Consider the following 144,179-nt stretch of genomic DNA (forward strand, 5'->3'; position numbering starts at 1 on the left):
GTTTGCATCTCTTCTGAGATTAGTTGTGAAACTGAGTCAAGCTGTGAAGCTGGAGCAAGCTGTGATGCTCGGTCATTGCTTACATGGTGGTGATTGTGGGATGTGGCTTCTAGGGCTTCCTAGCAGTGGCGGGATGGAAGTGTCAGCAGAGACTGTCCACTCCCACTCCAAGAAGACACCAGAGTTTCACAGCTAGAACTTTTTTTTCATGGTGACTTATTAAACATTTTTTTAAAAAAACCCAAAAACCAAAGGTGGAAGTCCTTTAGTCAGTACTTTTGGCAATTCACTAACTATGCGTGTGAAGTGCCTGTGGGTCTGGACATCTTGTAATGGTCAGATGTAGTTGAGCTCAGAGTGTCCTGGACCGGGAGTGTTGCCTGAAGTCTTATTATTCACTGTGTGCTCCTAGCATCCCATCATGGACAAGACCTCCGCAATTTGTTTGAAAGGCGTGAAGTTTAGCCTTGCCCCAGTCTTAGTCAAATTCTGCCTCCTTTTTCTTTCATTGATTCTGGTTCCTTGGAATGCAATTTTTGAGGTCAAAACCTCCTTATTAAAAACATTATTTAGGTGCTGGAGAGATAGCATAACAGATAAGATGCTTGCCGTGCATGTGGCAGACCTGAGTTTAATCCCCAGTATGCCTTATGGTTTCCTGAGCCCTGCCAAGAATGGTCCCTGAGTGCAGAGTCAGGAGTAAGCCCTGAGCACAGCTTGGGTGAGGCCCCAAAATAAAATTTTAAGAAATTAGTTTGATTTATTTAAAAAAATTTTTTTAGGGGCTAGAGCAACAGCACACCAGGTATGGCGTTTGCCTTGCATGCGGCTGACCCGGGTTCGATTCCCAGCATCCCATATGGTACCCCGAGCACCGCCAGGAGTAATTCCTGAATGCATGAGCCAGGAGTATCCACTGTGCATCACTGGGTGAGACCCAAAGAAGAAAAAAGAAATTTCTTTAGGTACTATCACGGTCACGGTCCTCCCGTTGTTCATCGATTTGTTTGAGCGGGCCCAGTAACGTCTCTATCATGAGACTTGTTGTTATTGTGTTTGGCATATTGAATACGTCACGGGTAGCTTGCCAGGCTCTGCCCTGCGGGCGAGATACTCTCGGTAGCTTGCAGGGCTCTCCGAGAGGGGCGGAGGAATCGAAATTGGATCAGCCATGTTGGCTGCTTATAAGGCAAACGCCCTACCGCTGTGCTATCGCTCCAGCCTTTTAGGTACTATATTTACAGTAATGTTTATAGTAGAGTTTCAGGTGTACAACGTTCCAATACTACACTCACCACCAGAGTACCCTCACCCCTCTATTGATGTCTAAAGGTTCTCTCCAAATCATCCCTATCCCATATTATTGGTAAACTCAGTTCTGCAGGTGATCCACAGGGTCTCATACCATGTTTATCTGTCATTCCCTTACTCTGTTCCATTATATTCCATGTCAGAGAGAGATCATTCTATATTTGTCCCTCTCCCTCTGACTTCACTCCACATGGCATCCTCTAAGTCCCATCCATGTGGTGGCATATTTTATGGCTTTTTCGTATAGCTGAGTAGTATTCCATTATAGATGTATGCCACAATTTCTTTATCCACTGATATTTTCTTGTTGATTGCTCACGAAGTCTATTGGGCCGTATTTTCTAAGTTATTTTCCTTGGTGCCTCTGTATCACTGTCATATATTATTGTCTTTCCTAAGCTTACTGATAAGATCAACAAAACAGTTTCTAACACCTGTGTCTTTCTGAAACCATAAAACATCGACTTTTCAGTTCTCTTGATTCGAGTCATGCTTCTTTGAGAACTGCCTGGAAATAGTCTAATACTATTGTGCATATTGTTCACCAGTGAGCAAGAAAATACAAGACTAAGTGAGTCCCAAGGGCAAGAAAAGGAATGTGCAGATTTCACCTAAAAATGTCTCAAAGAACATTAAGTTCAATAGGTCTAGAGAGATATTAGTGGGATACAAATAAAGCTTTTGGGGGGTACACAGCTCAACAACATTTTTCCTTTCCCAAAACTTTAATTAAAATGTCTATTGATTAGAAGCCACGACTTGGAAGGGTTTTATAGGTCTGATTAACCAAAGATCAGTGCCAAAGCCATTGAAATTCAAAGATGTAAGTCAGGAAGAAACTACTGGAGGAAAATACTAGCAGAATTTCTGTCTTCAGAAAAACATCAAGATGACAAAGGCTCAAAAATGAAATGTCAGTGATACACAGACAGTCCTCTGAGATGAAGGGATTGTACTCAGTTCTCTCCAAGTCTGCCAGTATTTAGATCACGATCACGATCACGACCATCCTGTTGTTCATTGATTGCCTCGAGCAGGCCCCAGTAACATCTCCTTCATCCTAGCCCTGAGATTTTTAAAAAGTGCCATATTAAAAGCTCTTCCAGGTTAGGAGAATGAGACCCATCATTGTTACTGGTATTTGGCATATTGGGTACACCACAGGGAGTTTGCCAGACTCTGCCTCTGCCGTGTGGACAGGTTACATTCGGTAGCCTGCCAGATTGTCCAAAGTAAGAACGAGATAATAAGTTGTCGCTTCCGGGAGCTGGGTTTTATAGTCTCTGGGTCTTGGCCGTTGATGGGATTACACGGTGCCAGGGGGCCAGTTGGTGGGTGTGACCCCTGCCTACTGGAATTTGGAGGATCTGGGTGGAGGATGCTCAGCCCCGATCCAAGCAGGCTTGGAGATCTCAGCCCCGGGACCCACATGCCTTTGTTCTTCTGCCGGTACCTTCATGCATGTGGAGAGTGGTCTCAGCATGGTGGTGGCTGGTTCTGGAGGTCTTCGGCTACCGGAGCCCTGGTCGGGGCGGGAACGGAAACTCAACCCGCTCTCCTGCAGAGACGCAGAGTCTCCTGCCCCCACGCCTGGCTGTCCTCACCAGGGGGCCTGGCGAGGACAGCCAGGCGTGGGGGCAGGAGACTCTGCGTCTCTGCAGGAGATCCAGTGGCAGTATTTAGATGACGACACTAAATGTAAGTATAGTTACATTTAGTGCCAGTGATGAAATCATCTATGTTACGCATTTTGTTAAGTCCCAGAGGGTACTTTGGATTTGCTCTTAATGAAGGCAAGCTGACCAAGGAGGTGTGTTTCCCGCGGCGACAATGGTCTCACAGCAATGAACCCAACCTTCAGCTGCTGCTATTGAGTTTGGCCAACACTCTGCTGAGCAAGATCAAGAATGACCAGCTTCTCTGCTGAGCTTCCAGTTCAGTGGGTCACAAACATGTTTCACATGTTTAACCGATCCCAAGTAAAGATACAGCAAGTGTGGGCCCAGATGGAGATAAGAAGGGAGAGTCTGATGTGTATTACTAACCATGACTTGACTTATGAAGTAAACATCATTCGGACATGGAAATGCAAAGCCACAGAGGCATTTTCGGAATTGCATGCCATTTTCTTTTTTTTTTTTCCTTTTTGGGTCACACCCAGTGATACTCAGGGGTGACTCCTGGCTCATGCACTCAAGAATTACTCCTGGTGGTGGTGGTTGGGCGACCAAATGGGATGCTGGGAATCAAACCCAGGTTGGCCGTGTGCAAGGCAAATGCCCTACCCGCTGTGCTATCGCTCCAGTCCCTGCATGACACTTTCAACTCATTCTACAAACACAATTTAGAAAAAGGGAATATAGAGACTGTGCTGTTATCGTTCTCCCCTGCTTTCTAAGTAAGTGCCATTGGCATTATATCATTTATTTCTGTGGTTTTAAAATCTATTTTTTAAATTGAGGAAGTGTTGGTTTTATAGCACTATTATTTTTGGAGTACGAGTTCAAGTTCACACCAACTGAAATGCATGTGGCCACACAGCGTACAGTTAAAACATGGGGTTTTAACCTTCGGCTATGACTTCAGTTTCCTATCAGAGACTGCACTGACAGATGTAAGGTTCATTCCACATAGGTGAAAATTCCCACCACGATGTGTTCCCAGGTGTGTGCTCTGGGTATTAGTCCCAAAGTGTACTGCTTTAGAAAAGAGAATTTCAGTTTTAGAAGTTTGGGAAATACGGCCTAGTAAGCTTTAGATATTTGTCATGCATCTATATGAGTGCATTAAAAATTCTGAAAATTTTTGTGGGGGCGGGCTTCAACTTTGTTTAACACAGTATTTCTCAAAATTATATAAAATCTTTGGGTCCAAAGAAAGCTGTGAAATTAAAATGTTGGAGTTTCTTGAGGAAATGCAGCTTATAGAGGGAAAATAAAAATGATAATCCTTGAGAAACTGTTCTGGGATTGTTAATGGAGCCACGTGAGCCCGGTAAGAAAAGTAGGGCAGTGAACTGAGGGAGAGCAGAGTGAGTGGGTAGGGCATTTGCCTTGCATGTGGCTTACCTGGGTTCCAACCCCAGCACCCCATATGGTCCCCCAGGCACAGCCACCAGTGATCTTTGAGGGCAGAGCCAGGAGTCAACCCTGAGCACAGCTGGGTATGGCCCCAAAACAAAAAAGCAAAAAGCCAAGCCAAGCCAGGCAAAGCTCCCTGCTCACTCACTACTTGAGCGACCCCAAACATTATCCTGCTCTAGTGAGTGCTCAGGGGAGAGAACGACCCCACTGCCCTAATTCCCCGCCTGCAGACCAGCTGTTTCACGCCGGTGGAACAAAGCCACTGTCTCTTAGATTTGCTGTTTTTCTTGCAGTTCTAAATGAAATGCTTTGACTAAGGGATACTTTGTACATCTGGTTCACCTTCCTTCCTTTCGTTTTTTTAATTGTTTTTCTTTTGGGGGCTATCCGTGGCCGGGTTCAGGCCATATGTGGTGCTGAGATCAAGTCGGTAGGCTGCTAGTGCCTTACCCCTGTACTATCTCTCCCGAGCATGTCTTTTCTTCTTCCTTCTCCAGTTCAGAACCTCAGACTTCTGAGGCATGCAATTTGATACTGAACCACACCCCCCATCCTCCTTTGACCTTCCCTTTTAAGCAACTTAACAATTGAGCCACATTATTCAAAATTGCATTAGGTCATACTATTGTTCTTGCCCTTAATAACCACTTCCTTCTCTGGTCCCCAAAAGGAAGTGGCTGGAACCAGAGTTAGGCTATTGGAAAAGTACCTAAAACGCACTTTGGCTGTTTGGTTTCTGACTGAGTCGAGTTATTTGGTGTTTGACTCAGGTTGTTTGAGTGGGCTGTTGGGCAGAAAAAGTTAAGGGCAAAGTTCACAGTAAAACAGTCTCTTGAATTTATCTGTAGAAGCGATTGCCTGGAACAGGAAGCAAGAAATTGAAGCACTGAGAATTACAAATGATTCTCTTATTTATAGTCCCAAATCCATCAATGGAGGGCCAGACAGGGTATTTGTTTTGAGATCTCTTGCAACCAAAAATGAGAATAAATATGTAGAGAGGAGGTGACTCAAGTCTCAATTTGTAGGTCAAGAGCAATGAATGATAATCATAAGAGGATAGTTTTGGATGACTTCCAAAAATGAGTCAGGACATTAGAGAGGTTTTTCAAAAACACACACATTCGAAGCGCTGAATGACTTTAGCAACCTGCAGAGAACTTTTCTCTGTTAACAGAATCTAAGACATTGGAATTTGATCAGGAAAACTGGACAATACTGGGAGGTCTGATACAGGTCTCTGTAAGAAATATTTTTCACTCTTTCTGTTTGTGTTTGTAAATACCTTTATAGAGCATATTCATGTTCAATAAATGGAATTGAAATTAACTAATTGAAATGAGTTATTCTGGGAGGAATGGGAATGTTTTTTTTTTAAACAGAAAACATCTTTTTCACTCGAGTTCCATTTACAGAAGCACACAATTCCTGGAAGTCCCCTGCCCTAGTACACAAACACATCATGAGACTGTCTCAGTGGTTTTTTACGATTGAACACATATCTAAAATGTTGGTGACATACTTCCCCTTAAGAGTTTATTTATAACAGTATCAGTGTGAACTGAAACCATGGTACCAGAGAAATCCAAGTGTGATAGAGATCAACTAACCCCGAGGCTTGTCATTTGGTACCTAACACAGCAACTGTAGTCTTCCATGTTCAGCAGGTCCTGTTCAGTCATAAGAACGAGGAAGGAAAAAGCCATGGATGTTTGCTGGAATTGCTGTGTGGTTTTGCACATTCTTCTCATTTCTGTGTGGGATTTCTCCAGGACTGGTTTCCTGGGGACCCCCACATTCCAAAGATGTGACACGGGGTTCATTGCCTTGACTTGGTTGTGCGATGGAACAGCATCCTGTCGGGTGGATTCTTGCCTTGATTATGACTGACTTAGGGAGGTTTTGGCCTCTAGCCACCGTGGACTAGAATCAGCAGGTTGGAAAATGAATGCTATTTACTGTTGAATATTAAACTTTTTTTTAGCAGTTTGCTGATTTTTAGTACCTGGAAATATGTTGTAGTAAATTTAACTTGTTTATATCATTGCTCCCAGGTGAAACGGGTTTTGTAACATGTAAAGTAGGTTTAGTGAGAACAGAGAGTAAGACTGGGTTCTGGTCCTTTGTCTATAAAAGGAGAAACAGATGGAATGACCTTATAGATCCTACCTAACACATACCCTCCATAACTCTCTCTCCTTGAGGTGGGCTAGTCATTCGGGTAGAGCTCCCTTGATAAGGTTGGCACATAAAGCAAGAAGAGATTAACAGACATAAGGTTCCTTAATGTCAGCAGGACGGTTCTGGATGTGCCTGACCCAATCAGAAGAGTCGTTACGGGGACTTGAATCCTACTCAAAAGAAAACATTTGAAATGGAAGTCAGTTGTGTAGTGAAGTGCCGATGTGGGTTGGGGGGTGGGGTGGAATAATGGCAAGCAGGGAAAGTAGGCAGGTAGCAAATACCTGAGAGTGGCTTCTAGGAGTTGAGCGTGGTTCCTGGCTAATAGCCAGTGAGAAGCCGAGGTCCTATGGCCACCAGAAGGAAAGGACTGCCATTCATCTGACAGCAGTTGGAAGCAGACCTTTGTCCAGCTGCCTCATCAGGGAGGATGCAGTTGGCTGACAGCTGAGATTCAGCCTTGGGAGAGCCTGAGCCCAAGAGCCAGCCATGGCTAATCCGAGATCAACTCTTGCAGACAGTAGATGCTGTCTGTGGTCCTTTGCTAATGTGGTGACAGAACACATCCATACTCCGATTTCATTCAACATCATTCGCTGATTTCAATCAACACACCATTCGCTGAGGTTTCTAGGTGGTGGCTGAGTAAGGTGCAGTAAGCTACTCCGAGAGCTGGTCTTCCACAGTGATACTAACCCATTCAGAAGGCTGGTGTTGCATACTGGAACCTCCAGGAAAGCACATGGACCCATCCAGTTCCACCCTTCCTCAGGTTCTCCTGTAGCTTAGAATACCAGGGAAGCTGCCTCTGAACTGAGGGTCTAGAGTGGCTACCACAACTCTTTTAAAAAAACTTTTATTAGTTAAACACCATGAGGTACAGTTGTAGACTTACAAATTTTTGTGCTTGGGTTTCAGTTATACAATGATTGATTACCCTTCCCGCCATCGGTGCCCATGCCCCACCTCCAATGTTCCCAGCATCCCACCCCTGTGGCTGGGCATTCCCTTTTGTTCTCTCTCTGCTTTTGGGTGCTGTGGTTTGCAAAAGAGGCATTGAGTGGCAATCATGTTCGGTCTAGAGTCTACTTTCAGCATGCATCTCTCATCCTGGGAGGATCCTCCCAACATCCTTTACTTGGTGCTCCCCCTGTCTGAGTTGCCTTCTCCCCCAGCATGTGCAGTTGGCCTCCAAGCCATGGAGTGAACCTCCTGGTACTTATCTCGGCTATTCTTGGGGCTACCACAACCTTTAACCTCTGCTTCTTAAATTTTAGATCACCGTTCATGCTGTTTGGTGACAGACATGCTCTTGGACCTGTCCATCCAACGTTTTCACCTGTTAACTCAGACATGGTCACAGATGCTTAGCAGTGGAAATGAGTTCAACCCTTAATTCTGAGACCACCTCACTCTGTGACCTCAGGAAAGCATGACATCTGGTCCATGAAACAAAATGTTGAAAATGGGAGCATAAATAATGGATAGTTTCATACCCCTTCAACTCACTCTCCGGAAAGAGATGAAAACATGCACATTATCTTACCCATGTGGGTCAGGGAGCTGTTGCTCTGTGTTTCTGCCAGAGAAATCGATCATTTCAGCTATTTTAAGAAGAAATTGAAACATGGCAGGGAACCATAAAGCCTGGTGGCACCATTCGTGGTTTAGGGCGAAGGAAAACTCTCTTTGGACATTCTAGGAAGGCAATTTTATTCAACTTGAGTTTAGAAGAAGAGTTAAGAAATGCAATATTTTTATAGGTAAAAGGTAAAAGGTAAAAGGGCTGCAGCGATAGCACAGCGGGTAGGGCGTCTGCCTTGCACGCAGCCAACATGGCCAACCCGAGTTCGATTCCTCTGCCCCTCTCGGAGAGCCCGGCAAGCTACCGAGAGTAGTCGATATGCCAGACACAGTAACAACAAAGTCTCCAATGGAGACGTTACTGGGCCCGCTCGAGCAAATCGACGATCAACGGGAGGGCCTTTTATTTTTATAGAATTCCTACAAATTGAAAGGGACACTTCTGAGGAAATGCTGCTAGATGGACTCCAGGTGAGCGAGCATCAGAAGATAGCTTGGAGGGAGAAGGGTGGGATGATGGGGCCAAACATCTGGCCAAGCCTCCTCAGACCAGAAGGTGGATCTTTTGCAGGATTCCAGGCAGCCAAACATCACTGGTCCGCCAGCTGTGACCTTCACCTTGGCTCCAGACTTGAGATGCCCGGGAGGGGAGAAAAGGGGGGTATGAAGGTGGGAAACATTTGGAGAACCAATGTTGGGCTCTGAATGAGGTGACGGGGGTTCAGAGAACTCTAGGGCTACCCGCAATGGAGAAAGTTCTTTCACTCGGACCAGTCCTGTGACAGTATGATGGAGCTTCACTTCCAGTCTGGAAGAGGTCACTGCACCTGCCCAAGTCATACAGGTGGCAAATGGCATTGTAGGACTTTGGACCCAGACAGGCAATCTCTTCAGAGCACTCATTTCTACCCAATACCATTGCTTCTGGGGGAACAAACAAGCTTTCTGTTGTGCTCTTGGGTCAGGGAGAGGAGCCAGGGGGTGGGGGGTCATGTTGTTCTGGCATCAGGGATGCTGGTGACCATGTAGGGAAACGAGAGCTGAAGGCTGCATAAAGGAAGTCATCCCTCCCCTCTCAGCTGCAGATTTCCCTATGGAGGCTCATTTCCTAGAAAACTGTCTTCAGCCCCGGTGCTTCCTGGGAGGTTCCCTCTGTCTGGCTGGCTCTGTTCTGAATTTCTCCAATGAGATTGTATCTCCACCTGTTTTGAGGTTCAGGAGCTTGGACCTGTCCTACCTGTTCTCTGAGGGAGTGGAGTGGCTAATCTGGGTGGCGTATGTTGTTCCTCATGACAGCGTCCCACCTGCGATAATCCCTAGGGACTCTTCTGACACCACCCTGGGGTTCTCTGCCACTTCTCCCTAAGCACACCCTAGTGCTCCGGTCCGAAGGGGGCCCAGGTGGGATTACTCTCAAGGCTGCAGGCACCCATGGGGGCTGCGGGAACATGGGAGTCTACGGGGTGGGTGTGAAGCAATCGCCTGAGGTATAATGGTCAGTCCAGGACAGGGAGAGCCGCCATACCTTGGCTTGGTTCACTGAACACAGCAGCTGCCTGGGAACCGGAGTCTTTATAAAAGTCTTTATGAAAATGCAAAACGGGGCCAAAATAAACACATAAAACATCCTTAACAAGCCAGACAGAGTTTGCACATGTACTTTTCCTTAAGATGCTTTATCAATTAGAGACCAGAGATTTTTCCTGATGATATTTATTTCATAAATGTAATTATTTTTCTAAAACATATTAAAATAGAAAACATGTTCTTTTGATCAGTTTATACAAAGAAAATACCAATATAGTAATAAAAATACTGAAAAAATAGGAAAAGCACCAGAACATTAGAGAAATTACACTGGCAACAATCCTAGGAATATATTTTTTCTTGCAATTGTACAATAAAGTGCTATTAAGTCCAGTCAAAATTAGTGGCAAGATATAAAACGTTTTTATGGTATTATGAACTTTGAGGCTGGGTTAACAGCAATTGGTAGTTTTTAGATTACTTGCAGATCAAGCTAATGACATTTCACGGATGTTTTTGTGAAAAGTTATTTTCATCCTTAGGTGAAAACAGCTCAATTCTTGTTGGTCCTTGGTAATTTGGTCATAAACAGGCAACTGATACGATTAAAAATAACTTAATTGTACAAATTGTGACAAAAATCAACTGATAAACGGAATCAGATCAAATTTAACGAAAAAGATCAGTCAAGAGAGATAACAAAAATTTAAATGCTTTTGATCTATAGTTCAGTTTCAGCAATTCTGATTAGTCACATATAATACACACAACACCAATGATAACATGACATTAGATTCATTTGAACAGACAGCGAGGAAGACTGGTGAGTTGCCGTATTTTTATATAAACCATTAAAAGGACACTGTTAGGACAGTACATTTCAGTATTGACTGTTGCCTTGTTTATTTGCCAAGGAACATGAAACACACAAAGACTTTGGGATTCGATGATACAAAAGCCAAGGATTTTAACATGTACTGGAAGCCCTGTGTGGTCACAGGGAGTCATTACGGATAGTACTTAGGGTGAACTCCAGTCCTTTTCCCGTCTGGAGTTGGCAAACTGAAACAGAAAAACCCAAAGGAAGACAAAGGATCAGAGCAGTGTCCTTTTAAGGTTTTCTTTCCGAGGTTAATTTCAGAGGGATGTGACTGTATCATTCATTTTGCATAATTCAATTTTGGAATTATCAGCCTCTCAAGATGAAAGCCACCCAAACTATACCTCAGAAGAAAAAAAAAATCTCCAAACATAGCTCAATCAAAACTCAGAATTTATTTCACAGCCAGACTATATATATTTTTTGTTCAAATCAGAGATTTACATGTGAACCAACATGGACTGAAACCAGTCATACTAATGAGAAAACACTGATTTCATGATTCTGTGTTCCTGCGGTGGAATTTGGGCAACATTTTCAGTGTGATTATGAAGGCTGAGTATCCAGCATGACAATTAGCCCTGGTCTGAAGGGTTTACAGTCCATCAGGAGTTCAATTTTTCTCTCTTTAATGGAGAACTGACACTTGAACCTCGACTCTCCCCCACTCCCCAGATAGATACGTCAGTCTTCTGTCAAGTGCCCTTCTTATGGGTGATTTTAACAAGGAACTGAAATGTAAACTGTATTGCAAGGCCTCTCAATAACTTTCCCAAACATTTTCTATGTCTTTTCATTCAGAAATCAAGCCAAAGGGGCGCTATCCAGCCAGGGAGCAACAAGGAGCTGTGGAAGAAGGGGAGACCCAACGTTTCCCTTCTGGTCATTATTAACAGTGAAATTCAAGGAAAGTCCAACCAGACTCTTGGCTTTCCAAGTTCTACCCAAGTGGGTGTTCATGAAACGTCTGAGATTAAAAGGCAGGCTATTGAAGAATACGGAATAAGAAACAAAGGCTGAAAGTGGTTTGGCATTGAATGGTTTTACATTCCCAAAGAATATTAAGTATCACCTGGAAATAATTTCCAAAATTACAAAGTCATGATTTACTTAAATTAGTCTATTCCCCGCCCCGCCCAATGTACATATTCTCTATTTACATAGTATAGTATAGAAAAGATACTAAGTTGGCTCCACTACAATAATTCTACCCAAAAAAAGCAGATTACATTTCTTGGCTGCAACAAAGCATGTTACTTATACTTTTTACCATTCGGCTAACGTATATACATTATAAAACGTAAGCTTTACGAACTACTCAAATCAAAAGGAAAAAATAAATTATATTTAAACAATTAATTCACATAACAAAAAATGCCTTACTAACTAGCCTCTGAAATAATCAGCTTCTTTAACATTTCCTTATTCTAGCAGTTCCTCGTCAGGACATGTCTCATTTTCGTTCTAAGTGGTTCTCACACTTCCTGGTAGAAGCACACATGCGCAGCATGGTTAGTAGCATGGTGAAGTTTTGGCTCTGTTACTCTTTCCAACTAATGAGCGAGGAGTCTTGTTTCTACGGAGCACCACCGTCTTTAACTGTGCGACAAATAGAAGAGAGAGATGACGAAAGCAAGGGAGAGCACTGTTACTGAGAGCAGCAGCTGCTGGAACCAGAGACAGCGCTGAACTTGGTCTTCAAGCTTCCTATTACTTTCTAGTATACGACTGAGCTAAAGAGGGAGAAAAGGATGAAAGATTCGAATCAATAAAATCGTAATTATTCAGGTGAGTCACATACAGAAATATCAGACACCCCTCAGACAGGAATATGAGGAATCCAAACATTTGGGAGATGGGGGTCCTTCTACTTTGCAATAATGGCAAGAGGAAATGCAAGGAGAAATTGGTGATCAGAATGTACTTGCTCTCTCTGACATTCAAAGGCACTTTGCTCAGAACATTAAATTCTTTGAACATCCCCCAAGCACCGTGTGCTTTTCTTTCTTGGTCCAGAGGAAAAATGAGGAACTCAGGCTTATCCCTGCTGAGTTGCCTTCCCTTCACAGATCTGTCATTTCTGTGTCAAAGGTTCTTCTTATGTCATAGAGATCTCGTGTCGATTAGCGTGAACAACTTTTAGTTAGGAAGGAGGAGCACTTACTTGTAGAGCTATGTCTTCACTGGTTTTATCGGACTGGCCAAAGGAGTGGTCCTTTAGTATCAGAGTGTTAGGCTTACTGCTCTCGATCACGTGGCATCTTAACCTGTGAAAACCCAAAGGAACCACATTGGGTTGGGGTGGGGGGGCCACTTAAAGTAAGCATTCCGGTCTTTTAAGCTATTTTCTTTGAGTGAAATTCAACTTCTTAACAGCTGGGTGTGCAAGAGGCCCTGGAACCCCTTCCAGTGATTCTTGGACAGAAAGGGCTGTTGGTCAAAGGTAAGAGCCTGAGTATGTGGAGCAACATGGACCCTGCAGTGTCAGGGATTACTCAGTCTACCCCAGGATCAAATTGGGGTTGGCTGCATGCAAGGCATGCACCTTGCCTTTCTGTCTCTGATTTCTTAAAAAATTTTACTGCAATGTTTTTGGTTTGGTTTGGGGGCCACCCCTAGTGGTGCTCTGGGCTTACTCCTGGCTGTGCCCAGGGAATCACTCCTGGCTCTGTGCTGAGATCACTTTTGTCAGGCTTGGGGGACCACATGGGGTACCAGGGATTGAAACTGGGTCGGCGGCCATGTGCAAGGCAAATGCCCTACCTGCTGTACTATTGCTCCAGCCCTTATTAAAGTAAAGTAAAGTAAAGGCCCTCCCGTTGATCATCGATTTGCTCGAGCGGGCCCAGTAACGTCTCCATTGGAGACTTTGTTGTTACTGTGTCTGGCATATCGAATACTCTCGGTAGCTTGCCGGGCTCTCCGAGAGGGGCGGAGGAATCGAACTCGGGTCGGCCATGTTGGCTGCGTGCAAGGCAGACGCCCTACCCGCTGTGCTATCGCTCCAGGCCTTATTGTATTTTTTTAATAGTAGTCAAATATTAAGATAAAAAAGTTAAACAGAACTATATGCAACAGGAGGTGAAAAGATTCCTCTCCCCATATATACCTGGCTACATCAAGCTTAGAGGGAAAGAGCTCAGAATGTACCAAGTAGATTATGCCTTCTTGATATAAGGATTATCTTGTATTTATCTATTGTGGGGTTTGGGGCTACACCTGGCAGTGCTTAGAGCTTATTCTTGTCTTTGTCCTCAGGGATTATTCCTGGTAGGGCTTGAAAAAGAATATTCAAAGACCTTGGCTGACTGCTTTTGTAAGGCTCTTAACGGCATACTGCACGGAACCCAAAGCTCCAGAGCAGAGAAGTCATTTTGTTTCGTTTTAGGTGGAAATCTTCCTGATATAAAGCAAATCGTTTTTTAAGGTGCAACACACAGTTCCCCAGATTAAGAAGACATAACTCACTTACTGGCTTCTCTCCTGAATCGTCTCTAGTTGGCCACTAATTTTTACTATAGCTAGGGTTGGGAAGAAGGCTCAAAGGGATGCATGCACTTTTTTTTTTGCTTTCTGGGTCTCACCTGGCGATGCACAGGGGTTGCTCCTGGTTCTGCACTCAGGAGTTACTCCTGGCGGTGCTCAGGGGACCATATGGGATGCTGGGAATTGAACCTGGGTCGGCCGTGTGCAAGGCAAACGCCCTACCCGCTGTGCTATCTCTCCAGCCCGTGCACGCTTTTTCTACGTGGAAGTTCTGGATTTAATTCCCTGCAGTGCACGTGATACTCCCCCAAACTCCCCCATAGGCTACACTGGGCGCAGAGGTAGTGTAGAAGTGAGGTGCATGTATATATTTAAACCCCTGTGAGCATGAGACGCACATTACCACAACCAAACTTTTAATATGGTCCTATTAAGGAGGCGGAGGAAGGGGGACCTAGGGACATGGGTGGAGGGAACCGGACACTGGTGGTGGGGTTGGTGTGGGAACATTGTATACCTGCAAACCTCTTCTGAGCAACTTTGTAAACCACGGTGCCTTAATAGAAAATTCTTAAAAACTATGTTGTTGCGTGAGCGATCACTCCCTCGGTCCTCAATCAGGGCAATACTGGGATTGACAGCAATTCCATCTTGAAAATCTTTACCAAACCAGAAACGGAGCTCAAGAATTAATTCAAAGTCCACCTAGATTTACCAACCCCAAGCCCCCCCCCCCACTTCATTTCAAAATCCTAAATGGTACTATAAAAGACCAGGACATTGAGAAAATAACTATCTAGTACTTAAGTATAAAAGATAATGCAGACAGTAATTACTAAAAGTCTCTGATAATGAGTAACTGTACCAACTACTCCTAGAAGAAAATCTGGATATATTCTTGAGTCTTTTAAATATAGATTTTCTCTTTTACTTTTTTGGCCACATCAGCTGTGTTTATTCCTGGCTCTGCGCTCAGGGGTCACTCTCCAGTCATTCTGTGCTCTGGGAACCATATGCAGTGCCAGGGAATGGACTATATTAGCTATTAGTCATGAGCACGGAATGTACCTATTTCCTGTACTATCTCTCCAGCTACAGAAACGTACATTTTCTTTTTATCTTTTCTTTTTTTTTGGGGGGGGGCACATCCGGTGGTGCTCAGGGTTAACTTGGCTCGGCACTGAAGGATCACCCTTGGCAAGGCTGGGGGGACCATGCAGGGTGTTGGGGATCAAACCTGGGCTGTATGCAAGGCTAGCACCCTCCCCCTGGTGTACTATCTCTCCAGCCTCTGAAACATAAATTTCTTGTCTTATTTTCTGTAGGTCCTGATATCCAGTTTTCTGAAATGCAAACTTTTGGGAAATGATGCTCATCAAGGAATTATTTGAAAATGAAGAAACAGAAATAAATATATTATTTAAAAATAAAAACTATGACCAGATGAGTAGGTAAACTTATTTCAATGGTCAGAAACACAATTTGTACGCAACTGTTCTTTTATTTTAGTGAGTTGTGATTAATATACCTAATTGACGGCTAACATTTAGAGATTTGAAGTCTCTGTTTATGTGTTTTTCCATCAATATATGTCACAGGCGTGGTATTTTTCCATTTAAAGATGGTACTGCTAAAAACTTCAAAAGCTCTACTTAATTGGCTCCAAGAAAAAGAAGTGCTTATCAAATTAAGTAGACCTAACCCTCTCAAAAAGACAGAAATGAAAAGAAAGAACAAAATCTGAGAAAATCCTTAGTAAATAAAAGCTTGGTTAAATGGTCGGATAAATTAAAATAGGCACGTCTTTAGGGCTGTCAGCATGAGAAATAATGCAGACATGCAACTTGTATCCTGGCTGAACTACTCAATAGCAAGTTATAAAATAAATTTTTGTTTTATCTGTCAGCAAGAAAAACAGCTTGGGCTGAGGGCTGAATTTTTTTGTCTGCTGGGACCAAGTGACTTGACAAAGGGAGATGCAAATCAAAAGAACAAAGAGATATCATCTCACACCACAGAAACTGGCACACATCAAAAAAGAACAAGAACAACCAGTGGTAACGCAGATGTGGGGAGAAAGGAACTTTCTTTCACTGTTGGTGGGAATGCCGACTGGTTCAGCCCTTTTGGAAAACAGTATGGACGATTCTCAAAAAATTGAAATTGAGCTCCTATTTGACCCAGCAATACCACTTCTGGGAATATATCCTGAGGGTGCAAAAAGCATAGTAAAAATGACATCTGCACCTGTATGTTCATTGCAGCATTGTTCACAATAGCCAGAATCTGGAAAAAACCTGAGTGCCTGAGAACAGATGACTGGTTAAAGAAACCTGGGTCCATCCACACAATGGAGTACTATGCAGCTGTTAGGGAAGATGAAGTCATGAAATTTTCTCATACGTGGATGATCATGGAGAGTATCATGCTAAGTAAAATGAGTGAGAAAGAGAGGGACAGACATGGAATGACTGCACTCATTTGTGGAATATAAAATGAATGTCGTCATAAGTCAATGATGGTTGGAGGGATTGCTCAGGATGGGAGATGTGTGCTGAAAGTAGATAAAGGACCAAACATGATGGCCTCTTAGTATCTGTATTGAAAACCATAATGCCCATAAGTAGAGAGAGAGAGAGTACAAGGGAAACTGTCTGCCATAGAAGCAGGGGTAGGGGTGGGATTGGGGGGCAGGGATACTGGGGACATTGGTGGTAGAAAATGTACACTGGTGGAGGGATGGGTGTTTGATCATTGTATGACTGAAACTCGAACATGAAAGCTTTTAAAGTGTAGCTCACGGTGATACAATAAAAAAAGTAAATGGGACAAGTTTTATGTGAATTTTTCAGTCGCCATGTTTTATGGTATGTCTATGTGAAAAACATTCCAACTCTCTGGTAACTTGAACCTTAAGTATTGCTAAGTTAAATGAAATTGAAACAGTATCTTCATCATTTTTAAATAGGTACTTCATCACTAAGCAGTTATCTACTATGTGGTTTCTTATTACAGAGGAATAAAGAATCTTGTTAGGAAACATCTCTTGGGCCAAACTGAAAAATTACAAGAAGAGGAAGCATCTACTTCTAGAAAGGGGCCAATTTATCAGCACATTTTATAATCTAAAGAATAGTGGTGTGGGTTATTCAAAGTCTACCTGAATACCCAATGATATTCATCAAAGACCTTCCGACTGCAAGATACTGTGACTCTGACAAATCTGGAAATTTGGGGCTGGCTGCCCTCACGCCAGGCTTAATGCTCAGCTTTGGTTCTTAACCTTAGCTTTCATTTCATTTGATAAAAACGCCTTACGCTACCCCCAATGTTTCATCCAGCTGCATCAGTACCTCTGAAGTCAGACACAACTCCGCAACTGGCATTTTCAGGAACAAGACTAGTTCCACGATAGATGAAACAACTTTACTAACTCTATTTCTGGCCTAGTGACGATTCTTAGGGAAGCGAAAGGGGTAGAACTGGAGGGGAATAGAATTTGCCACCCTTAGTTATGCTGTGGCAGAAAGACGATCGGGTTGCAAGACTATCTTTTTGTTTTGTTTTGGGGCCACACTGTTGTGGTTTTGGGGGAATCATGTGGTGCTGGAGACCAAAGTTTTACTGAGGATAGAACCAGGGTTGGCTGTGGGCAAAGGAAGTGCCTGAACCTCTGTTCTATCTCTCCAACCCCCTTAATTCTTTTTTTTTCCTTAAATTTTTATTAGTGAAACCCCATGAGGTACAGTTGTAGACTTACAAATTTTTGTGCTTGGGTTTCAGTTATACAATGATCGAATACCCATCCCTCCACCAGTGCCCATTCTCCACCACCACCAGTCCCAGTATCCCTCCCACCCCCCTTCCCCTCATCCCACTCTACCACTGTGGCAGGGCATTCCCTTTTGTTATCTCTCTCCTTTTGAGTGCTGTGGTTTGCAAAAGAGACATTGAGTGGCAATCATGTTCGGTCTAGAGTCTACTTTCAGCATGCATCTCCCATCCTGGGAGGATCCTCCCAACACCCTTTATTTGGTGCTCCCTCCTCTATCTGAGCTGCCTTTTCCCCTAGCGTGTGTAGCTGTCCTCAAAGCCATGGAGTAATCCTCCTGGTACTTATCTCGCCAGCCCCCTTAATTCTTAATTATAAATTATTCTCATCCCTGAGGGACCATTTCCTAAGAACTGCAAATTAACTTCCATCTTTTATACCAGTGTTTCCTTAAGTTTTCCACTATTTCCCAAGCCATGTCTTTGACAAAAGTCAAAGTGAATGAATAAAGCAGGCCCTCTCTTCTCACCTGAAATCTTATATCTGAATGCACCATCCTAAAAACCAATTCAAATCCATCCCCACCTCTTCCCCCTTGAGTTGTCCATGTGGGCACCTCAGATTGTGTATCTAGCAGCCTCCCCTTCTCAAAGGGTCCTTGCTGTAGTTTCAGAGGATGTTCCAATCCCACCCACTACAAACCACGAATCAAACCACCTTCCACCAGCAACGCACCCTTCCCTCCCTAGAAGACCTCAGGCCCTCCCAGTGAGCACTGCAGGAGTCTCACGCCCCGTCTCCTCTGCATCCTGCTCTCCAACACGGAGCTCCTTGCCCCGGAAGTGCTCTCTGTAAGGTCATCAGTGAGTTCTGTTGGAACTCGGGCCCATCCTGATTTGTGCCCTGATGAGTGAGTTTTTTGAGGCCGGGCCCAGCCCTTTTTCATCCCGCACTTGCTGCCTCTCACAGCCCTGGCCCCGAGGAGGCAGCTTGAGCCCTACCTAATGCGAGAGGGCCTGGCTGCTTACCGGTGGAGACCTCCCTGTTTTGCCATGGGGTCCTGCCCGCCTTGGGAGCCCTCGAGGAGAAAGCATACCTGTGCTCCATCACTTTGTTCCTTGGAACTTCTTTCCAGAAATTACTCAGTTCGGCTGTGCCTGTGCCACATGGCTGCTCCATTTCTGCGGCCATGATGAGGAAGCGGTCTTGGGCAGAGACTGTTAAACCTGGATTCCGAAAGCACAATTCACTGTGGGCCCCAGAGATAGCCCCAGATAGGGGTGTAGGAGCTGGCCCTGTTCAATGCCCCACATCACACAGTCTCCCGAGCACTGAATCAGGAGTGGCTCTCAGGCACTGCTGGGTGTGACCCACCCCGCACCCCAGAGGAACGCTTTTTTCCAAACATGCTTTTTTTTCCAAACGCATGTTTCTAAAGGTTTAGATACCTAGTTTGAGGCCGTCTGGAATATAACACCAAGGGGGGAAAGAATATGGAATTACCTTCAAACAGAAGAAACTTGGGGCCAAAGAGATCATATAGGGTACAGTAGGTTATATAGGCTGCGTTACACAGGGCTGACCTGGGCTTTATCCCTAGCATCCCTTAGAGTCTCCTGAGCCCACTAATGACCACTGCTGGGATGGCTCCCACACAAAATGAAATTGGAAAAAGGAGAAACTTCTCCAAAGCAGGGTTTTGCTTTCAGCTATCGCTGTGGTGCCAGGAATCAACCTCAGGGCATCTCCGGCTAAGCCAGACTTCCACACTGAGGACATTATTTTTGAAATTCAATTTCTTTTTTTTTCTTTTTGGGTCACACTCGGTGATGCACAGGGGTACTCCTGCCTCATGTACTCAGAAATTACTTGTGGAGGTGCTCGGGGGACCCTATGGGACTCTGGGACTAGAACCTGGGTCAGCCGTGTGCAAGGCAAACACCATACCCACTGTGCTATCGCTCCAGCCCCTTGAAATTCAATTTCAAGTGGCGTTAGTTTAAACAACTGTATTCCTTGAAAACGTTCTGACCGATTTTCCTGCTGCAAAGGCTTCACAGAAGCATCAGCCTGCCACTCCCACCCTCCATGGCGCCCGCCCGCCTGCAGGAGGTCACGCACCCCCGTGGGGAGACACCACGATGTCAACTGACGCTCCAGGGTCGCAGCTGCTGTTGCTGGGCTTGACTCGGTATTTTTCTGGTGCAGTGGTTCTCACCTGTTTATAAACACAGTGCTCATCTATTAGCCTTTCTGCTTGGGGGGAAACAGCCAAAAAAGAACTTCAAACAAACAGCCAGTTCATGACGTTTATAAGTCAAAGTGAAACCAAAACCAAGCAAGGGCTGGTATCGCAGTTAAGGCACTAGTCTTGGATATGGCAGACTGGTTACCTGTTACCCTCCACCTATTCCCGCAAAAACCCCCAGAAAACCACATTTGTGAATACAAAGAGAATGCATCCTTCCCATCGAGAAGAAACAGGCCTCTCTATTTAAAAGAATTTACGCTCTCAAATTAATCCATAAGGTAAAGGTAAAGGCCCTCCCGTTGATCGTCGATTTGCTCGAGCGGGCCCAGTAACGTCTCCATTGGAGACTTTGTTGTTACTGTGTCTGGCATATCGAATACTCTTGGTAGCTTGCCGGGCTCTCCGAGAGGGGCGGAGGAATTGAACTCGGGTCGGCCATGTTGGCCGCTTGTAAGGCGAACGCCCTACCCACTGTGCTATCTGGGTTAAATATTGCGTCCGCTAATTGCCTCCCTTTAACAGATGAAAATTGAATGCACACTAGAGTGCAAACTACATAATGTTCAGGAACAAAAAACAGTAGTTTAGTCAAAGGACATCCTAGTTAAATCTAAATTAGTTTATTTAAGGAAGCAGTAAGTAAAGTAAAGGCCCTCCCATTGATCATCGATTTGCTCGAGCGGGCCCAGTAACGTCTCCATTGGAGACTTTGTTGTTACTGTGCTTGGCATATCGAATACGTCACGGGGAGCTTGCCAGGCTCTGCCGTGCGGGCGAGATACTCTCGGTAGCTTGCCGGGCTCTCCGAGAGGGGCGGAGGAATCGAACTCGGGTCGGCCAGTAAAACCTGGTCTTCCTCCACTTAGCACTCAGGATCTGGCTGGTAACCAGTAGAAACTAGACTCTGAATATACCACACTTGGAAGAAAGTAGAGCTTCAATGAATTGTTACAGTTTTAGCTTTCACTGTGGTTGTGAATTAAATTATCCATTTAATGATGAGTGATTTTCTTTGGATTTTTAAATTACAATAAACATTAAATCGCTGGACTAACTTGCATATTTGCCTAGCACTATACATTAAAAACTGAGATATTCATCTGAGGGAAAATTTTACATAAGCTACATCCCCATGGTTAGAACTAGCAGGCAGTAAAACACATCTAAATACAATCACAAATAAAACCAAGTTCATAAAGGTTAGTCTTTGCTTTAAGTGACATGTTTAAAAATCACTTTCCATGTCATACCTCCATACATCTTCCAGATAGTTACCTTAAAAGCCACAATATTTTTAGTCACATTTGTCAATATTATTAAAGTTTTCTTCTCTCCAGAGCCTGCACTTCCAAAATACAATTCTTCCGCTGGGCTAAGTCATGACAAAGACATAAGTCATTTATATTATTCAAAACAAATGACAGTGTAATCATTTACAGAAAGAAAATTATCCGGCTAATACTCATGTTCATTTGTACAGAGATTTCATCAAAGAAGAAAAGATTATAAAACAACTACCTAATATATTTTGCCTCTTAATCCTATTGATCCAATGCCTGGTATATAAAAAGTCTACAAAAAGTATATAAAAAGGCTTCCCTCAAGATCAAAGCAAAATAGGAAGGAATAGACAATAAAAAGATTTTGGATTTGGTCTATTATTAGCACTATCTGTTTTTTCAGACCCTCGTCACTTTTATTGCAGTAATGTCTTCATGTGGCTAATTTATAAATAAATCTTCATCGCAGGCCAGTATGTATAGTAAAAGCCACGGTATGTACAAGGCTCAGGACTGTCTAACGTTGCAGGCACCTGCTGGGGGTCTTGGAAAGTGCGTCCATATAATGTTGCACTTCTAGAACTGCAAGGACATGCTAAGGGACCAAATATATTTAGACTTTACATCATACAGTTGTAGAGCCCGTGGGACTGGACATATCCGTACATTGTGATATACATGTTTTTATGTGTTGATATGACGATGCTTAAGAATTCCTTCTAAGATCTGCTTCTCTACGACATCCTTGCTAGTTATCTGGAATTCTGTTTTCCTGCATCCTCCACTTAAACTTATAGCATCATCTTAAGGTTCATCAGTTTAGCTCTTTGGAAGGTTCCACAGGTAACAAGTCAGAGAAAGACATACTGTAATTTCAACTTTCTCTAATGACAAGCAGATCAGGAGCAGATTTTCATATGCCAGCAGAGTGCAGTTTCCAAAGGAAGTTCATTGGAGGTGTATTTAAGTAACAATTTCTTACTATTTAAAGCCACTGACTAATTGGGAAGGAGAGAATTAAAGACAACAGTTGGGGTAGAAAGTGCAGAAAACCTTATCAAAGAGTGAGTGAGTCTCATATGTAAGAGTCACTATTACTCCTGGCTGCTGCAATGTCTGACTGGAAACACAGTGAAAAGCCTTGAGCTCAGTTTGGAGAGCTGAATCCCACAGCCAAACTGGATCGGGTGCTTTTATACAGCGAGAAGGTCAGGAACTTTCTTTTAGATAGAGGCAGAGTCTTCAAGTAGCCCTTGACTCGGAAGGTCCTCTTTTTTTAAAAAAAAAATATTTGTAATGCTTTTTGGGTCACACCCGGGAATGCACAGGGGTTACTCCTGGTTCCGCACTCTGGAATTAGTTCTGGTGGTGCTCAGGGGACCATGTGGGATGCTGGAAATAGAACCCGGGTTGGCTGCGTGCAAGGCAAACGCCCTACCCACTGTGCTATTGCTCCAGACTTGGAAGTTCCTCTTGAAATAGATGCGCTTGGTTATCAGAAAGGTGGGCCTACAGGAGGGACTTATTCAGCCAGATCCCACTTTCTCAGGAGGGTTCTTCCCAGCTTTGGAGAGGAGGGTCACTTAGCATGATTGCTGACTTCCTTCTCAGAAAGATCAGGTGGTTACAGAGCTCAGTAACCGGCACAGAAACCCTGTGAACCGCTGCAGAGACAGATGTTGGTTGGGCTGCGGAGCGTGAGAATCTGTTCTGGCTTTCCCTGGGGTGGAGACAGGGAGTGGCAGGGCCCAAAGTGCTGCCCCAGAGACTGCCCCGCCCCTGGCTTTCTTCAGCTTGACTTCACCCTTTATAAACCAGGAGTGATGGTTTTGACAGACCTCCAAGGGCAAAAACTGAAGAAGCAAGTTCTGCGCCAGTAGGGGGCCAAAATATATTTGCATATATTTATTATGTATGCACTATAGTTGCTTATATAAATATATATATACATATATAAATGTGGTAATAAGCAACAAAGAAAACTTAGAAGACAACAACCCTTTTCTCTCTCAGATTCAGTTTTTTAAAATGTGGCTGTATTGTTCAGAAAAGACAAATGGGACAAAATTACATAGAAAGGTTTCAATATATAGGATAAAATAATACTTTCGCTTGTCACCAAATAAAGCTGGTATGGAAACAGGATGAAAAGATTACCCAAAAGAAGCATCATTAGCAACAAAAAGATATTTACATAATGACAAAAACAATGCTGAAATTTTTTTTTGTCAAATAACCTAGAAACGAAAATAGAGATAGGCTAAAACTTGAGTTGAATAAAAACTTTTTTTCTTAACTCAGCTTTGGCTTCTGGAAGGTCAAATCGATAAATGCCATTTCTGGCATCCTCAATGTTTTTTGCAAGACTAATAATATCAGTAAAAAGAGAAATGGCATTCAGATTAACTGCTAATAATCAATATTCACTTTTATTGCCTAATGTAGGATAAGGGCCCTTTCAATAAAATTAGTGGGATGAACACCTTAAATGTTTACTATATCTGGAGACCAAGGTAAATCTTCACATAACCATTATGTTTGTATTTCCATTCTTTAAAAAACAGTACTATGTGTGGAGCAGAGGATAGGTAAGACAGAGAAGGGAACAGTATGACAATAACAGCTGGACATGATCATGGTAGACAAGAACTGAGTGCTGAAAGTAGGTAAAGAGACATGACAACCTTTCAGGCTATGTATTGCAGACCACAATGAGGAGATCAGAGAGGAGAGGAAGAGAGAGAGGAGAGGGAGGAGAAGAGAGAAGGGAGAGGAAAAGACAGAGAGAGGAGAGGAGAAGAGAAAGGGGAAAGGAGGAGAGAGAGAGGGGGGAGTGAAGAAGAGAGAGGGGAGAAGAAAAGAGAGAGGAGGAGAGAGAAAGAAAGAGAGAGAGAGAGGAGAGAGAGAGAGAGAGAGAGAGAGAGAGAGAGAGAGAGAGAGAAGAAAACTGCCTGCCATAGAGGCAGGGGGTTGGGGATAATGGGAGGAAACCTGGGGACACTGGTGGAGGGATGGGTATTTGAACACTGTGTAACTGAAGTCTAATCATGAACAGCTTTGTAAGGATCTATCTCAGTGATTCAATAAAGAAGTAAATAAATAAATAAATAAAAATAAAAAAACCAGTACAGAGGCCTGCTTGATTTTAAGTTCTTACAAGATGATTAAGTTATAAAAGCATAGCTAATAAAATCCTTGAGTGTTACCTGATGTGTAGTAAGGGCCCTTTAAACACACTCAGTGGTTTCTTGAAAGTTTTCGTTTTGGAATCAACTTTTTCGCTTTCTTCTTTAGTTATGTTGATCTGAAGACAACACATGAAGCAAAGAAATTTCGTTTCACAATGACAGATGAGCGAGTTATTTGGTAAAAAAGTAAACACGACATTGGGTTCAATGCAAATTGCACTCTGACAAATTTATTGTCTCAATTATATGCTTAATGAACTTTATCACGACCATTAACATAGTTGAGAGTCTTTTATAAATAGGTCACTGTAGAAAATACAAACTGCTCCTTTCCTAAGGAGTCTTTAAATGTGTTCTAAATTATATTTATCAAGCCACTGATGATTCACAGAATGATGACAATTAAGTGCTTATTTTATAAATGAGAGGGCTGGGATTTGGCAAGAGTGCCAAGAACCCCACTGGGAGTGGCCTGCCCCCTGTTCCCCAGCACCAGTTCTGTGGGTCCCCTAAAACAAAAAAAAAATAAGAGGAAGTACTTGAAAGTGAAGTTCAAATGAATTCGTTTTTATTCTGTATAAATAAAAAAGTATTTTAGGTAGAATGATCCCTTCCAGGTATTTCCTGCCACTTTTTATACGAGATAGAGAATCCGGTAAAACCATTCCCTCCATGTACTTCCTGCTGATTGTTCTACCAGGGATGGAATCAGTCTTCAACACTCTCGGGCACTAGCAGCCACCAAGTGCCACCTACCTCTTTCTTTACACAGAGGTGAGGAAGGACAGCAAGGGAAGTGAACCGCTCCCAATGGCTTAGCCAGGTAAGTGGGAGAACTGGGGGCTAAGCCACGTGATTTGGCTTAGTTTCATTTTACTGTTAACATTACCTTTTTGGTAGCTGATGCTGGTTCTTCATTAGAAACTGTTTCCAAGGTTTCTTTACTATCACTCTCGGTGTCTTCTTTACTTGAGCCTTCATCCTCGCTGGCGATTGGCCCATTTTCACACAGGGGGGTCTGAAAGTCGTCATCTACTAGGGGAGGGTAGCTGTATTTAAAAGGGTCCTACGAGAAAGGAATGTTGGAGCAGCCTATTAAAGAGGTGAGAGAGGAATCATCCCCTTACTAAAGTTAACACATATTCCACCGGCCGAGAGATCAGACTCGATTATATTGTAACACGTCAAACAAAAGGAGCATTTTCAAGTGGGAAGGGCAATAAGTGGTATGGGGACACAGGCTAGCCTTTGGGAGAAATGCTAATTGAATCTTTAAGCTAACTCTTTTTTCAATTTTTTTTTGTTTTTTGGGTCATACCCAGCAATGCACAGGGGTTACTCCTGCCTCATGCACTCAGGAATTCCTCCTGGCAGTGCTTGGGGGACCATATGGGATGATGGGATTCGAACCTGGGTCGGCCATGTGCAAGGCAAACACCCTACCCACTGTGCTATTGCTCCAGCTCCTATAAGTTCACTCTTAATACTAAAAAGAATTCCAAGAAGATAAAAGCTTTCAATATACATGTGTAGATAACTATGATTGTATTGAGGGGAGCATCCCTGGTGATGCCTGGGGGTCCATGTAGTTCGAGTGATCACACATGAGTCACCTGCCTGCAAAGCACGTGCTCCAGTTCTTCGAGTGAGCAACCTGGTTCCTGTACCTACGCATGTTTAAAGCCACATAAATATAATAACGCTATATAAAGTGATTTAAAAAACACTGGTGTAACTCAGCAAATCAAATACCAACAAACTAAATACTTTACCAACTGAAAAATATTAAAAACGAAAGGCCTGGGAGATGGCACCAGGTGATAAGCACATGTTCTGCATGTAGGAACTCTGGGTTTGAGCCTCTGGTTCAATCCCTGGCAATGGTCCCACGTGGCCGTTGGAGCACTGCTAAGTTTGACTCAAAAAACAAAACTAGAAAGGAGAAAATTGTATATATATTTTAAAAAGACCACAACTGATGGGGTATGGTGCTGCCAGCAGGTCAATGTGAACCTGTGAGATGAGCGCATCAGCAGCCTGATGGTGCCTTCATACTTCTAGACACTCCAAAATTGCTGCTATGCCTCTGGCCAGACCCCAACAACTTGGGGCCAAGTTTACTAAGAAAGTAAGTGGCCAAAAGTTAGGTATGTGGGAGACACACCCACAAACCACCTCTGGCTCAGCTATATAATTGGAGGCAAGATCTCTCTGGTTCCTAATCAAACTGCTTAACGGCCATGATCCCAGAGACTCAGAAACAAATCTGAACCCAGCAGCTTTTGGCAGAAATGCACCTGGTCCTCACAGTAGGTTACTGGTGCCGGGCCACCCCAGGGGGGAAAGGGTGCTGTCCCTCCGCCTGCTCCCTCTTGGCGGCTTGGTGGTTGCCATCCTCCAGAGGCCATTGGACAGTCAGGTTTGGGCCCGCAGTGACAAGACATGCAGGGCCTCGCGGGATGGGGGTGGAGCCGGCCCTTTCCTCCCTGCCTCAACAAGACCCCAAATCGCCACCCATGAACGGCCTCTGGCTCCTGATCAAGCTGCTTAATGGCCATGATCCCAGAGACTCAGGAACAAATCTCAGAACCCAGCAGGTTTTGGCAGAAATCCCTCCAGATTCAATTGTTAAAATTTCGGAATTCCAAAATCGTCTGGCCACTACTGCGGCCATGTGACATCATATGTTATTCATAATCAGCAATAGAAAACAAATTGTCTATCGTTGCCTTTTTTTTTTGGCAGAACTGAGTATTGGGGTAAAATCCCAAATAATAATGGTGGGTCTGGAGTCGAAACATTGAATGTAATCAAAGTAGAGAGAGTAATGTGGAAGTCATCTGCCCCACAGGTAGGGGGAGGGTGTGGGATTGGGGTATACTAGGGTTTTTGGTGGTGGAGAATGGGAACTGGTGAAGGTGCGGGTGTTTCATTGTATGACCAAGACTTAAACCCGAAAGCTTTGTAACTGCTCTCATGGTGATTCAATAAATAAAATTATAAAAGGGGAAAAAAAGTAAGATGTAGTTCATGCCCAATTCAATTATCTTAATCAATGGCTGAATAACTAGCAATACTCCTACATTCTAAAAAAAAACTGAGAAAATATGTACCACACATGTCAGAAATAGAAAAAACCTTTTGTTAACAAAAATGACCCTTAACCAATGGAGGTCAGGGGCACTTCGGGGTGCCAATACTGGCCCAAATATCCGCATACAAAGTTTGACTTCACTAAATCTTAAGGACAGTCACCCCTTGCAACTACAGGGGATCGATTCAGGACTCTTTTCACTTGTGGGTTCTGAGCTACAAATATTCTTGGTTGGCTGAGCCCATGATTATGAAATCTGCAGATACAGAAGACTGCTTGTTGAAAAAAATCTATATATGTGACTTGCACAGTTCTTACTCAGGCGGCTAGTAGTAACTCTACAGACAAACCACCCAAAGTCATAACCAACAGAACCAGGATAAAAGGAATGATGAGTTTGTAGTAAAATCAAAGCTTGTCTTTTAAATTATTTTTAAAACCCCCACAATATCACTTACAAGAAATGTAAATGATTTTATTTCTAAAAGCTCATCTGTACAAACCACCATATGGGTGTACCAAGAGTTACTTACAGTGATAGTCATTTTGGCAACATTAGTAATGGCAAAAGATTAGAAAACAACTGATGGCCGTTGAAATGGAATTCATTAAATACACTGATATATCCTCAAAGTGAAATCTTCTGCCACAGTTAAAAGCAATAAGGTGCTTGAGAGATAGTATAGGGGATAGGGTGTTTGCCTTGGATGAGGTTGGCATGGATTTAATCCCTAGCACTATCCATGGTTTCCTGAGCACCACCAGAAATGATCCCTGAGCACAGGTCAGCAGTAAGACATGAACATCACTAGATGTGGCCCCAAAACCCAAACCAAAAATCAGAATGGAAAGACAGCACAAAGCGTAGGGGTGCATGCTTTACACCCAGTAGGCCTGGTTCGATTCCTGGCACCACAGGGTTCCCTGAGCACAGAGCCTGGAGTGTGTGACCCCCAAATAAACAAACAAAATTCAGACTTCTATATTCAAAATAGTGCACCCTGAAATCAAATATGACCAGGACACAACAAAACAATATATGGGGTTCACTGGCTATTCGTGAACAAAAGAATGGTTAGGAAATCTCTGGGAGGAGGAAGAGCAGTGGCTGCCTGTAGGAAGCGGCAGTGGGGGCGGGGTCTCACTGTGCTGCTAAACTTTGCTCATGCTTCATTTCCTAACAGAGGCCACTTCCGGCAGTCCTGGAAGGCCATGTATGCTGAGGATCAAACTCAGTGCCTTAAACCACATCGTCTAGGCTCTTTAAAAAAATTGTGGGGGTATCCATACCCCGCAAGCTAAAAAGCTCCTGGACTCACCTTCTCTTCAGACACAACAAATCAGCAATTCTGTGGATCAAGCCCTTTTCAGGGAGTGGACAGGAGAATCATCAGAAAGGGGGCCCAAGACCTGGTACCAAGGTTAAGCCTAGCAGGAGGTTGCAAAAGTGACCGCTAGGCCCTGATCACGGCAGGGCATGGAGCCCAAACAAAAACAACAAAGAAAGCATCTGTAGGGAAGAAAAGGTTGAAGAGCATCTTGCCACACCCAGGCAGAGTCCCCCTCTCTAGGGACTGAGGGGCTGCCTTGGCCCCATCCCCTTGGTGGGATAGTGCACAGGACTCAATTCTAAGGAAATATGGACAGACCCCTGGGCAGGATTTACAGGAGATGAGGAAGGAGTGACAGGTCTGCCCCCGGAACAGGACACTGCAGAGAGAGGAGCAGGGCCCTATTCCTCTGTGATTCATGCCCTGCTTGGGGCTCGGGGAAAACTGCATCTGGTCTGAGTTCCCTCTGAGGATTGTACGGGGAGTGCTGGTCCACAGCATCCCCGGAACACCCCTCCCTCCCGCATCTAAAGATGCTCCACTATTCCAGTCCGGGCCTGCAGGCCTAGCCCACAGCCTCCCACAGCCTCCAGGAGGAAGCTGTGGGCTCAGCCCCAGTCTGAAAAGGCCAAGGGAACACCTCCTTCTGCAGAAGCTAAGCCCCAGAGCTGACAAGTACATGCAGAGCCTTTCAGCAGTCCCTGGGGAGGCTGGTGCCCAAGGCACCCTGCAGCCACCTCCAAGGTTCCCGCAGCTCTAGAGGCTGACTTCCCTGGCAGCCACATGGTACTGAGGAGTCAGCCTCCATAGCAGCAGAGAGCCCAGCACGGGGGCCAACAAGTCAATACACCAGGAATGGGAAAGAGAGAGGTTTCACAGGACCCCTGGGAGTAGAGTGCCAAGACAAAACGAGGGCACAGAGGTATAAAGCCCAAATGACAGAAGGAGACAAAGTCCTAGGGGAAGTTCCTAATCCAAACAGAGACAATCACCAGTGTGCGTGGATGAGCTGAAAAACAAAGGCCAACTTTCTGCTCTGTACAGGAAGCCATCCAAGAAAGAGTCAGAGCAAAACACTCATGACTGAAAAACAATCCTAGAAGCAAATGGGTACAGGTCAGTAAAAACAGACTTTGGTTCAAAAAAGTAAGAAGAAATATGGATGGATGGATGTTATATGAAAAATGAGGAGTCAATTCATCAAGAAGACAGAACAGTCACTACTGCATATTTACCAAACAGAGTAGTGTTGAAACATATAATTATTAACAGAACTAGAGCCACTGATAATGCCGATATAATAGCAGGGTGTTGAACATTCCATTCAGATCAGGGGAATGTCGGCCAGACAGAAAACTGACAAGGAAACAATAAGCAGATGGACTGAGCAGACATATATAGAATGCATATGTGTTCGCATCACACATTTATGATTCACTTCTAGACAATAGAATACTATACACAAGAGGAAGACAGCCTCTCACAGATTCATTTGAAATGCTAAGTTCTGAAGACAAGAGGATTTGCAAGATCACCTCTTGCTTCGGAAAGATGGGGAGGAAAGAATACATACATTTGCTTATATTTATCACGCATGCACTAAAGTTGCTTCTATAGACAATATATATTCTGGAAATTACTCTAAAGAAGGGAACTTGAGAGAGGAACCAAATGTTTGGGAGAGCAGCAGAGAGACTCTTTGCCAAAGATGCGTTTCTGAATATTGGACACTTTTTCCATTTAGAAACATGCAGATGTATAATCAATTCCAAACTGAGATGTTTAAAACTGAAACAAAATCTGTCAGTAGCATTGCGTGCTGTGTTAGAGTATCTGTGGTCCTTCTTTGTTTGCTAGGACACTGGTTTCCCTTTTCCCTTGAACAAAGAATTCAGCCCTGTTAAGGCCTGACTTTGGAAAGCTCTTCCCGGCAATCGACTTACAGTTCCGCCCATGTGTGGGGGCAGGTACTCAACGCTCACGTAGTCCTGAACTTCGTTTTTACCCGTAAACTTCAATAAACTCACAGCCTCAGGACCCAGCCAGGATTTCACAATTTTGAAAGCAGCTGAAGGGGAGAAAAAAAAAGTCACTTCATTATATTCTTTTCATTCATCCTTCTGCTCAATTTTCCTACATGTGCCCTAATCCAAGTGCCCTAAAAAGAATTTTGTCTATACCTGTGTTTCTCTAAGGCTGCATACTTAGTATGCCACGGTTCCGGTGGACAGTTAGATTGTGAATGCTCTTGATGGGTTACGATTGTTTCAAGAAGATGGAGGAAGAGCCAATTACCCCGATGCTCATCAATAAACGACAGCATCAGGGGTTTGGCCTCTGCCCAAATCCTTCAAGGATCCCACAGCTAAGATTTCCAGAAAATGAATCAAACAGCATTGTGATTTCAGAGAACCATGATATCATAGTGGGGAAAGAGTCATTGCTTACGCTTCTGATACAGCCCTGATCTGAAATACCTCAGACGGGAAGTAGTTCTCCCTTCTCTTGGGGATATGAGCAGGACCCAAATTTTTGTTCTAATGCTAACTTCTTCCTCCAAGCTCTGTAGCTTATGTAACTGCAGAGGAACTTTTAGGAGCTGCCAGAGGAAACTGTCTTCAAAGACACGGTACAATAATTTTCATCTCGTTCTGTCAGTGTTTCTTATTTTTGCTTATTTTCTAAACCTTGGTTCCATCCTGACAGTTTAAGCCCCTTCAAAGGACATTAAGAGAGGAATACTGTATTGCATTATATTTGTAAAAATGTCATTGGGAAAAAAATCTGGGGATAAAATAGCATGATAAGCATTAAATAGTTCAGAAAATTGCCTTTTAACTTTAGCTAATCATGTTTCATTTTTTTTACATGACACTTAACTTGTCATTTATTTCAATTAAAGTCTGCAAATCGACATGTTTGAAGCTATGCTACTGGAATAAACTAAAGTGTATAATTACATTTCTTAAGTTTTGAGATATGACTTGATTTATAAAATTCACCCTTTTAAAGTACATACTTCAAAGGTTTTTAGTATATCTGCAGAGTTGTACAACCTTTACTGGTATCTAATTGTAGGCAATTTTTATTACACCAAAAAAGAAACCGTCACCCACTGGAAATCTCTACTATTTTCGCCAGCTTTCATTTCCTGGCAATCACCCATCAATTTTCCATCTTGATGGGTGAGCCAGTTTTGGTTGGACATTTCATAAGTGGCGTAATGAAATATGTAGTTTTTCTAACATGGTTCATTTGGTGAGTTTTCAAGGTTCCTGAAAGACACAGCAAGTATGTATTCAATTCTTTTTTTTTGAGGGGCCCACAACTGGTGGTGCACAGGGGAACATATACGGTGCCATGGATGGAACCTGGGTTGGCCACATGCAAGGTAAGCACCTATTCCTTATATTCTATCTCTCCAATCCTCAATTCTTTGATTATGGCTGAAAAATATTTCATTTTCTTACTCTACAGTGAAAGGCAAACGCCCTACTGCTGTGCTCTGACGTATTCAATATGCCAAACACAGTAACAACAAGTCTCAAAATGGAGACGTTACTGGACCCGCTTGAGCAAATCGATGAATAACGGGAGGACAGTGACAGTGACAGTGACTCTACAGCATTTGTTTATCCATCTGTTTACTGATGATCATTCTGGTTGCTACTACTTTTTACTTTTATGAATAAAGCTGCATCTGTGTGTGTGTGTGTGTGTGTTTATACTTTCCCTATACCCATACCACAGTATCCTACACTTACACTTAAAGTTCTAGGGTGAGTTTTAAAATGAGGAAGTGCAAGTCTTCCAATTTTGTTCTTTCCCAAGTTTACTTTTTACTATTCTGTCTTGATTTGCCGTGTATATTACGCCACCTGCAAACACAGTTCTTATTCCTTCTCGTCCTGCTTAAGATACCTGTTTTCTTTTGCTTCCTTAAGTGTTTTGATAATACAGATAACGATGCCATCTAAAATCTTAGGGCAAAAGCATTTAGTCCTTCATTACTAGGTAAGCATGGTATTTATTAGCAGTGGTTTTCATAGGTGCAGGATTTACATGCATGCCCTTTATCAGGAGGAAGAAGAGAACTTCTGGCAAGATGTAACCTTGCTCTAAGAAATGTCTGCACTTTGCTTTGATTCCTGGGAAGTAATCTTCAAGCCTGATGGAGGTATCTTCATCGCCTGGAGGAACTGGATCACACAGAAACACCAGGATTTCCGGTGAGGCTTTGGGTCACACACAGCACCACTAACCCTCTGGAAAGGCTGGAGGCAGGAGATTTGCCACGTGGGCAATCCTTCACTCTTGCACAATGGGGGCTTATATAACCCCTTGCCACTGAAGCTTCTGTGCGTGTCACTAGAGGGAATATTCCACACCTACTGCCACATATCTAGCCACGGGCTAGAACTATGCTCTATTGGGTGTGCTGACATGGATTTTGCCCTAGGTTTTCTTTCTCTCAGCTCAGTGAATCCGAATCCTTTCCTGTAATAAGCTATAACCATGAATATGACAGCTCCCACTCAGTAGAGAGGAACTGTAGGGAGTTTTTGAACCCCCAAACTTGCAGCTGGTCTAAGAAATGAGGGTATTTCTAGGCAAATTACCTTGGTCCCTCCAGTTGTGTAGTTGTTCCAACTCTCTGCACTTTATTAATAGATAAACTATTAATAAGTGCTTTCATTGTGAGACGAGTAATCGATTTTGTCAGGTGTTTTTTCTGTGTTTGTTGAGATGGCCCCGTTTATTTTTTTCTTCAGTTGATTAATATACTGGATAGCCCTGAATCTCTTATACTGAGAATCTTTGCATTCTTCGCATTCTTCTAAATTCCACGTGGCCCAAGTTTATCATCCTTTTTCTACGTTGCTAGCTAGCACTTTTCTAAATAATTTGGTGGCGCATCTGCATTTGTCAGGGGTACTGCTGTTTCAATTTCCTTTCCTGGCATCCTGGCATCCTGGCATTAGGGAGAGACTTGCCTCATGAGCTAGCAAAGGTTTGTTTTGTTTGTGTGGCGGGGAACCCCAGGAGTACCATCACCTGGGGAAGTGAGGCGGAGGGAACTATGAGCTCCTGGGGATTAAACTGGGATTGGCTGCCTGCAAGGTGCACACCCTGGGCCCTGGGTGATACTTTTCAGGGTCGGTGCTGATGCATTCTATGTTTTGTAGAAATTATGAGTGAAGCCCTTTGGCTCTAGACTTTATGAGAAGTTTTTAGATTATTATTCCAAGGGGTTTGTTACATACACTCAGCTTCCTCTAGAATATTTCAGCAGTTTGTGTCTTTCAAGGAATATGTCTATTTTAAGCTGGTTATCTATCACCTGGCATCATTTGTTCATAGTATTCCCTTATAAACCTTTTTTATGTCTTTGGAGCAATTTCAGTTACAGTTGTAACGAATGTCCCCTTCTTTGATTCTTGGTATTAGTACATCTTTCCCTTTTTTGGCTAGTTTGGGGCTACACCTAGCAACAATACTCCCGCCTCTGCACTCAGGGATCACTCCTGTCAGGGCTTGGAGGACCACATGGGGTGCTGGAGATGGAAACTGACTCACCTCAACTACTGAACTATCTTTCCAGTTCTAAGTCTTTTATTGTATTTTTTTTTCTTGATTAGTGTTGGCTGAAGTTTAGTCCATTGTGCTGAACTTTCCAAAGAATGAAACTTTGATTACATGGGGTTTTTCTGCTCTTTTCTATGTATATCATCTGAATTTGGCCAATACAGAAATGTACAGTCTGAACACAAAATAAAGTTTATAATCTCATTAAAGTTAGTCAAGAATACTTTTCAATTCTTTAGACAAAGTCTTTTTTTCCCTAAAACATCATGACTGTCATAAGGATTATGTGACTTGAGATTTGGGGTACATTTCAGATTCTAACTTCTTTTTTCAACACCTAAAGCCCAGAGAAAGCCGAGCCAAAGGCTGCATTTTGTGACATTGCTCATCTGCGGGTGACAAGTTGAGGTTTCTGGCTCTAGCTTTTTCTGAATAATTAAACATCTTGAAGCCCTTTTTAGAGAAGACTAATGGGGTTCTCAGAGTCTGCGGGCAGAATGTTAGCCTGGTTACGCTTCCTAGCTCGCCTCCAAGAGTGCATGCCAATCACAGTAGAATCATTCAAAACACAACAACACATAGGAACATGGCTACATCGAGGAAGTTAAGAAAGAAAACACGTTTTTTAAATGAAAATATCAGTAGTTACTTACCATTCATTATCCAAGGCATATCATAGATCACTATTTTTGCTGAAAGATGAAAAAGATTCATTGAAAGAGATTTAGTACCATGATCGCACTCTCACTTGTATCTGGCCTAGAAATAAAACTGGGGATCTAAAGGTAACTAGCGACCACACTGGTTGGCTGAGCTTTAATTAATTCTGAAGAGTGAGTGGTGCTAGAACAAAATGAACTCCTTCAAAACAGTGAGGAGTCGACCCAGGAGGGCTGCTTGTGGGAAATGAATAATGTACAATCACCATCTTTTGGCAAACAGCCTATTCTTTGCTTTTTTCTAACATTCCTAGCCCCAATCCACTATTTTGTTCATTTATGCCTTCTGTTGTTTTCAGAAAGGAACAAAATGAAACAGCTAAGTAGGTGAGTGAAGGTGAGTGAGGCCTTTGAATTTGACGTGTCATGTTACTCAATTCCAATGAACTTTAAAACGATTTCCACATCATTTATGTTCTCACTTATAATTTTCTAGAGAGTATACTGTTAAGCCACTCACAGTTGGTCCCCCACTTTTAATAAATCATTACGTTTTAAAGCAACATTATTTTCACTTTTCCTAATATTATGAACTCCAGGAAGCCAATACTTCTAAAGCATACAGAAGTATTATTTGCACACTGAGATGAAGTTATTAAACAGCCCCATTAACAATTGTGAGACAGAACAAAAAACCACAAAGGGGATGCTTTATCCAATTCATTCTTCATTGCAAATGAATCAAAAAAAGTAATTTCATTCTTCTCTGAGCAGAGAACTCATAAAATGATTGTACTAGTGAAAGACATGTAATGTGTAGAAACAAGGGAACTGCAAAGAGAAACCCTGATTTCCTCTCAGTCTTCAACTGGGATATGCCTAAAATGATGTGAATTCAAGATTTTAAGATGTAATAGTTATAGTTCACGATAGACTTTGAAGCATCATCAACCTATGGTTTCATATAATTTAGTATCTATGAAACATCAGCACTGTAGCACTGTCCTCCCATTGGGCATCAATTTGCTCGAGTGGGCACCAGTAACCTCTCCATTGTGAGACTTGTTGTTACTATTTTTTTTTTGGTATATCGAATACGTCACAGGGAGCTTCCCAGGCTCTGCCGTGCGGGTGGGATACTCTTGGTAGCTTGCCGGGCTCTCCAAGAGGGACAGAGGAATCGAACCTGGGTCGGCCATGTGCAAGGCAAACATCCTACCCGCTGTGATATCGCTCCAGCCATATGTGTAAATATGCTTCCTCTATTTGATTGAAATGAGGTGCTCAAATTCATCTATACATAGTCCTTTGACTTTATTTTAAAAACCCTGTTATCCATGATTTATTATTAATGGACTGATCAAAAGAATATTAAATGTATTTTGTCAGGTAATAATGATGCCGCTAAGTGTTTTTTTTAAACACACTCCTTTGGCTATTTCAACAGACAAGTAGCTATCTTTCAAACAAGTGGCTATGTACTTTAATTTTGCACCTAGGAAAAACCAGCCAGTAAAATGGAACAGTAATACCCTCCTGTCTGCTAACTGGCACTGCAGAGCAAGTCTTGAATTAGGATACCTGCAAGATACAGGAAGCGCTCACTAAGAGCATCAGATCTTATGGGTTTCCAAAAATCGGACAGTTTTTACCTAAAAGCATTCATGAATACTCCCTGAAGACATCGCAAGAGCATAGGGCTGGGCGTGGCACCAACTCTGAACATTTATCAGACTTTTTGCCTGTTTCTCACTAATATTTGTATGAATGTGTGAGACAGGCCAAAGAGCTGTTGTTTAGGGCGTAACTTTACTGCCACTATGTCCATTAGTTCCTAAAGCCTGTAACTGTAGTATTTGCCAGGCCTATGCTCAGCAGACATGTGAATTTCCCTTTTTTTGGATGCCTCTACTGTCTCCCTTCTGTTTTTTCAATGTTGTAATCAACTGGGGTTGGATGTATTCGGACTGTTCATGTGGGTTGGCATCTGGATTTCCCAAGGAAGAAACTAGCAGATAGGTCCAATGAACAAAAAATACCGAGTTAAGATTTAGATGCTCGTCACTCATGTCATTAATGGAAGAATCAATAACAATTAAAAACAAACTCACTCCAAATGCCAGATTAAAATGTAGTAACTTTAGTCAAGTATGTTATTAATGAAAATTTGTTTAGATAGCAGCATTGCTTAGCACAGAGTGTATTACTTACCAATATGACTTAACTATTCTTATCAGGAGTTGAGATAATGTTCTGTAAAATACATTTCTCCATCGACAGATTAGAAAAACGGGAAAATATTGGAAGTAAATACCTATGTAAGTGTGTTATAAGCTGTTTGAACTCTTAAAAATATGAGACAATGATTATTCATGAAGAACTTTCTCATATAGCTAGTAAAAAATGCACTTAAACTTCTGTGAACACATTTAAACTCTTCATCAGAAAATAATGTTTTAGGTATGAAAGTCTAAACTAATATTAAGCCCAATAATTCTCATGCATTATCTACAACTTTGTTAGTATATTTTTATAAAAGGAGTAAGTTACTTACAGACATATTTAGGGTAGTATACCTTAAAGCAGTTAATGATGAAACGTACAAAGTCCATATCCTAAAAAAAAATTACACATTTCAATCTTGAAGACTGTCTACATTCACAAATTTTAAATTGCACATTGTAAAGTAGACGGATTATAAAATACAAATGAGACAAACTGCCTGCCTTCACTTCTAGCTTCTTTCCTCTTACCTAAGGATCTAAAATTATATTTTTTTGTTCACATTCAAGTGTTGCTCATTGACTGCAGTTTCTGGGAATCTTTATAAATAGAGCTGTCTTGGCTGGTTCTACTGCAATGAACACAGTCATAAAATGAGATGAAATTAGGTTATTAGGGTTACTATCCACATGGATCATTTCACTCCAAGTTATTTCATGGCTATCGGCTGATTTGCTAATCCTGATGAACCATCCTTTTATAAAGACCATGGGATGAAAGAGATAACCAGACAAACTTAAGGTATTAATGAATTAATAGGTTTTCTTAGAGGAGTCTATAAAAATCATTCCTAGCGATTGAGTTACAACATTTCTGTTTAACTATAGTAAACAGAAAGTATCCTTAACTATATAGGGTCTTTATTATGGGATAAAATCTAGTGTATAATAAGTAAAGTAAAAGTAAAGGCCCTCCCGTTGATCATCGATTTGCTCGAGTGGGCCCAGTAACGTCTCCATTGGAGACTTTGTTGTTACTGTGTCTGGCATATCGAATACTCTCGGTAGCTTGCCAGACTTTCCAAGAGGGGTGGAGGAATCGAACTTGGGTCAGCCATGTTGGCTGCGTGCAAGGCAAACGCCCTACCCGCTGTGCTATAGTACCAACCATTAGTAAGTAAGAGTAAGTAAAGGCCCTCCCGTTGATCGTCGATTTACTCGAGCGGGCCCAGTAACGTCTCCATTGGAGACTTTGTTGTTACTGTGTCTGGCATATCGAATACTCTCGGTAGCTTGCCGGGCTCTCCGAGAGGGGCGGAGGAATCGAACTCGGGTCGGCCATGTTGGCTGCGTGCAAGGCAAATGCCCTATATCTAATCATTGTATCCACTGTGAAGAAGGTTTAATCATTTGTAGTTAAGAGTCAAAGAATCAAAGAATATATCTCAAAAGAACTATATAAAAGTAATTAGATAATCTCAGCAGGTTCGTCTTAAAATTTTTCATCTGATATTCTTGTTTCCATCTCTTAATTGAACTATACTTGCTTGTAAAATCTCAAGCTACTGCTTGTTCTAGTGCACTTAATAAGATGGCACTGATGCACAAACATTTGTGGTTATTATACTACATTCTATAAGGATGTTTTCAAGGATATTATTTTTTTTTTACCACAACCGGTGATGCTAGGAGTTACTCCTGGCTCTGCACTCAGGAATCACTCCTGGTGGGGCACGGGAGACCATATGGAATACCAGGAATCAATCCTGAGTTGGCCACATTCAAGGCACATGCCCTACCCACTCACTATACTATCTCTCTGGCCCCATCAATGATATTAATAAAATGCCCTCCCTTTGAAGACCCATGAAAGACTTCTTGCCCCCACTAATTCAAGCATCTGGAATGGACACGGAATAGAGACACTTTCTCTAAGATACAGGTTTTTAAAGTCTGGCTACTGAATTATTTAAATTTTTTCTGGCTTTTTGGGTCACCTGGGGCAATGCACAGTGGTTACTCCTGGCTCTGCACTCAGGAATTACTCCTGGCGGTACTCAGGAGACCCTATAGGATGCTGGGAATAGAACTTGGGTCGGCTGCATGCAAGGTAAACGCCCTACACACTGTACTATCACTCCAGCCCCTCAATTTTAATTTTTTTTCTAAATAATTTTAAACCCTTCATTTCTCTTTTGTTGTTGGTGTTTGGGCCATGCCCAGTAGTGCTCAGGTCTGACTCCTGGCTCTGTACTCAGGGGCTACTCCTGGCCGGGTTCGGGGGACCATAATCATTTTCAGGGATTAAACTGCCATTTGCTGTGAGTACCTTAACCCCTGTATTATCTCTCTGGCCCCATGAACCGTTCATTTCTTTCAGGAGTGCTGCTAAAACCAAGAGCCAAAGCAGAGGCCCATCTGACAAATAATTTTTTAAAGGCGCCTCACAATTCTCTTCATCTTTATAAGCTGACTTAAATCCTTTGTGAGTCACGAGAGTCTCAAATATAAAAATAACAAGACGGATATTTCAACCATCAATAATGATTTAAATACTTAGTAATGCAAGTATAAGCCTTACCTATAAAGATAATAAACACACAGTAGCTTTAAAAAAGACAGCTTAAGTCAAATGGGAAACACAAAATATTAGTATTTCTCTTCATGATTTGGAGTTAATTACGAAACTACCACAGGTAACAATAATACCAAGTTTTTTTTTTTTTAAACTCTAGACAATATGCCTTAGTTTGGAGTATAAAATGATTTAGTCTATAATAAAACTCAGTTGTAACGGAAGTTACGTTGAAAAAAATTCAAGGCAATGGACATGTGAAATACAAACAGAAGGATAGAGAGATAGTACAGTGCTTGTCTTGCACCAACCCACATTCACCCTCCAGCGCCACATACAGTCCCCCAAGTCCCACCAGGAGTGACCCTCGAGCGCAGAGCTAGGAATAAGCACTTGGCATAGACGGGTGTGGGCCCCAAACCAAAAAACAAATAGCAGCAGACAGATACACAGAATGATAAAAATATCTGTAGTTCTCTCGCCCTACACAACTCAAGCTAACCACTCTGACTAATTGTTCAGTCTAATGTATAAGGCATTCCTTTCTGATGGGCTACATATCACAATGATATCATTTTTCAGCCTTCTCCATTTAAAATTTTTTTTCCCGCTGGTTCGGGGGGGGGGGGGGTGCACACCTGGTGGCAGTGCTCAGGGCTTACTCCTGGCTCAATGCTCAGGGACCTCTCTTGGCAGTGCTTGAGAACCAGATGGGGTGCGAGTGAACGAACCCAGGTTGGCTGTGTGCAGGGCAGGTGCCCTACTTGCTAGACTATCTCTTCAGTACCAGAAAAGGTATTTTCTATTAATACTCTTAATTTTCTAAATATCTTTTTCCATAGCTACACGGAATCCCTCACATTAAATATGCCAACATTTCCCATCTTGCTATGGGAACATTGGTGGCTCCCTTGGAATTTGTCATACTTTTCAATAACGCTCTGAAAACACATTGGGGTGAGCAAACCTTTTTCCATACTCGTGAAATAGGATACATTTCCAGGAGTACATTCCCAGGCAGAGAGTATGATCATGAATACCTTTATGCCTTTTAATATATTTTGTCCCATGAATTTTCAGAAAGGTTTCAATGCTACAGAGAGAGCCAAGTGCTCTGATAAATATGTCAATGGACCCGGGCACCACTGTTGTTCTTGCTGCCACTAGGCTGTTGACAAGCGCCCACATGAAAGACTGTGACGCGTCATTTCTTTCTCGAGCTTGGCCTGAAGAAAAAGAGTTTCCCAAGCTAACCACACCTAGCAAATAAAACCAAACCCAAACAAGCAAACAGTAAAAACCCCAATTTAAAAAAGCACAAGATGCCTGTGTGCAAGCGTCAGGTGGACACCTAGCATGGGGAGCCGGCTGTACTCACACTGCATTGCTCTGGGCTAGGCCCATGATGGGCCACTACAGACCAATGTTACTCAGTGTCCTGCCGGTGTCCTGCTGGCCTCGATGGCCTAACTCTACATCTTGTGTACCAGACAAGGAACATTGCTATAGGAAATTCAGTTTCCCTGCCAAAGACTGAAGCAAACTGAACACTTTGCAAATGCTATCCTAGGTCTGCCTTCGTTCACAGTGCAGGGAAAAACAGAAGGAACTCCCGTGGCCGCTGGCTGGGTCACAGTGTGGGGTCAGACAGGAAGCACAGAGGACATGGAGGTCGAGACGATAGAGGGAATGGAAAGTGCTTACTATGCTATTGATTCCCGTTTCTGACAGGTCAAACATAACTGTCAAAGGTTTCCCATTTTCTCTTCTGGAATAACGCTCCAACCAGAAAGCTATGAGCTTCTTTTTGTCCGATATGGTCTTATGGTCTTTGATGTGATACTTCACCCTGATCCAGACTTGAAGCAGAACAAAAAGATAGAAGAGATTAAAAATGAGAAAAAGGATTATGTCATCATTACAGATATAGAGAAGTAAAAAAAATCATTTCATTCCTTGACACCTTTAATTATAATACAACATGTTTTCTCAGATTAAAAATATCTCTTGGCTGAAAAGATAGTACAGGGGTTTAGGCAGTTAATCCCTTAGTGTTTTGTATATATAAGCAACCAGCACCATACAGGGTCCCCCAGCATTGTCAGGAAGAACCTCTGGGTACAGAGCCTGGACTGAGCCCTGAGTGCTGCCGGGTGTGGCCCCCAAACAAATAAAATCTCTCTTCCTTAAGTAAGCAGTAGTACATACTTGGGAACCTTCAACCGAACCTCTCATTAGTAAGTAAGGCGGAGAGGGGGGCAGGGTTACAGGTGAACAAACAGCATTTGGCAATGACCTAAAAGCATTCTTTGTGGTGCCGGAGAGAAGAGAAAGCCATTGTTCCCATGCAGTGCTGGGAAAATACCCCATCCAGAGGAGCAGCACAGACAGGCACGGTGCGGGCCAAGTGCATGCTGTGACTGTGGGTGGAGCGACGGGGCAGCTCAGCCAAAATGACATGAGTGAGAAGAGACGCTGTGGAGATGCGGGTTGGCGGATGAGCTCGGAGGGAAAAGCTGGTGCATCGCCTTTCCCGTGTCACATGGTTTGGTTTGATTTGGTTTGGGGCTTGTGAGGCCAGAGTGCAGAGGTTGAAGCCAGTGACCCTGAGCACGCCTGGCCCAGCTCCCTCCCCCGTGAGGACCCCCAGACTGGAGCCCCTCTCAGGACATTCCCCTCTGCAATTGCCTGCATCCCGACTTGGGCTGTGTCATTTTTTTCTTTTACTTTGTGGGGTTCTCCCTTCTCTCTTATAGTTCCTAAATAAAAGTATTTAAAAAAATAGCATGAAGTCTCTGGGGCAGCTGCGAGAGCACTGGCTGGAATAGCAGAGAAGAGCTTAAGGAGGTTGTGACGACAACTGAGCAGGAAAAAGGTTTGAGCCAATGAAGATGGAATGGGTGACACAGGCATGTTAGAAGCAATTGCTAGGGCCGGGTTGGGGCTGGGGGCATCTGGGTGCCCAGCTGTGTAACATGAAGGCGGCTGGGCCTCAACCACATGGTGCCCATCAGCAGGGAGGGAGGTATGTATAGTATGTGATCGTGATCTGGGCATGCAGTGGGGTCACTGTTTTAGGGGAGTTAGTGGTATCTGCGACCACCCAAAGGAGACTGTGTCAGCTGAGAAGTGAAAGAGGTCCACAAAGGAATAAAGCCTGGGAAGCACGTTTCAAGGAGTGAGGAAAAGAAAGATAAGAAATGCAGGAGGGAAAATCTGGTAAGACCCCAAGTGTCTACAGACAGATGAGTAGATAAAGAAACTATGGTACGTGTACGCAAAGGAATACTACTCAGCTGTAAGAAAAGATGATGTCATACAATTGGCTGCTTATGTGGATGGATCTGGGAGGTTTCGTGCTGAGTGAAGTTAGTCACAGAGAGGGACAGACACAGAATGATCTCTGTCTAGTATAAAAAAAAAACCTAGTAGAGGAATAACAAACACAGACAACAGTCAGGGAAGAGTGTGAATGGAGTACTGAAAGGAGGTAGAAGGTGCCTGCCACAGGCGTGGGCAGGGGCGGGAGGGTAACTGGGGACACTGATGGAGGGAAGTGGACGGTGGTGAAGGGGTTGTGTTAGAACACTGCACTTCTAAAACTCAGTGATGAAGGACTTTGGAACTCTGATTCAATGAAATTAATTTTGAAAGCAAAGCAAAGCAAAGCAAAGCAAAGCAAGCAAAGCAGGCAGAAGAGGAGGAGGCTGTGTGGAGAACATGGGCTGGAGGCCACGCAGGAGGCTGCTATCCGCAGGACTCTGCCACACCAGGCTATTCCCAGCCTGGAGACAAAACCCAGCTGGAGTGGAGGCCAGAGGAAGAAGAGTGAAGTGCTGGACACAGCGATGACTGTCATAGCTCCACTTGCTATCATGGGGGTGTAGGAAAAGCCAAGGGCAGAAGATGGGGAGACCAAATAAAAATCTATTGAGCAGCCTTGTGCGACAGAAGGGTTTTCCACAGAAATCCTGTGTAGAATTTTTATTTTTTTCTTTACTTTTGGGGTCATACCCGGCAATGCACAGAGGTTACTCCTGTCTCTGCACTCAGGAATTACTCCTGGTGGTGCTCAGGGGACCATATGGGATGCTGGGAATTGAGCCGGGTCAGCCGCATGCAAGGCAAACGCCCTCCCCGCTGTGCTATCGCTCCACCCCAATCCTGGGTAGAATTTTAACATTACAGTCAAATGAGAAAATAATGACTGAATGACACTGCTCTGTTTGATTGCTACCACAAAGATCTCAAAAAGCCAATGGATATGTTACACAGACTTACACAACTTGTTGCCTTCTTTGTCGTAACCATGGAGATAAATACCACCAATTTCCAATAACCATCTAGGAATGGAAGATTCATTCAAATCTGAAACAGTGATAAACTCTGATGAGTTAATTTTCCATAGCAGACTAAAGAAAAAGGTAAAGATTAAAGCTATATAGTCGGTCTGATATGCAAGCATGTAGAGGCCCTCCCGTTGATCATCGATTTGCTCGAGCGGGCCCAGTAACGTCTCCATTGGAGACTTTGTTGTTACTGTGTCTGGCATATCGAATACTCTCGGTAGCTTGCCGGGCTCTCCGAGAGGGGCGGAGGAATTGAACTCGGGTCGGCCATGTTGGCTGCGTGCAAGGCAGACGCCCTACCCGCTGTGCTATCGATCTGAAAGAAAGTGCTTATTCAAACATCTAGAAAGAACCTCTGTAGCACTGTAGCACTGTCTTCCCACTGTTCATCGATCTGCTCGAGCGGGCACCAGTAACATCTCCATTGTGAGACTTGTTACTGTTTTTGGCATATCAAATACGCCACAGGGAGCTTGTCAGGCTCTGCCATGCAGGCGGGATACTCTCGGTAGCTTGCCGGGCTCTCTGAGAGGGACGGAGGAATCAAACCCGGGTCAGCCGCGTGCAAAGCAAATGCCCGACCCACTGTGCTATCGCTCCAGCCAGAATGAACCTCTAGCAATCAAAATGGTGCTTAACACTACAAAATAAAATAGATGAGAGAAATGAAAAAAAAAAAGGCATTTCCCTTGACAACTGCCATTTATTGCTATGGCCCCAGTTCCATGTTCCGTCTGTGTTTTACATACTGACTTATAAACAAATATTGCCATTATAGAACAGCTTCAAGAGAATAAGCCAGCAAAAATATCCACATTGCAGCTACATAGTTAACAACAACCCCCTCCCTCCCTACTGTGGTGTTTCTACTAAAATAACATTTTTCTACGGTTTGACATCCAATTGAATTGGATGCATTATATAATCCTAGTTGCAGTGGAAAATATTTCAAAAGTGCTAGATGCTTTTATAGGAGATATAAACAAATAGGCCTCTATGAGGCCATGAACCGAGGCAGGAAATAGCCAGGCCTGTTTTACTTAAGCCCCCTCTGACTTTTAAGCCTTTCTGTTTGAAGGGGCAAGTTTTCACTTAGAAGTGGGTTTTTAGGGGCTGGAGCGATAGCACAGCGGGTAGGGCATTTGCCTTGCACGCGGCTGACCCGGGTTCCATTCCCAGCATCCCATAGGGTCTCTTGAGCACCGCCAGGAGTTAACTCCTGAGTGCATAAGCCAGGAGTGACCCCTGTGCATCGCCAGTGTGTGACCCAAGAAGCCAAAAAATAAAGTACATTTTTAGAAGCGAGAGGAACCACTGGGGGCACTTTTCTCGGGGTGGGGGTGGGGGGAGGCTCCATTCATTTAGCAGTTCGTTTTGGGAAGCCTTCCAAAGCGGTGCTCAGTATGCCTGGGAACCACCCCACACCCAGTGATTATCGGTCAAACCACACTGGCAGGTCAGTGCAAGGGCCCGGGGCTGGGATGCTGTTGAGGCCCTGGGGTGCTGTTGAGGCCCGGCAGTTCCAGGGATTACCCCCACCATCCCAGCAGGGTTTGGGGACCTCTTGGGTCACACCTGGTACTGCTCAGGCAACCACGTGGCGCTCTAGAGCGAACCAGGGTCAGCCACACACAAGGCAAGCACCTTACCCCCTATACTATCTCTCTAGCCCCTCACACTGTATGTCTATATGGATCACCTATCAGGGAAACGCAGCCAAGGAGAAAACCAGGCAGACACACTCCGCGTGTCTCCAGCCGAGCAGTGCACACGCTGCCTCGCTGTTAACTGGGCACTGATGAGACTGCAGGGAGTGACGGATTGCATCGTGAGCCCTGGGAGTGTCACTGAATATGGAGGTTAAGCCTCACTCCCTAAGTGCTATTGGGTCTCTAAATGTGGGTGTTTATGATGCTTGCTAAGACCGTTTGCAAAGACATTCTTCGAGCAATATGGAACGGGAGCACTTAGCGGGAGTGTCAGGTGCGCGAGGGAACACCTTACCGTGAACAGACATTTCTTTCCTCCACTGAAAACTTTCATCAATCATCTTCAGGGTTTCATCCACCACATTATGTCGCCAGGATAAATAACTTTCAACCCAGTGATCATCCTGTTGAAGCCTTTCGATATCACGGGAGTCATATTTCTCTGGCTTATCTAGAGGAAAGCAGGGATAAATATCCAACTCAGATAAATTCTGCAGTGAATAAGAATGAAAAACACGAATGCCACAGGAGACAAAGGGATGTGAAGACAGACACAGAGCTATGCAGGGTTCAGATGAAAGAGCAGTTTCAGTAAGTGCAGAATTCCTAAGCAGGAGACAAATGAGGTTACTTGAAAGGTGGCAGCTTGACTAGGATTTTCAAAGACCACAAGAAAATATCTGACCTGACCCTAAAACTACCAACCAACATAGGGAAGATGGATGATGCCATGTGAACTTAAAATCATTACCCTGGCTACTGTAACTGGTTTGTATAAAGAACTTCCTTCTCTAAGTTGTACCTAAAAGACACATCGGGGGTGGGGGAGGGCCACTTCACAGAAATGAACCAGGGACCAGGGAGACAGCTCAATCTTCGAGCAATATGGAACGGGAGCACTTAGCGGGAGTATCAGGGAGACAGCTCAAGGGGTGGAGGACGCTGGCCCGACCTGGTTATCCCACGGGGCTGAGCATTGCTGGAAGTGATCCTGGGGCCCCATGCCTCGTCGTGGAAGCCCCTCTAAAACAGAACTAAGTCCAAAAGGGGAAACAGGCCATGTGTGCAGCGCTGCCAGACCCGGAGAATCTACCACGTGACTGGAATAACTGTCTCGAGTCACTTTTGCTGAGTCCCTATGCCATGCTCTCACCAAGGTTTCTCCTTCCACACTGCTCCCGCTGTAACTCAGTTGCTGATCTCGCTCCTTGTCTCCAAACATCCTCCTCCACCCACATTCAATTTCCCTGCTGCCCAGAAGGGACTCCTTCTCTCTGGTGAGCAGCAATAGACCTCAGCCTGCCTGCCTTCCTCCTTTCCTTCCCTCCCTCCCACTCTCTCTTCCTGTGCTCGGGGATCTTTTTTTTCTTTTTAAATGAAGTGTTACTGAATCACCATGAGATGCAGTTACAAAGTTGCATGATTGTGGTTCAGTCACACAATGCTCAAGCACTCATCCCTCCACCCACCAGTGCACATTTCCCACCACCATTGTTCCCAGTGTCCCACCAGCCACCCCCACCCCAGCCCACCCCACCCCACTCCCTGCCTCGGTGGCAGGTACAATCCTTCTTACTCTCTCTAATTTTGGGCTTTATGATTTGCAATACAGATACTAAAGAGGTCATCATGTTTGGTCCTTGGTCTACTTTCAGCACACTCCCATCCTGGGCGATCCCTCCAATCATCAGTTACTTAGTGGTTCCTTCTCCGTCCCAACTACCTTTTTCCCCAGCTCGTGGCGCCAGCTTCCAAACCATGGTGTGATCCTCCTGGCCCAGGGATCATTTTTGATGGAGCTCAGGAACCATGGGGATCAAACCCAGTTCAGTCACCCCAAGTGCCCTGGAACTAGGCCTTTTCTTCTTCTTTTTTCTTTTTTTTTTAATTTTTAATTTTTACATGAATCACCGTGAGGTATAGTAGTAGACTTACAAAATTTTGTGCTTGCATTTAAGTCATAAAATGATCGAGTGTCCATCCCTCCACCAGGGCCCATTCTCCACCACCAATGATCCCAGTATCCCTCCCACCCCCCATTATCCTCAACCCACCCCACCTCTGTGGCAGGGCATTCCCTTTCTCTTTCCTTCCCTCCCTCCCTCCCACTTGCTCTTTCTGTGCTTGGGGATCTTTTTTTTCTTTTTAAAAGAAGTTTTACTGAATCACCTTGAGATGCAGTTACTAAGTTGCATGATTGCATGCTCTCTTTCTCATTTTGGATGTTGTGGTTTAGGCCTTTCCTTCTTAAGGTGCTTTGCCCTTTCCTGGACAATCAGTTGTTGGCTTGCATGGACAACTTCCCAAACTGACACCATAACAGGCCATGTCTACTCATGAAAGGAATACCCCAGAATAGAGCAGTGCCATTGACAAGGCTTTCAGGAAAATGTTTGCTGCTGGTGTGTAGTTCTCCTCTTTTCTTATTTTCTTGATTAATTGTATCTCCCTAGGAATGCAAACAAAATAGCTTCAGAAGAGCCTTTATATCATCACGTCCATTAAAAAAAATTTTTTTTGTATCTGGTAAGTTGTCAGGTTTTATAGACTCTCTATCCTCTCCATTTTCTCTGCCTTATTTCAGACCATCAGAGATAATAGCTGAAAGGGCAGGGAAATAAAAAGTGTATTCAGAAAATTATCTTCATCAAGTCTCAATTTCCTTCGCTTTAAGCTGCTTTAAATACTCCCAGGATTGGGTGAGGAGCACACATAAAAAGTACTTATGAAAATACCTAGGAGTTCTGAGACTCTAAAATGTAAGATCAGGCCATAAATCAGGCACTGACAGAAAGCTCCTGGAGAGGTGGCTTCCAGTACTTGGGCTCCATTATAGGATGTGTGGCACGTATCGATTTGCCTTTGAGCCAGGCCCAGGGTCCATAGGTGTCACTCCCAGCCATGCTGCAGGACCAGATCTGGGCCTCTGGGGTGTAAAGCCCTAGTAGCCTTTAGAGCCATTTCCCCCAGCCCTGGGACACCTGAGTATTGGTATCCAGAGCGCGAGTACTCTGTAAGTTCAAAAAGAGTTGGAGATACAAAGAGTTTCCATCATTTAACAGCCTGAGGGTCCCTGGATCTGGACAATATGGCTTTTGTACAAAAGTCATTTAGTAATATCAACAGGGTGCGTGTGGTGCCCAAGCAAATGTGTGGCCTGCTGCATATGGTCCCCTGCTGAGCTGTGGACTTTCATATTAACTCCTGTGTTCTCTCTCTCTCGTTTTTTTTTTTTTTTTGCTTTTTGGGTCACACCCGGCAATGCTCAGGGGTTATTCCTGGCTCTGCACTCAGGAGTTATTCCTGGTGGTGCTCAGGGGAACATATGGGATGCTGGGAATCGAACCCAGGTCTGCCGTCTGCAAGGCAAACGCCCTATCCACTGTACCATCTCTCCAACCCCACTCCTGTGCTTTCTTGAGCACATACTTACCTTACCTCTCTCCCGACCTCCCTGTATTTTCCAATAAAACCTGTTTTTCCTTCAAAGATACATAACAATCGGGGCCAGAAAGATAGTACAGTGGATAACGCACTTGCCTTGCACATGGCTGACCCAGGATCAATCCCCGACACCACATATGCTCCCTCAATCCCTGCCAAGAGTGATCCCTGAGCACAGAGTCAGGAATAAGACCTGAGCACTGTCAGCTATAGCAAGACATACCAATATACAATATTTCCAAAAAAGATATTCTTTATGGAAACCATCTGTAATCAAAACGACCATTACCTATTAACACGAAAGGCCCCTGAATAAAGTTGCATCATCCGCCCAGAAATTGGTTTCCTCTGGGGCCTATCCTGTAATAACTAATTTTACACATTGCCTTTTGAAGTAATGGTTCACTTAAACATTTCCACACGTTAAAACCACAGTTTACAAGCAGCAGGGATATGGAAAGAATTTTTCAGCTCATATCATGGATGGAATGACTATTTTTGTGAAAGTGAAAGCAACAAATTTAGACACTGATTATTCAAAATGGTACAACACAGCTGCATCACAGATAGAAATTGTATTGCTTCTTTGTTACAGTTATTGGTCCTCTCATCTATTTTCAGGCAAAGTACAGGCCAATGTTGGGGTGGGAGAGTCAATACATATTTTAAATTTCATGGTGAAAAAGTGTCCTTGAGTGTGTCTACCCACTGTGGACAGTACACGCAAAGTGGCCACTGCTAGGCCTGACCAAAATGGCATTTCCCTAGAAATTGCAGTCTGATTTCACTCATTTTCAAGAAAATTTTGGCCAAATACCATGTGGGAATAACCTGTTTCTCAGATGCTCTTTTTTTTCTTTTCTTTTTTTGGGTCATACCTGGCAATGGGGCTGGAACTATAGCACAGCAGGTAGGGCATTTGCCTTGCACGCGGCTGACCTGGGTTCGATTCTTGTGTCCCTCTCGGAGAGCCCGGCAAGCTACCAAGAGTATCCCGCCCGCAAGGCAAAGCCTGACAAGCTACCCGTGAGGTATTAGATATGCCAAAAATAGTAACAACAAGTCTCACAATGGAGACATTACTGGTGCCTGCTCGAGCAAATTGATGAACAACGGGAGGACAGTGCTACAATGCTACCTGGTGATGCTCGGGGGGACCCTATGGGATGAGGGGATTAAATACAAATCGGCTGCATGCAAGGCAAATACACTACCCACTGTACTAGCGCTCCAGCCCTCAGCTGCTCTTTTCACTCAGAAAAGGGGTCTATGAAAAATGTTACTGAGATAGAACTCAGATATCCTTAGTCACATGTACTTCTGGAGTTTGTCACATAGTACACTAAAAGACTGTGTTCTCGGGTAGGAGAATAAACTGGACGGCTTTGTGAGGAACTTCCCAAGTTAAAAATGGCCTTTAGAAAAAAGAGTGCGCTGACAATTTGGATTACAATGGCCACTAGCCTTTAATTTCGTGGCAGAACTGGCTGTTTTGCCCTTTTTGTGTGTGAGTGTGTGTGTTTGTGAGTGTGTGTGCGTATGATATTGGTGTAACTATCAACACAGTCGGGGGAAAAGGCAAAAGTATTATGAAAATAGTTTGACCTCACAGATTTCTGAAATGTTCTGGGTATCCCCAGGAGTTTCCCAGACTTAAATCTCAGATCCACTTACCTGAGTACACTAGCCACAATGAGGAAACAACACTGCTGGCATTAGCATTTTCACTCTCATTGCCGGGATTCCCATTAGGGCTACCATAAACCGGCCAGTGCCCGTGACTTAGGAGCACCGAGCCTGGGGCTGGAGCAATAGTACAGTGGGAAGGGTGCACTTGCCTTGCCCGCCAACTCAGGGCCATGCCCTGGCATTCCATATGGTCCCCAAGCACTGCCAGGAATGATCCCTGAGCACAGAGTCAGGAGTAAGCCTGGGCACCACTGGGAGTGGCCGCAACACCCAAAACCAACACGGAACAAAACAGAAACGTAAAGCCAACTGTTATCCAAGAGCTTTCAGTAAGCTCATGTATCTTTGGGATAAGAAATTGTCGTTTGTATTAAAAAACGTCTGGGTTGGAGCTATAGCACAGAGGGGAGGGCGTTTGCCTTGCACACAGCTAACCTGGCCAACCCAGGTTCGATTCCTCCACCCCTCTAGGAGAGCCCCGGCAAGCTACCAAGAGTATCTCGCTTGCACGGCAATGCCTGGCAAGCTCCCCGTGACGTATTCGATATGCCAAACACAGTAACAAGTGTCACAATGGAGACGTTACTGGGCCTGCTTGAGCAAATCGATGAACAACGGGAGGACAGTGACAGTGATTAAAACTGTTAATCACTATGAATAGAACATGTGAATAGACATTCCACATCGAATGTCTGGCGTCAGTCATTTATCCCTATATAGTAAAGGCCCTCCCGTTGATCATCGATTTGCTCGAGCGGGCCCAGTAACGTCTCCATTGGAGACTTTTGTTGTTACTGTGTTTGGCATTTGCTCAAGCGGGCCCAGTAACGTCTCCATTGGAGACTTTGTTGTTACTGTGTCTGGCATATCGAATACGTCATGGGGAGCTTGCCAGGCTCTGCCGTGCGGGCGAGATACTCTCGGTAGCTTGCCGGGCTCTCCGAGAGGGGCGGAGGAATCGAACTCGGGTCGGCCATGTTGGCTGCGTGCAAGGCAAACGCCCTACCGCTGTGCTATCACTCCAGCCCTATATAGACAGAAGTAAAAGCAGAGAAAAAGAGGGAAAGACAAGAAATTAAAACAGGTGCGGGGGAAGACAGAGGGAGGAATAGAAAGAGCATCTTCTGAAGAGGAAACAGGTAGGAGAGAAGAGGAGGAGCAGAAGAGAGCAGAGAACAAGAAGGAGAGGGGTGAAGAGGCGGAGAGGGAAAGGAATGCAGAGACTCACAAAACTGAGCAGTCCAGGTGAGGCAAGGCCGCAGGTAACAGCGACTCTGCTTCCGACAACACAAACTGCATTTGTGCTTTGATCAGCAGCTCCCAGACAACGGGGAGTTTTCCGAAAAGACAAGGTGCCACGGGAACCAAATAGAGAGAAATAATCAAAAGCTTTTATCTTAAGACCTCCAAGCTTGAGTGCGTGTCCCTTGAGCCATCTGCAGTGGTACCCATCTCAAAAGCGATTAAAGCACAGACATGATGAGAAGGTGGCATATGTACATCTCTGGGTGATACATACACGTTCATACTTGGTCTTTAGTACTTTCATCTGGCTGAAGACCACTGAAAATTTCATCACAAAGTAACATTATTCTCCAGGGATGGATTTGAGGCTTCATCCCTGTATTCCTTTGAAATTGCTCCAACTATAATTTGACCCCTGCTTTGCTAGGAGACCTGGTTAATGAATTATCAGCACACCCATGTTTTTCGTACTATTCACTTCTTAAAAATTTTGCTTTGACATGCTGAAAGAAGACTATAGACCAAACAGGATCGTCACCCATTGCCTCTTTTGCAAACCACAACACACAATAAAAGAGAGAGAACAAAAGGGAATGCCCTGCCATAGAGGCAGGGTGGGATGGGGGGGTGGGGGGTGGGAGGGATATTGGGATCCGTGATGGTGGGAAATGGGCACTGGTGGAGGGATGGGTATTTGATCATTGTATAATTGAAACCCAAGCACAAAAATTTGTAAGTCTACAACTGTACCTCATGGTGTCTCACTAATAAAAAAAAAATTGCATTGAAGGGTGCTGGAGCGATAGCACAGCGGGTAGGGCGTTTGCCTTGCACTCAGTTGACCAGGTTCAATACCTAGCATCCCATATGGTCCCCTGAGCACCGCCAGGAGTGATTCCTGAGTGCAGAGCCAGGAATAACCCCCGAGCATCGTCAGGTGTGACCCAAAAAGCAAAACTAAATAAAAAATAAAAAAATAAGCTAAATAAAAAAATTTTGCTTTGTAAAGCTGTCTCATATTTAGCCAATGCATCAGCAAATAAGTTCTATGTTTATATTATTACTAAGAGCTAAAGTGATAACAGCAATGATTCACCTCTTGTTGAAATAACGTCTCCCTTGATTAACTGTATTAACTTTAATGAATACATGTTTGCATTTGGTTAAGTACAGAATAAGGAAATTAAACAAATATGGCTACTTGAAGAGGGAAGAGGGAAGAGGAAAAGAAAGCGAGGAGGCCCAAGATCAGCAGGCACTACTCCCTGTTCACCCTTTCATGTACTTTTGATCATTGAACCGCACCGATTCAAACATTTCCCTGGGAAGCATTTTGAGGAAGTGGCAAATTCCTCGTTGCATTTTCTGATTACAAATTATCTTTGTATTCCCAGGACTAACAAAACTGCACAAGCCATTCTGAGTCCAGGTCTATCTTTGAAGTGGGGAGAACAAGGCAGAAATCTGCAACCACCAATTTTTTTTCTTTTTTGGGTCACACCCAGCGATATACAGGGGTTAACTCATGGCTCTGCACTCAGGAATTACTCCTGGCGGTGCTGGGGGACCATATGGGATGCTGGGAATCGAACCCTGGTCAGCCGTGTGCAAAGCAAACATTCTACCCGCTGTGCTATTGCTCCAGCCCTTTTGGGTAACTTCTTTAACCCTGTAAGTCTTTCTAACTAATTGGGATAAAACTGGTAACTGTATTCTCCTGTGATTTTTTTTTTAAAAATCTACGAACTCTACAACTGCATCTGCTTTTTATTCCTAGTGCTATGTCTTTGCTTTCTCCCTTTCTTAATCATCCTAAACTCGTAATCCTTTCAAAAAACACATTCAAATATGTATAATATCTAGAATCTTCTCCCCGCCATGACCCAAATAATCTGCTCTTGTCTGATTTCCTCTCTTCTACTTCCTACTTACTCGTGTTTCTTCTGCAGCTGCTTGAGGAGAATCCTTCGCTGATTTTTATTTGGCACTTGAATTCTGATGGGTACATATAAAACTATAGGTATTTTTGTATTTGATCTTTAAATATTCTTTATGATTTCCATTTGGTAACATCTATCACTCGTGGGAAGAATTACAGAATGCCAGAAGAATTACACACAAGGCTGGGAAGTTATTAACTTGTGGGTTATTTAGAGGTATGTCATTTTAGTGTCCTAACATTTGATTTGTTTATAAGTACCTGTTTAGTGTCACTTCTAATATAGCTGCTTAATGGTGTGAGAACATGGTCTGTGTGAGCTACCTGCTTTGGAATTGCAGAGATTTCCTTTATGACTAATACGTGGTGAATGTTTGCAAAAGCTCCAAGAGAACACAGATACATACAAAAGTGTACTCTCTCTGTGGGGCAGGAAGGATCTATACACACGTATATTAGATACGTAGTACATGTATTAAATACAGTATTAATACTGTGTGTTACATTAATAGTAATAGTAGTTAAAAATGAAATTTAAAATAATTTAATTAAATTAATATTAAATACAGTATTAATACTGTGCATTAAATACACAGTATGTGTATTTCTAGTCTCCTTTTCCCTAGTAGGGTTAAAATCCCAAACTTCAAGGGTTCTTTGCTTCGTTGCTCGTGTATGTCTGCAAGCATTGAAATCATTCAACAAGCCTGGTTTTCGTTCCTTCTTCTTTATTAAGGCATAGTTGAGTTTCAGTCATACAGTGTGCCAGCATCAATTACTCTACCAGTATCAACCTCCAGCAGTGTCCCCCAGGTTTCTCCCTCCACCAATCTGCCTCCTAGACACACAAATTTTAACATTTGGTTGCTGTAGTTTGGATCTCCTGTTGTCAGTGTTGTTGACTTTGTGGTCTGGATACAGAGCTATATCCCTCCTCTACAAACCAATGGACCCCAGGTCCTTGCCTCCTGCCACTTCTTTTAAAAAATTTTTTATTAGTGAAACACCATTAGTTACAGTTGTAGACTTACAAATTTTTGTGCTTGGGTTTCAGTTATACAATGATCGGGTACCCATCCCTCCACCAGTGCCCATTCTCCACTACCACTGATGCCAGTATCCCTCACGCTTCTTAATACTCCCGATGGATTTCTTTGTTTTCTGTATTTTACAGCTATGCAGTTACCTGATGTTGTTACACCTATCCAGGGTCCTTTTTATCACTAGCAGTATCCCTTTTTATATGTATGAAAGTTTTTCCAACCTAAGTAATATTTTGTCTAATGGAAAGTACGGCCAGCACATAACTGTGATTGCTTTTCTTTCATACATCTTTTTTATTTCTACATTCATTTATTTTAAGTCAGTCTCTTATAGGCCACCTGCAATTAAGATTTTAATACCTATTATGATAAGTCTGTGGTAACTACTGATCAAACTAGGACGATTTCTACATTATTACTCTAATTTCCTAGTTACTAGATGTTTTTCACTTCATTTCCTGCTTTCTTTTGGAAAGGTATTTTCTTCATTCCTCTTTTCACAGGTTTGAATATAAACATAGCGGGTAGGGCGTTCGCCTTACAAGCGGCCAACATGGCCGACCCGAGTTCAATTCCTCCACCCCTCTCGGAGAGCCCGGCAAGCTACCGAGAGTATTCGATATGCCAGACACAGTAACAACAAAGTCTCCAATGGAGACGTTACTGGGCCCGCTCGAGCAAATCGATGATCAACGGGAGGGCCTTTACCTTTACCTTTACCTTTACTTCTGTCTGAATGGTTGGCTTTCTTCTAAATACTCATAGCTAACTGACACTTAATATCTCTAATCTCCTTCTGGACAATACAAGTTCTTAAATTTTATCTCCATTCTCCTATTATTATTATTATTATTATTGATATATTTTGTTGGTTTGGGGGCCACACCCAGTGGTGCTCAGGGCTTACTCCTGGTTCTGTGCTCAAGGATCACTTCTGCTTGGGTTTGGAGGATCTTAGGTGGTGCTGGGACTCAAACCTGGGTTGGCTGCATGCCCTACCCACCATACGATCACTTCAGGCTCTGATCTAGACTTGTTTTCACAATCAACTGAGAAGTCTTTTTTTACACTGTTACCCATTTCTTTTCCTTGGTTAATGTATGCCTATTTCCATCTGGGTTCACTTTACTTGTTAGTGAAAAAACATAGTAGTTCTTAAAATGATCAGCATTGGACAATTTTTGAAGCCAAAAAGGTAATTTTTATTTCTTTTTGCCCAGGACCAAACCCTGGGCCTCGTATGTGTACGGATCCTCTAAGATACATCCTTTACCCCAAGCTATACTTTTACTTTTGAATATTTTAAGTGGGCAGCTATTTTTTTGGCTTTCATGTAACAGTTTGTTCAATTTTCCTGGCATTAATTACCAATGGTAAGAAATAAATTAGCAGTCTAGTTTTTTGTAGATTGTCATTTTTCTCTGATTCTTAGATTTGTCTTTATTCTTGGTTTTTTAGATTGACTGATGTGCTGAGGAACTGTGTTTTCTTTACGAGGCATACATCTTCTGCTTATTTATGCTGATAAATAATTTAATTTTTGGCCACACCCAGTGGTGCTCAGGGCTTACTCCTGGCTCTGTGCTCAGGGATTACTTCTGTAATTGTAACTTTACATAGAGATTTGAGGGGTGAATTTCTGCTGAGATAGAAACTTGGTAGACCTGCTATTTTTCCCAGTTTTCAGGCTCCGCAGTGACTTTCATTAGTGCTGGCAAACGCCTTTCACCATCTCTTGAAGCTGTGATGCTTCTCAGGGACCATATGGGATGTTGAGGATCAAACCCGGGTTGGCCACATGCAAAGCAAATGTCCTACCCACTGTACTATCACTCCGACCCCATAATGTTTTTTATAAAGTCCTTGAAAACTGTCAACTTTATTTCTTACAGTAGTATTGTCTCCATAATCTTTTTCCTCCTGGAAGTCCAAGTATAGGCTTCTCTCATCTCTCTTGTTTTGTCTTGCATATTTTTCTGTTTTTCTCCTCCTAATGATGTAGTAATCTAGTAAGCTTAAAAATTGTCTGATTCTCCTCTAATCAATAGCGACTCTCTAGTAGTATAAACACACACAAAAAAACACTGTCCTCCTGTTGTTCATCGATTTGCTCGAGCGGGCCCAGTAATGTCTCCATTTTGAGACTTGTTGTTACTGTGTTTGGCATATTGAATATGTAACGGGTAGCTTGCCAGGCTTTGCCGTGCGGGCGAGATACTCTCGGTAGCTTGCAGGGCTAGTAGTATTATGAAGGGGAAAAAAGCTTTTTTAAACCACAATCCAACTGGCAAATCTTAAAGTAACTGCTATTAAAAAGGTCTACATATATGTGCCAAATCGCTACAGTCCACACAAAGTCAGCTAAAAATGTATTTCTAATTGAAGCAAATTATAGAAAACATTTTTTGTCCTTCAATTTCTTGCAAAATAGCTCCAGGAGAAAAACAGAAAATTTCTCTGAATGCTACTTCATCTCCCAGAGAGGCCCACAAAGCAAACATCTTGTTAGGGATTACATTTTCAGTACTGAAAAAGTCATTTCTGCCCTCTTCTCTGAAGAGGGCACTGATTTGGTAACCAGACCACCCTGCTCATGCCATGGGTTTTCAAATGACAATGACAAAACAAAGTGACATCCTAGATATGACAGCATCCAAGGAAAAGACCCTTTGAAGGTGCACGGCTCACTAAACATTCCGGATGGGTGAGTATGAAGACGAGGCATCACGGCTTCAAGAGATGGTGAAAGGCGTTTGCCAGCACTAATGAAAGTCACGGCTGGGCCTGAAGACTGGGAAAAATAGCAGGTCCACCAAGTTTCTATCTCAGCAGAAATTTGCCCCTCAAATCTCCATGTAAAGTCACAATTTTATAGACACACTAGCAGAGGCTTGCTATTTTTTTAGATTTAATATATGCCATGCAATAAAAGTGCCTACTGATAAAGATATTTTCCTGCTACTCTGACTATGACAACTTTATAAGACAGACACTGAGAACATTACTGATGAAGTGGAATTTAAGAAAATGCAGTGTTCATGCTTGCTTGCCTGTTTTATCTCTTAAAGGCGTCCTCTCTTGGGAATAAGTACATAACTCACTCATTATGAAGACTTAATACGTGATCACAGTCACCCACCATATGCCATTCCAGAGGGTCCCAAACTTAGCTGGCTTACTGTTCTCTTTTCAGGGAAATAATTTTTAAAAGTTCATTTAGCTCCCCACTAGAAATTTACCTTCTCTCTGCAAACGAATAACCCCCACCTAACCCCACCACCAAGTTGCAACTGATGCTACACCCTCACCCCCAAGTCCCTTCAATGGGGCAATATTACTCACTCTGAAAAACACTGTGTTAGTCCAAAGAATTAGAGACTGCAGGTGGCAAGGTGAAGAATGAGTGAGGGGATCCTGTGGGTGGCCCACAATTTACAGTTTCTGAGATCAATACTGAGGGAGAAAAGTCAAAGGCATCTTCTCTAAACCAGCAGCAATCATTTACAAAAGAAATTCAGATGAAATGTCATTTAAACAACAAAAGTAAAGCCTGTTCAAATACTGAACAAAAGTGAACTGACCTTTACAGGGACAATTATAATTCCTCCAATATGAAAGACTACAGAAGACAGAAATACCAGGTTCCTGAATAGGAAATCTCAACCATAATGTCATTTGCCCAAACTGAACTGATTGAACACAACTCCGCTCAAAACCACCACCACCAACAACAAAGAACGCTTTTTGAAAATTCTGGCATAAACATGAAAAGCTACAATTTATGTGGAGGTCAAAGGCCAAGAGTCTAATAAAAGTGATTTTAAAATAAGTGGAAACCAAATGGCCTAGGGGCTAAGCACATGCCTTGAATGTGGCCGACCTGGGTTCAATCCTGGCACCACACTGTCCCGGGTATTGCTGGGTGCAGTTCTGAAGGCCTGGGAGCACTGGTGTCCTGAGAACCGTTGAGACTAAAGAGCTGGCAGCCCTACCCTATTCAGAGCACTGCTGGTGAGACCCTAGGAAAAACCAAAACCAAAACCAGAAAGAAGAAATACTCATTCCTGCTGACAGACAATGCAAACCAACACTACAATGCAATAACCCAATATTCTCAGCTGATGGGTAAAAAAAAAAAAAACACAAAAATGAATGATACCAAAATGCAAGGTGCAGTGAAACAAGGTCACTTAAATACTGCTGCTGGAAAAAAAAGGGCAAACCTGATGGGAGCAGCTGAACACTGGTTCAGGCAAGCACAACCACCGCCATGTCTTCTGGGCTGAGTATAGACCAGAAACACAGCTCCCAAAACTTTTGGTCTCAGGACCCCTTTTATAACTGAGGACCCCGAAACACTTTTTTGTCTGTTAAAGTTCCATGTATCAGAAGTAACTATATTAGGTAGTGAAATTGGTGAGACAAGTCTTGTAAAACCTAGAAACAACCTTCTATCCATCAACTTCTTTATTCATTTCACGGAGCTCTAGAAAATGTAGCTCTATGTAGATCTAGAAAAAAAATCAAATCCAGATATACATTTATAGATACAGGCATATTTGAAAGAGCAGTGGGTGACACAATCAAGTGATGGAAAAGACACGGAGCTTTCACTGAAAGCTTACGAAGCAGTTAAACTCAGTAACGTGCTGGTGTGGAATGCAACAGACACAGTGAAAGGCATCAAGAGGAGCAGCGCCAAATGCAAGACAAGCAGCTGCCCGCTGAGTACCAGGAGGGGCTGCAGAGCAAATTGTTTTTGCCCGACATGAGTATTTTATTGATGCTTAGTGCACGGTCTACATCAATATGCTTTCAAATTTGGGCGGGGGAGTGAGAGAAATACAATTAAAAACCCAGGAAACCAAAACCACCGGTAGGACAAAAGCAAGCCACTGGAAAAGAGAAAATAACTAGACTCTGTAGCAATGGGAGAAACCACCAAGGAATGGCAAGTTTAAATACAACTTTGTGAAGGAAGAAAGGAATGGCAACATATACAAGAAGAGCTCAAGCAATAACAAAAACCCTGCTGATGAAGTAACTGTTGTGACATGTGAGTGCAAACAGGTGGACGCTCACTATCACTAGTATTCAAATGCACGCGGAACAAGAGCCGTCAGTTCAGAAATGATGACACTGAAAGTGGGTAAGGGCGTGGTGAAACTTAGGCTCCTAAGTGCTGGTGGGAAGAAAGGCTGGTGGCAAGGAATCTGGAAGCCATTCTTTTTTCAATTTTTATTAGTGAAACTGTGTCTGGCATATCGAATACTCTCAGTAGCTTGCCGGGCTCTCCGAGAGGGGCGGAGGAATCGAACTCGGGTCGGCCATGCTGGCTGCGTGCAAGGCAGACGCCCTACCCGCTGTGCCATGAGGTAGTGTTGTAGACTTACAGATTTTTGTGCTTGGGTTTCAGTTCTACAATGATCGAGTACCCATCCCTCCACCAGTGCCCATTTCCCACCACCACGGATCCCAGTATCCCTCCCACCCGCCATCCCCCCCATCCCACCCTGCCTCTGTGGCAGGGCATTCCCTTTTGTTCTCTCTCTGCTTTGGGGTGCTGTGGTTTGCAAAAGAGGCATTAGGCAAAGTTCAGCGCATGTGTAAGTGTCTTAAAAGTCATCCACATACTTGGCTGCAGAGAATGCTTTGTATGTGAGAACGCTTAGGCGTGCTGCAAGGGATCTTTAGCAATGCCAAGCAGGAACGACACCAAGCACCAGACACCCTCACCTATGGCCTATAAACAAACACAGTACCCGCGGAGCGATAGCACAGCAGGTAGGGCGTTCGCCTTACAAGCGGCCAACATGGCCGACCCGAGTTCGATTCCTCCGCCCCTCTTGGAGAGCCCGGCAAGCTACCGAGAGTATTGAATATGCCAGACACAGTAACAACAAAGTCTCCAATGGAGACGTTACTGGGCCCGCTCGAGCAAATCGATGATCAACGGGAGGGCCTTTACTTTACTTTACTATTTTTCTTTTTGGGTCACAATGCTCACAGGTTATTCCTGCCTCTTCACTCAGGAATTACTCCTGGTGGTGCTTGGGGGACCATATGGGATGCTGGGGATTGAATACAGGTCAGCCGCACGCCCTACCCACTGTACCCCAGCCCAATATTCGCACTCTTGTTTTTTTTTTTTCTGTTTTTGGTATTGGGCTCTACCCAGCAGTGCTCAGGGCTTAGTTCCTCGCTCTGCGCTCAAGAATCAGTCCTGATGGGCTTTGGGGGACCATCTGGGGTGCCAGGGATCAAATCTGGGTCAGCCACGTGCAAGGCAAATGTCCCACCTGCGGTCCTATTCCTCTGGCCCCAAATACTTGCACTTTTACAGACCAATACTTCTAAGATGATTCTTAATAATCTGAACCACTTTACCCAACAGTTGTATTAATAAAAAGGTAGAAATGACCTCAATGTTGAAAATAGGAGATGGAAGATACAAGATAAGAACATTTCTCTTTCACTGAACCGAGTATTAAGTAGAATGCAAAATCTGGCTTACTGCGTAAGTCCTGGAGGAAAGCTTACAATAAAAAAATGAACGGGACACGGAATGCTACGTGGAATTTTTTTTAAACAATGCGTTTACATGCATAGAAAAGAGACCGGCGGAAATTCATCCACTGTTCACAGAGATAGTGAGCTTTATGGGGGGATTCTTTGGACTTTTATAGGATCCAAGTTCACGTATTTGTGAAGTCAGAAAATAATCCTAAAATAATGAATCCCAGAAACCTCTCAATAATAGTTCTCCCAACTCACTCCGATGTAAACACACAGTCTGGCATCCAAAGCCAGCTCCCCGACGTTCTCAGCCAAATCCTGGCCCTTGAAGGTTCTCAGCAAAGTGGACTCCTTATGGCTTCCTGCGCGGGCCTCCACCCATCCTCTATCATTCACTATCATGCCTCGTTTGAGCATCTTAAAAGAGCTGAGGAGAAAATACCTTTCCTATGACATCTTGGTCTATCTTCCTGTGAACCCAGTCACCCCAACCAATTGAGAATTTCTTTCTTTAACTCCTTACAGAAATGAATTTTCGCATTCTTATTGCTCTTGATACAATTTGCATGGTTAGTTCTTTTTTTTTTTTTACAAATGCCTCTCCAGATTCTAGTGGTTCCGGAAGAGGCTCTGACCTTCTTTGGTGCTTTTCCTAATATTGACACGCTGCTTCCCGGCATGAAGCACATAAGCAATTGAGGAACGGAAAACGTTATTGTTGCGGATTCGTCTCTAACTTTGGCCACGGGGGAAGGGAGAACAGAAAATCTTTCTCTTAATGACTTAGCATGGATTTTTCTTCTAAAAAAAGTGAGGAAATAAAAAAACTAGAAGCAATGCATGAGATCACTGTGGACTTACAGTTTACTCCTTATACTACTTAAAAATCTATGCATAGGGCCAGAGAGATAGTACAGCACATAGGGTGTTTGCCTTGCACTTGCCTGACCTGGGTTCGATCCCCAGACCCCATATGGTCCCCTGAGCCTGCCAGGAGTGATGGATTCCTGAGCACAGAGCCAGGAGAAACCCTCAGGCATTGCCAGTTATGCACAAAAACAAACCAAAAAATTGTTTTAATCTATCCATAATGGGTAAGTTAATTTCCGTGGAGGCAGTGCTTTGAAGTTCCAAGGTCCTTCCTCCAGAAGAGTTTCTGGAGAAGCCAGTGCTTCAAGTAAGGGACACAGGGAACAACTGCTTACGGCTGCCTAACATCTCTTCTGCAACAGAACATCATAAATGACACAGAAAGGGAGAAAGAGAAGGAAGAGGAGGGCTGAAGCACCCGCCGTTACTGATAAACAGCAAACCCAAGAGGCACAACACAAGACTTTACATCACTGTGTAACCCAGAGACTGCCAATCAAAACCGGGCAAAAGAGAAGCACTTTGCCCAAGAAGACATGCAGATGGCACAGAGACGCAAATACGATCAATATCACTTAGGACAGGGAGATGCAAATCAAAGCCCCGATGAGCTACCACCTCACACCTGCGAGAATGGCTGCTGTCTGTCAGACTGAAAACAAATGTTGGCAAGGTTGTGGAAAGAAGGGAACTTTGGTACACCGATGGTAGGCATGCAAATGAATGCATCCGCTGTGCAAAATGATATGAAGATTCCATAAAGGATGGAAAATGGATACGCCAAAAAGACAGCAGAGGGGGTAAGGTGTTTGCCTGATGCACGGTGAACCCCAGTTCTATCCCCTAGCATAGTACATGGTTACATCACTGCTGGGTGTGTCCCCCACACCAAAACCAAACAAACAAAAACCAAACAAACTTAAAAATGGGGATACCTCCAGAAGTCATGCCCACAACCCGCCCCCCAGCGCCATCTTTACAGCACACAGCCACAGAGAAGAAAGGCTGTGGGGGGCCCTCCACAGCTACCGAGACTGCTCTGGGTCCCGAAGAGAGCCAAGATCACCGGGAAGTCCCAGATGGAGTAGGTGCCGCATCTCGCCTCCTCCAGAGGGAATCCCGGTGACCATGAGCCTCTACAAGCATAGCTCGCTTATGCAGGAACCAGGACTCTTACTCCTAACCGCGCGGCCACTTATGCAGCCATGCAACATCTTCTTAATATAAAGTGGTCAATGGAAAGTAAATTCTCCAATGTTTCTCCCTGAAAATCAGGCTTAACTCTTTTACAAACCACAACACTGAATAGGAAAGAGAGAACAAAAGGGAATGCCCTGCCACAGAGGCAGGGTGGGATGGGGATGGAATGGGGGGTGGGAGGGTTACTGGGATCCGTGGTGATGGGAAATGGTTACTGGTGGAGGGATGGGTATTCAAAATAAATATATAAATTTAATAAAAAAATAATTTAAAAAAATGGGGATACCCTGGGACTGGAGCGATATCACAGTAGGTAGGGCATATGCCCTATATGTGGCAGACCCGGGTTTGAGTCCCAGAATCCCATATGGTCCCCTGAGCTCCGCCAGAAGTAATTCCTGAGTGCAGAGTCATGAGTAACCCCTGTGCATCGCTGGGTGTGACCCAGAAAGCAAAAAAGAAAATTGGGGATACCCTGATCCAGCAATACCCCTCTGAGGCATTAATCCCAAAGCTATGGAAACAGTAACTTAAAGGACAGTTACACCCTTATATTCAGAGTAGCATTAGTCACAATAGCAAAGACAAGGAACCAACCAAAATACCCAACAATGGATGGCTGGATAAAGAAACGGTGATCTGTACATTCCATAGATTGTATACCCTGCCATGTTAAAAGATGAATTGGTCCATTTGATGGAATGTGGAAGGATGTTGAGATGGTGATGCGGAGTGAAATCAGTCTGTAAGTGAAGGACAATTGCTGGGAAGGTTTCTACCATGTAGAATATACATCACAAAAGCAAATAAATCAGCAAACCGCAGAACACAACCCCTAGGCTCTGAAAACTTTGGGGGCTCCCAGACTGCAAAGGGAGTGATGGGAGAATGAGCCAAAGTGTTCTTTCTCATGTTGGGAGGGCACTGGAAATGGAGGGGTTGAGGGTAGTGAGTTCTAGACACACATAGGTGCCCCGGGAATCTCAAAGAATTGTTAAAACAATGATAGATCAATAAGTAAAATAGAAAAAATATCCTCACCACTTTCCTCTTCTACCTTTATCTGATGCTAGATTTCAGAAAACACATTTAAAAAAATAGGGGCCACGTCTGGCAGTGCTGGGGGCGGGGATCAGGGAGCAGCAGGGTCAGAAAAGCCACAGGAGGCCAAGCCACTCAGGGGAATGCACGCAGGGCCTCGCCCACGCAAGGCATGTACTTTAGCCACCGTGCAGGCCCCAACAAATACGACTGCAAGAAGAAAAAGGTTTGCAAGGTTTCTCTCCGCCTCGCCCATGAAGGCCTGGGATTAACCAGTTGGGACTGTCATGCTATGACCCAGCCGGCATGGTGGGATGGGGGGGATGGGGGGTGGGAGGGATACTGGGATCCGTGGTGGTGGGAAATGGGCACTGGTGGAGGGATGGGTATTTGATCATTGTATAATTGAAACCCAAGCACAAAAATTTGTAAGTCTACAACTGTACCTCATGATGTCTCACTAATAAAAAAAATTTTTAAAAATGCTTTTTTAAAAAGAAAAAAAAATGGGGAAGCAGTGGTGAATGAGCAGTTCATTAAAAAAAATAAGTCACATGAAGGAGATCAGTAAGCACTATCAAAGACACAATCTAGGCAAGAGGGGGAACCAATTTTGAGAGGCAGCAAAGGTCTCTCTGAGACACTGAAACCAAGATGGTGAAGAAGGCCCTTGTTGTGCATACTTCCCGGGGAAGGGCAGTGAAGAAGTGGAAAGACTCTGCCTGTCTGAAGAGTGTGGAAAAGGCAGCGTGCTTACTTATGGCTTTCGAGCTGTGGGGCACTTTGAGGCTGTGATGCCAACTTTGTGATTTTTGTGGATCAGGGAGTTAGAAGGTTTCTAAGTATTCCTTAAAAAGCCTTTCTGGGCCTGTAGCAATAGTAGAGCAGAGAAGGCGTTTGCCTTGCATGTGGCCAACATAGGTTGGATCACCCATATCCCATAGGGTCCCCTGAGCACCACCAGGAGTGATTCCTGAGTGCAGAGACAGGAGGAACCCCTGAGAAACACAGGGTGTGACCTCAAAAAGGAAATAATAATAATAATAATTAATAAATAACACCTTCTGGTTTGGTTACATATATGTGTGTATACTTGATCACTGTGTATTAAGTTGCTTCTGGCCATGGGTGGTAGGAAGATCTGTGTAGAGCCAGGAGAGTAACAGAGGCCTCGCACTACGGACTATTGTAAAGAACTAGGGTTTTCATTCTAAGTGCTGTGAGAAGGTACGGAAGCATTTCAGGCTGGGCAGTGACACAATCTAATTTGATAAGATAATCTGATAAGATAGCATTGCCAAAAGATTCTAATTGTGAAATTCAGAACACCTGAGCACCAGCTCGCAATGATTCCAAGCAAATCACTGACTCTTTCCAAACCAATGTCTCTCAATGTTTTTCCAGCCATGGCTCCTTGCTGATCTTATTTCCTTCCTGTGGCACCCCAACCTATCAGTTGTCCCCCAAATCTCATGCCTTGCACAATCTTCCCCCTCCTCCCAGTTTACAAAGATTTTCATCTGTGCTCCCCTTGGCATATCCTGGAAGCTCACAGGAGAGCCATATGGTGGCTGGTTGGGAAACTACTCTAGAATTTACGTTCTTTTACTATTATTTAATCACCGTGAAATACAGTTACAAAGCTTTCATGATTGTGTTTTAGCCATACAATGATTGAACACCCATCTCTCCATCAGGGTGCATTTTCCACCACTAATGTCTCCAGTGTTCCTCCCGCCACCCCCACCTCTTCCCACCCCCTGCCTCTGTGGCAGACAATTTTCTTCTTTCTCTCTACTTTGGGGCCTTATGGTTTGCAATACAGATACCGAGAGGTCATCATGTTGGGTCCTTTAGAATTTACTTTCTTCATTTTCAGAGGCAGAGGGCTGGACCAAGAAGATCCTTAATATCTTAGTTAGGACATTTCTAATTACTGGAACTGTGTATAAAGTGACATTCATTAAATTATTTGCTTTGATTTTATGTGCTTGAAAATATAAAAAACAAATCGTCCCAAGACAATACTTTTGAAGGGCTGTGTTTTTCTGTGTGTTTTGGTTTGGGGCCACACATGGCTTGGAACTCAAGAATCACTCCTGGCAGGCTCAGGGTGCGAGGGATCTAATCTGGGCCAGATGCCTACAAGTCAAGTGCCTTACCTGCTATATTACCTCTCTAACCTCCCAAAATACAACCGTTTTTTAAAGAGAGAGAAAAAAAGTTGTTACCTAGCGCTAAATTTCTACAAGGACATTCTGCTTCCTACCCTGAGCAAAAGTAAGTTACTGGGTCAAGTTCTGCATTATTTAAAACATTACAAATCATATAGCTATGTGTTACATTTCTAGAGAAAGTAACTTCGAGGGAGATACTTTTGCTGGAACCAGCTGGAATTAGAAACAAGATCTCTGCTAAAAGTCAATCAAGTTCATTGCAAGACTACAACCCAATTATGAACAGCTTTGTAATGATCTATTTCACGAATATCCAATTAAAAAAGTTTTTAAATGTGGAGTTTATGCCCAGTTCAATCAGCTTAACCAATGGCTGAATAAACAGCACTACTCCTACATTTAAAACATAGTCAATCAAGTGCTTTTGCAACTCTTTGTTACAAAGTTTGGGAAGTGAAGGAAACACACAGAGGGGGATAAAAAGATTTACTGATCAGGTTATTTGAAACAGACTTCCTTACTGGTCATCAACTGACATATAATCTACAGCAGTCTAAAATTGCAGACAACCTCTGCTTAGCCCTTAAGAGAGGAAGTTTCATTTCATTTACAAAAACAAAATTAAAGCAAAATACTCAGTGAGAGTTACTAGATATTAACACAATCCTAGGCAGCTTGATATAGACTGCTTCATTTAGTGCTCAGAACCTAACATTCATGTTTCACAGCTAGGTAACAGGGGCTCAGGAAAGAAAGAGCAAACTAATTAAGAACAGGGCCAGCATTAGAGTAGTTGTTGCATTATTTATAAAAATCATCCTGCATATTTTGAATAATTACATACAGGGATGGAATCATCATTTAAACACCAGAAAAGTCAACTATCGGTGCTATTGGAACCAAGAAGGCTTGAGCAAATCAATTCTGGATTCAACAGCTACTTTGCCAGGTAGTTTGGGATGAAGGGTAAGAAGTTGTTTCAGAATGGGAGGGCCAGCTCTGAGGGTAGCATGCTGAGCTGTGCCAAGTGGAATAAGGCAAAACATGCAAAGAATTTAGATCCCCCTGTAAGCCACTTTAACAGTATTATAGCAGATTCCAGGTTCATTTTCTCAACGATTTTGGTGAAAGGTCAGCAGAGGAAGATGGACTGGAGAGATGTCAACCTGTGCAAGGGGCCTAACAAGGACTCTACAAGTGCCATAAAACCATCATCCTGTATGTAACTCAGAATTCCAACTTAAGTTAACCCTCTAAAGGGAGAAAGGAATTGCACACCGCACAATTGCAGAGGTGGGTGCGGAGAGAAAACCTTGGAAAGGTGCAGGGCATTATCGCTGAAAGGGTCGAAATGACCCCCAATGCCTCCCGCAAACACTCCAGCAAAGTTGTGGCCGCCCACGGCACCCCTAGCCCAACACCGAGAATGTCAGCACCCACCTGCCACAAACTCAGCTTCGAACCTCTGCCGGGTCTCAGAAATAAGTTTGGCTTTATTCTGGGCGTTATTCTGGAAGAGAGACAGAAACGTATCCTTAAGCACAAGCATCCCGCAGCCCACCCGGCCGCCCCGCACAGGACGCGAGCCCCCCGGGCGGCAGAGTCGTGGGCAGGTGAGGGCAGCAGTGTGATCAGCTGCTCACCTCGGCCATGGTCACAGACGTGGATGTGATTGTAGTTACCGCGGCCACTTCCCTGGCTGCCTCCGGAATCTCACATCACCGCTCGGGCCCGCCAGGAGGAAAAGAGGGAAGGGCGGGAGGGGGAGGTGGTCGCGTGACACCGGAAGGCGTGAGGAAGCGTCGCCCCCTCGCCCAATCGGAGGCAACGGCGGTGCCTCGGAGGCGGGAGCAGAACCTCCTCCAGGCTTTCTATTGGATCCTGCTCAGGGCCCCGCCCCGCGACGTCCGGCACTGCGGGCCCGCCCCCTCCAGCTGCCGGCTTGCAGGCCGGTACCCGGCCCAGCCGCCTATCAGCTTTCACAACCTTGTCGAGGCTCCGCCTTAGCCGCAGCCGCCCCGGGGCCCCGCCTCCCTTTGGGCTCCGCCTCCTGCGAGCTCCGGACTCGCTCGGCTCCCAGGATCCCGCGCGCCGGCGGGAGGTTTGGAGCCGTGGGAAGCGGCCGCCGCGTGGGGCGCCGGGAACTGGGGCGGCTCGGAGAGGTAGGGCCGGCGGGGAGCGAGCGGCCGGGCCGGGTTGGCGACTCTGGCCGCCCTGCTGCCTGGGAGCGGGAAGGAAGGAAGGAAGCCGGTGGGCCATGACCCTCTTGGGTCATTAGTCCCCAGGGAACCTTCATTAGCCCGAAAGCGGCTTGACAGCTGGAGTCTTTGCAGCCGTCGAAGTAACTGCATAAAGTTGGTGAAGTGGAAGATGAGAAGCATCTTAGTGTGACTGATGATGATTCATTCTGGGGGAGCGCGGGGTCGGGGAGTTTACTCTTCCCGGAAACATCTAGGGATGTTTGGGGGTGACACACGTGGGACTGAGGGGGGAGGGCGCTCCTGTCCCGCAATGGGGCGGGGCCAAGGCAGCCACTGAACTTCCCGCAGTGCTCTGGATGGGCCCGTTCGCACAGCTGATGAGTGCTGGGGATGGGGCGCAGACCTTGACCGGAGATGGTTTCGCCCGTTTCACGGTGAGAACTGCAAACCCCAAAGATGTTGGAAGAGCAAACTGTTTCCCGCCGTGCCTGGTTATTGACCCTTCTGTAGCGTTGTTTTCAAATTTATGGTTAGGGGCCAGAGCGATCTCACAGAGGGTAGGGCGTTTGCTTGGCACGCAGCCGACCCAGGTTCAATTCCCAGCATCCCATATGGTCCCCCGGGCACCGCCAGGAGTAATTCCTGAGTGCATGAGCCAGGAGTAACCGCTGGGTATCGCCGGGTGTGAAAAAAGCAAAGAAACCCAAAACAACATTTATGGTTACTTTGGGGGAGGGGGTCCCCACAAGTGCCCAGGAAGCCCAGCGCCCCATACAGAGATCCAGTGCAAGGTTTTTATGATGTAATGCTGCAGGCGACGCAGAGCCTGGGGGTTGCCAGGGAGTAGAACCAGAGTCAGCCCCACACTAGGCCTGTGCCTTGGCTGTCAGTCCAACCCTTGAGTACAGAAGTTGTAAAAGAGCCATTAACGCCTTGTTTAAGAATTATTTGCAGAGATCCATAAAGTAACCTTTCAGATACACTTTCCTGCATTTAAGACTATCTCGCATGGTCAGCAGTCATTCTGAATTTGGCTTGGGTCTTTACAGCTTTGCTTGCCTGAGTTTGAATCCGGCTTCTGTCACTTCCTCTGTAAGTCTTTAAAAGACCCTCCTGTGCTTGCTTCCAGATACTGTGTCCCCAGGTACTGTGAAATATAATTCTCTCATCTCCTGCCTCACTCCACTTGCACTGTCATTAGCTTCTTTATAATTCAGAACTTGAGTGCTGTGATTCTGTTTTGAAGTCTTTCAGAGGTTTTCCTTAGAGAAAATTAGAAGTATGACATAAACATAGAAAACCTCTTGGGGGGGGGGGTCACACGTGGCATGATCAGGGCCTACTCCTGGCTCTGTGTTCAGGGATCACTCACGGTGGTGCTTGGTGTGGGTGGGGTGGGTACCCAGGATCAAAACCCATCCGCCCTGTGCTGCAAGCGCCCTCCCACCTCTGCTATCTCTCTGGTCGCTTAGATGCATTTTTTTAAATATTTATTAGTGAAACACCATGAGGTACTGTTGTAGACTTACAAATTTTTGTGCTTGGGTTTCAGTTATACAATGATCGAGTACCCATCCCTCCACCAGTGCAGGAGGTTTACTCCATGGCTTGGAGGCCAGCCGCACACTCTAGGGGTAAAGGCAGCTCAGATAGAGAAGGGAGCACCAAATAAAGGGTGTTGGGAAGATACACCCAGGATGGAAGATGCATGCTGAAAGTAAACTATAGACCGAACATGATTGCCACTCAAGGCCTTTTCTGTAAACAACAGCTCCCAAAAGGATAGATGCAAATTTTTAGTTGAATTTCTTGATGTGCCTTTTCCTTAATGATACTTTCCCTTGGTCACAATTCGTAGTTTCATTTTTAGGTTTCATTTGCAGATCATATACTGTTCTTGGGGCTGGAGCAATAGCACAGTGGGTAGGGTGTTTGCCTTGCATGGGGCTGACCTGGATTTGATTCCCAGCATCCCATATGGTCCTCCAAGCTCCACCAGGATTAATTTCTGAGTGCATGAGCCAGGAGTAACCCCTGTGCAATGCCGGGTAGGACCCAAAAAGCAAAAAATATGTATATATGGTGTTCTTTTCAGATCTTCCTGAATCAGACCAATAGTTTAAAGAGTTCTAAAGTTTATAATGCCGAAATGAATTGATTAGCATTTGAAAGGAACACTTGATTTGGTTGGAGGAGAATAGAGTGGGTAAGGATATAATTTATGATCAACCTACCCTATTACATTAGCATGTTATTGTTTTTCTTGTATATGCAAACATCTGTTTTTATTTTATGTGTAAAATTCATAGTGTCAACTTTGGTTTTTTTCCTTTTTTTAAATTTTATTATTTTTTTAAATTTTTATTAGTGAGACACCATGAGGTACAGTTGTAGACTTAAAATTTTTGTGCTTGGGTTTCGATTATACAATGATCAAATACCCATCCCTCCACCAGTGCCCATTTCCCACCACCACGGATCTTGGTATCCCTCCCACCCCCGATCCCACCCTGCCTCTGTGGCAGGGCATTCACTTATGTTCTCTCTCTCCTTTTGGGTGTTGTGGTTTGCAAAAGAGGCATTGAGTGGCAATCATGTTTGGTCTAGAGTCTACTTTCAGCATACCTCTCCCATCCTGGGAGGATCCTCCCAACACCCTTTATTTGGTGCTCCCTTCGCTATCTGAGCTGCCTTTTCCCCTAGTGTGTGTGGCTGGCTTCCAAGCCATGGAGTAAACCTTCTGCTACTTATCTGGCTATTCTTGGGTGTTAGTCGCCTATTTTGTTACTTTATGTTCCCCAGATGAATGCAGTCTTTCTATGTCTATCCCTCTCTTTCTGACTCATTTCGCTTAACATGATACTTTCCATGTAGTACCACTTGTATGTAAATTTCATGACTTCATCTTTTCTAACAGCTACATAGTACTCCTTTGTGTAGATGTACCAAAGTTTCTTTAACCAGTCATCTGTTCTCGGGCACTCAGGTTTTTTTTTCCAGATTCTGCCTATTGTAAACAGTGCTGCAATGAACAAACAAGTGCAGATGTCACTTCGACTATACTTTTTTGCCTCTCTGGGATATATTCCCAGGAGTGATATTGCTGGGTCAAATGGGTACTTGGTTTTTTAAAAAGTAAAGCAAACATTTATTTGAAAAGTTAGAAGAGGCAAGTAAAGGAAGCTAGCACTCAGCAGGGATAAATAACATCTGAAGATGAGGGAAAAAAAGACACGTCTGCAGGGGTGAGGAGTGGGGTTCCAAATAGGGAACACCCTATAGGATCAACATTGCTGTATGGTAGTATAGAAAAGAGAAATCTCGAATTAAATAATCTACTTCCCTTTCCTCCCCATCCCCCACCCCAACTGAAACAGGAGGTAAAACTGAAATGATTTTCTTCTGTAACCACTATTGTAATTTAGTACAAAAGTCAAATGACTGATAGATTAAAATGTTGACCTAATAATGATTATTGGATCAATTATTTGATTAATCAGGGCTTATTTGTATTACATTTAGAACCTCTAAATTGAACTTTAGTTTGATTTCTTTCCTAATATATAGTCCTTTCTTTAAAAAATATCAGAAGGGCCAGAGAGAGAAAAAAAAGATAAGGCAGTTGCCTTGTATGTGGCTGACTCATACACTAGCACTGCATATGGTCCTCGAAGCAGAGAGCCGAGAATAACAGCATAACCCCTGAGCACTGCAGGAGTGGCCCAAAACCAAAAAGAAAGCAAAGAAGGAAGAAAATTACCACTTATTCCAGAGGCTTTAAGGTTTGTTCTATAAACATACGCTAAAAACTTTCAAAGCACATGATAGCATCTGCATAAAATAAGGCAGATAGATACTGACAGGCAAATTTACTAAACCTTGAAATTATATAAAGTTTGGGGAGCTAGTTTCTTTATAAATTAATATGTTAACACCTATTGATGTTAACATATTATCGCTACAAAGATGCTCTGTTTAAAATAAGATGTTAGGGGTCTGGAGCAATAGCACAGCGGGTAGGGCATTTGCCTTGCAGGCGGCCAACCCGGGTTTGATTCCCAGCATCCCATATGATCCCCCAAGCATCGCCAGGAGTAATTCCTGAGTGCGGAGCCAGGAGTATCCCCTGAGCATTGCTAGGTGTGACCCAAAAAAGCCAAAAAAAAAGATGAATATATGCATTGAAAAATGTGTATTTTTGCAATAGTATTTAAAATTTCTAAATGATCTTTCACACAGCAGTTGCTTATGTTTTTAACATGTCTGTGGAAAATTTGAGATGAGGTAACTATTCATACATTTGTTATAATAGAACCAGTGTGTTTCTTTTAAAGCAAAAGATGGTTTCACACATCAAAGCCACACCTTTGATTTACCTGTCTGCTTTACTGATACTCTGAAGCTTCCCTGTGCTACCTGTTGCCCCAGATCTTTGCATTCATTGCCTAACAACACACCTGTAAACCAGAGATTTCTGCTAGTCCAGTTCCTTAAGGTAATAGATTTGATGAAATTCTAAGGAATGGTATCAATTGAATTTCAAGAACAAATTCCATAGTGGAATGTACTGATCCCTTGCTGGATAAGGATTGACTCTTTTTTTTTTTTTGCTTTTTTTGGTCACACCCGGTGATGCACAGGGGTTACTCCTGGCTCTGCACTCAGGAATCACTCCTGGCAGTGCTAGGGGGACCATATGCGATGCTGGAAATCGAACCTGGGTAAGCCGTGTGCACGACAAAAGCCCTCCCAGCTGTACTACTGCTCCAGCCCCAGGACTGACCCTTAAACTGACGAGCTTAAGGCACCAAACACATTATCCCACAGTTTCTGAGTATCTGGAACTAAGTTCTTGCTCAGGATCTTTCAAGGACTTGACTGGAGTTGAAGGACCTGAGCCCGAGATGACGCCCTTACATGTGTTTTGAGTCCTTTAGGTAGCATCCTTGGTTCTTTTTTCTACTTTACTGATTCTCACAGGTTGCCTTTTAACCAGTGCTCCCAGCCACGGGGTGGACAGAAAGCTGAGGACAGCAGGGTGGGTTCAAGTGCAGACTCCAAGCTGGGCATGGCTCAGTAGGAGAGCAGATTCTGACATTTAGGAGACCCCGGATTCCATCTCTGGCACAAATAAAAAGAGGGAAGGGAGACTTTTGTCTGTTTGGGGGCCAGTCTCAGTGATGACTCCCTTTTAGAGGAGGAGGGTTGCTCCCAGTCGTGCTTGGGGGAGTCATGTGATGCTGGAGATTAGTCCTAGGGTTTCCACATGCGAAGCATGCACACTTGCCCTTTGAGACATCGCCCCAGCCTTGGTGCTCTTAATGGATTATATTTGGTATCCTTTGTGATGTGGTCATTTGCACTCTTTGAAAACTATCTTTCCAATAATTCTTTTTATTTTATTGATATATTGGTTTACATATTGTAGAATTCGGGGGTGAACTTCATACCACTCTCTGTGGTTCATTCTTGCAGACTCACCACCAAAATTCCAGTGCCATCCCACCACCAACAAAACCCCATCATCTTCCTTCCCTTTTCCTCTGCTGACCATTTTCGTTTTCAGAATCCAAGAGTTACTTTTCTGCTAATGCATTTGCTTTGGTTATAGGCCACAAATGGGTGAAATGCATAGTTGACACCTGTTGATGGTTATTTAACTGAAGCACGGGTATGCTTTTCAGCTCTCCCAACTTGACATTCTTTTCTCTTTTCAGCTTTTGGTTTAAAAGCATCCTGTGAAATCTCTTCACATTCAAAAGTCAGACTAACATCAGAACTTGGTATTGAGGAAAGACTAGCAAATGAACAATGACATCAAACAAAGAATGGCTTTTGTGTCATAATGGGGACGTCCTTGGTTTTCGATTGTCTAAAGGACATTTTGCAGATAAAGGACCTGCAGAACCACCCATGTTACATGCTAGAAGAATGGAATTTGATAGAGAAAAAGGAACATTTGTTCAGAAGTCCACTGGATTCTTTCGAATACAGGAAGGAAAGTGTCCTTTAAAAATCATGTCTTGCAACTGTGTGTCAGATTGCAGAACTGGAATTAAACTCCCATGTGTTATGATACAAGGCACTAAACAGTGTAATGTTTTCACATACTTTCTACTAATTTTTCATAGTACCAGTCAATTTGAAAAACGGTTGCATTTAAGACTCAACTACCAGTTACATGAATTCAGAGTTCTTAATGGCCCTGTGCTTTTATGGAAACATGTCAAAACTTTCTACTGGCTTTCTTCTAAAACTGACGAAGCTGTTGCTGTGCCCATCAAGCTTTCAAGTATTGACTGGGCAGGGGAGATTCAAAATCTGGGTATGACTTTATTAGGAATAAAGGAATATTCCTCTCGGGATGAAGTATTTGCCAAAACGACTTCAGAATTAGATTTTGCAATTCAGAATACCAAATTTTGCCTCTTTTCTCTCGAAAGCCAGGAGAAGTTAAGCGAATCATACATTATCCCTGCTGGTTATACCAGCTCAATAACCTCTGTGCATGTCTGTTCAACTGAGTTTGTCAACAACCAGTTAAGATTGTCTCTGATCGTCCTTACGAGAAAGAATCAACTGATTTCATTCCAAAACGGAGCTCCTCAAGGTGTTTGCCAGCTTCCGTTTGAAGAACCTTGTGCGGTTCAACTTATGGATGGAGGAGAAGACCTCCTTTACCTGGTATCCTTTAAGTCTAATAAAGCATGTGCTGTTTGGAATAAAAACTTTCAGGTATGGTACTTATTGTTATAATCATTCCATTGATTTAGATCTATTAAGTGTCACTCCGTAGAATTCATCCCATAGTATTGTTATCTAAATGCACTTTTATTCTTATTTATTGTTTGTGGGGGTACCCCTGGCTCTGCACTCAGAGATAAGAACTGGTAGTGCTTAGGAGATCATATGTGGTAGTGGGGATCGAACTCGGATTCTGCGTGCAAGGCATCAACCTTGGTACTGTCCAGGCCTCAGTCTACACTTGTTTTTATGGACAAGAAACTAAGATGTTTTGTGCCTTGACTTTTTGGGTCATAAAATCTTTGAGTTGTTTGGAAGTATGTAAATATATAACTGAATGGTATGTATTTGTTATGGAATATGTCTATTTCTGATTTTCATTGAGCTCTATTTGACATTTCACTTGTGTAATTAGTGGATATTTTTTCAAATGTCGCAGAATGATCAGTCCAATAAATCCAGGTAACATTTATTATCATCGTTAATTGGGATCAAACCCAGTCCTCTGCAGGTGCTTTTGGGCTACCTCTAAAACCCACAATTTTTTCTTGGCTTTTGGACTACCTCGCAATGCTCAGGGTTTCCTTCTAGCTCTGCACTCAGGGATCACTCCTTGCAGTGCCCAGGGGACCAAATGGGATCCTTGGTATCAAACCTGGGTCACTTATCTACAAGACAAGTGCCTTACCTCCCACCCTGTCTTTTCAGCCCAACCACAATATTGTGAGAACTTCTTAAATATCTAACTCTCTTAGCAACAATTTCTAATTGGTACGAATGTGTTAATAATTAGCTATGTCTTTGCAATTAGAATGATTGTTATGATTTGACTTGATTTCACAAGGCTTTCTTTAAAAAAACCCACATATTAGTTGTTCACATCTTTAAAAGTTGGTGATTTGTTGAAACCTAAAATGAAATTTAGAGAATTTGCTTAAAATATGTTGCATATGTATATAATTGTTCCTTTATAGAAAAATAGTTGCTGTTGCTCAGAGAATTTGATGATGTCATATTTTGGAATTCTGAGTTGTCCATTGAGTAATTTTATCTACATATTTTATCTACATATGATTTTGTCTTTTAGCATAAGGTTTGGAAGTTGCTTTAAAATACTGGTGCTGAGCATTCGTTAACAGGTGAAAAGCACAGAAAATGAATAGGAAATTGAGGAGTATAATTGGTTGTCTTCACTGATACTTCTCTGACTGATTTTTTTGGTGGCATTGCATCCTTACAGCTTAATATCATCACCTGGTTTAGTCATGTTATCTGAAGTGTTTATGATGTCTCTTACATGTGGATTTTTAAGTATATTTAACTTTTTCCGTTCTTGTACTGCTTGGGTAAAGAAAGCAGGCGCTGTCTTGTTTTCTGTGTGTTCCAGCCGTTTAATTTGAAATTCCATGAAAATTTTCGTCACCATATTGTCAACTTCATGTAGTGCATACCGATTTGGGGAAATGTGTTGGAAAGCCCAAGAGGCATTTTTTTTATGCCAGTCATGATAATCTTGTATGTGTATTTGTCAGGTTGAAATTGCATTTTATCGGGTTTCATCTTATGAATTACCTTTATGTTTACAAGGATTATGTAACCATATTCAACATCTGTTAATACATAGATGACTAAAATTATCAAAAGGAAAAGAATTAGAAAGAAAGGCTTATTTTCAAAGCAGTCCTTTCAAAGTACACTGTACTTTTATTTGAAGCTTATAGGGAATGTATATTTTCTGTCTCTTTATACTCTCAAAAAATGGGGGGAGGGGACAACTAGACCAGCTTACAAACCCTACTTGGGTAAGGGCAATGGAAAGGATTCATTGAGCATGGGTTTGAGTCCCAGCTGAGCCGCTTACTAGTGTTGCTGTAAGGAATATACTACATTTCTGGGAACTCTCTGGCCATTGTGATGTAATTGGGGCCATCCTGCTTCTGAGAGGAAAGATGATAAGCAGGTGACATTATAAAGTGTGTATGAGGCTGGTCCAGAGCAGAAGCTCAGTGAGTAGGAGCCATTGGATGAGGCCAGGGCCAGTGATGTCATCAGTAGTTTACACCTGCTCAAGCACCTTTCCTCAACTGGGATAAGGAAAAGCATCCCCCACTGGCTGGCCTCTGCTTGGTTTCCTCTGCCACCAGTACCTCCCAGAGCGGGAAACTGGACAGTCTCCACAAGGAGCAGGCCTGTAGCAGTTGGTTTATCTGCCTTCTATAACTTTCTCTGTAATGGACCATCTTTTCTTCCCAGAAGTTAGCTAAGTCCCTTAACGTGCCTTATCAGGGATTCTGCACTAAGCTCTTCGCAAGTGCCTTGTATTGAAAGCCTGGCCTTAACACTCTGGTGTCTACAAATAAGTTTTCTCATAGCCACCTGGCTGCCCGGAATTTCACAGCTCTAGCCTCTGTGTTGGTGTTGCATTTGCACTCACCTTGCCAAAAATTGAGACGCAGCTCAACAGCAGAGCACTTGCCTTGCCTGTGTGAGGCTCTGGGTTCAATCCCTGGAACTACCCAAAACAAAAGTTAGGTGTAGTAAAATATTTGACTGCTTTTAAAATCAGCATAAAGGCTAAGGATGTACAAGTAAAGGAACCAGGCAGATAACTGTTTCTGGAAGCTTGGATTTTGAACAGTAATGCTCATTTGAACAATTGCATTTGCACTTGAATAGTTACACTCAGATTAGCAGTGAGGAAAAATTTTAAGACAAATTAAATACATCATTTTTTTTCTTTTTGGGTCACACCTGGTGACGCACAGGGGTTACTCCTGGCTCTGCACTCAGGAATCACCCCTGGCAGTGCTCAGGGGACCATATGGGATGCTGGGAATCGAACCTGGGTTGGCCGTGTGCAAGGCAAACACCCTACACGCTGTGCTATTGCTCCAGCCCCCATCATTTTTTATAATGCAGTGAAACATGTTTAACTGAGAACACATTTTTGTCACACTAACAAAATGCATACTGAAGTATAAGAATATGAATATGTTTTGCCCCCAAAATGGAGGAAACCATGGAGCAGGCTTCCTGTAGGTTGGCTGTGGGTCCTTCCATACTTTGGGGAAGGCCTGGCATGAAACCCAGGGCTTCATACATGGCAAATACATCCTCTACCAGTGAGCCGCACCTCCAGCTATCCGTTCAATTTTTTTTACTACCTCATTCCATAGAGAATTAGGCAGCTCACGAGAAAGTAAGGAAGGAAAATCAGGATTGGTGAGTTCTCAGCTCAGCCCTTCATAAATGCACCAGATATAGGGTGGAAACTCACATTTAGAGAAACACAGGAGTTTTTCTCTTTGCTTTTCTCTCTCCAGTCTTTGCCAGTTTTATTGAGATATCATTGGCATATGGCACTGTATAAGTTTGAAGTGAACAGCAGCATGATGTGAATTATTATTGTGAAATGATTATCCCAAGAAGTTAGCCCATAGCATCTCATAGACAAAAAAAAGGAAGCAGAGTTCTTTTCCTAATGGTGAGCTCGGATTCTCGATTTATAGGATTAATTCTCTGCCAATTTTTGAATGTATCAAAGAGCAGTGAATTCATGCTCATGTACGTTCCATTCCCAGTTCTTATTTGTCTTCTAACCAGAAGCTTGTATTTTAAAACTCCTTTCCTTTAGTCCCTTCCACCTCAGGCAAGCACAAATCTGAAACCTCTTTTTTTTTTCTTCCAGTTAAGTTCTAGGTTTTCTCTTGTGAGTGAAAATTGACTCTGCGAGTTTTGGCTATCAGTGTGATAGGCGTTTCAAAATGAGACCATTGTCTCATATTTGAAAAAGGATGGTGCTGTGTGGTAGACAGAAATGAATGGGCCAGAGAAATCACGCTGACGCCACGGCACTCACCTTGTATGCTGCCAATTCTGGTTCAGTTCCTCACGCCACATATGGTCCTGTGATCATTGCCAGGAGTAAGCCCTGAGTGCAGTAGGCACTAGCCCAGAAACAAAAAAATAACAACAACAAAAACCCCTCTGTATTCTGGAAGTGTGTGATTTAATCCAATAATCATTAGTCAAATGTGTTTGTTCCACATTTGAATTATACGTAGGGAGAATTCGAATATTCTATAAATTTCAAATGCATAGCAGATTTCAGAGACTGTGACAAATGAAACTAAAATGGATTATTAATCCTTTCTATGGGTTGTATTGAATTGTAATGATAGCATTTTCTTAATTAAAGAAGTGTGATTTACAAAGTTATTGATAGTTGACTTTTAGGCATATAATATTTAAACTGAGATTTTAGCAGCCTCTCCTTACTCAAATCTTAGGGCTGGGGCTAATGGAGACGTTACTGGAGCCCACTTGAGTAAATTGATGAACAAGGGGACGACAGTGATACAGTGAATATTTAAACACCAATCCCACCCAGTGTCAGCTTCTCACCTCCAGTGTTCCCACATTCCCTACCCACCTGTACCCCCACCCTGTCTCCGCCTTTCACCTTGACAGGCAAATCACAGTGTTTCCATGGCTGCAGCTTAAATCTCATGTTTTCAGTGTTGCTGAGTCTGTGTGTTGTATAGGTGGCTGTACCATTCACCCATATCACTGGGATAACTGAAGCCCTCATACCTGTTCGCCCATTACTTCCTGTTTCCTTCTTCCCCTCTTGATTTCTTTCCGTCTCTGTCCTCCCTAAATACTGGGGTCAAGAGTGATCTGGGCATCCCCCTTTTTCTACAGTACATTTCGTCATCCAGTATTCTGTGTTCCACAGATAAGGGCGATCCCCCTGTGTTTGTCTTTCTTCTTCTGGCTGGCTTCACTCAACACAGTATCTTCCAGTTCCACCCACATCGCGGCAAGTTGCATGATGAAATGATAGCATTTTAGAGATGGTAAATTTTATATTGTGTCTGATCACTGGTATTTAACATGTAAGATGCAGTCGGATGCAGTTTCACCTCTCTCTCTTCACTGATGCTAGAGATTTCTCATATTGGATACTGGAAAAATTCACATTATACAAGCGCCTCGCCTTTGTGGCTCACCTATAAGTCTTTCAGACAGTACGGTTCTAGAACTCTAGACTGCAAATGTGTGTAGCCCTGCACGAGCGCACAGCTCCCTGGTGTTTGCATGAGGAGCACATTCTTACTACTGATGTCTCTTCACACAGTTCATTATTCTTCGTGGTCCTCCCGGCAGTGTGGTGGGAACAGAGGCAGAACAAATTAGCTTCTACACCATGCGAGGGGGCGATCACTCCTTTGGAAATTAGCTTTATAGGCGGGAGGCTGATGTTTTAAGAAATGCAAGCCACCCTCCTGTATCATTTAAAGAAGTGTGTTCCAAAGTGGTGATATCACCACTGGTGAGGGTACAGGTGGGGGCAGTAATAGCCTCGGAGGGCACTTTTTCTTTGTTCACATAAAGAGATAGATTTCCAAGGGAGTGCTGAATCTCTCTCTCCATCTCCCTCTCCCTCTCCCCCGCCACCAATCAGTTTGTCACCTCTGTTTTAGGTGATGTGTCTGTGTGCCAGGAATTCCAAGTGGGCATTTGACCTTTTCTGCCAGAGGGAAAAATATCCAATTCCCAGGGTGTTAGTTTCCTAGGGGACCAATCTTAAGGTTTGGAGCTTTATGAGGTTTTAAGTCATTATTTTCTAATTTAAGTTGAGGGTCTCACATTCTAGAATAAACTAATCAAAATGTTCCATTAGCCTGAGACGGTTCTTATGACCTCGTAAGTCATGCCTTCGAGTTATATAATGCAATGGAATTAATTCCTTGTATAATTGGTCTGATCACAGATTCATACCTCTAAGACTTAGGAGAGTGGCAATCATTCTGAAATTCATCGTATTAGAGAGTCCTCACTAGACTTACTCATGAGACATGTAAGAATCTCCAAAGTGTTTAGTCATGAAAAGTGTTTGAATTAATAAATTATAATCGTCTTTAATATAGAAATCATTCATGCGACATTCCCTGGATATTGATAACTTAGTAAATCTAACTACCTTTCTGTTTATAAAGTACTTGTGGCTCTATTTTAATACTACCGTTTGAATGCTATTTAGTACTGAGCAATATTATTTTAATAGTATTTAGTTCTATTTAATATTATCTTTTTTTTTTTTTTTTGCTTTTTGGGTCACACCCGACGATGCTCAGGGGTTACTCCTGGCTCATGCACTCAGGAATTACTCCTGACGGTGCTCAGGGGACCATATGGGATGCTGGGAATTGAACCTGGGTCGGCCATGTTGGCTGCATGCAAGGCAAACGCCCTACCCGCTGTGCTATCACTCCAGCCCCTTAATATTATCTTAAAACTGCTTTTCTTTAGGTTGCTGCTCAGTGGGAAAATGTGGACTCTGTACTAATCGATGACTTCATTGGAACTGGATCTGAACAAGTGCTACTGCTTTTTACAGACTCTTGGAGTTCAGATTGCTTGAGTTCATTTAAAATAACAAATTTTGGTGACATAAACTATCCCGTAAGTTCTATTCACTTTTTATACATTAAGAGCCTCTTAAAAGTGTAAATGCTTCGTAGATTTTCACCCATCACTGACATTGTTGTAGTTTCATACTTGGAGTAAATGTTACTGTCACTGTCACTGTCCTCCCATTGTTCATCGATTTGCTCGAGCGGGCACCAGTGACATCTCACAACAAATTGTGAGACTTGTTGTTACTGTGTTTGGCATATCGAATATGTCACGGGGAGCTTGCCAGGCTTTGCTGTGTGGGCGAGATACTCTCAGTAGCTTGCCGGGCTCTCCGAGAGGGGCGGAAGAATCAAACTTACCAACTTTAAAATGCAAAGGTTGAATCTTTTAAAATAATACACATTGAGTCAATTTTCAGCAAGTTCAACATATTTGTCTTTGGCTTTTGCTTTGGGGCTACACCTGTCGCTGCTCGGGGACTACTCCTTTGACAGTGCTCAGTGGACCCTGTGTGGTGCTGGGGATATAAGAGAGACTGGCCGCATGCAAGGGAAGTGTCTTCACCCTGTGCTATCCTTCTGGCCCCCCCAAAATGTGCTTTGGATATAAATTGGGAATATAGTATAATTTGTAGTTATTTAAATGACAGTCATACTGTAAATTAACTCTATTAATGCTTCTAAAAATCATATTTTAGGGGATAGAGAGAGAATACAGTGTTTAAGATGCTTTCCTCTATATAGTGAAACCTGCTTTAATTCCTTGCACCACATGGACCCCTGAGTATTTCCGGGAGTGATCCCTGAACATAGAGTCAAGAGTAAGCCTTGAATGAACACAGACCAGGTGTGGCCCCCCAAATTAAAAAAGAAACACGACCCCAAAACACAAAAGGATATAATTTTATACTAGTAGTATACAGTATAGTATTCTCCAACCCCCCCAATAACTGATGCTTTACTTTGAGATAGGAGAGAAAACCTGCACATAAATGTGAGGTAGATGGTAATAATGGTGAAAAGAGTTCATTTATTTCCAATTACAAGGAGATAGCGGGAAAGCATGTATTTCTCTTGCAGTATGTAGCTTTGAAATTACCCTTTGACTAGTTAAATTTGATTTATATTTTGTGAATCATGAATTTTTACATGTAGTCATAATTTCAATTTTAGTCTGTCTTTTTTTAATTAGATTAAACCTGTGGAATGCAGTGAAGAGGATTTAGTGGATGACAAAGAAAAGAATCGTTGCTTGGTGATTCCGCCTCTGAAGAGAAGAGTGGAAGTTAGTGTTTATGTCTCCTTCTTGTGCGATTTTTCATGACGAGATTCTAAATGAAGGCAAGGATGTTGAAAGACAGGGCCTTACAGAATAAGCAGCAGAGTGGTTGAGGGGGATGGTATTTCAGGGGATCTATACATTAGTACCTCTGCAAGAACAATTATGACATGACTCAGAAATCTGTCATCTAATAGAGCTCAATGCATATTTGTCATTGTTTCTTTCTGGGCCACATCCAGTGGTGTACAGGGTTTACTCCTGGCCCTGCACTCAGAGATCACTCCTAGCTGTGCTCAGGGGACCACACAGGATGCCAGGGATCAAACCCGGGTTGGCCGGATGCGAGGCAAATGCCTACCTGCTCTACTGTGGCTAGATGTTGCTAGACAACGCTAGATGCTTTGCCATCAAAAGTTGTGGTGAGGGCTGGAGCGATAGTACAGCAGGTAGGGTGTTTGCCTTGCACGCAGCCGACCCAGGTTCGATTCCCAGCATCCCATATGGTCCCCTAAGCACCGCCAGGAGCCATTCCTGAGTGCATGAGCCAGGAGTAACCTCTGTACATCGCCGGGTGTGATCCAAAAAGCAAAAAAAAAAAAGTTATGGTGAGAAGCTACTAGAGGTATCTGTAAATTTAACGTGCTTCCTCAGATAAAAATGTAGGGAGCTCTCTTTTCTTTTTGCAGGGGGGATCCCCCAAACAGTTCCTGCTTGGCCCCTGTGTTCCCTGTGATTACCTGGGCTGTCCCATAGTGCCTGGGACCTGCGGGGCTGCCCCCAGCCATGTTCAGGAGGACATATGGTGGCACGATTGAAGTGGGTCAGGCCCTCCCTCGTGATGCGTGGCCCTCCCCACTCTGTACTGTCTCCTGGCCCCAAGGACTCACTTTTGAAAACACATTCTGACCTCTAGGGTCAGCATACCACAGGATGTCTCTTTTTAGTTCTTTTGGTCGGTTTGTTTTGGGGGGCTATACCCCGTAGTACGTGGAGGCTACGCCTCGCTTGGTACTCAGGGGTTACTAACTGTGCTTGCAGACCATGTGAAGCTGGGGATTCCACAAGCCCCACCCCCCCGCATTTGAAGTGTGTTTTCTGTCTCCCTGTCCCTGCAGTAGCCCTCACAGGAGTAGGAAGATTGTTGTGGTTGTGATGTCACTGCCTGCAAACCCGGTTGCATCACCCCCTCTTTAATCACACCCATGGGGACGAAGTATCAAGTGTCCTTCCCACTAGAGGTGTCAATTTCCTTCTGGTATCATTTGCCTTTTTCACTCTACCCTTGGCAGAGGGACAAAGCCACGCGGGTTCCGGGGCCGAGACCTCCAAGCCTACTCAGATTGGGGCCGAGCATCCTACACCCAGATCCTCCAAATTCCAGTAGGCGGGGGTCACACCCACCAACTGGCCCCCTGGCGCCGTGAAATCCCATCAATGGCCAAGACCCAGAGACTATAAAAACCAGCTCCCGGAAGAGAACAGTGCAGTCTCCTGCCCCCGCGCCTGGCTGTCCTCGCCGGGACCCCTTGGAAGGGAGCGGGTTGAGCTTTCCTCCCCACCCTGACCAGGGCTCCGGCAGCTGAAGACATCTTATTATGACATCTTATTATCTCATTCCTACTTTGGACAAACTGGCAGGCTATCGAATGTAGCCTGCCCACACAGCAGAGTCTGGCAAACTCCCCGTGGCGTACCCAATATGCCAAATACCAGTAACAATGATGGGTCTCATTCTCCTAAAGAGCCTTGAATATAATCGCAGGGCTTGGATGAAAGAGACGTTACTGGGGCCTGCTCGAGGCAATCGACGAATACAGGATGATTTGTGATTTTGTGACTCTACCCCTGGATAACTTTATCTCTAAAGGGCAAGACAGCAAATATTTTCCCTTTTCAAACCCTTCAAAACTATACTGCAGAGGCTGGAGCAATAGCACAGCAGTTAGGGTGTTTGCCTTGCATGTGGCCAACCCGGGTTCGACTCCCAGCATCCCATATGGTCCCCCGAGCACCGCCAGGAGTAATTCCTGAGTGCAGAGCCAGGAGTAACCCCTGTGCATCACCGGGCATGACCCAAAAAGGAAAACAAAAAAAAACTGCATTGCAGCTTTTAAAAATAGTGAATTTACTAAATGCCTATTGAACATCTATTAAGTATTGACGTGACTAATAGATTAAAACTTGATAGTGGGCATAAAATCATAAGAGAAAGCTTTTTCATTCTTATGACATTTAGAACTTTGATGCTCTGAACCATGTAAGAGAAATCATGGGAAAAAAACAATTATGCCATGTGACAAAGGATTAATTTCTATAGTACTAAACTGCATTTTTGTTGGCTGGAGGGATAGTACAGTGGGTAGGGCATTGCCTGGCACATGGCTAACCCGGCTTCCATTCCTGTCACCATTTATGTCCCCAGAGTCCTCTAGGAGTGATCCCTGAGTTCAGAACCAGGAGTAAGCCCTGAGCACCACCAGGTGTGGGCCGAAACCGAACAACAGCAACAGTAGCAACCAAAACTTCCCTGCATTTTGACATAGTATTAATGAAAATGTAAAGTAACCCAACCTTCTCAGAGGGAAACTTTTATACTTGTTAAAATTTGAATTGCAATCTTTTTATTTGCACAGTTCCACTGCTAGAAATCTGTTCTAAGGATTTACTTGTACATGTAACAGGCAAACGTGACTTTACTGTTTATATCACTGTCACTGTCATCCTGTTGTTCATCAATTTGCTCGAGTGGGCCCAGCAATGTCTCCATTGTGACACTTGTTATACAGTGTTTGGCATATTGAATATTACATATTATATCACTGGTAGCTTGCCATGCTTTGCCGTGCAGGCAAGATACTCTCGGTAGCTTGCCGGGGTCTCCGAGAGGGGTGGAGGAATCGAACCTGGGTCTGCCAGGTCCTCAACCACAGAAAAAATGAACAGATTTATAAATTATGCCCACGTGATTTTAATTAATGAAAGCATGACTATAAGAAATTACACTTCTGCAATATGTTGTCTAATTTATTTGTACAAATTCCTGATAAGAAGAGCTTAAGGGCCTGAGATATAGTCCAGTAGGCATGGTGCTTACCTTGCATGTGGTCAACCTGGGTTTGATCCCTGCATTCCTTATTGTCCCCGAACCCCCACCAGGAGCGATCCCTAAGCATAGAGCCAGGAGTAAGCTCTGAGCACAGCCAGGTGTGACCACCAAACTTTTGAAAAGGGGAATTGCCTAAAATGATTGTTGGAACATTTTTCAAATCTTAAAAGTTTCAAAAGTCTGGGGCTGGAGCAATAGCACAGCGGGTAGGGTGTTTGCCTTGCACACAGCCAACCCAAGTTCGATTCCCAGCATCCCATATGGTCCCCCCGAGCACCGCCAGGAGTGGTTCCTGAGTGTATGAACTAGGAATAACTCCTGTGCATTGCTGGATGTGACCCAAAAATCCAAAAAAAAAAGCTTCAAGAAGTCTGGTATTAAGAACAAATGAGGAAGGAGAAGGATAGACCTAGAAAAACTGTACTCATTTATATTATATAAAATAACATAGTATGAGACTAACACCCAAGGACAGGAGAAACAAGGGCCAGGAGGATTGGTCCACAGTTGGAAGCCTGCCTAAGTGCTGGGGGATAGGGCAGTTGGGATAGAGAAAGGACCACTCTGACAATGATGGTTAGAATGGATCTCACTGAGAGGGAAGTGTGTGCTGAGAGTGGGTAAAGGACCAAACATGATCGCCTCTCAGTATCTGTATTTCAGACCATAATGCCCAAAGTGGAGCGAGTAAGAAGAAAAGTGCCTACCATAGAGGCAGGAGGTGGGGGTGAGGGTGGCAGGAAGTTGGTATTGGGAAATGGACACTGGTGGAGGGATGGGTTATAGAACACTGTATGACTGAAACCTGGTCATGAAAGCTTTGTCACTGCATCTCACGGTGATTTAACAACAAAAAAAAAATTTTAAAAAAGAAAAACTGATCAAGCAGCATCCAAAAATTGGAGTCCAGAGAGAAAAGGACAGAAGCCGGGTGCAGCCTTCCCCTCAGAGCATGTGTATTTTTTACCTCAAGCAGCCCTGTCCAGCCAGAAACAAATTTTTCTCCTGAGCTACAAATTCATCTTTGGCCTCTTCAAAATCTTCTCAGTAAGTGGGGTCAGCGAGATTGTCCAACCCCTGGCACCACATATAATAATCCCCGACCCCTCTTCGGAGTGCTCCCTGAGTGGAGTGCTAGGAGGAAACCACGAATAACAGTGGGGACAGCTCAACCCTTCCCCCTCACTCAAACAGAGGGAGTAAGTGTAGACTCCCACGGCTTTGCACCCGAGCAAGCACGTGGAGCAGCGGAAAGATAAGTGACTCCCAGAGCTGGCTTTAGAATCCTTTCATTGCTCCCCTGCACATACATCCTTTCTGTCCCCAGCCCGGGGAAGTGGGGAGAACAGGAGCTGGAGCATGTGCGCATGCGCAGGGCTGCAGGCCCGCCAGCAAGGCAACGGAAACGTGAGTCTGGTAGGCATCCTAGCCACGAAAGATGCCAGCTACAACTACTCGCTTCTCTAAAATGTCTTGCGGGACTGGAGCAATAGCACAGCGGGTAGGGCGTTTGCCTTGCATGCGGTCGACCCGGGTTCGATTCCCAGCATCTCATATTGGTCTCCCGAGCACCGCCAGGAGTGATTCCTGAGTGCAAAGCCAGGAGTAATCCCTGAGCATCGTGGGGTGTGACCCAAAAAGCAAAAATTAAATTAAATTAAATTAAACGGCTTGCACACAGAACGCTTAGCCAGAAGCCTAAGGCACACGTCGAAAAGCATTCTCAGTCGTTTATGTACAACGGTGGTGAGTTTGGGAGGCAGACAAGGCAGTCTCCTTGAGGGGCAGGCAAGTGGAGCCTGACTCTACTATTACTCTGCACACCCCTGCTGAGTAATAGTAACAAGCTCCTCTACAGGTCGGATTGAGTTTGCAAGAGAAAGAATGAGAACTTCTCTGCGGTATGCACCTGTTTTGGTTTTGTTTGCAGGAAGAAGAGAGAAAACACATACACTGAAAAATTCTGGAAAATGAAACACATGGGATTGAGGGTCAAGGAAGGGAAGGGAAGAAGCACCCTTTGGGACATTGTTTTTGAGAAACACCCTGCAGTGCTTAGGGTGCTTAGGGTTAATTCTGCCTCCCCGCTCAGGGATTACTTCTGGTTGGCCTCTGAGTCCATAGGGGATGCCAGGAATCTAATCCAGGGCGGGCAAGGCAAGTGTCCTACCTGCTATACTATCCCTCTGGCCTGGAAGAAATCCTTTCATATGCTTATTTGGGGGGTGGGGGTTTCATAATAAAATTGCTCGGTATAGAATATTTAAGTGGCCTACTGATTCATACTTTAGACTTGGCACTTGGGCACTTGCGGGGGGCAAAGGCTATACAGGAGTCCCCTGGACGAAAGAAGGGACAGAAATTATTCCTTTTCACTCTCCCCTCATATTCCATTTACCGTCTCTCTAATGCTCAGCACGCTCCTGTTTAGTTTCTCACCCTGATGGATACATCCCAAAGCTTCAGTGGCTCCTTTGCCAAAGGGGTACTGGAGGAAATGATGTGGCGCCCACAGAACTAGGTCAACAGATGAAGGTTCAAAATATTGCCTAGACACTTTACATGCGTTATGCAATGAGGGAATCTATAATTCATCTCCACTCCCCAAGTTGTATTCATTGATAAAAGCAAAAGATGTTGCCTGCCTTCAAATGGAATCTAAAAGAAAGAAATCCAAAACTCGGCTGCATTTTCTTTCATAATCGCGAGAAATCATGTTATATTAAAAGCTGTATTAATATTAAACAGTCTCCGATATCCATCTGAAATGAAATAGCTTCAGTTCAATGATGCAACTCGTTAAACTTTCAGTAGCAAATATATTTCATAAATGTTTCATCCTTAGTACTGAAATCTGTTTATCTGGCATAATAAAAGAAACAGATCGCTCCCTATCCAAGTAAGAGCGGACCCCCCCCACCACGCCCACCTTGTTTTGTTGTTCTGTAAGGAATTAACTCTGACGCTGAGTTTATTGGCACAGAAGAAACGAAAGACAGTTTGCAGCCTGTCATGTGTTTTCTTTAATTTTTTTCTATAATAGATTGTATGAATGAGGCTTTCAAAGCGCATCAAAGTATAAGTGACCATTTCTTGTCATGGTTGCCTTTGCTTTTGTGGATGCTCTGTTTTTGAAGCAGAAATTACTTCACCCACCAGAAAATCAGTTTTGTGTTGGCAAGCGTTGATTTGTATTCATATTCATCGGACTTTTCATATTCATATTGATTACTTAATTCAGTGGTGAAACAGATGCTAATGCCTTGCCATTTGCTCAATTTGAAACTTAAATTCTATTGCAGTTATTTGCTGTGCCATTTTCCTGTGGAAGAAATAAATTTGCATATTTTGAGAACTAGAGACTTAAAATTGATCAGTAAAACAGTTTGCTTTAAGATAGATTCTCTGCTTTTCTGTAGGAAAATAAATTAATAAGCAACGTGGGAGAGAGTATTTCCTGAATTAGTGGCATGGCAAATTTCATCTTCAATGATCTTTCTTTAAATTTTACAGATTGGTTTGACTTATATTCAGGACTGGAAACAGCATCTCTTGTTGAAGGAGAAATTTATTTCAAAATATTGCGAAACTTTCATAAACATCATTCAAGGCAAAGATGATTGTACTTCAAGTACAGAGGAGGTAAAATTAACCCCGCAACTTTTAGAAATTGAAAATCTACAAGCTATTGAAGCGTTATTTAAATCGGAATACTGAAATACACGGTAAAATGCTGTTCAATAGATCAGGAAGAAAAGTGGCAGGGAGAATAACAATGGGCTTTTAAGACATTGAAAATATTTAATTAAGGAGCCAATATTTTGCCAATTTGTCAGTTACTCTTATTCATAAGATATTAAAATCTCGGTTATTAAGGACCTTGGGCAATGAATTCTTTTGTTTAAAAAGATTTAAACTATTGAACTTTCATTTGCATAGTTGAATAGAAATTCTTAGTGCACTATATATTTCTGTCTCCTTAAACAAAATACTAAGCATTATTTGATCTCATGTTGATGATGGCCTAATTTTACCGCTGTAATAATTGTACGTTTAGTCCATAATATAGAAAGTTAGCAAAAACTGCTGTGACTTCATAAAAAATAGTACTTATGCCTGTTAGTTTCCATGCATAGAAAGACACGGCAAGGCAAAATAATAGATAAAGCTGGACATGGAGAAACCTAGTTGCCTTTTAATTCCTCAAATCCCTTTAGTGCAGAGCTTAGATTTACTTGCCTTGACCTTGATTCTGGTAATGGTCTGTGCTTTGCTTTTGTGTTTCTGTCTCTTTGTTTGGTTTGGGAGCTTCACTCTCCAGACTTATTCCTGCCTCTGCACTCAGGCATCACTGCTGGTGGGTCTCAGGGTGTCCGGGATGGAACCGAGATCAGCTGCATGCAAGGCTAATTCCCTGCTCCTTGTACTATCTTTCTGCCCCTCCCCCTGTGTTTCCATCTTTACAAGATGAGGATTTGGGTCCCCACTCGATCTCTGTTAATATTAGAAACTTAACAGACGCACATCATGTGCTGTTTCTGCATCACTGTTCAAATTGGGGGCGGGAGGGTGGGGGGAATTTCTGAAGACTCTGTTTAAAATCGTGTTTCCCTTCACTTCTTTGCCTCAACAATTTTGCCAGAAAGGGGGAAGAAATCTTTAGAAATTAATGCATCGAAGCAACTGTGTGCCAGGCCCAATTTTGAGCCCTGTCTGGGATTCTTCTGTCTGAATTTTTCAGGGATTCAGAAGCTTACCGCATAGGGGGCATGGGGACACCAGGACAGTGGTGGAGGAAGCAGACACTCTGGTGGAGGATGAGGTGCTAGAATGTTCTGTGGAGAAAACGGGACCACTAGCAGTTTTATAAGCCACACACATAAAAATTAAAAAAATAAAACCAACCCTGGCAGACGGTCAAGATTATGCAGATTTTGGATAAATAGCCCACCTCCTTTCTCATGGCCCTGCCCAGGAGCATCTGGTACCTAGTGACATGTTTTGTCTCCTGTCAAATAACTGCACTGCACTGTCCTCCCATTGTTCATCGATTTGCTTGAGCAGGCACCAGTAACATCTCCATTGTGAGGCTTGTTATTACTGTTTTTGGCATATCGAATACGTCATGGGGAGCTCGCCAGGCTCTGCCATGCGGGTAGGATACTCTCAGTAGCTTGCCAGCCTCTCCAAGAGGGATGGAGGAATCGAACCCAGGTTGGCTACATGCAAGGTGAATGCCCTACCCACTGTGCTGTTGCTCCAGCCCATCAAATAACTATACAGATCTTTTCTTGGTAGCTGCCACCTACAAGGATGGTAGAGCCCCTGGGCTCTGGAAGCTGACTGCCTTGCACCTGTGTGACCTTGGGCAAAATCTTCACCCTCCCTGTGCTTAGCTTTCCTGAGCTGGAGATGGTCGCTAATCATTCACTGGTGCCTCTTGACATTTAACTGAACATCTCCCCTGGCCTGCCCCACCTTCGTACCCTGGTCTTTATGTCTCATTCTGTGGCTCCCTCCCCAGTTATGTGATTTTCTCACCTGTGTCCCCGGGGAACACCACGGGGACCCCAGAGGGGACCATCCGAGCCTCAGTAGAGAAGTGCTGCTGTAAACCAAGAGTACGAGGGTTATTATGAAGGTCAAACAAATGGATGCATGAATGGGACTGAGAATAAGTGTTGCCGGCCCAGGGGAAACATCCAGTAAGGTTGTATATTATTATCATTCACCTCTGACTACTATTTCTGTGATTATAAATCCATACTTGCATAATAATGAGTGAGGATGTGCTGGACTTCAAGAATAAAACCTTAGCAGAAAAAAAATCCTCCACCCAAAGATAATCTAGATAATTCATACAAAAGTTTATTGCTGCGGGCTTAGTACAAATCATGGATAAAATAAAGATTGATTCTCAGCACACCTGAGACACGTATTTTCAAAGTATTTGTTAAACTGGACTCCAGGATTCTGCCCCTCGTGTCTCTGTGCTGGACACACCATCTTGATCCTAATCGTCCGTGCTGCTTTGGAGTAAGCAGTCAGTTAGATATTTTTTGTGCATTTTCTTTTAGCAAATTAGATGCAGTGTATAAAAGATGCATTTTAGAATACAGTTTAAAATGTTATGCCGTAAAGTCTAGCCCCAAATTGATTCACATTATATATAATCTCTGATTTACATTATATATATTCTCAGCTTTGCTGCATGTGATATATTTTGGTAATCTGTTATTTAAACGTGTTTTTCTATGAGGAATGCCTTGTTACTCTGTGTGGTGAAGAAGAAACTTCTGTCTGTGCCTTTGACGAAAAATTGCCAGCAGGCAATTTTCAACTTTCAGAGGCGATAGTAGAGAAGATATGGTATCGAGTTATAGATGATAGCTTGGTTGTTGGAGTGAAAACCACATCTTCACTGCTGTAAGTAAATACTAACCGAATATCTCGTTGCTCAGAATTGTGCCATCCAACACAAGTCGGAGGCAATTTTAAATATTCTAATTGCCATTTTCTATAAAGAAAAATAGGAGAAATTAATGTTATTTTTATGTCCAAGACATTATTGAGGGATAGGCAATATTCTCTCTGAAAAAGCAGAATTAATTTCAAGTCATGGAATGAATAGAAAATCCAGTTTTTACTTAGAGTAAAATATAATGTTTCATAGAATTAGAAATTGCATTTTTTTGAAATAAGTCATAAAAATAATTTTCTCTTTGTTTTACCTAGATACTATTCTACCTCCGCTGCTACCAGTTTTTATCTTCTTATTTTTCTTCAAAACTAGACTATTATTTTATTGGTCAAGTTTTATTGAAGCAGAAAATAGTCACTTTGGTAGCCCCAGTCAATTTTTAAAAATGCATATTTTTGTTTTGCTCAAATAAAGTCTGTAAGAAGGGAGGTAAAACTTTGATTTGGTCTAATAATAGATTTTTTTCTATTTAAAATTTTTCACTGTATCACTGTATCACTGTCATTCTGTTGTTTGTCGATTTACTCGAGCGGGAGCCAGTAACGTCTCTGTTCCTCCCAGCCCGTTAGCAGCCTCTTCTTACTCGTCTTTTCCCAACGATTGGAGGCTCTTTCAGGGTCAGTGGAATGAGACCTGTTGTCGTTACTGTATTTGGCATATCAAATACGCCATGGGGAGCTTGCCAGGCTCTTCCCATGCAGGCAGGATACTCTCGGTAGCTTGCCAGGCTCTCCGAGAGGCATATATTTATATATTTCTCTCTATGATTTGTTGCCTACTATCTGAACCCCATGAGGTATGGTGAAGTAATTCTGGAAAATGGGTAGAAAGTGTCTTATAATGAAGCGGCCATGCGGTCTGGAAAGCGGCCTGGAGTGTGGTGGTGGTTGGGTAGTGGAGGTTGGCTGCTGGGGCTGGGTCCTTTGGGGTGGGGAGGGTGACCTCCCCACAGCCTGATGCGGAATCTGGTGGCATGGAAAATTAGTAATGGAACCATGCCATTATATTAATAATGCTATTACTAATATAAACTCTTAAAACTAGGTAAGTTTTTCCTTGTTTAAAAAGACATGGTGGGAGGGCTGGAGCGATAACACAGCGGGTAGGGCGTTTGCCTTGCACGTGGCTGACCCGGGTTCGATTCCCAGCATCCCATATGGTCCTCCGAGCACTGCCAGGAGTAATTCATGAGTGCATGAGCTAGGAGGAACCCCTGTGCATGGCTGGGTGGGACCCACAAAGAAAAAAAGAAAAAGTAGTAGGACTGGTTGAAAGGACCAGAGCTCTTTGCATGACTTATCAGATCCCTGACTACAAGTCACAGCACTGATGGTCTGCTGGAGTCCACAAGGAGCACTCCTCTGAGCACTGAGCTGGGAGTACTTCCCAAGTACTGCTGGATATTGACCCCAAAACCAACGATGGAGAGATAAGATAGCAGGTTGGGTGCTTGCCTTTCACACAGCCAACCGGGGTTCAATCTCTGGCTCCCCATGTGCTTCCCCGAGATTTCCTGAGCACTACCAGGTGTGGGCCAATACCTCAGAGAAAGGGTAGAAACCCTAACTCAAACATAAAATCTGGGGTCAGGAGATAGATCAATGGGCTAGGTACATGCCTTGCATGTAGGAGACCCTGGTTTTGTCCCTGTACCACCTGTCCCAAGCATGCTGAGGTTTTTGGCCTGGACACCAAAACCTATATACATAAAACCCAGCCAATATTTTCCATTTCTTCCTCTCTAAAAGATCGGCTTTCCTAAAGACTAACATATTTGCCATTATGTCGCTTTCCTAGTTCAAGAGAAATGGTATTAATGGGATTTTTTAAAAAATATGTTCAATGTTGATGCTTAATTTTTAATTACTTTGATGCTTGATTTGCTGTTGTTTATATGTCATTTAATCATCTGTTTTATGGTCTTTCTCAGGAGTGACCTTGCTCGTGCCTGGAATGCACCTGCTAGCCACCTCCTTAGTCTATTTTGATTTTAAAGACTAACCTGAATGTTGGGGGGTTTTTACAGGTCTGAAAATCATGTGACTTTATCACTGTTAATGGCTCCAAGCGATTGCTCCAACCTTCAGCCCATTACGTGTCAGAACAAGGTGATCCAGCTGCGGAGATGCTCTTTGCCGGCTCCCGTCTGTATGCCGTATGCCACAGGGTCCGGGACAAAGAGGATCAAGTTGGCTGGTGCTGAGGCAGGCGATGGCGTCCTCCACAGCCAGCCCTCCGGGACAGAGCACACCTGCATGGTCACTGCTGTGACATCTCTCCCACCACTTTTAAGATTCGGGAACTTCTGTTGCCTCGTTCTGCTCCAGTGTAGCAGAGACAGAGAACATGGGCCGCATTCTGAAGAGGCTTCCCTTCAGTGCGGCAGGATATCTGTAAGGCTAGAAGAGCTTTCAAGCGGGAAATCCCTAGTGACGTTTCCAAAGACAGAAACTTTAGGTAAGTTTTGTTGGGGACTTTTTACTCAACGTGGAACATGGCTAGGGGAATGAGAAGGTAATGCACCTTTAATTGGGCTGGGCTTTTTATGATTTCCCTATTCTGAATGCTGCAGGCTTTGAATTTAAATAAAAAGGGGAAGATGTGGAGCATGGCAACAGGCACCAGAGCAGATAGATCTGTCCCTGTATAGCAGATAAGGCCTGTCCCTAGAGAGTGACCCATTAGGGAGTGTCTGGGAGCTTTTTACAAGCACCTGGTGTCCAGCCTTGAGTCTCATCCAACCCCCAAGAATTGTCACCTAACTGCAGCATCTAGCCCTAAAAGGTATTGGGTCGGGCCAAAGCAGAGTTGGAAAGGTGATAGGTCAGTGATGCCAAGCTTTGTGTGATTGGACCGTCCTCTTAAGCTGAGACCCCCGATGTATTTGGCAATAAAGTGAGCTGTGTCCCGGAGTGGTTTCTCCACGCACCAGTCATCGTTTGCCCCAGGTCTGCCCGGACAACGTGTCTGGGTACATTGGGGAAAAACTTCCCCAACTACTCATACGCCTATTTTAGCCATAACGTTCTAAGAACTTCAATAGTGGGTCAAGTTCAACAACAGAGTGGGTGACTTGGTTCTCTTGCAGAACATGTGGAAGATCTCTTTGCACTTCTTGCGGCCTTTCACAAAAATTGCTTCCAAATCACATCGCCTACCTATGCGCTGACTTCAATGACGCCCTGGCTTTCGGAACACATGCAATGTGAAGTGTTCACAGAATTTCCCGAAATTTGGTTTTGCAAAAGGCCAGGAGGTTTCTATGGGACACTCTTCAAATGGAAACAAACAACACCGTTTGAAGGGATTTTATTAGTCTACTACAGGTAATGCACATCAAGTTAGAATTGGTCCAGAGAATTCCATGTGTATATGTGTGGTGTACAAGTGGTCGAATTGCAATCCTCATAGTGGAGTTCAGTGCCATCATGGGACATATTCTGGTCACCGCCTGGTATACTACAGATGGACAGATGGCTTCATCTGGAAACTAAAGATCTGTTTTAATTTTTAACTGCTTTTGGCTTTTTATGGCTTGAGCAGGGCCAGATAAATACTTGAAGATTTCCTCTTGGGGCCAGAGAGATAATTGCAGCAAGTAGAGCACTTGCCTTGCATGCAGCTGACCTAAGTTTGATCCCCGGAACAATTATGATCCCCTAAACCTGCCAGGAGTGTTCCTTGAGTGCAGAGCCAGGAGTAAGCCTTGAGCAGTGTTTACTCCTCTTATCTCTTCCTCACAACAAGTCTAAAAATATAGTATTGATCTTGTTCTACAGAAATTCAGCAAACAGCCTGGTTAATACTGCAGTGCTGGGGATCAAATCCAGATCTCAAGGCATGTACTTTATCATGGAGCCACATCCATGGCATCCTGCGTAGTTAATATTAAGTAATATCGTAGAGGATGTGTGTCTCCAACTGCTATAGTCTGAATTTCATCAGTGGTAAGACACATGCAATGTTAGTTCTGCTTATTATAGAATGTTTTAATAAACAATAATTGATGACTGCAGTATCCTGTGTATCTGTATCACCACTTAGCACTATCCTAATTTTTATAATACTGTATTTGGTGTTTTGTCCTAGGAATCAAACCGTTTTGTTCCAGTGCCTTCATGAGCTCACCACAGCTCTCCCTGTAAATGGTTTCATCAAAAATCTAAAATCAGAACGAGAGGATCTCCTAATTGGTGAATTGGCACGCAGTCTGGAGAAGGAGCTTGTTACCCTGAGTACTCTTTCCTCTCCCATAGCTGAAAACATAAATGAAAACGCCTGGGTGCCCAGTGACAAAGCAAGTGAAGGAACAAGTAGTGACAGTACATCAGTGTTATCAAAGGAAGACATCCATCTGATTAGAAAAGAACTTGAGAGAAAAAAGCAGCAAACCATGGCAATGGGTGAAAAAGTGAGTGGTGCCCTCTACAGAGAAAAGACTTTGAAATTAACTGAGATCCAGCTAAACTCAGACCTTATTGTGCAGAAACTGAGCGATTTATAGTTAGAATCGCAGTTAATCTGATTATCTCTAAAATTTGGTTTTTCCTTGTTTGATGTTTGGTTTCATCTGTTTTCATTTTATATCCTGTTGCCTACTTTATAAAAGTAAAGATGGAGACAATGATCCACAAAATAACGTTCCTAGACCGGTGGTTCCATGGGGCTGGGCAGGGGTAGAGGTGTCATTTTGACACCCTGAGATATTCGGCATGTCTGAAGACATTCCTTTTTAGTTCTCAGAATAAGCAGAAGTTGGGAAAGGGAGGTTGGGGGCTAAATGGATCTAGTTGGAGACATGGACTACTGCTTAACATCCCTGTGTTCTGAACAGCCCCCCAAATATGCAGCGATCAGTTCCAAAGGTCAGTTAGGCTGACTTTAGAGTTGTCACCAAGTGAAGATGGAAGTGATGTGACAGTAGTTTAGTCAAAGGCTAAGAATGAAAAATCTAAGAGGGCTGGAGTGATAGCACAGTGGGTAGGGCATCTGCCTTGCATGCGGCTGACCCGGGTTTGATTCCCAGCATCCCATATGGTCCCCTGAGCACCGCCAGGAGAGATTCCTGAGTGCATGAGCCAGGAGTAATACCTGTGCAATGCTGGGTGTGACCCAAAAAGCAAAAAAAAAAGAAGAAGAAACAAAAAACATAAGAGAAGCCAGAGAGATAGCACAGTGGGAGGGTGTTTGCCTTGCACATGGCCAACCCGAGTTTGATCCCTCCACCCTATATGGTCTGCCAGCCCACCAGGAGTGATACCTGAGTGCAGAGCCAGGAGTAAGCCCTGAGCTTCACAGTGACCCCAAATCAAAACAAAACAAAAAATTGAACAGTGCTTTTCTTGTATCCTTCTTAGTAAAAAACCAAGTATGTAAAAATCAGCTTCCAACAGCTAAATTAAACAAAGGTTGTCAAGCTTCAGAGGTTTATGTAAACATGAAGCTCCTGGGAAATTTAAGCGCTGAATGTTTGGGTGAGACCTTGAAAGTGAAAGTGTTTGAAAAGCTTGTTTCATTAAACGTTAGTTGAAAGTTTCTCAGAAATTGTGGATATCTATAGGAACGTGCAAATTTCAGGGCATTTCTCTGAAAAGCATCTCTTTCAAAAGTCTCAGCATACCTTTCAGGCCATTGTTCAGGAAAAAACAAAACAAAACAAGTAAAAAGCCATTGAAATTCCATAAGGCAAAACTAAAATGCAAAATTCTAGCTAAAGTAGCATAAAGAACCCAGTGCTCTACAGGGACTGAGTAGTATGAAAACACGTGAATATTCGCGTCAGGTCATCAGTGAATTTTTGGGTGGGCGGAGTCTTCTGAGTGGTACTCAGGAAGGGGGTGACACGACCCCACTGGCAATTCTCTGCCAACCAGAGGAGTGTTTCAATGCCTGGGCCGGAGGAAGACATGCTGCTCCAGTCCTGAAGCACAAGAAATTATCTGGGTCACTGTAGCGATGTTTGGGTACCTGGTGGTGCTGAGAATTGAACCAGGGACAGCCACATGCAAGGCAGGTGCCTTCAAAGCCCTGCTCTATCTTTCCTACTACTTTAGAAGTGATTTTTTTAAAGGGGTTCAGTGAGAACATTTCCAGAGTGGAATAAAATCTCAGCCTACTGTCTCAGAAGAATAAGATTTCTGGGGTAATAAGAGAATGGGGAAGGAAGAAGAAACAGAAGAAAGGATAAGGTCCAAAAGGAAATTTTCTGATTCTTTTTGCTCTGACATCTTTAAGTGAGATGGAAGCTTCCATCTCTGCTGCCAGAGTAAGGATGATGATCTGTTATAGAAAGTGGCATTTCATGCTTGCTGCTATGAAGTGCTAATCCCAGCCCCCAGCTGCCTTCTGTGTCCTTGGAGCTAACGATCTGGTATTGCAAATGGATTATAGAAAATGTAGGTTATTATTTTCTTGGCTCATCTTTTATGATTATTCATATAATACGCCTCCTTTTTTTTAAGGAATTCCTTGCAAATTGAGATAAAACTCTGTAACTCTATTTTAATAAAATGTCAATCGAAAATATTTCAGACTTTCTGGAAAGCAAACAATTTCTGGATTAACTGGAGTCTGGAAGCACTGTAGATCTATGTACTAGCTGTTGAAGCTGCCCGTGACATGCTTTGAAAGAAAACCATGTATATATAATAATAGGAGCTTCTAAGTATAAATGGAACATTATTGAAATAGTTTGAGAATGTTAGGATAATAAAAATAGCATCCTGAGGGCCAGAGTGAAAGTGTGATGGGTAGGGCACCTGCCTTACACATGACTGGCTCAGATTCAATTCCCAACACCCCATATGGTCCCCCGAGCCCTGCCCCGAGTGATCCCTGAGCACAGAACCAGTAGTAATCGCTGATCACCAACAGGGTGGCCCAAGAACTACAAAATAAATAAATAAAAGACATGCTTCTGTTTTTATAAAAGCAAGTCAGGGTAGGGAGCAATAGTATAACAGATCAGGTGCTTGCCTTGTATACAACTAGCCCAGCTCTGATCCCTGGTACCTCATAGCACACCAGGAGTGATCTCTGGTACCTCAAGTCCACCAGGAGTGATGCCTGAAGTGCAGAGCCAGAGTCAGTCCTGAACACCAAAGAGTGTGATCCCAAAACAACAAAAACGAAAGAGCAATTCAGGTGTATTCATCTATGGTGACAACTAATCTCTTTCCAGGTCCAGTCTTTTTTGAGGGGTTGAGTCGAGCATACCTCCATGTGTTTGGGGGTTACTCCTGGTGGTACTGGGCAGTATGTGGTACCTGGGGATCTGGTTGCAAAGTCTTTGCCCCACTTTGTAGAATGCCCTCTCCATCTCTCGCAATCTATTCTTTCCAGCTGCTGCAAACCGGAAAGTGCGAGTTTTAAGACACGCTGTTCTCACCCCTCTCTCATGAGTCAGTTCCCTGCCTGCCTCTGTTAGCATATTTCTCTTGTCACCGCCCTTGTCATAAATATGGGGCTCTGGGAAACCATGATCCCCACCATATCCACCCTGTTAAGTGAAAATGAGTTTCACTGGGGGCCAGACCCCTTAACTAAGGACAGTGCATAGTGCCACTTTGGCGAGGTGATCAGGTTTAAAACAGGAAAACGGGCTGGAGCGATAGCACAGCAGGTAGAGCGTTTGCCTTGCATGTGGATGACCCGGGTTCGATTCCCAGCATCCCATATGGTTCCCTGAGCACCGCCAGGAGTAATTCCTGAGTGCAAGAGCCAGGAGTAACCCCTGTGCATCACTGGGTATGTCCCAAAAAGCAAATAAAATAAAACAGGAAAACATATTTCTTGGCTCTCAGCTCTGAAACGCATACATGCACAACTACACATTCATATCCATTTCCACACATATTCATTCATAAGGTTTAATTCTTTCCAGCAACCTATGGAGTATAATTATTATTGCTGTCCCCAATGTGAACAAAAGCATTAAACCAAATTAAAGGGATCCATGAAAACAGCTGTTTTCAACATCAGCAGGCCCTTTAAGAATCTAAAATCCAGTGAGTTTTTGTTATCCTTATGTCATAATCTTTCTTCTTTGGAATTGACAAGTCACTTTTCCCCTACCCTCAGAAAGGCAAAGATCTAATTAACTTACTTTCTCCCTGCCCTCCCCAATAAAAGCAGAGGTTTTCATTTTTCTAGGCTGGGAACCCCTGTAAAACTTTGTTTTCATTACGCCTAAGATCTGGACAGTAACCACAAGATGAGAGCCAACCTTTTTCTTCCTTGTACTCAAAATTTTGAAAGCATTTCCTTCCCTTCAAATCAGACCTTTCTTGGCTAAACCCTTGAGTGTTTTATTGCTAAAGATTGGCTAGCACAACGGAAACAGACTGATCCGGAAACTGTGTTCTCGTGGAAGGCTTTAGGGCTTTGTTCTGTGGGCCCTTTCCACAGATGCGCCCTGTCCTATAACTCCTTCTGCCTGGATCATCTTCACAGCGCTAATGGTCTGGCCACTTGGGAGGACCTCTTGGACCGAGAAGAGTTGACTTTTGGGTGAGGATCAGACTCTTCCTCCCCATCCTGCTGAAAGGAGGGACCCTAAATCTTAAGTGTGGGACTTAACAGCCAGTCACAAATTCCAAGACCTTAGAATGAAGGTAAAACTGCCCTGCCAAAGTGTTCTGAGTCGCCACTGACACAGACGTCAACCCCAGCCTCCCCTGGGACCACCTGTTCCTTCGGAGTCAGACTCCCTAGTAATAGACATCAAGGTGTCAACGCCACTGCTGACTGCTCCAAATGGGACAGATCAAGATTCGCTGTTGGACCCGTAGCATCCCGGCGCAGAAAGGAATGTTTTCCTTGCAGAAGCCCCAGTCCCGAAATGCACCTTCCCTTTCTGGGTAATACTTACTAGGCTGTTGCCCTTTTAGTTTCCAATTCAAATTAGTTCATACTAGAGATTGACTTTTTCATAAAAAATATTTTTGTTGTTTGTTTGGAGGCTACACCTGGTGGTGCTCAGGGCTTACTCCTGGCTCTTTGCTTAGGGATCACTCCTAGTGGGCTTGGGGACCATATGGGATACCGGGGAAAAAAGCATGCAGGGCAAGTGCCCTGCCCTCTGTATTATTACTCCAACCCTAACTCTTTCATATATTTTATTCTTTATCTGCTTTTCTCTGTTCCTTAGCTTCCCTCTTGCATTACACCAGGTCACTTGTTTACTTATGGGTTAAAGGTAAATACCAGATTATTTCATTTAATGGTTTTCAGCTGCTTGTTCACGTGTGCGGAAAGGTTGAAAACTGCTGATTTAACCTACTTCTCCATATTTTCTGCTTCAGAATGCAAAATTAGTAGGACCGTACCTAACATGTTTCTGAGCTATCAGAAAAATTCAGTCATTCAGTTCCCTTTGCCCCTGACAACTGTTCTCATCTTCTCCCTTGTATCCTCTTTAGCAGGAAGAGGGTGAAGTCTAGCAGCGTTGATGACTCTTGGAGTTTGGGTCAGGAAAGAGGGATTCATAATAAAGGGCCTGTTTTGAAAACAATAGTATTGTACATCACAAGCAGTGCACAGCATTTTGAATTCAGGGCTTGCTGCCTTGCCAAAGGTAGCAAACACACGTGAGAACATGAGCAATTTGCTTTTTTTAAATTTTTCTTCATGAGACACCATGAGGGCTGGAGCAATAGCACAGCGGGTAGGGCGTCTGCCTTGCACGCAGCCAACATGGCCGACCCGAGTTCAATTCCTCTGCCCCTCTCGGAGAGCCCAGCAAGCTACCGAGAGTATTCGATATGCCAGACACAGTAACAACAAAGTCTCCAATGGAGACGTTACTGGGCCCGCTCGAGCAAATCGATGATCAACGGGAGGGCCTTTACTTTACTTTACATGAGGTACAGTTGTAGACTTACAAATTTTTGTGCTTGGGTTTCAATTATACAATGATCAAATACCCAGCCCTCCACCAGTGCCCATTTCCCACCACCACGGATCCCAGTATCCCTCCCACCCCCCATCCCTCCCATCCCACCCTGCCTCTGTGGCAGGGCATTCCCATTTGTTCTCTCTCTCCTCCTTTAATGCGTGCTAGGGAACAAGTGATAATCCCATTCAGTTTCATTCAAACTTCATAGAAAAATGACATGGGGAGGAATTTCTTGTGTAGGTTTTGTAAGCCTGCCGAGATGTTTTAAGATTTAGGATAACTAAGTAATTTGGTTGTGTCAAGCACAATAATAAAATAGTCTTACAAGTGATCCAGAAGGGACATGAATATGTGCTAAGATTTGAAAGATTCTGATAAATGTAATAAAAGGCTGGGGGCAGGCGCAGGGGATAGTTTCTGCAGAGAGCCAGTAGCAGATATGTTCTTGATAGCCTGTAAAGTCTTCAGAGAAATGAGCTTGCAGTACTTATTTGAGGGCTAAGAAGAGGAAACAGCTTGATGTTTCAGGAACTCTGAAACCTCTGGGAGGTGGAGCAGTTAACCAGGAACTATTAAGGGGGGAAGAAAAGAATTATACACAGGATCCCAGGAAAATAAGTGAAGAAAATTGTAGCTCATACTTGGCATACCGGCCTTTTATGATGTGACACGCTGAGAATTATCGATAGTTAATTCTTATTGATAATAGGGCCCCAAGCATTGATGCAAATGCTTAGTCTGTGTGATCCTCACAACCCTATACCCGTTCCCACAAGAACTTCGGCCTTCAATCAGATGTAATAATTTACATTTGATTTTAAGTTCGTTAAATTTTAAAAGATCAGTTTGTTAGTTACGCTAGCCACATTTTATTTATTTTTTTTATTAGTGAAACACCATGAGGTACAGTTGTAGACTTACAAATTTCTGTGCTTCGGTTTCAGTTATACAGTGATCCAGTACCCATCCCTCCGCCAGTGCCCATTCTCCATCATTTACATTTTTTTTTAAATTTTTGTTAGTGAAACACCATGAGGTACAGTTGTAGATTTACAAATTTTTGTGCTTGGGTTTCAATTGTACAATGATCAAACACCCATCCTGCCACCGGTGCCCATTTTTCACATTTTAAATGCTCAAGAGTTAGGGGAGAAAATGCAGGGCGCTTGCTTTGCATGTGACCATCCCTGGTTTGCCCCCCGGCATCACATGTGGCCCCCTGAGCATCCCCAGTGTTTGAAGGGAGTTTTATGAAACATAGATGATCACCACTCAGAGAGGCTGAATTGGGAGTAAGTCTGTTACAGAAGCCAGAATCCCAAAAGAACTCTCTGTCCAAATGCCAGTCAGGGAGGAGTTTATAGAAGCAAAGATCTCATCCTAGTCAGACTGTGGGTACAGTGGGTAAAGGGGTTACAAGAGCTATGATCAGCAAAGCAAGTTACAGAAGCAAAATAAGCTACTTAATGGTTAAGCTGGTTTACAAGAAAAATACTACTTTGTGATTATGGGGACAGTCACGCTTACCAGGAAGGAGTGATTCTAGGAGCTGAGCAGTTTGTTTATAGGTATAAATGGATTATACTGACCCTTGGAACAAAGGAGAGAAGTTCCCTTCCTGCTGACAGGCTAGGAGAGCAATAAAGATGGAGTCCCTTATGTCAGGAGCCCTTAGCTCACCTGGAGTAATCCCTGAGCACAGAGCCAGGAGTCAGTCATGAGTACTGCCAGTTGTGGGCCCCAAACAAAACAATCAAAAATGCTCGAGTCAAAGGTAGCTAGTATTTGCTTTCAACTTTTTCTTTGCATGGCATGGCGTGGGGGAGGGGCAAGGTTTGGTCCCATTGGCTGCAATGATCTCTGAACTATCTCTCCAGCCCTATGTATCTAGAGTTTGCATGGGCTGACCGTTTAGTCAAGTGGGGTATGTTTCAGCATTATAGAGCATTCTCTAGGACTATCCTGCTCTGAGATATGTATTTTTTTCTTTTTGGGTCACATCCAGCAATGCACAGGGGTTACTCCTGGTTCTGCATTCAGGAAATACTCCTGATGATGCTCAGGGGACCATACGGGATGCTGGGAATCAAACCCGTGTGCAAGGCAAATCCATTGTGCTATCACTCCAGCCCCGAGATATGTATTATTAACTGTTTCTTATTGTTAGATCAAGAACCCGAGGTCCCACATAGTTTACCCCATGACATTATGTAATCAGGAACAGAGCCAGGATGTACATCCAGTCTAACTCCATAGCTTTTGTTCTTTTCCCACAATGCTTTTCAACTTACAGAGTCAGTTGATAAGAAAACTGGGGGGGGGGGGGAGGACAGTCTGTTGGTAAGAAAAAAATAGAAACTCTGCCATGTCTTGTGACAATTTGATATTAATAAAATGCTCTTGTAAACAAGCAGGATTATGGAAATGTTCTATTCAATGAAAGGATAAGTCTGTTCATAAAATTCCAATCTGGAGGTGGGTCAAGTGGTCTTAAATACCATAAGAGGCAAGTTCTGACACGTGATTGATGCCTCTCGTTTTAACTTCCCTGTTCCTGAATCTAAGCACATGAGTGTCTTCCTTGTTAGAATCATCCCTTTCCAGAATTGTTGCGTTTCCCAAGGCTCTTTTGTATTTGGGATTTGTTTCATGGAAATGTTCGTTCTTTAAGTAACCCTTCTCTCTGAGTAGCTTCTCTCGGAAATTTCTCTAGGAGGTCTTGAGATTTTCTGAAGTGTTTGGCATTGGCTGGAAATCACTATGGTAGAGCTTAGAATTCCAGGAAAAGATGTAAACTATGTGGCAAGGATTTTATCTTTATTTCACAGAAGTCCTGTAGCATGTGGAAAAGAAAAAAAACTGGAATTGTATTTTCTTTTTTCACCTTTTTGTGTACTGCACCCCTGAGTGATGTGCATATAGAAAGCAGTGCATCCCCGGAATATTTTGATGTATGCAGTGGAAGGGGACATAGAGATCATTCATTCAGTCATGTGTTTATTGATATTTTATTTCATAAGTTATTCTGTCAAGCAGTGTAAGTACCTTCCAGAGATAGGAAGATGAATATGACTCTTCTTGACTTTCACAAAATGTACTGTCTTAATGGGAAGGAAAAGTGACACAAACTCAAATGTTTCACTGAGATAATTCGTGAAAGAATTTCTGAGATTCCACGAGAATATTCTTACAGGGCATAGTGCCAGTAGGATGCCATCTGAGAGCAAGAGTTCTTAATTTGGGGTAAAAGATTCTTGGGGGATCTGATAAAAAAAAAAACTATGGCTCTTGTATTATATAATGGAAATCGCCAAGTGATTCAGTGTGAGTTCACAAAATAAAATGTGGGGGCTGCTGCTGTGACATGTGTGCATTCGGTGGCCCAGAGCCGCCTCCCCACCTCCCCAGACCTCCCCAACAGAAAGACAGAGAGGTAGAGAGATGGGGGACCACAGCCTGATGGTGAAATGGTCCGTTTAATGCAGAGCTGCTAGCATACTGATAGAACATCTGACTGAGGAGGCTTGAGGTAAGGACTTAGGTGTGATACATCATTTACATAGATATAAGTAATCAAAACTGACTTGGAGAACTGAGACAATGAGAGATGAAATACAAAGGAAAGGTTAAAGATAAACTTGAATTAAATTAGGGATGCTAGCAAGAGCACGGTAAGCTTCTCTGGGAGGAGGAAAAAGGGCAATTCACTGATGAAGCCTAAAACACTTAGGGTTGATATCCAACAATTCATGGATCATTTCCTAGACCTGTTGCTGCCCCATGAAGAAAGGCCGAGGGATGGGGGCTGGAGCAATAGCACAGCAGGTAGGGCGTTTGCCTTGCACGCGGCCGACCCGGGTTCGATTCCCAGCATCCCATATGGTCCCCCGAGCCCTGTCAGGAGTGATTCCTGAGTGCAGAGGCAGAAGTAACCCCTGTGCATCACTGGGTGTGACCCATTAAAAAAAATTTTAAAAAAGAAAGGCCCAGGGAGACTAACACACAAATAAGTTTAAACCAGAGCACATGAGGCAATTTTTTAAGTCTAAAATATTTATTTGTTTTTAATTTTATACTGATTTAGATTCTGTGGTTTACAATATTATTAATAGTGGTTTCTCATACACATAATTTCAACTCCACACCTATCACCAGTGTACCCCAAGGACCCAACACCCTTCTTTCTCACCCCCCTGCCAGCCCACTGACTCAAGTTATATGGATCAATTGATCCAGTTCTTTTCCACATTGTAAAAGAAGTCAAACTACCACAATTTACTCTCTCCTCTCCCCATTTTGATTGGTTATTTTCTTGTTGTTTTCTCTCATTATTGCTTTCGGCCCTTTATTGCTACTTTGCTGTGTATCTTTAAGTGCCAAATACAACAGAGTTCGTCTGTATCTCTCCCTTTCCTTCTGGCTGACTTCACTTGACATGACATCTTCCAGTTCCATCCATGTTGCTGCAAATTGCATGTTTTATTCTTTCTCAAAGCTGCATAGTATTCCATTGTGTATATATACCACAACTTCTTGATCTATTCATCTGTTGTTGGGCATTTGGATTGTTTCTATGTCATGGCAGTTGGGGGCCTAAAATACATCATGTGATTTTGAGATATTTGACTGAAAAACAGGTTTATTAAATTAGTGAGTCCATAAAATAATTATAGTAACACTTCTAAGAAATAAAATTATAAAGGGTTAGTAGCAACCCTTTTCAAATAAAATCATGTGAGTTCAAGAAAATACTTTAAAGTTGTTTTTTAGTCACCAGGGTTTACAGTATTGTTAATTTTGGAGCTTTATGGTACAATGTTCCAACCTCACACCCTCTACCAGACTGTCCACTTTCCTCCACCATTGTCTAAGAGTCTTCTCTTAATATGCTCCCCCACCTCCCTGCCATAGTAAAGTCAATCTGTAGACCACTGTATAGATTCTGTTGCTTTGACTCATTTATTATCCCTTGACTGTGGTGCTTTATATTCCACATATGAAAGAGATCATTCTACGTCTCTCTTTCTCCTGCCTGTGCTCAGCATAATAACCTGTGGTTCCAGCCATATCCTGGCCCCATTTTAGCCATTTTTAATTGTATAGTCTTACAGAGTTATGTTTATTTATATTGTGCAATAGAGCTCTATAATATTTTCATTTTGCAACAGTGAAACTATAAGCCCAGTAAATATTATTACTTTCTCCACCTGAACTCTGTTATTTCTGTTTGTGTTTTTTTTTCTCTCTAGCGCTTCCCCAGTGGTTCTGGGAGTCACCAGGGCTACACCCAAAACTTCTTGAGAGGCCCCATGTTGCCAGGGATGGAGTTTGGTGTGCTCTGCATGCTTTGCGCTGCTTCAGCCCTCTGAATCATTTCCATGGTGCCACCCCGAACTTTGTTCTATTCTAATAGTTCAACCTATGACACCTGAGAATTTCCTAAGTATTTTCTCATCCTAATACTCATCCCCGGGGACTGATCCATTCATCTTATTTTATTCTATTTTATTTTTTAAATCTTTTTTAGAATTTATTTATTCATTTATTTATTTTTTCTTTTTGGGTCACACCCGGCAATGCACAGAGGTTACTCCTAGAGGTGCTCAGGGGACCATATGGGCTGCTGGGAATCAAACCCAGGTTGGCTGCGTGCAAGGCAAACACCCTTCCCGCTGTGCTATTGCTCCAGCCCTGATCCATTCATTGTATATTCTCGTGGGCCTTGGCAGCAGTGTAAATCACCAGACAATCCTCACATAGACCCAGGGTTTAGTCCCGTCACTGTCCAAAAAATACCAGACCAGTTTGATCCTTTTAGGAGGCTTCATACATTTTTTCTGTCAGTGGCATCTTTCTCTTGACAATCTACTATGCTACTGATGCTCAAACTTGAACATACATACAAATCACCTTGGATCTTATTCAACTCTATCTCAGGTGTCACCTGAGACTGAATGTGACACTGATGCTGATGGTTCATTTAACATACTCAGAGAGACAAGGTGATAAGCAATGTGATGGCATTGTCAAAATCAAGGCTTTTATGCTGTGGAAAATTCAAGTTTTCAATCTTGTTCCCAGTAGTCCTCACAGTCTGATATGTTTTCTTAGTAGATAAAGAGAAGCCATACCCCGGCATTGTCCTTCTGTGATAGAATCTGCACAAAAGCATTGCCCTTCATCAGCTATGTTGGAGACCTCTGGCTGTGAAAGGAAAACCAAGGGCTACATAACATCAAATTTCTTTGATTTTTTAAAAATTTAGATTAGCTTCCATGCCTTCTGCTCATAATCAGAGTTAACGCTCAAAAGTTAGTGGAAAGATGGTGATTTTCTAATGTCCTGTATCTGTAGGATAACACTGTTTTGTCTTTCCTGCACAGCCTCCGGTAGTTCAGGTTTATTGGGTTGCTCCCATCACAGTGCTCCCATTCCTCTGTGTTTATTTGTAACGTCTTTCTTTGTGCTCTGTTGACTTGTAAATATTTTTTTTCTTTTCTCCCTAAGTCCTTTGCATAGTTTATTCAGAGCAATGTCCTTTTTGTATGGACACAATAAAACAGTGTATGCTATGCTTTTGTAATGTGACTCAGTGATATTTCCCTACTGGGCATCTGTTCTCTCACCTAAGCCTCAGCTGCCTTTACTTCCTAGCACCCCCAAAAGCAGGGTCCCCACAAGGGCCTGGATGGAACCAGGGCAAGTGGTAAACTCTGTGCTACCCTGGCATCGAGATGGACCTGGCCAAAGTGCCATAATGCTTAGCTTTTATGTTAAGAGCTTGGTCATGGACAAATGCTGTCGTGATCCAAAAAGTAGTAACTAGATTAGGACTCTGCTAGGGTTAGGAATGATTAATCTGGCCTGAGTGCTATAGTCTGAATCTGTGGCAAGATGTTCCCAGGAGAGCTGCCCTACAAGCCTCCATGTTATCTCTTACTGTGTCCATACAAAAATAACTAGTATTGAGATGTTGATAGTTATGGGACTGAGGAAAGGAGAAAAACACCTTAGGAGGTATTTTGCCCTTGGGCAGTCAGGAAGGGCTTTGGAATACCTTTTAGGTGGTGTTCCCTTTAAACTTGGTGGGCCCTCAGGAAGGGCTTTCTTACATTGATTTGGCTACCTGACTGGGTGCAGTGTCAGCCCAGAGTGCTGGGGAGTTGGAGAGGCAAGAGAGCTGGAGAGAGGAGAGAGAGCTGAGCAGCAAGATGGACCATGGAGAGGCTAGCAAGGGGGACAGAGGGAGAAGAATGTAGAAGAAGAATACAGGAGCAGGCACGTGGAGAGAGAGAGAGAGCCCAGGCTGAGAGATAGAGCGCCAAGAGATGAGCGGGAGAGACAGGAGGAGACAGGAATGAGGAGCAGTGGAGACTAGAATGGGAGGCTCAGAGAGACTGGGGGAGGCGTATGAAGAGAATGGAATAAATGGCATCTGATCAATCAAACGGCTTGGCCCTCGTTTCATCCACCATCCACCCTATGGCCTGGGCTGCCCTGGCAGAGGGAGCAGCCCGGGCCCACCCAGAACCTGGGCGGCCAGGGGAAGAACCGTTGGGGCTCCCCCTGGCCACCCTCAGAGTTTTTTTTACACGTATCTACTGGTGTTTTTTTTTTTTAAAAAAAGAACACCCAACTGAAAACATATACCATGATTCAGTTTTTGTAACAGGTGGGAGATTTTCAAGCTTGAATCAACTTGAGTCTGATTCGCATCTCAGTTAAGATGTCAGAAATGACCTCCCCTTAGGATGGTTCCCCATGATATCACAGAGAAAGGCTGCAGCACCCCATCCAAAAATTAAAAGTTTACAGGAGATCAAGGAACCTTTTCTCAAGAAAACTCTCCCCCCCTGTGCTAATTAGCCCTTTGTTGATTAGCTTAAGCTGAAGTAATGAGGGGGAAAAAAAAACTTTTCATAGATTACTACAACTAAAATGATTTGGAGTTTTTGTTGTTGCTTTTTTGGTTTCAGGGCCACACCCAGCGATTCTTAGGGGTAATTCCTGACTTTGTGCTCAGGAATCACTTCTAGAGGTGCATAGGAGATCATATGGAATGCCAGGGATCAAACCTTGTGGGGGGCCCGCAAAACCACTCTCTGGCCCGCGGAGGTGGCCCTAGGATCCGTAGCTGCAGGGAAGGACCAACCAAATGAACAAGACACAAGAGACAGAGTGCAGTTTAGAAACAGAGAGAAAAAGGGACACACTTTATTGGGGGCAATCAGGGTATATATCCATTAGTAAGGCAGCTACACAAAAGGTCGTGCCCATATATGGTTAGGAAGGTTTGTTTTCACATATCATGCATTACAAGGTTTGTGTGTATCTCGTACCAGACACGAGGTGATCACACAAAGGGCCATGTCCATATGATTTACCAAGTTTATACGTATCACGTACCAGACACGAGGTAGTTACTTCTTGTTATTACTGACAGCCATGACAGATGTTCTCTCAGGATAACCATACATCAAGATAACCATACATAGCACTGGCTTTGCCTGCCTCGGTGTCACGTAGGTCAAGACGACCATACATAGCACAGGCTGTGCCTGCCGCGGGGTCGTAGGTCAAGATAACCATACCTAGCACAGGCATGTAGGCCCTTGGTCAGTTAAAGGGCCAGCTTCCCACAAAACCTGAGTCAGCAGTGTATAAGGCAAGCACCCTATCCTCTGTACTATCTCTCTAGCCCCTACTAACGTGTTTTTATGTAGGCATGTGTTCTGGGTTGAGTTGTAATCCCCACAAAAGAGATTTTTGGCACTCCTACCCCCACACAACATGGAAAAACGTGCTCTTGTTGGGAAATGGTCATAATAGATGTGATTGCAGTCAAGTCTTTCTAGAGTGGGATGGATTCCAAATCCAGTACAACTTGTCTGCGTAAGATGGCCACATGAAGATGAGACATTCAGAGGGAAGGCTCTTTAAGAGTGAAGAAAGAGGTTGGAGTTATTTAGCTTTGAGCCAAGGAAGGAAGGTAATCAGCAAATCAATGGAATCTCGGAAGCTACAGGAAGGATTCCCATCATTGTTTCACAGGGATCCCTACTTACTACTTCAAACCACACAGGATGGCTCCATTACCTGGGCTGCTCCCCAATCCTGCCCTCTCATCCCTGCCTATTCACCCTTTCAGTCTCAGTTATTACTTCCCTTCCTCATGGAAACTTCTAACCTTCCAAAACCAGGTCATGGCCCCTGCAATTCTGTAGTACAGTGTACTTCTTCCTGGTAACTAATCATAATTGTATAGCTAGTAGATGTAGGCAGATGCTATAATTAACTCCAACTCTTGAAATCAGAGCTGTTGATGCCAAAATGTTAAACCTACAGGACTCTTAACTTCCTTATGGGCAGGAACCCTTTTCTGTTTTAATTATCTTTATATCCCATCTAGTATAATAATTTATGGTTATGGGTTCTTATATAATATTGGTATAATTTTTAAAAGGAAACATTAGTGAATGAGATGTATATAAAAAATCAGATGAAAATCCAATGCTCATTATTTATGTGTGTGAGGACAGTGTGAGGGACTTCTAGACCACATTTTACATTAAAGAACTTATATCTAATTCTTTAGTTAGTGGTTTCCAAACTTTGATTGTGTGGATGGGTATAAATTTAAAAATTGGCAAGAACAGGGCCAGAGTGATGGTACAGCAGGTACAGTGCTTGCCTTGCACATGGCCAACCCGAATTTGATCGCTGACACCCTTTATGGTCTTCTGATCCCTGCCAGGAGTAATTCCTGAGCATAGATTCAGGAATAAGCTCTGAGAACCCCAAAACAAACAAAAAATTTTAGTACAGGTGGCTGGATAAATAATACAGAGGATAAGGCACTTTACATACAACTGATTTTGCCATGACCATAATTCAAATCCCCGCCCCGCATTTGATCCTTGAATATCACCAAGGATTCCTTGAACACAGCCAGGGTTAGTTCCTGGGGACCTCCAGGTTCAGTCTAACCCATTATTTCCAAAATGAGACTAAATAGGAAACTGGCTGTGTTGTCCTTTAAGTAATAGTAGAGAAGCACTCATGGCAAGTAATGTGTAAGATGAAGGAAATATGTAATACTAAAGGATCTAAATAACTATAATATAGTAGTATAATATATATGTGTGTTATTAGGAAGATATCATTATGATATCAGTTTTTTATGTTTTGTATTCTACTGAGGTGTATGTCTGTGCACTAGAAACACTTTCACTTACGGTATTTTACTCTCTACATATCTTAATATGCAGCAGTATGAATTTCCCCTGCTTTTCTGTTTGAAAGATTCTGTGACTCTTCTGGCTTGCATATTTTCAACAAAAACTTAGAATAAGCTTGACTTGTTCCAAGGAAAAACTATTGGCATTTTTATTGGGATTGGGTTCAATTTATAGGTAAAGGTAAAAGGTAAAGGCCCTCCTGTTGTTCGTCGATTTGCTCGAGCGGGCCCAGTAACGTCTCCATCATGAGACTTGTTGTTACTGTGTTTGGCATATCGAGAACGTCACGGGTAGCTTGCCAGGCTCTGCCGTGCTGGCTAGATACTCTCGGTAGCTTGCCGGGCTCTCCGAGAGGGGCGGAGGAATCGAACTCGGGTCAGCCATGTTAGCTGCGTGCAAGGCAAACACCCTACCACTGTGCTATCGCTCCAGACAAGGAATAAGTCGATAGAAAGGGGGACAGAAAAACTTTAAATAATAAAAAGGAATTGCAAACAAAAATTTAATGACATGTATAATGTCACACAACAAACAAAATTTCACTTTATGTGGCACTGAAAAAAACATTCTATGTAACCAGAAATAGGAGCCACAGTGCTACTTTCCTACTAAACTGGACAAATGGTAAAAGTCACATAGGTATCCGAGAACTGTGGAAATAAGGATTGAAGAACCAAAATTACAGAAAAGGGAAAATTGTCCTAAAGCGACAGGATAATTGTTTATCCGAGCCAGGATGTGGACCAGTTTTGTTCCAGAAGGGGCTACTCTTTGGGGTTAGAGAAGTCAGTGGCATTTCAGCAGTGCTATGGAACTATGGTGACAAAACAGCAAGACTTAAATGCACACGATTTTCTTCTTGGGATCTTTCATAGTTCAATGAATACACAAGAAGTGGGAGAACTTTCACTCTTCAGTCCGGCCAGGGAGGAGCTCTGCTTCAAACACATCATTGGTTTTCCCTTCAAAATATTTGCTAAGGTTTCGAAATGAGTCAGAAAGAGAGGGATAGACATAGATTGCATTCATCTGGGGAACATAAAGTAACAAAATAGGAGACTAACACCCAAGAATGGCTGAGATTAGTACCAGGAATTTTGCTCCATTGCTTGGAGGCCAGCCACACATGCTAGGGGAAAAGGCAGCTCAGATAGAGAAGGGAGCACCAAATAAAGGGTGTTGGGAGGATCCTCTCAGGATGGGAGAAGCATGCTGAAAGTAGACTCTAGACCAAACATGATTGCCACTCAATGCCTCTTTTGCAAACCACAACACCCAAAAGGAGAGAGAGAACAAAAGGAAATGCCCTGCCACAGAGGCTGGGTGGGATGGAGGGGAAGGGGGGTGGGAGGGATACTGGGATCCGTGGTGGTGGGAAATGGGCACTGGTGGAGGGATGGGTATTTGATCATTGTATAATTGAAACCCAAGCACAAAATTTGTAAGTCTACAACTGTACCTCATGGTGTCTCATTAATAAAAATTTAAAAAATATATATTTGCTAAGGTTTGAAACCCAATGAAGTGGAGGGCTCAAGAACTAAGTGGGAGTCTTCTGATGGTCAGAATTGTCTCTCTGAGCTTTCAAGGCTGAGGACATCTGTACTTCTAGAACGTAGAAGCAAGAACATACACAGAGGTACACTTTGTCTTGGTAGAATTGCAGTAGATCTCTGAACCAAACTGAGTTTCTGATTAGACTGAGTGTTTTACTCACTTGCCCTCATTGCTTCATAAAAGGAAACATTGGAAACTTTGTGGCTTTTCTCTACCACTCTCTGGTACACAATAAAATTATTTCTAGACACATTATACAGTTATGATTGCTAATCAAGAGAAAGAACTAGATGGAGATCCACAGAGGATGCTGAGTTTGAAGTTAGTGGGTAAGTTTAATACACTAAAAAATGGAGTGAAACAAAGTAGATTAAATAATAGAAAAAAAAGCAATTGGAGTTTTAATAACCAAATAAATTCTAGAACTGAACTATCTGAAATAAACTTATTCCATAAGGTTAGCAGCATAGGGATCATAACAATGTAAGATTGGCGATCAGAAATACAAGTCAATAAAAATACTCAAACTGAGGTCAAGGCATATGGAGCATATATAAATGATCTGATATTCATGTAACGAAAACCAGAGAAGAAGAAATAAAATGTGGCTTGCATGTGGAAAGCCACTGTACCGCAAAGTAAAAGGATGGAAGGAAGGATGGACATTGCATATTCAAAAGACCAACAATATAGTGGACAACCAGTATCTTATGAGAAAGTGTTGAAATCAGCCAAAAATGGAATTACTTTCTAAATGCTTATTAAATTGGGAGTGATAGGGGCTGGAGAAATAGTACAGCTGGTAGGCACTTGCCTTGCATATGGTCACCTCAAGTCCTCCCAGGAGTGATTCCTGCAGCCACCTGAGTGCACGTTGATAGCCAAGCTACCCGTGAACCTGGATCTGACCCTGACCTGCACTGTTGTGTGTGCCAACTGCTCAACCCTGCAGCCACGCATTTGCATGGTTTGATTCCACCACCTTTGGGCTACAACCACATGCATGTATGCTGATAATTGGAAACCCATAGCTTGTGGGCCCAGATATGACTGTGACTTTCTCACTGGCCTGTATTGCACAGGCATATCCACAGCCCGAGTCCATGTAGCTCCTCGTGTGCCCAGATCCTGCCCACACATCAATGCACGCATAGCTAGCACCTGCAGCCATGCTTCTATACACTGCCAACTCCCACTCCTGCTGCCAGTTTCTGTTGCTTGTGTGTCGTCATGGCTGTCCCTGTCAACATCAGCAAAAGCTCCCCCCACTGCTATGAAGCAGCTGCTGATCCTGACCTTGCACTAGGTCTGCACCTGTACTAGGCTGTAGGCAGCCCTTGCGTGTATGCTGCTGGCCCTGACTTGTTTCAGCCCCCATGTACTATAGCCTGGGCTGGCCATCACAGTTACACACCAAGCACCCTAGGTGCCCAGTAGGTGCCCACATCATACAAATGCCTGTGGGTCGTAGTTCCTGCAGCCACACGAGGATATGTTGACAGCGATTGTGAGCCCGTAGTTGGCTCCAACTTCTGACAGTGGTCTTTGTCCTTGATACTCATTTGTGCCTGCCACTAGCCCTTGCTTCCACACACATACCTGCAGCCACGCCCCACAGCTAGACACATTGTCTAGCACTATTGTCTCTTGCCAGAACTGCCACCTGCCCCAGACCTGCTGAGCTGGAGGTGCTGCTGAGGACTCCCATGTGCAGGGAAACCCTGGGGTTCATTGTCAAGGGTCAGACAGTCACCGTGGTGGCACCAGCTGCCTAAGCTAAAGAGAGACACACCCTTACTCTGTCCCCCCGCACTTGACTCTTCACCACATCACCCAGGGGTCACAGCATTCCTGATTCACAGGTGAATGTCTTTGCTTATGTCCAAACAATAATGTCAGTGCCCCAAATTATAAAGAACTCATGCAACTCCATAGCAAAAGAACCCCAAATTTAATTAAAAACAACAACAGCAAAGGATATGAATAGATATTTCCCCCAAGAAGACATAAATGGCCAACAGGCATCTGAAAAAGGGTTCACTATCCCAGGTCAACTGGGAGATGAAAATTCAAACACAGAGACGGTCCCCGGGATGGATCAGTAGTAGAGGGAGGACCTGCCTTGAAGGGTTCTATCCCTGTACTACACATCCCCAGAACAATATTGCCAGCACTTTCACTTGTCATCCTGGTGGCGCTACAGAGTTTGAGATTTCTAGTACACCACAACCAAGGAGATAGCACCACCAGCCAGTATGCGACCCAAATGAGCACAAGTGTGCAACCTCTGGTCATCTCAACATGCCAGCAATGGCAACTAAGGGGAGAAAGGGAGAAGACAATATATAGTCTGTCTTTATACATCTGTTAGGATGTGCTTGCAGAAGGACAATTGATAGCAAGGTGTTTGCAAGGACTTGTGAAAAGACCTCCATCTTCTGCTGTTGGTAGAATGTACATTGATATGGTCATTATGGAAAACAGAGTGCAAATGTCTCAAAAAATAAAAAAAATAGGTGCATGTCTAACACGTTTGTGCCATGGTCTGATTCCTCAGTACCAAAATTAAATTATTTTAACAGGGATATGGGTGGATAGCGCAGTGCCTGAGAACACCTGCTGTCTAAGCGTAAGGATGCAAATTCAATGCCCAGTGTTGCCATATGCACCAAGAATGTTGTTTAAATCTGGTAGCTCTGCCTCCTGTTTTCCCAAGTGCTGCCAGTGATTTTAGCCAAACTGTGGCCCAGGTGTGTGTGAGCACCACAACTAAAAGAGTGTGACCACCCCCATCAAGCACCACAACTAAAGGATATAACCCCTGATGAGCATGTGAGCATCCATCACAACTAAAGGAGTACCACCTCTGGCAAACACTCTGGCCGAGTGTGTAAGCACCTCAACCCCCAGCATGCACTACAATCAAAAGATAGCACCACTGCCAACACTGTGACTCCAGTTCTCACAGCAAGGATGCTGAATGAAAGGGAAGGGGGAATTGGAAATTACACTTATTGAATTACAATTTAAAACTTTAAGTGATGCAGTAATCCCATTCTGGGAAGTGGGAGAATATTCATTTTGGAGAGACAACTGAAATCTCGTGATGGTCACACCATTTCTTACAGCAGAGAAGATGTTGAAACCAGGTAAATGTCTGTTGATAACAGCCAAGTGGATAAGGGATAAGGGAAGCATTACACTGTGGAATATTAGTCAGTCGTTAAAAGAAAGTAACTTCTATTGTTTATGACAGCAGGAATGGGATGGAAGGCATTGTACTATGGGAAATGAGCCAGCACCAAAAGATGAGTATCGGATATGCTCTATATGTAAAAAAGTAAAATTCCTTAATTTGATGGAGAGATAGTACATCAGTGAGGGCAATTTACATTCCAAATTGCACCTGGCCAATTTGGACTGGATCTCTGGCATGTAATATGGTCCCCTGAGCACTACTAGGTGTGATCCCTGAGCGCAAAGCCCTGAGAACAACAAGGTGTAGCCCCAAAACAACAACAGCAAAACCAAAAAGTAAAACAGAGTAAAATGATGTGTGCCACTTAACATGATGTACTCATATACTTGAAATTTCCTGAAAGGGGAGAACTCAAGTGGTTTTACAACACATGCGTAGGAGTAACTGTGGAAATTGATATTTATACTATAAGTGGTTGGACTGTGCTAATCTCTCTCCAATATATACCTATGTCAAAACATCACTTTGCACACTTTAAACATAGTTTTTGTCAAAAGGAAATAAAATATATAATCAAATTTGACCATCAGAAAGTAGTCTAAAGGCTACATGCATTTGTAGGATTGGGATCAGGCTCCCAAATAATGCTCAGGAGGCCCAAGGAACCCCTCCTGGACATTCTCAGCAATTGGGCAGATGGGTCAATGCAACAGCCTTAGGATGCTGCATGTGTCCTGAGGTCTGTGAATTCCCTGGGCCACCCCAATTTTGCTTAAGATGTGCTTACAGACCTTCAAGGTCACATCCTGCAATGCTCAGGGGACCATGAGATGCTGGGGATAAAACGTAGTCGACTGCATGCAAGGCATGTGCCTTCATCCCCATACTGTCTCTCTGGCCCCAGGTGGGTGTAATTTAAGAATTATTAGTTTCTAAATGTGTCTGGGGGGGTGAAAAAATAATTTGAGAAGGGGTTGTAAATAGCAAAAAACTCATGTTGTCATTTCCAAGTTAAACGCTTAAAATTAACATAGGACTGTATGATCTAGCAAGTCAACCCCTAGGTTCTTACTCAAAATAAATTGAAAAACGTGTCAACAGAAAGACTTTTACACCAATCAATGTTCGTGGTAGCTTTAGTATAATACCCCTTAAAGGAAACAAGTCACGTGCCATGTAGTAGGTGTCTAGGTAAACAAATTATGGCATTGCATCTCTACCAGGAAATACTATTTAGAAATGAGAAGGAATGACATGAATTAAACATAGCATGGGGGAAGAAAGAGTAAATGTGATTATCTTTACATGAAGTTCTTGAACAGACTAAATCAGTCTCTGGGGAACTTGCTAACTGGAAAAAAGCATGGAAACTTTCTGGATGTTAGAAATCTTCTAAGTTGATTAGATTTTGGAACATAAATATTGACATTATTTAAAATTACCAGACCCCAAAAGATGGCTCAGTGACTTAAGACTCTTGCCTGGCAACCACAAAACCAGTGTTTTCTCACAAACATTGAGGAAATCCTGAGAGTTATGCTTTTACAGATCGCCAGCAGAAAGGGGCTAAAAGGTAACCAAATGGTTTAGAAAGCATTCAGTTCTCTAGTGAGGCTATGTTGCATGTGACCCTGACAACTCTACCCTCTGTGGACACTGGTGATGGAAAACAACCCCTACACTGGACAAGAATTGAGTGCTGAAAGTAGGTAAAGGGATACACATGATAACCTTACAGTACCTGTACCACAAACCATAATAACCAAAAGGAAAGAGATGGGGGGGGGAGGGAGAGAGAGAGAGAGAGAGAGAGAGAGAGAGAGAGAGAGAGAGAGAGAGAGAGAGAGAGAGAGAGAAGTGTCTGCCATAGAGGCAGACTGGGAGTAAGGGGATAAAGGAGAAAAATTGTGACACTAGTGGTGGGAAGGGCTGGAGCGATAGCACAGCGGTAGGGCGTTTGCCTTGCACGCAGCCAACATGGCTGACCCGAGTTCGATTCCTCCACCCCTCTCGGAGAGCCTGGCAAGCTACCGAGAGTATCTCGCCCACACGGCAGAGCCTGGCAAGCCACCCGTGATGTATTCGATATGCCAAACACAGTAACAACAAAGTCTCCAATGGAGATGTTACTGGGCCCGCTCAAGCAAATCGATGAACAATGGGAGGACCGTGACAGTGACAGTGGTGGGAAATGTACACTAGTGAAGAAATGGGTGTTGGAACATTGTATGACTAAAACCAAATCATGGACAGCTTTGTAACTGTTTATCTCACAGTGATTTAATTAAAAAAATAAATAAACCCTACACTATAGATTTAAATCTGTATATTTTATTTTGTGTTAATTTACCTTGATTAAAAATTGGTAAAATATCGGGGCCAGAGTGATAGCACAGTGGGTAGGGCATTTGCCTTACACGCGGCCAACCCAGGTTCAATCCCTGGCATACCATATGGTCCCCCGAACACCACCAAGAGTAATTCCTGAGTGCAGAGCCAGGAGTAACCCCTGAGCATCGCCAGGTATGACCCAAAAAAGAAAAAAAAATTGGTAAAATATCAAGGGAAAAGTAGCAAACATTTCATAATGAAAAAGAAGGCAAATAAAGAGAGGAGAGAAAAACCAGGTAAATCAAATAGAATACAAAGAGTAAATGAGAGATATAAAATTGGACTTAATGGATAATCATACTAAATGTAAATGAACTGAATATGCTAGTTAAAAGAGTCATTTTTGCACATTTCTTTTTTTATAGGGGACACATCTGGGCATGAGGTGCTGGGGCATAGGTTCTACCACTTGAGCCATAATCTCAGCCCTTCTAGAATTTATTGAGAATTTAGATTGTGGGACTGAAGAGACAGTACCGGGGTTAAGGTGCTCGCCTTGTACACAGCACATCCCAGTTCAGTCCCTGGCACTGCATATGGTCCCCTGAACTCTGTCACAAGTGATTCCTGAGCACAGATCAAGGAATAAGCCCTGAGTCCCACCAGGTGTGGCCCAGGCTTCCACCCACAAACATACACACAGAAAAGTACTGTAGCACTATAGTACTGTCGTCCTATCATTCATCGATTTGCTCGAGCGGGCACCAGTAACGTCTCGATGGTGAGACTTGTTGTTACTGTTTTTGGCATCTCCAATACACCACGGGGAGGGAGCTTGCCAGACTCTGCTGTGCGACAGAAAAGTACAAGTAATGTTTATGTGTGCCATGTCAAAAATTCAGAAATAGCCAAAGTAAAATGAATAAATCCCTAAAGTGGGAAACAGCTTTATTGATTGTGCACACACTGAAGAGTGAGTTTTCAAATCCAGGAGCACTCAAAAGCAAAACATGGAATGAGACTTAGGAGCATGTTTATCTACTGAGAACATAGTGTGGCTCTTTAATCTTCACACTCATGGATTCTATTAGAATTATCTACAAAGCTAAGGAATTGCTCAGTGGTTACCTCACATCAATCTGGGGAAAGAGTTTAACTTTTGCTTATGATTTTCAACAATATAAACAGGAAATGACCTAGGTCAAATTAGCCTGGCAAAATCAGCTCAGTTAAGCCTCGTTTATCTGACTTAACTGGTTTTATCTGCTCAGAAAATTTTCAAGCCTGGTCTCCTTTGTGTTTTTTTTACTTTAATACCTGCAAACAGGAAGCAAATTTTAAATTAACAAAACACTGTCCTCCCATTGTTCATCGATTTTGCTCGAGCCGGCCCAGTAACGTCTCCATTTTTTTGAGACTTGTTGTTACTGTGCTTGGCATATTGAATACGTCACAGGTAGCTTGCCAGGCTTTGCTGGGAGGGCAAGATACTCTCAGTAGCTTTCAGGGCTCTCCGAGAGGGGCGGAGGAATCGAACCTGGCTCAGCCGTGCTGGCTGTGCGCAAGGCAAACGCCCTACCGCTGTGCTATCGCTCCAGCCCTAAATTTTAAATAGTGGGATATTAAATTTTAAATAGTAGGATACAAAAAGGTAAGCGCTAAATGGGTAGAATAAGAATTGCCATAGATAACGTGATCCTCATTTTCACAATGGAAACTACCATGGTTCAGATGAGTGGAAGATCATTCTTTTCAAGGAAACAAGAGCAGGGGACATTTTGTAGACGTTAGTGTGACACAACGCTGGAAATACAGTTAGAGGGGGCCTTTTCTAGAGTTTTTAGAGCTAAGAGTCATTTCTCTCAACCACACTCGGCTTCAGGAAGTTTCAGATAAAAATTTCATACCAGTGTCCTGTGTTATTTTTATCAGTGAGGGGGAAAAAAGTCTTAAAATTTACCATTTCCCTGCATGGAATGCCCTGTTTTGGGTTTAATTACTCTCAACCACTCATGCATACCATTTTTTGTTTGTTTGAGGGCCACACTCAACTATGCACAGAATATTTCTGACCCTGTGCTCAGGGATCATCCTGGCAGCACTCTGAGGACAGGATGTGGTGCTAGGGATTGAACCAGGGTTGGCTGACTGCAGGGCAAGCACCATAGCCCTTGTACTATCTCTCTGGCCCCATGCATGCGATTCTTAGTTTTGAAAACAGCTGAGGTTCCAATCTGGGATCCTCCCCTTATTAGCTCGGAACGTGAGGCTAGTTTTGTAACTTCAGTCTGTCTAGAGTTCAGCTGAGCTGGAGAGAGCTAGGCTGCCCGGTGACAGAGTACTAATTAAGAAGGGCCAAACTACTCATTTACTTTGATAGGATCTGCACCAGGCTGTTGGTCTGACTCTCATGGAATTCATCAGTGCCAAGATCTCCACATAGATCCTCAAAAAGCTTGTACAACACAACATTAAGGTAAAGAACCAATTGTTGAGCCACAGGTAGTGGGGAAAGTGCTTGTTTTGCATACAGCCAACAAGGCTTGACTATCTGGCACCCGACATGTTCCCTTGAGTTCCACTGGAGTGATTTCCAAGCACAGCGTCAGGATTAAGCATAGTCTTGTGGCCCAAAAGGACTCCCAACACTAACAACTTACAGTAGGGTGCGCCGCTATTTCTGGCAGGTGCGGATGATGTGGAAAGCTGGGGAGCATATTCGAGATGCCAAAAACAGTAACAACAAGTCTCACCATGGAGACGTTACTGGTGCCCGCTCGAGCAAATCGACGAACAACGGGACGACAGTGCTACAGTGCTACAGTGCTTTTCTGTGTGTATGTTTGTGGGTGGAGGCCTGGGCCACACCTGGTGGGACTCAGGGCTTATTCCTTGATCTGTGCTCAGGAATCACTCGTGGCAGAATTCAGGGGACCATATACAGTGCCGGGAACTGAACTGGGATGTGCTGCGAGCAAGGCGAGCACCTTAACCCCAGTACTGTCACTTCAGTCCCACAATCTAAATTCTCAATACATTTATTAAATTAATTTAAAATTTAATTTAATATTTTCAATGAAAACAACAAATTCAAAATGTTGTTTTAAGTTTTTTCAATTTAAAACAACAAAATTCAAAGTAATTAAACCCCAAACATGGCGAGATCATGAAGGTCTTGTCAAATCATGTTATGGGGGTCACTAGGATAATGGGAAACATGTGATTGGTTTTACACAATGAGGTGACATGATGGGATTTGTGTTTGTAAGGAGCTCTCTGGCTGTTTTTTGGAGGCCGAACTGAAGAGAAGCATTGCCAAGAGTCAGCCCCAGTGGTCCAGGTGAAAGCTGTGTCCTGACCAAGGCGGTGATGAGTGGGCAACTGAATGCAATTGGGAAATCCTTTGGCACTCGGAATGGTGGAATTTCGTGATTTTTTGTGTAAGAGCAGATACTGAGTGGAGTGCTGGTGGTAGGTGGTGTCCTTGAAGCTGGTCTTTATCGTTCTCTAAAACCAGTGGAAATCCTTTGTTTCTATACATTTCAAGAAAAGGTGCCATTATTCACTTTGGAAAACATCCTGGAGCTTAATACCTGCTTCCCATGATTCAAAGCTAGGGGATCTTATAAACATCAGCCAGAGAGACTTCTGAGATGTCATGTGAGAGAGAGACAAACTATATCATGACTGTAAAAATAAGAAGGCTGGAGCAATAGTACAGCAGGTAGGGCATTTGCCTTGCACGCGGCCGACCCGGGCTCAACTCCCAGCATCCCATACGGTCCCCCGAGCACCGCCAGGAGTAACTCCTGAGTGCAGAGTCAGGAGTAACCCCTGAGCATCACCAGGTGTGACCCAAAAAAGAAAAAAAGAAGAAGGCTGCCAAGCAGAGACCTAGATGAGGATTTTGGAATTGGTAGAGAAAAGCTCTTAGGTATAGCCTGTGACTGGCGCTGGCAAGTGCCTCAGAGCCTAACCTCCACAGCTCTGGAGGTCCGTGATGTGGCATTTTTCTCAGAGTTGGAGATAAGTGCTCGACCAGTCTTTCCAGCAGTCAGCAGCTGTGCAGGACTTGATTACAACAAAATTGTTGGGAGGACTCTGACAGCAGTTCTCTAGGTAAGAAATGGCAGGTTTGGCGTTTGGCAAGATCACTTTTTCCACCCTGGTTGCCTCCTTGGATGGGGTAAGCCCTGTTGGCCATGGGCAATTATGGGGAGACGTGATGCCGAGGAAGAAAGGGCGCTTGCTGCAGCAGAAGTGTTGGAGGCTTAGAGAATTATTCGTACTTGTACTAGCCTCTGTGATAGAGCAACAGGTGCTACTGGTTCTCTCTCATTGAGATCAACGTGGATGTTGGTAGCCAAGGAGGAGGCCAGGATATTCTGCAAGGCCGTGTCTGAGGATTTGCATTTGCACCGACAGCGTTGCCTGACACATAAAAATGGCTTCTTCTTTCTGACCTACCCTTGGCAGGTTTCATATCTCCGCCCAGGCATCAGACAATAATATTTGTGTAGCGCTTTATCGGTTATCAGGAGCATTCGCACATATATCCCCCTGAGAGATATGCTAGGCTGACATGGTAGTTCTCTTTTCTACCACAATGAAATTGAAACCCAGATATGTGGACTGTATTGCTCAAGGCAACGCAGTTAATACAAATTTAAGTTCAGAGGGCTGGAGAGATATTATAGGAGGTAAGGTGCTAGCTTTGTCAGCATGCAGCTGACCCTAGTTTGATCCCTGGCACCACATATGGTCCCTTGAGCACCTCCAGAAGTGACTTCTGAGCACAGAACCAGAACCAGGAATAGCCCGCTAAGCATTGCTGGTTGTGGTTAACGCCCAAATTTAAGCTGATTCGAAATCTTAAATTTCAGTAATTTGCTTATTTATCCACTCCTTCTTAAATATTCACTGGGTGCTTTGAAGACCAGTTATTGGACTAAATCTGGAGATATCGTATGGCATGTCTGTCTGAAGAACTGGCACAGGCAGACGTGTTCATGCTGATAAGCAACTCAAACAGATTTCTCCATGAGAGACTGAGGTGCCTGCATCACGGGCACAGAGATGTCTCTACATGAGGCAGTTCCTTTTCCCCGGAGGTGGTGTTTCAATTGGCACATAGAGGATGTTGAGATGTCAAAAGAAGAGAGAAGAAAGATGACACTCCAGGCAACTGCTTTTCCTTATTGTGTATTCCATGGTTCTCTGATTTCAGAATCTTGAATGTCACAAATAAGTGTCAAGTTAATGAGACTGTGTAATACACTTCATGAAAAGTTGGGAAGAAAGAAGGATCAACTTTAGTAAAATTGTTGTCTTCTGCAAGTATATAGATTTAATTAACAAAACCTTTAGTTGGGGCTGGAGCGATAGTACAGCGGGTAGGGCTTTTGCTTTGCACACAGCCAACCCGGATTCGATTCCCAGCATCCCATATGGTCCCTTGAGCACTGCCATGAGTAAGTTCTGAGTGCAAAGCCAGGAGTAACTCCTGTGCATTGCCAGGTTTGACCCAAAAAAGAAAAAAAATCCTTTAGTTAAAGTTCTTTCTTTTCTCAACTATGCAACAAAAGGAAATATGTTCCTAGATAGCTTATTTTCTATATCACATGTCACAGTTTCAACTCAGAATACTAAACATTCCTCCAAATTACAAAGTAAGGGTGAAAGAAGTTTCATAACTAACAAATATAAAATTGCTGTTGTTCACTAGGATAGCATATAAAACTGGTTGCTAGTACAGGTGTGAATGTGGTTGTCCTTTTGATCCTTAGTGGAAAGTATTTTGATGTTTCTATGGAAAGAGAAGTTGCAAAGTTAGATGTTTCCATCCTAATTCATTATGATCACTATTCCCTGGAAAACTCAAACGGTTTAACGTGTCATCAAATCATACTGAATTGGAGTGTCTTCTCAATTTTTGTTGTCATAATTTCCATTTTTTTCTATACTTACCCACCCTTCTCATTGTTGCAGTTAAAGAATGGTCATTGAGGGGCTGGAGAGATAGCACAGCGGGTAGGGCATTTGCCTTGCATGCAGCCGACCCGAGTTCCATTCCCAGCATCCCATATGGTCCTCTGAGAACCACCAGGAGTAACTCCTGAGTGCAGAGCCAGGAGGAACCCCTGTGCATCGCCGGGTGTGACCCCAAAAGCAAAAATAAATAAATAAATAAATAAAGTTAACTTTTTTAAAAAAATGGTCATTGAACACTAACTCCCTTCCCCAAATCCTGGCTCTGCCTTTAGCAGCACCACCATTCCTATAAACGAAAAGATTTCTTCATGATCCTAAATCATGCCTTCCTTTTTTTCTTTTGAGCTATGAGCCTAATGACATTGATTCATGACTAATAACTAACAACTAATAATGGTTAGTAAAAGTAAGATCTTCCTTGAAGAGCACTTTAAAGATGTGCAGAGAAACAAAAAGAACTGAATACAATTTAGACTGGTCTGTCTCCAAGGGTGGCACCTGACAGTGACAGAGGATTTGTTATTCTATTGTGAGAGAATCTCATGCAGACAGAAGTCACTGGGTTTCAGTCCTAGCCGTGACCTTAGCAGTATACTTGTCTGTGGACCTACCTGACTTACATCTTGATTCTTAACACCTAGTTCTTTGTTTTCATGAGTGGAGTTAAGTGAATGAGGCCATGGAGGAAACACTTAAAAGTCTCTTTCCGTACTGGGGCTAGAGCGATAGCACAGCAGGTAGGGTGTTTGCCTTCCACACAGCCGATCTGGGATCAATTCCCAGCACCCCATATGGTCCCCTGAGCACCGCCAGGAGTAATTCCTGAGTACAGAGTCAGGAGTAACCCCTGTGCATTGCTGGGTGTGACCCCCTCCTAAAAAGTCTCTTTCCATATTGAAGGATTCCTTTGAAAGCTTCTCCATTCCTGGGAAATTGTTGTTCCTTCAATAACTCCTATCTTTTCACTCTATATACCTTCCTGGGTGACTTTCCTCAGGTGGTTTATTCTATTAGCCATGTTTTGATAAATCCCAAATTTGAGATTGATAATCTATCTCCCCTTTCCCATCTCCTCCTCACCTCTCTTTTCTTGCTCTCCATAATAGTGACAATTTCTTTTCTCAATGTTCAAGATTCCATGCACTCCTAAAAAAACCCTGTTAAATGGGTGAAAACCAGAGAATAGCGAACAAACAAAAATCAAAGTCCCCAACAAAGCAGATTTTTCTGACATCTTTCCTCAGGAATAGCTATTCCTCTGTTTTACCAGTTCTTCCCTCCCCTACACTCTTCTTTCTGGTTTCAGTCCTGATAACGTTACATTTGATTCCTTACAATAAAATATCCACTAAGCAATCTGACTAGTTTTGTTGTTGCTTGTTTTCTTTATTCTCTGTTGCAGAACGTAGAACTCTTTCTTTGTCTTGTCAACTTCTTCCTTCTTGGAAGCACTGTTTGGTCTTTTACACAGAGTCAACCTAAGCCAGCCCAGGCACATCTGCCACCTTGTAAGACCTACAGCCACGAAACAGGTGTTATTGGGCCCTTGAAATGGGTCCCCTGGGTTGTAGAAACTGAACTTTCAGTTTCTTTACTTTTAATGATCTTGACATTTAAATTGAAGAAGGGAAGCGATTTTGTCAATGAGGAGGCAAAAATAGAACATGATTTGGTTTGGTATTTTCCTCAGTTATTGAAAACTGTTAAGTATGTTTAGCACAACTTGGGTATGCTAATTTATCTCTAAGTTACTGTACCAAATATCGAATTAATTATATTTTAATCTTGAAGTACTTAAGTGAAGATAAATACTTTTGATGAATTTAGTTTCTAAATTGAGATATACTGTAAGCGTGAAATGCACATTAGCTTTCAGAGACTTATTATGAAAGCCGAGTAAAAGGAAGTAAAATATCTCATTAATAATTTTTACATTTTGCTTTATTAAGCCCTGTGACTTACAAAGTTATTCATGGTTGGGTTTAATATGTACTGTGTTCCAGCACCAATCCCACCACCAGTGTCTTTCTTCCTCCACCACCAGGGTTCTCAGTCTCCCTCTTGCCCCTGCCCACCCCTGACCCCCCGCCCCCCCACACTCCACTATCTCCAGACTGCAACTTTTCGCAGGCACCTTTTTAAGTTTGGTTGTTCAAGTTTGGATTTCTTGGTTTCCGAGTTGTTGACTGTGGTTTTTATAGTTAGCTCTACCACTCCTTTATCCGCTAATGTACTCAGATCCCCTTGACCCTTGCTCCCTGTTGCTTCCTGTCTAGGTTTCTTCCCCCTTATTGCTTTCCTTCTCTGCCCTTCTCCTCCATATACTCTGGGGCTAAGGGTTCTCTAGGCACCCACCCCCTTTCAAACATTGCATTCCCTCATTCAGTTGTTCTCTGGATGAGATATAAGTGGGATAATCCTGTGTTTGACTTCTGTCTTCGTTTAATGTGATATCTTTTCGTTCTATCCATGTTGCAGCAAACTGTATAACTTTATCTTTCCTTACAGGTATGTAGTATTTATTTGATTATGTATATATAACCACATCTTCAGGAGCTATTTCTCTATTGATGGGCACCTAGGTTGATTCTGTATCTCATTAATAATTTTATACATTGATTATATGTTGAAATTATAACATTTATTTTATTTTTTTTTATTAGTGAAACACCATGAGGTACAGTTACAGACTTACAAATTTTTGTGCTTGGGTTTCAGTTATACAATGATCAAGTACCCATCTCTCCACCAGTGCCAATTTCCCACCACCACGGGTCCCAGCATCCCTCCCACCCCCGAACCCCCCCATCCTACCCTGCCTCTGTGGCAGGGCATTCCCTTTTGTTCTCTCTCACTCCTTTTGGGTCCTGTGGTTTGCAAGAGAGGCATTGAGTGGCAATCATGTTTGGTCTATAGTCTACTTTCAGCATGCTTCTCCCATCCTGGGAGGATCCTCCCAACACCCTTTATTTGGTGCTCCCTTCTCTATCTGAGCTTCCTTTTCCACTAGCACATGTGGCTGGCCTCCAAGTCATGGAGCAAAATTCCTGGTACTAATCTCGGCCACTCCTGGGTGTTAGTCACCCATTTTGTTACTTTATGTTCCCCAGATGAATGCAATCTTTCTGTTTCTATCCCGTTCTTTCTGGCTCATTTCGCTTAACATGATACTTTCCATGTAGTACCACTTGTATGTAAGAAATTATAACATTTTTAGATATTTTCAATTAGAAATATATTATTTTAGATAAGGTATCTTATAAAATGAATTTTATATGTTTCTCTCTGTCTTAATGGAATGGCTAGAAAAAACCCACATGCATGGCATATATTTTTATGAGATAATACAGTTCTAGAGCAGTTAAATCATTTTCCTTATTCGTTCATCCATTCAACTTTGATTTCTCAAGGAAACATCAGTTTTGACTATTTCCTGTAACCATACCACCATTTCCATAAATAAGTCATGCTTGTGGGACAGCTGTTTGAATTCGTGGTTTAAAAACTATGATTCAGACATTTTTCCCCTTGCTAGTACTTCCTTTGGAGGAGGTAGGGGGAGCACACCTGGTGGTGCTCAGGACTTATGCCTGGCTCTGTGCTCATGGGTCTCACCTAGTGGTGTTCGGGGATCATATTTGGTGCTAGGGACCAACTGGGGTTAGCTGTTATGTAAGGCATCTGTCCTAACATCTGTGCTGTCTCTCTGCACCTCCCCCCCCCCACACACACACTAGTATATCACAATGTTCTTTGTAGCTGGAACTTTCTTGTATACTCTTTGAAAGGCTACATATAAATATGTCTGGGTAGGTCCCACTTCCCCCCGTACTCTCCTTAACTATTTGACATAGGATGATGCTTACTATCTTCCAATTCCCAGAGAATCCAGAATTAGTTTCAGGACACTCACTCATTGCTATATTCCACTGTGCTTTGCATTCTGACTTACATGTAACTTTCAAGTTTAGATGCTTCAGTCAAGCATCGTGTGTTCTCTCTCTCTTTTTTTAAATTTTTATTAGTGAGACATCATGAGGTACAGTTGTAGACTTACAAATTTTTGTGCTTGGGTTTCAATTATACAATGATCAAATACCCATCCCTCTACCAGTGCCCATTTCCCACCATCACGGATCCCAGTATCCCTCCCCCTCCCACCCCCCCCCCCATCCCACCTTGCCTCTGTGGCAGGGCATTCCCTTTTGTTCTCTCTCTCTCATTGGGTGTTGTGGTTTGCAAAAGAGGCAATGGGTGACAATACTGTTTGGTCTATAGTCTACTTTCAGCATGCTTCTCCCATCCTGGGAGGATCCTCCCAAAACCCTTTATTTGGTGCTCCCTTCTCTATCTGAGCTCCCTTTTCCCCTAGCATGTGTGGCTGGCCTCCAAGCCATGGAGTAAAATTCCTGGTACTAATCTCGGCCATTCTTGGATGTTAGTCTCCTATTTTGTTACTTTATGTTCCCCAGATGAATGCAATCTTTCTATGTCTATCCCTTTCTTTCTTTTTTTTAATTTATTTTTTATTAGTGAAACACCATGAGGTACAGTTGTAGATTTACAAATGTTTGTACTTGGATTTTGGTCATACCATGATCAAATACCCATCCCTCCACCAGTGCCCATTTTCCACCACCATGGATAATATCCCTTCCCCCCCCCATCCCCCCATCCCCCCCTGCCACTGTGGCAGGGCATTCCCTTTTGTTCTCTCTCTCCTTTTGGGTGTTGTGATCAGCAAAAGAGGCATTGAGTGGCAAACATGTTCAGTCCAGTCTACTTTCAACCTGCATCTCCCCTCCTGGGAGGATCCTCCAAACACCCTCCATTTGGTGCTCCCTTCTCTATCTGAACTGTCCTTTCCTCTAGAATACCTGGCTGGCCTCTAAGCTATGGAGTAATCCTCCTGGTGCTGATCTCAGCTATTCTTGGGTATTAATCTCATATTTTGTCATTTTATATCCCCCAGATGAATGCAATCTTTCTATGTCTATCCCTCTCTTTCTGACTCATTTCGCTTAGCATGATACTTTCCATATTGTACCACTTGTATGTAAATTTCATGACTTCATCTTTTTTAAGAGCTACATAGTACTCCATTGTGTAGATGTACCAAAGTTTCTTTAACCAGTCATCTGTTCTTGGGCACTCAGGTTTCTTCCAGTTTCTGGCTACTGTAAAGAGTGCTGCAATGAACAAACAAGTGCAGATGTCACTTCGACTACACATTTTTGCCTCTCTGGGATATATTCCCAGGAGTGGTATCGCTGTATCCCTTTCTTTCTGAGTCATTTCGCTTAACATGATACTTTCCATGTAGTACCACTTGTATGTAAATTTCATTTTTGACCAACTTAACAGATCCAAACTAATTTTTTAGCTACTCTAAGGCTCATTAAGGACCAGTGGTTTAATAACACGCTACAAGAAAATTCCGCATTTTGTTTGATTGGTTATTGAGTTGCCAAATATTAAATTTGTTCATTTTAACAAATTAAAGAAATACTTTGTGAATTTAAATATGCCTTTGAATATATTTTATCCTACTGTATATAAAATTAAATGAGTATATTTTGTTTGGAATATAACTTTATTTCTGCCATAGTGGAAAAAGACAGGGAAGTGGGATGAGCAAAGTAAGGCTTTTGTTCCAATTTTGCATCTCTAGCTGCCTGACCTTGGACAGGCACACTTCACCTTTCTGAAACTGACTTCTTCATCTGGAAAAGAGATTAGGTAGTCCCTAAGGTATACTGTAAATCACATACTTTCTAAGTCCTTGTTGGAAATATTTCTCAACTGCCTTACACTACCCTGAATTTTTAAAAATAGAAACTGCTGAACAGAAATTAGCATTTTTTAAAATGTCAGAGTCATTATTAGGGATGTCACTTATTATGCATGACAGTGTAATGCAACTAAGGGGTTATTGTGATGTGTATGACTGCTTACTCTCTGGAGCATGTGGCTTTTATTTTGTAATTACTGCCTGCCCTTTAATTTCCTTTGTTTAATGTCAGATTGTCAGCTGTCATTTATTGCTGACGCTGGTCCTGCCTGTATTAATACCTTACCTGTCCCCATCCCTACTCTGTGATTTCTAACTTACAGTGATAGGGGAAATCCCAGTAATGATACCTTGTTTGACTTATGTTGGAACTGGGTCACTTAGTCCCTCAGTAACCATTCACAGGTTGATAATACCTGGGTTAGAGGTGTGTTAGAGGGCTTCATGATGACAATGGGTCATCGGCACAGTGACATAATCTCCCACTAAGATGCAAAGAGGCATGCAGAACAGAACAAAAAATCCAAAAATAGACTATATATGTATGTATGTATGTATGTAACTTTACCATGTATAAGCAAAAAGTTTTCTAAAATAGATGTTATTTCGTGTCTCATTTAATTCTTATAATAACCTTGTAAATCAAAGTGACATTCTTCTCATACTATAGATCATGTAAGGAGAGGCTCAGAAAATTGCCCCAAGTCATGGGGGAATGATTGGCAGATGTGTAAGAAAGTTTGTCCTCATTACCCAGCCTCAATTTTGGGTTATCTCATTTATATCTCATATGTTAGAGATTGGACTCCTTGCCACCTCTCTCTGCTAATCAAAGGAATCAAATAGAAAAGTGGTTCTCAACCAGGAAGCATTTAATCCCTGGGACGCTGAGCAATGTCTATAGACATTTTTAGAAACTAATTCATTTTCTTTTTGGTACTGTGATTTACAATACTGTTAATGATAATGTTTCATGCATAGCACATCCCAGAACCACACTCTCCACCAGAGTTTCTGCTTCCATCCATCATTGTCCTAGTGTGCCCAACTCTACCTGTTCCTATTCTCCTCACATCCCTATTTCTCCCCATCCCCCGGCCTGGTACATTTCCTACTATAGACCAGTTCTCAGTTTCTGTTGTCTTTGGGCATTTGTTATTTCCTTACAACATTTCATTATATCCTGCATATGAGACAGATTATTCTGTATCTCTCGTCTTTCCAACTAACTTCATATACCATGATGCTCTCCAAATCCATTTACATAGCAGTAAATTGCATGACTTTATCACTGAGTAGTATTCCATTGTGTATATGTGCCATAGATTTTTTTCTCAATCCTGTCATCTATTCTTGGACATGGATGGTTTCCACATTTTTGATGCTTACAACTAGGGGTACAAAGGGCATCTAGTGGGTAGTAGCCAGGGATGCTGCTAAAGATTTATCAATACATTATAGCCCCAAGAATATAGCCCAAAGTTTGATAAAGCTGAGGATGGAAGCACTACAGCAGGTAAGAAGAAGCTTTTAGTTTTTTTAATTAATTTATTTTTTAAAATTTATTTTCTATTGCATCACTGTGAGATACAGTTGCAAAGCTTTCATGAGAGAGTTTCACTCATACAATGATCGAACACCCATCCCTCTACCAGTGTACATTTTTCCACCACCAATGTCCCCAGTATTCCTTCCCCCACCCCCACCCCACCCCACCCCACCTACTGCCTCTATGGCAGACACTTTCCTTCTTACTCTTTCTCTACTCTGGGGCATTATGATTTGCAATACAGACATTGAGAGGCCATCTTTGGTCCTTAGTCTACTTTCAACACATATTTCCCATCCTTAGCGATCCCTCCAACCATCATTGACTTAGTGGTCCCCTCTCTATCCCAACTGCCTCCTCCCCAAGCACATGAGGCAGGCTTCCAACCATGAAGCAATTCTCCTAGGCCTTGTCTCTACTGTCTTTGGGTGTTAGTCTCGTACTATGTTATTTTATATTCCACAAATGAGTGACCCTCTATGTCTACCCCTCTCTTTCTGATTCATTTCATTTAGCATGATACTCTCCATGTCAGTCCACTTATAAGCGAATTTCATAATTATCTTTTCTAACAGCTGCATAGTATTCCATTCTGTGGTTGTACCAAAGTTTCTTTAAGCAGTTATCTGTTCTTGGGCACTCTGGCTATTTCCAGATTCTGACTATTGTGAACAGTGCTGCAATGAACATACAAGTGCATATGTCATTTCTACTGTTCTTTTTTGCACCCCTGGGATATATTCCCAAAAGTTGTATTCATGGGGTCATATGAAAACTTAATTTCTAGTTTTCTGAGGAATGCCCTCAAAAATAATGTTTTACAAAAAGGCTGGACCAGTTCGCATTCCCACCAACAATTAATAGGAGTCCCTTTCTCCCTGCATCCTCTCCAGCACAGATTGTTCTTTGTTTTTTGTTTCACATACCAGTTTTTCAGGTCAGTCATTGCTGTTTGTATTTTAGTTTGCATTTTTCTAATTTCTACTTTTTTATCCTCTTGTATTCTATTGCCAATGTATTCCATTACTTCTTTGAGCATCCATAACAGGTCCATTCTAAATCCCTTATCAGGAGGTTGTATAACTCATAATTACTGATTGGACCATCTGGGCTAGTGCCTTCACTCACTAAGTCTGGTGGGCTTCTGCGTTGCTTTACCATTGTGACCTTTACAGGTTGGATTCTTAGACTCACCATTGCTTTTGTGGTTTTGGTGCAAATGTTAATTAAATTAGGGGCTAATGGACTATTGGCCTAATGTGGTCAGGCTACCCTAGTGACAGTTTCATCCTATAAGAGGCTAATTTGTAGTTTTTATGGGATATGGTGGGTGAGATTACAGCTGATGCTGGGGAAGTCACTCCCACCAGTTCTCTGACCTGTGATTTCAGTTATTAAGTCCTTGTATCTTGTGACCCTAGCTCAGAGCCACCTACAGTCTGGGGTCCACCATTCCACAAAGCTCTGTCTTTCAGTCTGGCCTGAGTACACATTATTTTTATCTGGAGTTTTTCTTTTCCAAATTTAATCACTAGTTCATATTGATGTTTATCTTATCACTGTTTCAATAAGGATTTTTCTATTTTTTATTGACTGATCGTTGGTTTGCAGTATTTTGGAACTTCAGGAGTTTATCTTCGTACCTTTGTACATGTGTAATTGTCACCACTCCACCATAAAGTTCCAAATCCCCCCCACCATCAAAAAGATCCCTTTCCGCATTCTTCCCAATGCCTTTCTGATTTTCATGAATCCTATGCTTTAGTTATGTATATTCTACATGTAAGTGAAGCCATCTGGTATTTGTCTTTAAAGCCCTTACTCAAGTAAATGATCAATTTTTGTGCTCCACCTCTGAGAATTTTGGAGTTATTACTCTAGCACATTTTAACCCACCCTAACTAATATACTAGAGTTAATTAGCAAGTACTATAAGAATTCTTTAAGCTCCAAATTTCTGGGGTGTTGTTTCTACTTAGGGAATTGGGGTGTGTTAATATTTTACATACATATTTTATTCATGCAGCTTTCTTCAATTTTGATTAGCATTGAGGTCCTCAGAGATGTTAATCTCTCTACAACTCCAGTGACTCTGCAGTTGGGACCGAATGTTCTCACCTATAGCTGTTGGAGTTGTTGGTGAGAAATTTTTTTTAGCTTTTGGAAGTATACTTTATGTTTGACATATTTCTGTTGACACTAAAATATGTCCTGAATTGTGACATCCCAAGCTTGATGGTTTTACCTGCTTATTATATAAATTCTATTATATAAGGTATCATGTAATTTTTTTTTTAGTTTACTGAACTTCTGGAATTTGAAATTGTGAAAATTCTGGAACAGTGGTTATTCAGCTCCCTCCTGCTCAACACAGTTCTTTTTTTCTTTCTTTCTAATTTGAGTCAAAACCATGACATTATTTCTCTAACCCATTATAAGACGACTTTTTTTAAAGTATAGGATTCAGAGGATCAAGACCAATTTTTTAAAAGTTATCATCACTGCCCTTAGAATTTTACATTTTTACTATGATTTACAACCCCGTCGATAGCATAGCACTGTAGCACTGTCCTCCTGTTGTTCATGGATTTGCTTGAGCGGGCACCGGTAGCATCTCCATTATGAGGCTTTTTGTAGCTGTTTTTGGCATATCAAATATGCCATGGGGAGCTTTCCAGGCTCTGCCGTGTGGGTGGGATACTCTTGGTAGCTTGCCAGGCTCTACAAGAGGGATGGACGAATCGAACCCGGGTCAGCCACTTGCAAGTCAAATGCCCTACCCGCTGTGCTATCACTCCAGCCCCCCTCTATAGTATAGCTATTTAAACTTTTATATACTTCTCATTGCATTTTCTGACTTCTTGTAAAGTATATACTTGCTTCATAGCAAGCTAACCTAAGGGTCAGTTGCTTGGAAATCCCTATATCTTTCTGCTTTATGAAAGTTTAGTCTCTTCCCCTCCGGATGTCAGGGCCCTGACACTCAGTTTCTTGGCTAGAAGAAATCTCATATCCTGAGCTAAATGTCTGGGCAGATCTGAGAATTTGACTTTTGTGAGGTCAATCTATGCTGTGTTTCACCTGTTCTCCCATTACCTGCTGCACCCTGGCTGGCATTTTCTCTCCACACCTCCCAGGCTGTCTTCGGGTCTCTTAGCACCTCAAGTTGGGAGCACTCCGGGCAGCTACATTTCTTTGCTTTTTGTTTGGCAGTCACACTGACAGTGTTCAGGGCTTACTCCTGGCTCTGTCCTCGGGGATCATGCATGACAGTGCTCTGTAAATTTGAACCGGGTTAACCGCTGCTTTACTATCTCTCCAGCCTATTACAAGATTTTTATGGAAAGTTTGGGGGTAATGGTGGGAGATCACAGCTCAGCTGAGTTTATGGTTTATAAATCATAAAATGAAGCTTCAGGCACTCTGGAGCCCAAGAATCCTTTGGCCACTCTAAGAATTTCTAAGTCACTTCTTTCTTAGGTCCCAGCGTGTCATCACACTGCTGCTCTCTTGTTCTCTTATCGCTAGCCCCCTGCCTTGTTTCTCAGTCCAGTCTGTCAAATTCTCTTCACCCCTCAGCTTTGATATTCACCTTCCCCCTTATTCTAGAATGTACTATAACTTGGCTTTCCTTATCTTGAACTACTCTCTGGGTTATTTTTTTCTATCTTATGAACATTAACCAGGCATTCTGCCAAACAAGGGCCTATACTCTGGGTCTATACATTTTAGAAAAAAAAATCTACTTTCAGGCAGTGCTGTCTCTAATGTGATCATCTTTAAAATCAAGAAGCACAAAATAAAATGTCCCAGCATGCTAGAAGTCTAAGAAGTGGATAACTTTGCGAGCAGGAGGAGTTGCAGTGAGAGTACAGGAGAGTTGGTGAGTGGTGACTGGTGGGATTGGAGTGGTCCAAGAGGAAGATGCCTGTGGGCCGAAGGAAACTGCTGAAAGATGTAGAAGAGCAGAAGGTCATACCAACATTATGTTCTAGAAAACTTGGGATCTGAAGGCCACAGTCAGAGTGAAGTTGGGGTACACTGTCACAGAACTTTTATTCCAAAAGGAAATATAAAGTTCATTTGGGATAGTGAAACAAAATGAACTTGTGAGCTATTGAAAAGGTAGCACTGAAGAGGCTTCACAGCAGGGCGGGCCATGAGGCAATGAGGACATAAAACTGGCTGCTGTACTTTGTGGTGATGGTACATTCTCTGACATAAGGGAACAAGGAAAGAGGAACACTGTGAGTTTGGATACAGGAAATTAAAGATTCCAACATTCCCAAGGTTAGTTGGAGGTGTCAGTTACACCCCCCTCAATGTAGGCAGTTAGACCCCACAGACATGGTTTGGAACTTTTTTTCTTTTTGTATCACACCTGGTATTACTCAGGGGTTATTCCTGGATCTGCACATAGGAGTTACTCCTGGCAGTGCTCAAGGGGGCCATATGGGATGCTGGATTCAAACTCAGATCAGCTGCATGCAAGGCAAACACTCTTTTCCCTGGACTATTGCTCGGGACCTGGTTTGCAATATTTTTAAGGTTCATAAAATGACTAAAACACAAATTTAAATTAAGAGGTAAAAATTTGGTATCTAAGAGTGAATCATGTTGCCCCACACATCTATTCTGGGGGTGTTCTGGAGGATTGCAAAAGGGTGCGTTCCAAAATTAAGGGATAACGGGTAGCAGGTAAGATGGAAAGGAGACCATAAAAACATGGCTTCTAAGACCATAAAAACGTGACCGGTCTTAATAAGTCACTACCCAGTCAGCACTGGAGCTGGGGGTTGGGGAAACCACAAGTCTAGCTGTTTTGCTGGAATCCACTTTATGGTCTTAGCTCTGCTTAATGGGTTGTTGTGACCCTAGCATGTTCAGTTTGCTTCACTTTTAATGAGGCATCCCATCAAAATGGGCTGAGGCCAGTAGCTCTTCACTATCTACAAAGAGATGAAGGGAGTAATGAATGTGGAAAAGAGAATGAACTCTAACCCCCATCAGCAGTCTTTCCAAGCCAGACATGGAAAAGCAAGTATGAAAGGCCAGTTTGGTGCTAAATGCTCACTGCTGTCACTAATTTTTCTTAGTTTTACTTTGCTGTTGTCTACATGATCGTCTCTGAATCCCCTCCTCCTAAAACAACAACAACAACAAAACAAGCACAAAACTTGACAAGAATTTGTTCTCCTGTGTAACATTCTTTTGCACCTCTCCTCACCTGCCTTGTGCATAAATACCCACAGTTATTACTAGGTAATTTAACTTAGAAACACCTTTCAAAATGTATTGTCTTCATTGATGGTCATTTAAAAATATTGAAATAAAAATATTGAGTGATGAAATGAATTCCAGAGGTCTTTACTATAATAGGTGAAACTGAAATCTCGTTCTTCGATAACTTTCTTTTTGTTTCTGGACCACACCTTGGAGGTGCTCAGGGTTTATTCCTGGCTCTGTGCTCAAGGATCACTCTTGGCAGTGCTTGGGGGAACCATATGTGGTGCCTGGGGACCAAACCTGAATCAGTTGCATGTAAAGCAAGTGCCCTCCCTGATACATAGCATCTCTCCACCTCCTAAAATGATAACATGTGTAGGCACCACCTTTATTGCTGAAATCTAAGTACTATCTCTGCTTTGCCTCCACACTTTCCATATCTGTGACTAATCAAATGACAGGTCTCAGAATCCTTGGGTGATCCACAGACCTTGTACCTAGGAAGAAAAGGCACTCCCTCTGGGGGAGACTGAATTATTTATAGCCAACACAATAGGTCCCTGGGAGTCAGAGTCATATTTGTGAAATCTGAATCGTGATATGACCTACTTGACTCATTTCCAACACCAATGCCTTGGCTGTCACAGTGAACTGTGGTGGTCATACATTAGAGTGGGGAGGGGTATGAGATCTAATGATTGACCATCCTCACTCACCTGGCTGTTCTCTGTCACATTAATCCGATCTAGAACAAACTGAACTACTTACCTCTCCCTTCAGTGTTCCTTCACCTCCAACTTTCCTGTCCTCTACCCACCCAGAATGCCACAGATTACTCAACATTTCCCTTGCATCATAAGTTTCCAAGTTCTCGTGAGACTATTTTTCCATCTCTCTCATTCCCATTCTCTCCACTGTTTCCTCACAACTTGTAGGTTCTCCACCATACCAGAGTCTATGATATACGTGTCCTGTGAAACTTTCCTGATTCAAATGGCTAACAGTCTGATCTCAGCAATTGGCATTATCCGCCTTACAAAATGGCCTTTCTGGATTGCAAATCTGATACTTTTATTACCGTGTCATAAAACTCAGGGGTTCCTCAGGACTATATATGACATCTGAACTCTACTGCAATCTCCCAGACTTTGCCTCTGTGTTTTGGTCTCTGCCTTTTCTCCTTAATGCATGTGCTGTGTGACCTATGTTTTTGAACTGCATCATGTGATGCCATGCCATCTTAGAACATTTCAAGTTCCATGGAATTGCCCTTTGTTTCATATTCACAATATTCTATATACTCTTCCTAGAGCTGAGCTTCCCAAACCTATTTGTCTTACCATGCCTTTTTTGGATGAGATCAGGTACTGTCAGGGTAGTATGGGTGTAGACCACCCCTTTTTCAGAAAACAAAAGTTTCACTATACCCCCTGAAAGTCTATCTTCTTTAAGTGAACAAACAGAGAGTGCACTGACCCCAATTGCACCAGATGCTACTGCTGCCTCCACTTTCCCACTTTGGGAAACACTGGGATAGGATGTCCTTTCTCCACTTGAGCTCCCATTTGACCCAGCAATACCACTCCTGGGAATATATCCCAGAGAGGCAAAAATGTATAGTCAAAGTGACATCTGCACTTGTTTGTTCATTGCAGCACTCTTTACAATAGCCAGAAACTGGAAGAAACCTGAATGCCCAAGAACAGATGACTGGTTAAAGAAACTTTGGTACATCTACACAATGGAGTACTATGTAGCTGTTAGAAAAGATGAAGTCATGAAATTTACATACAAGTGGTACAATATGGAAAGTATCATGCTAAGCGAAATGAGTCAGAAAGAGAGGGATAGACATAGAAAGATTGCATTCATCTGGGGGATATAAAGTAACAAAATATGAGATTAATACCCAAGAATAGCTGAGATCAGCACCAGGAGGATTACTCCATAGCTTAGATGCCAGCCCGGCATTCTAGGGGAAAGGGCAGCTCAGATAGAGAAGGGAGCACCAAATAAAGTGTGTTTGGAGGATCTTCCCAGGAGGGGAGATGCATGTTGAAAGTAGACTATGGACTGAACATGTTTGCCACTCAATGCCTCTTTTGCAGACCACAACACCCAAAAGGAGAGAGAGAACAAAAGGTAATGCCCTGCCACAGAGGCAGGGTGGGATGGTGGGGGGGTGGGGGTGGGAGGGATATTATCCATGGTGGTGGAAAATGGGAACTGATGGAGGGATGGGTATTTGATCATTGTATAATCGAAACCCAAGCACAAAAAATTGTAAATCTACAACTGTACCTCATAGTGTTTCACTAATAAAAAGAAAAAAAATTTTTAAAAATTTCAGAATTAAAAAAAAAAGCAAACTCCTAATTATCTCTCAGAGTATCTTCTTGAGAGCAAACACACTATTCTACTTACTCCCATCCATGTTGAAGAATGTATAATATTCCCTTGCAAGGCTAGGAATGATCTGAAACATCCATCTTGGCTCTAATTAAGGGGCTGTGATCCTTAATGTCTTTGATCCTAACACCTCAATAGTCACAGCTGTAAGAATGTGGCCAAAGCCCTGAGGTTTTCATGACATCACAGCCTATTAGATGAAAGTGAGTCCAGGAACTCTTTTTGCTATTGTCCATTTGACATTTTCTTTGTGATGCTTCATGACTGGAATCTCAGGAATTCAGTTTTTTCCTATCAAGTAAAGTGTTATTGTCCTTGGAAGTGGTATAAATAAAAAGGAGTGGCGAAGATATGGCTTCTTATTCATTGTATAAGAAGGGGCCACAGGCTGGAGCCATAGCACAGCGGGTAGGACATTTGCCTTGCACGCGGCTGACCCGGGTTTGATTCCCAGCTTCCCATATGGTTCCCCGAGCACCTCCAGGAGTAATTCCTGAGTGCAGAGCCAGGAGTAACCCCTGTGCATCGCTGGTTGTGACCTAAAAAGCAAAACAAAGAGGGGGCAGTGGCTGCATTTTATTATAATTTGTTATTAATTTCTGGGGGGTGACCATACGTAGTGTTGCTCAGGGCTTACTCCTGTATCTATGCTCAGGGATCACTCCTGAAAGTGCTCAGGGGACCATATGTGGTGCCAAGAACAGAGGTGGGCACTACGCTTTAACCCCTGTATACACTCTGGCCCACTGGTTCCATTTTATATTGAATGCAATTTTAAAATCATGATCATTAACTAAAGCCATGTTTTCCTATGCTTTAGAAACATGAACTTTATTTTTTCCATAAAACTTCTTTATTATTTTATTTATTTATTTTTTTAAAGGTAAAGGTAAGGTAAAGGCCCTCCCGTTGATCGTCAATTTGCTCGAGCGGGCCCAGTAACGTCTCCATTGGAGATTTTGTTGTTACTGTGTTTGGCATATCGAATACTCTTGGTAGCTTGCCGGGCTCTCCGAGAGGGGCGGAGGAATCGAACTCGGGTCGGCCATGTTGGCCACATGTAAGGCGAACGCCCACCATGAGGTACAGTTATAGACTTACAAGTTTTTGTGCTTGGGTTTCAATTATACAATGATCAAATACCCATCCCTCCACCAGTGCCCATTCTCCACCATCACTGATCCCAGTATCCCTCCCACCCCCCATCTTCCCCATCCCACCCTACCTCTGTGGCAGAGCATTCCGTTTTGTTCTCTCTCTCCTTTTGGGTGCTGCGATTTGCAAAAGAGTCTTTGAGTGGCAATCATGTTTGGTCTATAGTCTACTTTCAGCATGCTTCTCCCATCCTGGGAGGATCATAAACTTTAGAAGGATTTAATTTTTTTATTGTATAATACACATAAACACATACACAAACATACCTAAAAGAAAAAAAAGTGAATTAAAAGCTCATGTAATAGAGCTGCATAAAGGACATTCTGATGTTTTTCATTATAATTTGTCTCTCTCTATATTTTGTTTTTTGAAAAGTTCTCATTAGAACTCATCAAATAATTTTCAAATTCAGCGATGTCTGAGGAACTTTTTTCCAAAGCTTCCTCCCTTACTGATGTTATAGTATATAGATAAAAATACTGAATTCCCAGAGACCCTGCCCGGAAATAACTCTAGATGGGCAGACGGATGAATGGTAGAATCAGTCAGTACCCAGCTGATGAATAGAATTCCCTGTAATTTAGAGAATGAAAGAAGCAGGCAATGCAGTCCAATCATAACTCTTCCAGGAGCTAAATATAGTCACTTGATTCACAGAACATGAATTTGGAGACTGGAATGACCAGTGACCATTTCATCACAGGGAATTTGGAAGCCTGCTTTGGCTCCTGGCTTTATGAACATTTCCAGCAACCACACTGGAGGTCGGTGGAAGCAATGTGGTACCTTCACTCGGGTAATTTCCACCACTGTGGCAGTTTACTGTGTATATCAGAGTGACTGACAATTAGCAGCTGAGCATGTAAACAAAGCCCGAACAGAATTTAAATCCCTTACTAATGAGCAGTGATGTTTGTCAAGAGAACACTGTTGTTTATTCCATTGGACTGAACATGCAGAAGTGTTTATTGTCTGATGTTTTCACAACCATGAGAGAGAGGCAGAGGGAATACGAGATCAAGACAGATGCAAACAGACCAAAATGACAAGTAACATCACTTTCAAATGTGTCTTAAGCCAAGTTTTTTTTTTTTACTGTTTTTTTTTATTTATTTATTTTTTTATTAGTGAAAAACCATGAGGTACAGTTATAGGCTTACAAATTTTGTGCTTGGGTTTCAGTTATACAATGAAGTTATTTAATTATTTAGCTCAGTTGTTCACAAAGTTAAAATGTTTGATCTGTTGCTTCCCCTAGCACATACAGACTAGTTTGTAGGATCAGTCTAAGTGGTGTTTTCTGGACTTTGATACCCAGGTTAGATTCTCCCCATATTTGTTTCCTAGGATTGTTGTAACTAATCTCACAA

The 144,179-nt window shown here is 43.1% G+C and overlaps 2 protein-coding genes across 2 annotated transcripts; one reads left to right on the top strand and one right to left on the bottom strand.

Moving 5' to 3' along the window:
• Window positions 1-11,086: 11,086 nt before the first annotated feature.
• Window positions 11,087-68,986, bottom strand: MOSPD2 (motile sperm domain containing 2). The gene is made up of 15 exons (XM_056131301.1): window positions 68,876-68,986; window positions 68,673-68,742; window positions 46,364-46,519; window positions 44,292-44,378; window positions 41,715-41,869; window positions 37,768-37,828; window positions 35,208-35,246; window positions 30,912-31,036; window positions 25,433-25,609; window positions 24,562-24,659; window positions 21,351-21,447; window positions 19,946-20,042; window positions 18,921-19,050; window positions 12,731-12,833; window positions 11,087-12,299 (listed from the first exon to the last, which is right to left on the bottom strand). The coding sequence occupies exons 1-15, from the start codon at window positions 68,882-68,884 to the stop codon at window positions 12,162-12,164; spliced, it is 1,542 nt and encodes a 513-aa protein (XP_055987276.1). The 5' UTR covers window positions 68,885-68,986; the 3' UTR covers window positions 11,087-12,161.
• Window positions 68,987-69,311: 325 nt separating this feature from the next.
• On the top strand, window positions 69,312-98,010 carry FANCB (FA complementation group B). Its single transcript, XM_056131255.1, has 9 exons — window positions 69,312-69,394; window positions 75,151-76,168; window positions 82,493-82,645; window positions 83,792-83,884; window positions 90,501-90,629; window positions 93,247-93,413; window positions 95,495-95,925; window positions 96,557-96,794; window positions 97,558-98,010. The coding sequence occupies exons 2-9, from the start codon at window positions 75,245-75,247 to the stop codon at window positions 97,970-97,972; spliced, it is 2,550 nt and encodes an 849-aa protein (XP_055987230.1). The 5' UTR covers window positions 69,312-69,394; window positions 75,151-75,244; the 3' UTR covers window positions 97,973-98,010.
• The last annotated feature ends 46,169 nt before the right edge of the window (window positions 98,011-144,179 follow it).

Source organism: Sorex fumeus, unplaced genomic scaffold (genome assembly GCF_029834395.1).
Source record: "Sorex fumeus unplaced genomic scaffold, SorFum_2.1 ptg000086l, whole genome shotgun sequence".
Lineage (NCBI taxonomy): Eukaryota > Metazoa > Chordata > Mammalia > Eulipotyphla > Soricidae > Sorex > Sorex fumeus.

Coding starts and splice junctions, on each gene's coding strand:
- MOSPD2 (XM_056131301.1), bottom strand. Junction 12,834..18,920: donor AACAAAGTGATGGAGCACAG/GTATGCTTTCTC, acceptor GGGTTTTCACAG/GTTAAGATGCCACGTGATCG. Junction 12,300..12,730: donor GTGAAGACATAGCTCTACAA/GTAAGTGCTCCT, acceptor CTCCCTCTTTAG/CTCAGTCGTATACTAGAAAG.
- FANCB (XM_056131255.1), top strand. CDS start 75,245: ATGACATCAAACAAAGAATGGCTTTTGTGTCATAATGGGGACGTCCTT. Junction 82,646..83,791: donor TTGGTGACATAAACTATCCC/GTAAGTTCTATT, acceptor TTTTTTAATTAG/ATTAAACCTGTGGAATGCAG. Junction 93,414..95,494: donor AAAACCACATCTTCACTGCT/GTAAGTAAATAC, acceptor GGGTTTTTACAG/GTCTGAAAATCATGTGACTT.